Here is a 144,179-nt window from a genome sequence, read left to right on the forward strand (position 1 = left end):
TTGTCCTTACCTGACCCAATGTGAGGGTCATGTTTTAACTAATAAAATGTAGTCTTAACAGTTACCATTACTTAGAAGGCTGTGCCCCACCCGGGAGACTTCTTAGATATCCTCTCTTGGATATCTTACTCTTTTCTCGATACTTACCCTTCTCCCCGGGAGCACCTCCACAACTTTATAACGTTATATATTTGATTGTGTTGATTGGAGTATGCCTTCTTACTTGCTGTCATAGTAGCCCAGTGCACCTCGGCCCTCCCCTCCCCCCTTCCCCTTTGTTTTGCAACATATATCCTGTGTCTTGTCCTGTGTGACGACTGACGACATATCCTGTGTCCAGTGTGACGACATATATCCTGTGTCCAGTGTGACGACATATATCCTGTGTCCAGCGTGACATATATCCATTGTCCAGTGTGACGACATATATCCTGTGTCCAGTGTGACGACATATATCCAGTGTCCAGTGTGACGACATATATCCTGTGTCCAGTGTGACGACATATATCCTGTGTCCAGTGTGACGACATATATCCTGTGTCCAGTGTGACGACATATATCCAGTGGCCAGTGTGACAACAATATATCCTGTGTCCAGTGTCACAAGTCACAACATATATCCTGTGTCCAGTGTGACATGTAATGTGTGCCGGCATATATCCTGTGTTCAGCGTGACCTATATCCATTGTCCAGTGTGACGACATATATCCTGTGTCCACTGTGACGACATATATCCTGTGTCCAGTGTGACGACATATATCCTGTGTCCAGTGTGACGACATATATCCTGTGTCCAGCGTGACATATATCCATTGTCCAGTGTGACGACATATATCCTGTGTCCAGTGTGACGACAATATATCCTGTGTCCAGTGTCACAAGTCACAACATATATCCTGTGTCCAGTGTGAAATGTAATGTGTGCCGGCATATATCCTGTGTTCAGCGTGACCTATATCCATTGTCCAGTGTGACGACATATATCCTGTGTCCACTGTGACGACATATATCCTGTGTCCAGTGTGACGACATATATCCTGTGTCCAGTGTGACGACATATATCCTGTGTCCAGCGTGACATATATCCATTGTCCAGTGTGACGACATATATCCTGTGTCCAGTGTGACGACAATATATCCTGTGTCCAGTGTCACAAGTCACAACATATATCCTGTGTCCAGTGTGACGACATATATCCTGTGTCCAGTGTGACAACATATATCCTGTGTCCAGCGTGACATATATCCATTGTCCAGTGTGACGACATATATCCTGTGTCCAGTGTGACGACATATATCCAGTGTCCAGTGTGACGACATATATCATGTGTCCAGTGTGACGACATATATCCTGTGTCCAGTGTGACGACATATATCCTGTGTCCAGTGTGACTACATATATCCTGTGTCCAGTGTGACGACATATATCCAGTGGCCAGTGAGACGACAATATATCCTGTGTCCAGTGTCACAAGTCACAACATAAATCCTGTGTCCAGCGTGACATGTAATGTGTGCCGGCATATATCCTGTGTCCAGCGTGACATATATCCATTGTCCAGTGTGACGACATATATCCTGTGTCCAGTGTGACGACATAGATCCTGTGTCCAGTGTGACGACATATATCCTGTGTCCAGTGTGACGACATATATCCTGTGTCCAGCGTGACATATATCCATTGTCCAGTGTGACGACATATATCCTGTGTCCAGTGTGACAACATATATCCTGTGTCCAGTGTGACGACATATATCCTGTGTCCAGTGTGAAAACAATATATCCTGTGTCCAGTGTCACAAGTCACAACATATATCCTGTGTCCAGTGTGACGACATATATCCTGTGTCCAGTGTGACGACATATATCCTGTGTCCAGCGTGACATATATCCATTGTCCAGTGTGACGACATATATCCTGTGTCCAGTGTGACGACATATATCCAGTGTCCAGTGTGACGACATATATCCTGTGTCCAGTGAGACGACATATATCCTGTGTCCAGTGTGACGACATATATCCTGTGTCCAGTGTGACGACATATATCCTGTGTCCAGTGTGACGACATATATCCAGTGGCCAGTGTGACGACAATATATCCTGTGTCCAGTGTCACAAGTCACAACATATATCATGTGTCCAGTGTGACATGTAATGTGTGCCGGCATATATCCTGTGTCCAGCGTGACATATATCCATTGTCCAGTGTGACGACATATATCCAGTGGCCAGTGTGACGACATATATCCATTGTCCAGTGTGACGACATATATCCTGTGTCCAGTGTGACGACATATATCCTGTGTCCAGTGTGAAGACATATATCCTGTGTCCAGTGTGACGACATATATCCTGTGTCCAGTGTGACGACATATATCCTGTGTCCAGCGTGACATATATCCATTGTCCAGTATGACGACATATATCCTGTGTCCAGTGTGACGACATATATCCTGTGTCCAGCGTGACGACATATATCCTGTGTCCAGCGTGACATATATCCATTGTCCAGCGTGACATATATCCATTGTCCAGTGTGACGACATATATCCTGTGTTCAGTGTGACGACATATATCCTGTGTCCAGCGTGACATATATCCATTGTCCAGTGTGACGACATATATCCATTGTCCAGTGTGACGACATATATCCTGTGTCCAGTGTGACGACATATATCCAGTGTCCAGTGTGACGACATATATCATGTGTCCAGTGTGACGACATATATCCTGTGTCCAGTGTGACGACATATATCCTGTGTCCAGTGTGACTACATATATCCTGTGTCCAGTGTGACGACATATATCCAGTGGCCAGTGAGACGACAATATATCCTGTGTCCAGTGTCACAAGTCACAACATATATCCTGTGTCCAGCGTGACATGTAATGTGTGCCGGCATATATCCTGTGTCCAGCGTGACATATATCCATTGTCCAGTGTGACGACATATATCCTGTGTCCAGTGTGACGACATATATCCTGTGTCCAGTGTGACGACATAGATCCTGTGTCCAGTGTGACGACATATATCCTGTGTCCAGTGTGACGACATATATCCTGTGTCCAGCGTGACATATATCCATTGTCCAGTGTGATGACATATATCCTGTGTCCAGTGTGACAACATATATCCTGTGTCCAGTGTGACGACATATATCCTGTGTCCAGTGTGACAACAATATATCCTGTGTCCAGTGTCACAAGTCACAACATATATCCTGTGTCCAGTGTGACGACATATATCCTGTGTCCAGTGTGACGACATATATCCTGTGTCCAGCGTGACATATATCCATTGTCCAGTGTGACGACATATATCCTGTGTCCAGTGTGACGACATATATCCAGTGTCCAGTGTGACGACATATATCCTGTGTCCAGTGAGACGACATATATCCTGTGTCCAGTGTGACGACATATATCCTGTGTCCAGTGTGACGACATATATCCTGTGTCCAGTGTGACGACATATATCCAGTGGCCAGTGTGACGACAATATATCCTGTGTCCAGTGTCACAAGTCACAACATATATCCTGTGTCCAGTGTGACATGTAATGTGTGCCGGCAATATATCCTGTGTCCAGCGTGACATATATCCATTGTCCAGTGTGACGACATATATCCATTGTCCAGTGTGACGACATATATCCTGTGTCCAGTGTGACGACATATATCCTGTGTCCAGTGTGACGACATATATCCTGTGTCCAGTGTGACGACATATATCCTGTGTCCAGTGTGACGACATATATCCTGTGTCCAGCGTGACATATATCCATTGTCCAGTGTGACGACATATATCCTGTGTCCAGTGTGACGACATATATCCTGTGTCCAGCGTGACGACATATATCCTGTGTCCAGCGTGACATATATCCATTGTCCAGCGTGACATATATCCATTGTCCAGTGTAACGACATATATCCTGTGTTCAGTGTGACGACATATATCCTGTGTCCAGCGTGACATATATCCATTGTCCAGTGTGACGACATATATCCATTGTCCAGTGTGACGACATATATCCTGTGTCCAGTGTGACGACATATATCCTGTGTCCAGCGTGACATATATCCATTGTCCAGTGTGACAACATATATCCTGTGTCCAGTGTGACGACATATATCCTGTGTCCAGTGTGACGACATATATCCTGTGTCCAGTGTGACGACATATATCCTGTGTCCAGTGTGACGACATATATCCTGTGTCCAGTGTGATGACATATATCCTGTGTCCAGTGTGACGACATATATCCTGTGTCCAGTGTGACGACATATATCCTGTGTCCAGTGTGACGACATATATCCTGTGTCCAGCGTGACATATATCCTGTGTCCAGTGTGACGACATATATCCAGTGTCCAGTGTGACGACATATAGCCAGTGTCCAGTGTGACGACATATAGCCAGTGTCCAGTGTGACGACATATATCCTGTGTCCAGTGTGACGACATATATCCTGTGTCCAGTGTGACGACATATATCCAGTGGCCAGTGTGACGACAATATATCCTGTGTCCAGTGTCACAAGTCACAACATATATCCTATGTCCAGTGTGACATGTAATGTGTGCCGGCATATATCCTGTGTCCAGCGTGACATATATACATTGTCCAGTGTGACGACATATATCCTGTGTCCAGTGTGACGACATATATCCTGTGTCCAGTGTGACGACATATATCCTGTGTCCAGCGTGACATATATCCATTGTCCAGTGTGACGACATATATCCTGTGTCCAGTGTGACGACATATATCCTGTGTCCAGTGTGACGACATATATCCTGTGTCCAGTGTGACGACATATATCCTCTGTCCAGTGTGACGACATATATCCTCTGTCCAGTGTGACGACATATATCCTGTGTCCAGCGTGACATATATCCTGTGTCCAGCGTGACATATATCCATTGTCCAGTGTGACGACATATATCCTGTGTCCAGTGTGACGACATATATCCTGTGTCCAGTGTGACGACATATATCCTGTGTCCAGTGTGACGACATATATCCTGTGTCCAGTGTGACGACATATATCCTGTGTCCAGTGTGACGACATATATCCTGTGTCCAGCGTGACATATATCCTGTGTCCAGCGTGACATATATCCATTGTCCAGTGTGACGACATATATCCTGTGTCCAGTGTGACGACATATATCCTGTGTCCAGCGTGACATATATCCATTGTCCAGTGTGACGACATATATCCTGTGTCCAGTGTGACGACATATATCCTGTGTCCAGTGTGACGACATATATCCTGTGTCCAGTGTGACGACATATATCCTGTGTCCAGTGTGACGACATATATCCTGTGTCCAGTGTGACGACATATATCCTGTGTCCAGTGTGACGACATATATCCTGTGTCCAGCGTGACATATATCCTGTGACCAGCGTGACATATATCCATTGTCCAGTGTGACGACATATATCCTGTGTCCAGTGTGACATATATCCATTGTCCAGTGTGACGACATATATCCATTGTCCAGTGTGACAACATATATCCATTGTCCAGTGTGACGACATATATCCTGTGTCCAGTGTGACGACATATATCCTGTGTCCAGTGTGACGACATATATCCTGTGTCCAGTGTGACATATATCCAGTGTCCAGTGTGACAACATATATCCATTGTCCAGTGTGACGACATATATCCTGTGACCAGTGTGACGACATATATCCTGTGTCCAGTGTGACGACATATATCCTGTGTCCAGTGTGACATATATCCAGTGTCCAGTGTGACATATATCCATTGTCCAGTGTGAGACATATATCCTGTGTCCAGTGTGACAACATATATCCAGTGTAACGGGCTGTGCCCAGGGGCAGTGTCCAGTGTAACAGGCTGTGGCCAGTGTAAAAATCAGAAAAATAAATAAAAGTATAAAAAAAAAAAATTTGGGAGGATGATGGAGGAGGAAATAGTGGGAGATCAGCAACCTGATAGAACTTCTGAAGCTGCTACCACCAGTCAGATTCATGATGGCAAGGCCGATGGTCAAAGGCCTAGAGGCCATGTAAAAGCAAAGCAGAAATCTCATTTTACAATGGTCCATAAAAAAAAAATTAAGTCACTTGCGGAGAAAAATAAAATTGCCAATATGCCGTTCACCACACGCAGTGGGAAGGAAAGGCTACGGCCTTGGCCTTTGTTTCTGACTGATGGTACAGCGTCTCAGAAGAATGATGGTAGCCCTTCTGCTACTACAAAAAAAAAGAATGAAAGTTTTTAAGACAAAGGCGAGTTCACAAATGTCACAAATCCCAGATATCCATTTTATGTGATTTTAGAGAATTATCAATGTATTCTGGCTATATGTATTTTAGACATTAAATCTTTTTGTACTAGATCAACCAATCCCTCATTTTTTTCACCCAACTTTACAGGTTTCATTACCTCACTTTTTACAAAGTTATACCAAGCGCAGCTCAACACCCCTTTCTTTTCTTGTTCATTCAGTACAGGACTAACTATCCTGTCCCAGAGCAGCAGCTAGGGAAACACAGCTCCAGCCAGGCGCACCTGCACCCAGACCCACTCTATGTGGTCAGGGTCACCACCACCCCTTTTTCGAGAGTCTAAGTGTGTCTGCGGATGCCATATGTGAGCCGGACCTTTCAAATACTGTTTTTGAAGAGGAGGTTCATTCCACCATTTGCATGCCCTCTGCAAGTGTGTGCAAGAGCATCCCCAGTCAAGATTTTGACCTGGTTATTGAGGATGCTTCTGAGGAATTGGATGTGGATTCTGTTGGTGAAGCTGGCACACAGAGGGATGCGGATGATGACGATGTTGAGGATGATGTTGTTTGTTTTATGGCACCGACGGAGACAGTTGTTGCCCGGGGTGTGGAAAAGCCCATTGTCATGCCAGGGCAAAAGACCAAAAAATCCACCTCGTATATATGGAATTATTTCTACCCAAATCCGGACAACAACTGTCACGCCGTGTGTAGCGTTTGCAAAGCTATTGTAAGTAGAGGTAAGGACGTGCAGCACCTTGGGACCTCCTCACTGTTACGTCATTTGTAGCGCATCCATCAGAAGTTTTTGTCAAAAGAAACTGTGAACAAACATGTAGCAGCCCACCCAGCGTCACCGTCCTGCTCCCCTTTCTCTGTTAACCCCTTACCGCCGCAGCCTGTTTTTGCCTTCCTGACAGAGCCCTTTTTTTCAAATCTGACATGTATCACTTTATGTGGGGATAACTTTTTATTGCTTTTACTTATCCCAGTGATTTTGAGATTGTTTTCTCGTGACACATTGTACTTTAAGTTAGTGGTAAATTTTGGTCGATACAGTCTGTTTTTTTTTTGTGAAAAATACCAAAATGTCGTAAAAATTTTTTAACATTTTGCAATTTGCAAAATGTTACATTTTCTGCTTGTGAGACAAATAATCATACCACTCAAAATAGTTAATAACTAACATAGACCATATGTATACTTTATGTTTCCATCATTATTTCAACCTCCTTTTATTTTTTTTGGACACTAGGGGGCAGCAGAGTCAAAATTATACACATAACACAGAAAACGCTGCAATTGGCTGTTCACATTTGAACAGCCAATCGCAGCGATCGCCGATGGGGGGGACAGCAGACATCGTCCCTCTGTCACCACGTCTATAGACAGTTTAAAGTCATGACGTACATTTATGCCATGTGTCGGGAAGTACATCCCGGCCATGACGTAAATGTACGTCAAATGTCGGGAAGGGGTTAAATCCAAGGTCCTGCAATCTCCTCAAACAACTGCATCATCCCCATCCTCAGAGATTATGGGATTGGGAAGTAGTCCTGCACCCAATGTCATGATCCTGACTGAATCCTCTCCTATCCTGGATTCCTCAGAAGCATCCTTATCAGGTACACCTGTTGCTTCTGCTGCTGCTGGTGCTGCTGGTGCTGCTTCAAGGAAGGGGACCAGGAATGCTAGTCCTGATCACTTAGCCAAGCAACTGACTGTAAGTCAATCCTTTGAAAGGGGGATGAAGTATGCCAGCAGTCACCCCGTTGCACTGACGCCATAACAACTATGTTGGTAATAGACGTGCGTCCAGTATCCGCAATTAATTCTGTGGGTTTTACCCAGTTGCTAGAGATCCTGTGTCCCCGTTACCAAATTCCATCTAGGTTCCACTTCTCCAGGAAGGCAATACCCAGACTGTACACGGACATTAAAAAAAGCGTTGTTACTGTCCTTAAAAATGCCTCTGTACCCACTGTCCACTTAACCACGGATATGTGGACAAGCGGAACAGGGCAAACAAAAGACTACATGTCTGTGACTGCTCACTGGGTGGATGTATTGCCTTCAGCAGCAGCACCAACAGCAGCAGCAGCAAAATCATCTCCCATTGCTATTCAGAGGCAGGCTACACTGTGTATCACCGGTTTCAGTAAAAGACACACAGCGGAAAACCTCCTAGAAAACGGGAAGTCATTGCGCAATGGCTTACCCCACTTGGACTCTCCTCGGGATTTGTGGTATCCGACAATGCCACCAATATTGTGAGTGCATTACATGTGGGCGAATTCCAACATGTCCCATGTTTTGCTCACACAGTAAATTTGGTGGTGCACCATTTCTTGAAAAAGGACAGGGGTGTTCAAGAGATGTTGTCCGTTGTCCGGAAAATTTGTGGACATTTTCGCCATTCTGCAAGTGCGTGCAGGAGATTGCAAGACTTGCAAGAAAAGCTAAATTTGCCCTGCCATCAGCTGAAGCAAGAGGTGGTCACGAGGTGGAATTCCACCCTCTATATGCTTCAGCGGATGGAGGAGCAGCAAAAGGCCATCCAAACCTACACCTCGACCTATGACATAGGGAGAGGAACGGGAATGCACCTGAGTCAAGCTCAGTGGAGAATAATTTTCGTGGTGTGCAAGATCCTGCAGCCCTTTGAGGCTGCTACACGCGAAGTTAGTTCTGACACTGCCAGCTTGAGCCAGGTCATTCCCTTGATAGGCCTTTTGCAAAACCAGTTGGCGAAATTGAAGGAGGAGTTGAAGCACAGTGAATCTGCAAAATATGTAGGACTAGTGGATCATGCTATTAGTTCACTTAGCAAGGATCCAAGGGTCGTCGATCTCTTACAATTAGATCATTATATTTTGGCGACAATACTGGATCCTAGGTTTAAGTCTTACATTGTGTCTTTGTTACCAATGGGAACAAATCTGCAGAGGTGCAAAGACCTCTTGCTCCAAAATTTGTCAGCTGAAGCGGAAAGTGGCAGGCACATACAGATGGCGCGGGTCTTATTATTGCCGCCTATGGCGATGTTTCCGACACACGCCATGGCGCATACATGTAGCGAATCGCCGTGGCGCTTCACGACGAGTGCAATATCACAGACCAACCACCAGATGTCACTTTTAAAAACCTCATTTGCGCATGCGTAAGATTTGTGCTTCAGCGCGTGCATGATGCGCAGGAATTACATGAACTTTATTATACGATGAGCACCTCTCTAATGCCGCTGGCACGAGCGTGATCCAGTCTCTTCAGCCGAGAGTGCATCATGCTGATGCGGACAGAGCGGACAGAGAGGAACTGCAATTTATTTGACTGCTGTGAACGGGAAGAATAAAAATGAGTGAAGAAAAAAAAAATAAACTAAAAAAATGAAACAGTGACTGAGTTTACCATTTGACGTACATGTACGTCATGGCCGGGAGGTACTTCCCGACACATGACGTACATGTACGTCATGGCTTCTAACTGTCACTGCGTCTATAGACGCAGTGACAGTTAGGAGATGTAGCCGCACAGACGCTAATGCGTAACAGCAAACACCGTACTGTAGTTCTAAAGGTTGTACGACACGGACGCTATGCGTCTCAGTATACAGTACAGTATTGTTCTAAAGGCGGCCACAATATTGGAAACTTGGTCACAATATGGTTTTGCAGCATTACATTCACAGTATTGTGCGGTAAGTTACTGATGGGTAGATTTACAGTATGAAGCGGTGATAAGGGAGGAGAAGTGGAAAATGCCGTCCAATCAGCTCCTGACTGTTAAGCTACAGGCTGGGTGTAAATACTGTAGAATCAGTCATGGTAGTATAGTAGTCATTACACTGTACAGTTCTTGGCTGTAGTGTAGTGGTTATCTGCATGGTGTTTCACGCCGGAGACCCGTGTTCGATTACGGCGTTAAACCTTTAATATTATAGTATCAAATTTTACAGTTTTAACTAAGATATAATTATTGACAATATACTGTGTGATTAAAATATAATTATTTATATTTACAGTATAGTATTACATTTTACAGTATATTGTATAAGTAATGTATTACAGTATATAAAAACTACTGATAAACTACTGATAAACTACTGTACCCACTACTCAGCGGCGGGCGCACAGAATGGGACGCTGTTCCGCACAGGACGCACGGCGCATAGGACGCACGGCGCATAGGACGCACGGCGCATAGGACGCACGGCGCACACGCTATTGCAGTATACTGTAGGCGCCATTATCAGTATCACTAGTACTGTACCTGGACCTGTTCAGTATGTCGGACACTGGCAGAGTCAGGAGGGCAAGGCCCTTTGGCAGAGGGGAGCTCCTCACCCTGGTGGCTTGGCGGGACAGGCTCCTGGTCTCTAATCGGGAGATTGTGGAGGCCTACCAGGGGGCCCGTCAAGCCATCAGGGTGAGGTTCCATAGAGACAGGCCAGTTAGGAGCCTCCAGAGGAGATGGTCCGACCTGGTCCGTCGGGACCCTCAACTGCTGGACTCCCTCAGGCAAAGTAAGTACTGTACATACCTGTACAATGTTGAGTGCTATTGTATACAGTATTTTTTACTTGTTGCCATGGGGGATTTTACAGTATACTGTACCTGTATTTTTTTTAATGTGCTGATTGCTGTACAACTGTTCAGGTAGATTTTACAGAACTTGCTATTAGAATTAGAATTTAGAATTAGGGGGTGTGTCATTCTCCACCTGAAGGGTGTGTCTACAGTACTTCCATACAGTACACTACTGTACTGTACATGGAGATACTGTATTGTGTGTGGGGGGGGCGCTGACCTGGACAGAGAGGTTTTTTTGGACCGGGTCTGAGAGCGCCAGAGTCAGCTGTTCAGCAGTGGTATTGATACAGATTTGGGGGGAGCAGTATTAGACAGGTCCTTCTGAGCATTGTTCCGCTCTCCAACTCCAGGGCCTGGACCCCACTTCTTACATTCCCATTCCTGCAGCCACCAGACCTGGTTTCCAGCCCATGGTTGGGGTGATGTCAACATGTTAACCCCCGGAATCCATGGCAGATCATGTACTGTACAGTAAATTCTTTGCAATGAGCATGTTAATCCCTTCCAGAGTGTGCAACACCTGGAAGACCAGGTTCATCCCATGGCAACGAGCATGTTAACCCCCTAATATGCAATGAGCATTATAGTGTGTGTAGTAATGGGTAATGGACATTATGGAATGTGGTAAAATACTGTACATACTGTACTGTAATACAGTAGGTACAGTATTTTGGTGTACAGTATGGCATAATGTGTAGGACTAATGAGAGAGAGATGGAGATTGCTGCTACAGTACTGTGCAGTAATTCAGGGAGTCTCCTGCTGAAGAGGGAAGGCAACTACTGTATGCTGTACAGTACATGCTTGTTGCCATGGGTGATTTCCTACAGCATTGGTTTTCATGACATACTGTACAGTACTGTACAGTAAATTGTGGGCCCTTACAAACTTTTGATATGGGGCCTACAAATACTGTATCTGCAGTAATTACAGTATGCCTTACGCACTGTATTTCTTATTTTTCCAGGTATCAGCAGGATGACGCTGCAGGAGAGACATCACCGCCACTGTAAGTACAGTACAGTATACTGTATACAGTACAGAGCGGAACATTGCATATTGACTTTCAAACATGTGGGATACTGTACAGGACCACAGCATTTCATCCCTCCTGGAATGGGTCATTTTGGCAGGTACTGTACTGTACTGTACTGTTATGTACTGCACAGTACAGTATGTACTGTAGTGTTGATACAGTACCTTAACACATTGTACTTTATAGTACAGTATGTTCGTGTTAGAGAATATACAGTACTGTACAGCACAGTAGTTTTTTTGTGTGCTTTTCCGCAGTCCCAGTGGATGTCGCAGACGTGCCCCGTCGCAGGCGTGCCCCCCCTTCTCGCCGTCAACAGCGGCCAGCCGCCGTCGAGGAGTCTCCGAGCGTGGTTGGTAAGTACTGTTCTGTACAGTATAAACTTTCTATAGGCATACTGTACCTGTGTTGTGTAACCAGTTGTACTGTACTTCCCTTTACCAAACCAATACAGTATGTACTGTAACTCTAATAACCTTAATAACCTTAACCCATGTGCACTGCAGGTGAGGCAGGTGTTACTGTACTTGCGCAGAGAGAATTACAGTATGTACTGTACAGTAGATTTGGGTGTGTCATTTTGCACTGCCTCGCCTGCTGTGCACATGGGTTTGTCCATCTACTGTGGGGAGGATTTTGTCAGAGAGTGAAGCAGAGTAAGGGCATCAGTTCCTGCTGGAGCCTGTTCAAAAATACCCCTGCTTGCACGATACAGCCTCTTTATTTTGTCCTTTTTTTTTTTTACATTTGCAGCTCCAGAAAGCCTCCCTGCCGCCACCGAAGAGGAGAGGGCCACCTCTGCCCCCACCCAGCTGGAGGAGGAGTCTCTGAGCGCGGTTGGTAAGTATTGTACAGTATAACACCAGGGCTCTCACCATCTGTACCGGAAAGTATTTTTGAACAGGCTCCAGCATGTACTGAGGCCCTTGTTCTTCTTCACTCTCTGACAAAATCCTTCTTGGATGGACAAACCCATGTGCACTGCAGGTGAGGCAGGTGTTACTGTACTTGCGCAGAGAGAATTACAGTATGTACTGTACAGTAGATTTGGGTGTGTCATTTTGCACTGCCTCGCCTGCTGTGCACATGGGTTTGTCCATCTACTGTGGGGAGGATTTTGTCAGAGAGTGAAGCAGAGTAAGGGCATCAGTTCCTGCTGGAGCCTGTTCAAAAATACCCCTGCTTGCACGATACAGCCTCTTTATTTTGTCCTTCTTTTTTTTTTTACATTTGCAGCTCCAGAAAGCCTCCCTGCCGCCACCGAAGAGGAGAGGGCCACCTCTGCTCCCACCCAGCTGGAGGAGGAGTCTCTGAGCGCGGTTGGTAAGTATTGTACAGTATAACACCAGGGCTCTCACCATCTGTACCGGAAAGTATTTTTGAACAGGCTCCAGCATGTACTGTACTGAGGCCCTTGTTCTTCTTCACTCTCTGACAAAATCCTTCTTGGATGGACAAACCCATGTGCACTGCAGGTGAGGCAGGTGTTACTGTACTTGCGCAGAGAGAACTACAGTATGTACTGTACAGTAGATTTGGGTGTGTCATTTTATACTGCCTCGCCTGCTGTGCACATGGGTTTGTCCATCTACTGTGGGGAGGATTTTGTCAGAGAGTGAAGCAGAGTAAGGGCATCAGTTCCTGCTGGAGCCTGTTCAAAAATACCCCTGCTTGCACGATACAGCCTCTTTATTTTGTCCTTCTTTTTTTTTTTTACATTTGCAGCTCCAGAAAGCCTCCCTGCCGCCACCGAAGAGGAGAGGGCCACCTCTGCTCCCACCCAGCTGGAGGAGGAGTCTCTGAGCGCGGTTGGTAAGTATTGTACAGTATAACACCAGGGCTCTCACCATCTGTACCGGAAAGTATTTTTGAACAGGCTCCAGCATGTACTGTACTGAGGCCCTTGTTCTTCTTCACTCTCTGACAAAATCCTTCTTGGATGGACAAACCCATGTGCACTGCAGGTGAGGCAGGTGTTACTGTACTTGCGCAGAGAGAACTACAGTATGTACTGTACAGTAGATTTGGGTGTGTCATTTTGCACTGCCTCGCCTGCTGTGCACATGGGTTTGTCCATCTACTGTGGGGAGGATTTTGTCAGAGAGTGAAGCAGAGTAAGGGCATCAGTTCCTGCTGGAGCCTGTTCAAAAATACCCCTGCTTGCACGATACAGCCTCTTTATTTTGTCCTTTTTTTTTTTACATTTGCAGCTCCAGAAAGCCTCCCCGCCGAAATGCAGCAGGAGGAGGGTGACCCCGAAGGGGGCAGCCAGAGCTCTGGCAGCGGTAATCATTCTTACTGTATTGTTACAGTTACTATTATCTGGCAGTACAGTATACTGTACTGTGCTACTGTACATTACTTTACTGTATTAATGTTATTTTTTTTTTACACTTTTTTTCTACACAGGACGTCTGGTCATAGACACGGACGTGGGGGAGGAGGAGGAAGAGCAGGCGGAGGAGGGGCAGGTCCCCAGCACAAATGGTAAGTATTGTACAGTATAACACCAGGGCTCTCACCATCTGTACCGGAAAGTATTTTTGAACAGGCTCCAGCATGTACTGAGGCCCTTGTTCTTCTTCACTCTCTGACAAAATCCTTCTTGGATGGACAAACCCATGTGCACTGCAGGTGAGGCAGGTGTTACTGTACTTGCGCAGAGAGAATTACAGTATGTACTGTACAGTAGATTTGGGTGTGTCATTTTGCACTGCCTCGCCTGCTGTGCACATGGGTTTGTCCATCTACTGTGGGGAGGATTTTGTCAGAGAGTGAAGCAGAGTAAGGGCATCAGTTCCTGCTGGAGCCTGTTCAAAAATACCCCTGCTTGCACGATACAGCCTCTTTATTTTGTCCTTTTTTTTTTTACATTTGCAGCTCCAGAAAGCCTCCCTGCCGCCACCCAGGAGGAGAGGGCCACCTCTGCCCCCACCCAGCTGGAGGAGTCGCAGCAGAGCCCAGACAACTCTGATAGTGGTAATCATTGTTATGGTCACTATTTTCTACTATTATTTAACTGTATACTGTATGACGATACTTGATACGTACTCCATCTTTTACACACAGGACGCCTGGTAATTGATACCAGTGAGGAGGAGGAGGAGCAGGAGTTGCCCAGTGCAGATGGTAAGTACAGTATTGTACTGTACAACAGCACACCGCATGTACCGGATATTACAGTAATTGTGGGCCCAACATGTGTACTTAATCACATCTGTGGGCCCACCATGTGAACCCTCTAATACTGTACAGTACTGTACATACTGTACAGCAGGGGTGGCCAAACCTTTCCTCAAGATCTACAGTACCAACAGTTCATGTTTTTCAGGCAACCCGTGGATCTGTATAGTAGGAATGAATGCAGCAGGTTTGAAAATGTGACAGTTACTGTACTGTAGTAATGACTGCAGCTGTGCTCCAGCTTGGTGATATGGAAAACCTGGACCGTTGGTAGATCTTGAGGACCGGTTTGTCCGCCCCTGCTGTACAGCAAAGTACAGTACAGTACTTGTGGTGCCCACATGTGTGCCATATACTGCACAGTACTGTACAGTAACTGTGGGTCCACCTTGTGTAACGGAAAATACTGTATAGTACAGTACAGTATCTGTGGGACCGACATGTGTACTGTGTAACACCTGCTTCACTCTCTGGCAAAATCCTTCTTACTGTAGATGGACAAACCCATGTGCTCATCAGGGGCCAGATTCTATAAGCTTCAAAAGAGATAAGTTTCACAGTGATAAACAGCCAGCCAATCAGCTCCTGCCTGTTATTTTTCAAACACAGTCTGTGACATGGCAGGTAGGAGCTGATTGGCTGGCTGTTTATCACTGTGAAACTTATCACTTTTAAAGCTTATAGAATCTGGCCCCTGGTGAGGCAGTGTTACTATACAGTACTTGTGCAGTTAGATTTGGGTGTGTCATTTTGCACTGCCTCCCCTGCAGTGCACATGGGTTTGTCCATCTACTGTAGGAAGCAGAATAAGGGCATCAGTTCCTGCTGGAGCCTGTTGAAAAACACCCCTGCTTGAGATTATACTGTACAGTGTCTTTATTTCGTCTTTTTTGTACATTTGCAGCATCTGAAAGCTTCCCCCCCCACCTCGAGGAGAGGGCCACCCTCGCCGCCACCCTGCCGGAGCCTAGTCCAAGCGCGGTCGGTAAGTACAGTATTGTAGGTACTGTACAGTACTGGTGTAATGCTGTATCTGCACGCCCGATATTATTGTAGGATTGTACTGTATGCCTTAATTTAAGGCATACAGTACAATCCGATTCAATGTGATTATCGCATCGCATCACATGCGCCCAAATTGTATGCGATGCGATTTTCCATACGATTCAACATACAGTAGAATTGTATGGGAAAAAGGGTCCATGTCATTGTGTGTACCTTATACGGTACCTACTGTACTGTATCTGGGGTCCAACCATGTGGCACATCTGGATGCCTCAGCCAAAATAGATTTTGGTGACCATAACACTGTACAGTAAATTACAATATGTTGCAAACTAACCTCTTTTTCTGTTCTTTTCTGCAGTCCCACCCATCCACATGACCCTCCGCCCCCGCCCCCGCAGACCAACCGAACCATCCCACCCCAGGCCAGTGGCAGCTGGTAAGTACTGTACAGTACTGTACATTACTCTGATTTCATCTGGGACAGAGACAGCATGGAGTCACTGAAAAAGGGGCTACTGTACATGGATTATACTGTCCATACAACTTCCCCTCTCCTCCCAGCATGGCGACTAGGCCAATCCCGGGGCATTTTTTCAATCCCATGATTCGGGATTGAAAAATGCCAGATCCCGGGATTCCCGGGATCCCGGGATTGGCTCCCCATTAAAAAAAAAAAAAAAACTCCCCGGCCGCACCGCATATCTACTGTACTTACTTTTTCAAACACAGTCTGTGACATGGCAGGTAGGAGCTGATTGGCTGGCTGTTTATCACTGTGAAACTTATCACTTTTAAAGCTTATAGAATCGGGCCCCTGGTGAGGCAGTGTTACTATACAGTACTTGTGCAGTTAGATTTGGGTGTGTCATTTTGCACTGCCTCCCCTGCAGTGCACATGGGTTTGTCCATCTACTGTAGGAAGCAGAATAAGGGCATCAGTTCCTGCTGGAGCCTGTTGAAAAACACCCCTGCTTGAGATTATACTGTACAGTGTCTTTATTTCGTCTTTTTTGTACATTTGCAGCATCTGAAAGCTTCCCCCCCCACCTCGAGGAGAGGGCCACCCTCGCCGCCACCCTGCCGGAGCCTAGTCCAAGCGCGGTCGGTAAGTACAGTATTGTAGGTACTGTACAGTACTGGTGTAATGCTGTATCTGCACGCCCGATATTATTGTAGGATTGTACTGTATGCCTTAATTTAAGGCATACAGTACAATCCGATTCAATGTGATTATCGCATCGCATCACATGCGCCCAAATTGTATGCGATGCGATTTTCCATACGATTCAACATACAGTAGAATTGTATGGGAAAAAGGGTCCATGTCATTGTGTGTACCTTATACGGTACCTACTGTACTGTATCTGGGGTCCAACCATGTGGCACATCTGGATGCCTCAGCCAAAATAGATTTTGGTGACCATAACACTGTACAGTAAATTACAATATGTTGCAAACTAACCTCTTTTTCTGTTCTTTTCTGCAGTCCCACCCATCCACATGACCCTCCGCCCCCGCCCCCGCAGACCAACCGAACCATCCCACCCCAGGCCAGTGGCAGCTGGTAAGTACTGTACAGTACTGTACATTACTCTGATTTCATCTGGGACAGAGACAGCATGGAGTCACTGAAAAAGGGGCTACTGTACATGGATTATACTGTCCATACGACTTCCCCTCTCCTCCCAGCATGGCGACTAGGGTGGCCAATCCCGGGGCATTTTTTCAATCCCATGATTCGGGATTGAAAAATGCCAGATCCCGGGATTCCCGGGATCCCGGGATTGGCTCCCCATTAAAAAAAAAAAAAAAACTCCCCGGCCGCCCCGCATATCTACTGTACTTACTGTACTGTACATTGCGGTGCGGCCGGGGAGCCTGTCGGGGGGGGCGGGCGGGCTGTGGCGGTGAGCGGTGGGCGTCGGGAGGGATGTCCGGCGTCCTGCGGGGGGCGGGGGCGGCGTCCTTGGCTCTGCGCAGCGTGACCTCTGCAAACAAACCTACAGTTTTTCACTGTACTGTACTTTGCATTTTCACAGACAACCGTGAGAGGCTGCGGCTTCTCTGGCCACTTTTCCATCGGATGATTCGGTTTGTCTGCAGAGCTGTGGCAAACAGCCATCCTCGCCCCGAGGACCCAGTATCCAGAGGTAAATCATATTGCACTGTACTGTAGGTACAGTAGTAACTGGAATGCTGATTTTTGTGACCTCTAGATTTTTGTGACCTTAAATTTAGGCAGACACGATAATCTCGTCGATCACATCACATCCGACCAAATCGCATGTGATGCAACCAACGCGATCGTCCCTATTTTTCCATAGGATGCAATGTTAAAATGGACTGAGTCCATTTTAACATACAGTACGTAGAATTTTATCGGAAAAAAGGGACCTGTTCATTTCCCTACTATCGAACTACGCACGGAGTTGGATATACTGTACTGTAAACCTGGCCAAGCCCGAAGCGTGGCGCCCCACGATAGAGCGTGGAATACTGTACTTTTTAACGAATCCGCGTGTGCTCGCCACGCTTCGGGTTTACAGTACAGTATATCCAACTCCATGTGTACTGTAATTGGATAGTAGGGAAATGAAAAGGTCCCTTTTTCCCCTATGTTTCTATACTGTACTGTAGTTACAGTACAGTACTGTACTGTATGTTTCTTAAAGTACAGTAGTTTTTTGCTTACTGTATCGTACAGTAATACTACAGTATCCTTTTTATTCCCCAACAGAAAACTTCCATCGCACCATGGCCAACGTAGAAGCCATCATGCACCAGCTCGTGGACCATGCTTTTACGGTGACCTTCCAACGGCTGTAATTTTTTATTTTTTATTTATGCTGTACATAAAAGGGTTTACTGTATGTTCACTACTGTAGTATTGTCTCTTTATTGACAGCACATGTGCGACAAGGGATATACTGTACAGTACAGTAGTCCAATCAGTGGGGAAAAGGTTACAAGGTGAGGAAGACACAAATTTTTTTTTTTGGAATTTTTTATTTTTTTGGGTTGGAGGGATGGAGGGGGTTACCATTACTTTGGAACACTGACACACACAGAGGTACTGTACAGTAAGCCTGCTGAAGGAAAATATTGGATGCAGTGGGGAAAAAGGTAACCACGACACAGAACAAGAAAAACCATGTTAACAAAACACACAACTTTTTTTTTGCTTTTTGGAATTTTGTATTTTTTGGGTTTTTTTTCCCTTTTTTGGAGGGATGGAGGGGGTTACCATTACTTTGGAACACTGACACACACCGAGGTAAGCCTGCTGAAGGAAAATATTGGATGCAGTGGGGAAAAAGGTAACCACGACACAGAACAAGAAAAACCATGTTAACAAAACACACAACTTTTTTTTTGCTTTTTGGAATTTTGTATTTTTTGGTTTTTTTTTCCCTTTTTTGGAGGGATGGAGGGGGTTACCATTACTTTGGAACACTGACACACACCGAGGTAAGCCTGCTGAAGGAAAATATTGGATGCAGTGGGGAAAAAGGTAACCACAACACAGAACAAGAAAAACCATGTTAACAAAACACACAACTTTTTTTTTGCTTTTTGGAATTTTGTATTTTTTGTGGAAAAGCCCATTGTCATGCCAGGGCAAAAGACCAAAAAATCCACCTCGTATATATGGAATTATTTCTACCCAAATCCGGACAACAACTGTCACGCCGTGTGTAGCGTTTGCAAAGCTATTGTAAGTAGAGGTAAGGACGTGCAGCACCTTGGGACCTCCTCACTGTTACGTCATTTGTAGCGCATCCATCAGAAGTTTTTGTCAAAAGAAACTGTGAACAAACATGTAGCAGCCCACCCAGCGTCACCGTCCTGCTCCCCTTTCTCTGTTAACCCCTTACCGCCGCAGCCTGTTTTTGCCTTCCTGACAGAGCCCTTTTTTTCAAATCTGACATGTATCACTTTATGTGGGGATAACTTTTTATTGCTTTTACTTATCCCAGTGATTTTGAGATTGTTTTCTCGTGACACATTGTACTTTAAGTTAGTGGTAAATTTTGGTCGATACAGTCTGTTTTTTTTTTGTGAAAAATACCAAAATGTCGTAAAAATTTTTTAACATTTTGCAATTTGCAAAATGTTACATTTTCTGCTTGTGAGACAAATAATCATACCACTCAAAATAGTTAATAACTAACATAGACCATATGTATACTTTATGTTTCCATCATTATTTCAACCTCCTTTTATTTTTTTTGGACACTAGGGGGCAGCAGAGTCAAAATTATACACATAACACAGAAAACGCTGCAATTGGCTGTTCACATTTGAACAGCCAATCGCAGCGATCGCCGATGGGGGGGACAGCAGACATCGTCCCTCTGTCACCACGTCTATAGACAGTTTAAAGTCATGACGTACATTTATGCCATGTGTCGGGAAGTACATCCCGGCCATGACGTAAATGTACGTCAAATGTCGGGAAGGGGTTAAATCCAAGGTCCTGCAATCTCCTCAAACAACTGCATCATCCCCATCCTCAGAGATTATGGGATTGGGAAGTAGTCCTGCACCCAATGTCATGATCCTGACTGAATCCTCTCCTATCCTGGATTCCTCAGAAGCATCCTTATCAGGTACACCTGTTGCTTCTGCTGCTGCTGGTGCTGCTGGTGCTGCTTCAAGGAAGGGGACCAGGAATGCTAGTCCTGATCACTTAGCCAAGCAACTGACTGTAAGTCAATCCTTTGAAAGGGGGATGAAGTATGCCAGCAGTCACCCCGTTGCACTGACGCCATAACAACTATGTTGGTAATAGACGTGCGTCCAGTATCCGCAATTAATTCTGTGGGTTTTACCCAGTTGCTAGAGATCCTGTGTCCCCGTTACCAAATTCCATCTAGGTTCCACTTCTCCAGGAAGGCAATACCCAGACTGTACACGGACATTAAAAAAAGCGTTGTTACTGTCCTTAAAAATGCCTCTGTACCCACTGTCCACTTAACCACGGATATGTGGACAAGCGGAACAGGGCAAACAAAAGACTACATGTCTGTGACTGCTCACTGGGTGGATGTATTGCCTTCAGCAGCAGCACCAACAGCAGCAGCAGCAAAATCATCTCCCATTGCTATTCAGAGGCAGGCTACACTGTGTATCACCGGTTTCAGTAAAAGACACACAGCGGAAAACCTCCTAGAAAACGGGAAGTCATTGCGCAATGGCTTACCCCACTTGGACTCTCCTCGGGATTTGTGGTATCCGACAATGCCACCAATATTGTGAGTGCATTACATGTGGGCGAATTCCAACATGTCCCATGTTTTGCTCACACAGTAAATTTGGTGGTGCACCATTTCTTGAAAAAGGACAGGGGTGTTCAAGAGATGTTGTCCGTTGTCCGGAAAATTTGTGGACATTTTCGCCATTCTGCAAGTGCGTGCAGGAGATTGCAAGACTTGCAAGAAAAGCTAAATTTGCCCTGCCATCAGCTGAAGCAAGAGGTGGTCACGAGGTGGAATTCCACCCTCTATATGCTTCAGCGGATGGAGGAGCAGCAAAAGGCCATCCAAACCTACACCTCGACCTATGACATAGGGAGAGGAACGGGAATGCACCTGAGTCAAGCTCAGTGGAGAATAATTTTCGTGGTGTGCAAGATCCTGCAGCCCTTTGAGGCTGCTACACGCGAAGTTAGTTCTGACACTGCCAGCTTGAGCCAGGTCATTCCCTTGATAGGCCTTTTGCAAAACCAGTTGGCGAAATTGAAGGAGGAGTTGAAGCACAGTGAATCTGCAAAATATGTAGGACTAGTGGATCATGCTATTAGTTCACTTAGCAAGGATCCAAGGGTCGTCGATCTCTTACAATTAGATCATTATATTTTGGCGACAATACTGGATCCTAGGTTTAAGTCTTACATTGTGTCTTTGTTACCAATGGGAACAAATCTGCAGAGGTGCAAAGACCTCTTGCTCCAAAATTTGTCAGCTGAAGCGGAAAGTGGCAGGCACATACAGATGGCGCGGGTCTTATTATTGCCGCCTATGGCGATGTTTCCGACACACGCCATGGCGCATACATGTAGCGAATCGCCGTGGCGCTTCACGACGAGTGCAATATCACAGACCAACCACCAGATGTCACTTTTAAAAACCTCATTTGCGCATGCGTAAGATTTGTGCTTCAGCGCGTGCATGATGCGCAGGAATTACATGAACTTTATTATACGATGAGCACCTCTCTAATGCCGCTGGCACGAGCGTGATCCAGTCTCTTCAGCCGAGAGTGCATCATGCTGATGCGGACAGAGCGGACAGAGAGGAACTGCAATTTATTTGACTGCTGTGAACGGGAAGAATAAAAATGAGTGAAGAAAAAAAAAATAAACTAAAAAAATGAAACAGTGACTGAGTTTACCATTTGACGTACATGTACGTCATGGCCGGGAGGTACTTCCCGACACATGACGTACATGTACGTCATGGCTTCTAACTGTCACTGCGTCTATAGACGCAGTGACAGTTAGGAGATGTAGCCGCACAGACGCTAATGCGTAACAGCAAACACCGTACTGTAGTTCTAAAGGTTGTACGACACGGACGCTATGCGTCTCAGTATACAGTACAGTATTGTTCTAAAGGCGGCCACAATATTGGAAACTTGGTCACAATATGGTTTTGCAGCATTACATTCACAGTATTGTGCGGTAAGTTACTGATGGGTAGATTTACAGTATGAAGCGGTGATAAGGGAGGAGAAGTGGAAAATGCCGTCCAATCAGCTCCTGACTGTTAAGCTACAGGCTGGGTGTAAATACTGTAGAATCAGTCATGGTAGTATAGTAGTCATTACACTGTACAGTTCTTGGCTGTAGTGTAGTGGTTATCTGCATGGTGTTTCACGCCGGAGACCCGTGTTCGATTACGGCGTTAAACCTTTAATATTATAGTATCAAATTTTACAGTTTTAACTAAGATATAATTATTGACAATATACTGTGTGATTAAAATATAATTATTTATATTTACAGTATAGTATTACATTTTACAGTATATTGTATAAGTAATGTATTACAGTATATAAAAACTACTGATAAACTACTGATAAACTACTGTACCCACTACTCAGCGGCGGGCGCACAGAATGGGACGCTGTTCCGCACAGGACGCACGGCGCATAGGACGCACGGCGCATAGGACGCACGGCGCATAGGACGCACGGCGCACACGCTATTGCAGTATACTGTAGGCGCCATTATCAGTATCACTAGTACTGTACCTGGACCTGTTCAGTATGTCGGACACTGGCAGAGTCAGGAGGGCAAGGCCCTTTGGCAGAGGGGAGCTCCTCACCCTGGTGGCTTGGCGGGACAGGCTCCTGGTCTCTAATCGGGAGATTGTGGAGGCCTACCAGGGGGCCCGTCAAGCCATCAGGGTGAGGTTCCATAGAGACAGGCCAGTTAGGAGCCTCCAGAGGAGATGGTCCGACCTGGTCCGTCGGGACCCTCAACTGCTGGACTCCCTCAGGCAAAGTAAGTACTGTACATACCTGTACAATGTTGAGTGCTATTGTATACAGTATTTTTTACTTGTTGCCATGGGGGATTTTACAGTATACTGTACCTGTATTTTTTTTAATGTGCTGATTGCTGTACAACTGTTCAGGTAGATTTTACAGAACTTGCTATTAGAATTAGAATTTAGAATTAGGGGGTGTGTCATTCTCCACCTGAAGGGTGTGTCTACAGTACTTCCATACAGTACACTACTGTACTGTACATGGAGATACTGTATTGTGTGTGGGGGGGGCGCTGACCTGGACAGAGAGGTTTTTTTGGACCGGGTCTGAGAGCGCCAGAGTCAGCTGTTCAGCAGTGGTATTGATACAGATTTGGGGGGAGCAGTATTAGACAGGTCCTTCTGAGCATTGTTCCGCTCTCCAACTCCAGGGCCTGGACCCCACTTCTTACATTCCCATTCCTGCAGCCACCAGACCTGGTTTCCAGCCCATGGTTGGGGTGATGTCAACATGTTAACCCCCGGAATCCATGGCAGATCATGTACTGTACAGTAAATTCTTTGCAATGAGCATGTTAATCCCTTCCAGAGTGTGCAACACCTGGAAGACCAGGTTCATCCCATGGCAACGAGCATGTTAACCCCCTAATATGCAATGAGCATTATAGTGTGTGTAGTAATGGGTAATGGACATTATGGAATGTGGTAAAATACTGTACATACTGTACTGTAATACAGTAGGTACAGTATTTTGGTGTACAGTATGGCATAATGTGTAGGACTAATGAGAGAGAGATGGAGATTGCTGCTACAGTACTGTGCAGTAATTCAGGGAGTCTCCTGCTGAAGAGGGAAGGCAACTACTGTATGCTGTACAGTACATGCTTGTTGCCATGGGTGATTTCCTACAGCATTGGTTTTCATGACATACTGTACAGTACTGTACAGTAAATTGTGGGCCCTTACAAACTTTTGATATGGGGCCTACAAATACTGTATCTGCAGTAATTACAGTATGCCTTACGCACTGTATTTCTTATTTTTCCAGGTATCAGCAGGATGACGCTGCAGGAGAGACATCACCGCCACTGTAAGTACAGTACAGTATACTGTATACAGTACAGAGCGGAACATTGCATATTGACTTTCAAACATGTGGGATACTGTACAGGACCACAGCATTTCATCCCTCCTGGAATGGGTCATTTTGGCAGGTACTGTACTGTACTGTACTGTTATGTACTGCACAGTACAGTATGTACTGTAGTGTTGATACAGTACCTTAACACATTGTACTTTATAGTACAGTATGTTCGTGTTAGAGAATATACAGTACTGTACAGCACAGTAGTTTTTTTGTGTGCTTTTCCGCAGTCCCAGTGGATGTCGCAGACGTGCCCCGTCGCAGGCGTGCCCCCCCTTCTCGCCGTCAACAGCGGCCAGCCGCCGTCGAGGAGTCTCCGAGCGTGGTTGGTAAGTACTGTTCTGTACAGTATAAACTTTCTATAGGCATACTGTACCTGTGTTGTGTAACCAGTTGTACTGTACTTCCCTTTACCAAACCAATACAGTATGTACTGTAACTCTAATAACCTTAATAACCTTAACCCATGTGCACTGCAGGTGAGGCAGGTGTTACTGTACTTGCGCAGAGAGAATTACAGTATGTACTGTACAGTAGATTTGGGTGTGTCATTTTGCACTGCCTCGCCTGCTGTGCACATGGGTTTGTCCATCTACTGTGGGGAGGATTTTGTCAGAGAGTGAAGCAGAGTAAGGGCATCAGTTCCTGCTGGAGCCTGTTCAAAAATACCCCTGCTTGCACGATACAGCCTCTTTATTTTGTCCTTTTTTTTTTTTACATTTGCAGCTCCAGAAAGCCTCCCTGCCGCCACCGAAGAGGAGAGGGCCACCTCTGCCCCCACCCAGCTGGAGGAGGAGTCTCTGAGCGCGGTTGGTAAGTATTGTACAGTATAACACCAGGGCTCTCACCATCTGTACCGGAAAGTATTTTTGAACAGGCTCCAGCATGTACTGAGGCCCTTGTTCTTCTTCACTCTCTGACAAAATCCTTCTTGGATGGACAAACCCATGTGCACTGCAGGTGAGGCAGGTGTTACTGTACTTGCGCAGAGAGAATTACAGTATGTACTGTACAGTAGATTTGGGTGTGTCATTTTGCACTGCCTCGCCTGCTGTGCACATGGGTTTGTCCATCTACTGTGGGGAGGATTTTGTCAGAGAGTGAAGCAGAGTAAGGGCATCAGTTCCTGCTGGAGCCTGTTCAAAAATACCCCTGCTTGCACGATACAGCCTCTTTATTTTGTCCTTCTTTTTTTTTTTACATTTGCAGCTCCAGAAAGCCTCCCTGCCGCCACCGAAGAGGAGAGGGCCACCTCTGCTCCCACCCAGCTGGAGGAGGAGTCTCTGAGCGCGGTTGGTAAGTATTGTACAGTATAACACCAGGGCTCTCACCATCTGTACCGGAAAGTATTTTTGAACAGGCTCCAGCATGTACTGTACTGAGGCCCTTGTTCTTCTTCACTCTCTGACAAAATCCTTCTTGGATGGACAAACCCATGTGCACTGCAGGTGAGGCAGGTGTTACTGTACTTGCGCAGAGAGAACTACAGTATGTACTGTACAGTAGATTTGGGTGTGTCATTTTATACTGCCTCGCCTGCTGTGCACATGGGTTTGTCCATCTACTGTGGGGAGGATTTTGTCAGAGAGTGAAGCAGAGTAAGGGCATCAGTTCCTGCTGGAGCCTGTTCAAAAATACCCCTGCTTGCACGATACAGCCTCTTTATTTTGTCCTTCTTTTTTTTTTTTACATTTGCAGCTCCAGAAAGCCTCCCTGCCGCCACCGAAGAGGAGAGGGCCACCTCTGCTCCCACCCAGCTGGAGGAGGAGTCTCTGAGCGCGGTTGGTAAGTATTGTACAGTATAACACCAGGGCTCTCACCATCTGTACCGGAAAGTATTTTTGAACAGGCTCCAGCATGTACTGTACTGAGGCCCTTGTTCTTCTTCACTCTCTGACAAAATCCTTCTTGGATGGACAAACCCATGTGCACTGCAGGTGAGGCAGGTGTTACTGTACTTGCGCAGAGAGAACTACAGTATGTACTGTACAGTAGATTTGGGTGTGTCATTTTGCACTGCCTCGCCTGCTGTGCACATGGGTTTGTCCATCTACTGTGGGGAGGATTTTGTCAGAGAGTGAAGCAGAGTAAGGGCATCAGTTCCTGCTGGAGCCTGTTCAAAAATACCCCTGCTTGCACGATACAGCCTCTTTATTTTGTCCTTTTTTTTTTTACATTTGCAGCTCCAGAAAGCCTCCCCGCCGAAATGCAGCAGGAGGAGGGTGACCCCGAAGGGGGCAGCCAGAGCTCTGGCAGCGGTAATCATTCTTACTGTATTGTTACAGTTACTATTATCTGGCAGTACAGTATACTGTACTGTGCTACTGTACATTACTTTACTGTATTAATGTTATTTTTTTTTTACACTTTTTTTCTACACAGGACGTCTGGTCATAGACACGGACGTGGGGGAGGAGGAGGAAGAGCAGGCGGAGGAGGGGCAGGTCCCCAGCACAAATGGTAAGTATTGTACAGTATAACACCAGGGCTCTCACCATCTGTACCGGAAAGTATTTTTGAACAGGCTCCAGCATGTACTGAGGCCCTTGTTCTTCTTCACTCTCTGACAAAATCCTTCTTGGATGGACAAACCCATGTGCACTGCAGGTGAGGCAGGTGTTACTGTACTTGCGCAGAGAGAATTACAGTATGTACTGTACAGTAGATTTGGGTGTGTCATTTTGCACTGCCTCGCCTGCTGTGCACATGGGTTTGTCCATCTACTGTGGGGAGGATTTTGTCAGAGAGTGAAGCAGAGTAAGGGCATCAGTTCCTGCTGGAGCCTGTTCAAAAATACCCCTGCTTGCACGATACAGCCTCTTTATTTTGTCCTTTTTTTTTTTACATTTGCAGCTCCAGAAAGCCTCCCTGCCGCCACCCAGGAGGAGAGGGCCACCTCTGCCCCCACCCAGCTGGAGGAGTCGCAGCAGAGCCCAGACAACTCTGATAGTGGTAATCATTGTTATGGTCACTATTTTCTACTATTATTTAACTGTATACTGTATGACGATACTTGATACGTACTCCATCTTTTACACACAGGACGCCTGGTAATTGATACCAGTGAGGAGGAGGAGGAGCAGGAGTTGCCCAGTGCAGATGGTAAGTACAGTATTGTACTGTACAACAGCACACCGCATGTACCGGATATTACAGTAATTGTGGGCCCAACATGTGTACTTAATCACATCTGTGGGCCCACCATGTGAACCCTCTAATACTGTACAGTACTGTACATACTGTACAGCAGGGGTGGCCAAACCTTTCCTCAAGATCTACAGTACCAACAGTTCATGTTTTTCAGGCAACCCGTGGATCTGTATAGTAGGAATGAATGCAGCAGGTTTGAAAATGTGACAGTTACTGTACTGTAGTAATGACTGCAGCTGTGCTCCAGCTTGGTGATATGGAAAACCTGGACCGTTGGTAGATCTTGAGGACCGGTTTGTCCGCCCCTGCTGTACAGCAAAGTACAGTACAGTACTTGTGGTGCCCACATGTGTGCCATATACTGCACAGTACTGTACAGTAACTGTGGGTCCACCTTGTGTAACGGAAAATACTGTATAGTACAGTACAGTATCTGTGGGACCGACATGTGTACTGTGTAACACCTGCTTCACTCTCTGGCAAAATCCTTCTTACTGTAGATGGACAAACCCATGTGCTCATCAGGGGCCAGATTCTATAAGCTTCAAAAGAGATAAGTTTCACAGTGATAAACAGCCAGCCAATCAGCTCCTGCCTGTTATTTTTCAAACACAGTCTGTGACATGGCAGGTAGGAGCTGATTGGCTGGCTGTTTATCACTGTGAAACTTATCACTTTTAAAGCTTATAGAATCTGGCCCCTGGTGAGGCAGTGTTACTATACAGTACTTGTGCAGTTAGATTTGGGTGTGTCATTTTGCACTGCCTCCCCTGCAGTGCACATGGGTTTGTCCATCTACTGTAGGAAGCAGAATAAGGGCATCAGTTCCTGCTGGAGCCTGTTGAAAAACACCCCTGCTTGAGATTATACTGTACAGTGTCTTTATTTCGTCTTTTTTGTACATTTGCAGCATCTGAAAGCTTCCCCCCCCACCTCGAGGAGAGGGCCACCCTCGCCGCCACCCTGCCGGAGCCTAGTCCAAGCGCGGTCGGTAAGTACAGTATTGTAGGTACTGTACAGTACTGGTGTAATGCTGTATCTGCACGCCCGATATTATTGTAGGATTGTACTGTATGCCTTAATTTAAGGCATACAGTACAATCCGATTCAATGTGATTATCGCATCGCATCACATGCGCCCAAATTGTATGCGATGCGATTTTCCATACGATTCAACATACAGTAGAATTGTATGGGAAAAAGGGTCCATGTCATTGTGTGTACCTTATACGGTACCTACTGTACTGTATCTGGGGTCCAACCATGTGGCACATCTGGATGCCTCAGCCAAAATAGATTTTGGTGACCATAACACTGTACAGTAAATTACAATATGTTGCAAACTAACCTCTTTTTCTGTTCTTTTCTGCAGTCCCACCCATCCACATGACCCTCCGCCCCCGCCCCCGCAGACCAACCGAACCATCCCACCCCAGGCCAGTGGCAGCTGGTAAGTACTGTACAGTACTGTACATTACTCTGATTTCATCTGGGACAGAGACAGCATGGAGTCACTGAAAAAGGGGCTACTGTACATGGATTATACTGTCCATACAACTTCCCCTCTCCTCCCAGCATGGCGACTAGGCCAATCCCGGGGCATTTTTTCAATCCCATGATTCGGGATTGAAAAATGCCAGATCCCGGGATTCCCGGGATCCCGGGATTGGCTCCCCATTAAAAAAAAAAAAAAACTCCCCGGCCGCACCGCATATCTACTGTACTTACTTTTTCAAACACAGTCTGTGACATGGCAGGTAGGAGCTGATTGGCTGGCTGTTTATCACTGTGAAACTTATCACTTTTAAAGCTTATAGAATCGGGCCCCTGGTGAGGCAGTGTTACTATACAGTACTTGTGCAGTTAGATTTGGGTGTGTCATTTTGCACTGCCTCCCCTGCAGTGCACATGGGTTTGTCCATCTACTGTAGGAAGCAGAATAAGGGCATCAGTTCCTGCTGGAGCCTGTTGAAAAACACCCCTGCTTGAGATTATACTGTACAGTGTCTTTATTTCGTCTTTTTTGTACATTTGCAGCATCTGAAAGCTTCCCCCCCCACCTCGAGGAGAGGGCCACCCTCGCCGCCACCCTGCCGGAGCCTAGTCCAAGCGCGGTCGGTAAGTACAGTATTGTAGGTACTGTACAGTACTGGTGTAATGCTGTATCTGCACGCCCGATATTATTGTAGGATTGTACTGTATGCCTTAATTTAAGGCATACAGTACAATCCGATTCAATGTGATTATCGCATCGCATCACATGCGCCCAAATTGTATGCGATGCGATTTTCCATACGATTCAACATACAGTAGAATTGTATGGGAAAAAGGGTCCATGTCATTGTGTGTACCTTATACGGTACCTACTGTACTGTATCTGGGGTCCAACCATGTGGCACATCTGGATGCCTCAGCCAAAATAGATTTTGGTGACCATAACACTGTACAGTAAATTACAATATGTTGCAAACTAACCTCTTTTTCTGTTCTTTTCTGCAGTCCCACCCATCCACATGACCCTCCGCCCCCGCCCCCGCAGACCAACCGAACCATCCCACCCCAGGCCAGTGGCAGCTGGTAAGTACTGTACAGTACTGTACATTACTCTGATTTCATCTGGGACAGAGACAGCATGGAGTCACTGAAAAAGGGGCTACTGTACATGGATTATACTGTCCATACGACTTCCCCTCTCCTCCCAGCATGGCGACTAGGGTGGCCAATCCCGGGGCATTTTTTCAATCCCATGATTCGGGATTGAAAAATGCCAGATCCCGGGATTCCCGGGATCCCGGGATTGGCTCCCCATTAAAAAAAAAAAAAAAACTCCCCGGCCGCCCCGCATATCTACTGTACTTACTGTACTGTACATTGCGGTGCGGCCGGGGAGCCTGTTGGGGGGGGCGGGCGGGCTGTGGCGGTGAGCGGTGGGCGTCGGGAGGGATGTCCGGCGTCCTGCGGGGGGCGGGGGCGGCGTCCTTGGCTCTGCGCAGCGTGACCTCTGCAAACAAACCTACAGTTTTTCACTGTACTGTACTTTGCATTTTCACAGACAACCGTGAGAGGCTGCGGCTTCTCTGGCCACTTTTCCATCGGATGATTCGGTTTGTCTGCAGAGCTGTGGCAAACAGCCATCCTCGCCCCGAGGACCCAGTATCCAGAGGTAAATCATATTGCACTGTACTGTAGGTACAGTAGTAACTGGAATGCTGATTTTTGTGACCTCTAGATTTTTGTGACCTTAAATTTAGGCAGACACGATAATCTCGTCGATCACATCACATCCGACCAAATCGCATGTGATGCAACCAACGCGATCGTCCCTATTTTTCCATAGGATGCAATGTTAAAATGGACTGAGTCCATTTTAACATACAGTACGTAGAATTTTATCGGAAAAAAGGGACCTGTTCATTTCCCTACTATCGAACTACGCACGGAGTTGGATATACTGTACTGTAAACCTGGCCAAGCCCGAAGCGTGGCGCCCCACGATAGAGCGTGGAATACTGTACTTTTTAACGAATCCGCGTGTGCTCGCCACGCTTCGGGTTTACAGTACAGTATATCCAACTCCATGTGTACTGTAATTGGATAGTAGGGAAATGAAAAGGTCCCTTTTTCCCCTATGTTTCTATACTGTACTGTAGTTACAGTACAGTACTGTACTGTATGTTTCTTAAAGTACAGTAGTTTTTTGCTTACTGTATCGTACAGTAATACTACAGTATCCTTTTTATTCCCCAACAGAAAACTTCCATCGCACCATGGCCAACGTAGAAGCCATCATGCACCAGCTCGTGGACCATGCTTTTACGGTGACCTTCCAACGGCTGTAATTTTTTATTTTTTATTTATGCTGTACATAAAAGGGTTTACTGTATGTTCACTACTGTAGTATTGTCTCTTTATTGACAGCACATGTGCGACAAGGGATATACTGTACAGTACAGTAGTCCAATCAGTGGGGAAAAGGTTACAAGGTGAGGAAGACACAAATTTTTTTTTTTGGAATTTTTTATTTTTTTGGGTTGGAGGGATGGAGGGGGTTACCATTACTTTGGAACACTGACACACACAGAGGTACTGTACAGTAAGCCTGCTGAAGGAAAATATTGGATGCAGTGGGGAAAAAGGTAACCACGACACAGAACAAGAAAAACCATGTTAACAAAACACACAACTTTTTTTTTGCTTTTTGGAATTTTGTATTTTTTGGGTTTTTTTTCCCTTTTTTGGAGGGATGGAGGGGGTTACCATTACTTTGGAACACTGACACACACCGAGGTAAGCCTGCTGAAGGAAAATATTGGATGCAGTGGGGAAAAAGGTAACCACGACACAGAACAAGAAAAACCATGTTAACAAAACACACAACTTTTTTTTTGCTTTTTGGAATTTTGTATTTTTTGGTTTTTTTTTCCCTTTTTTGGAGGGATGGAGGGGGTTACCATTACTTTGGAACACTGACACACACCGAGGTAAGCCTGCTGAAGGAAAATATTGGATGCAGTGGGGAAAAAGGTAACCACAACACAGAACAAGAAAAACCATGTTAACAAAACACACAACTTTTTTTTTGCTTTTTGGAATTTTGTATTTTTTGTTTTTTTTTTCCCTTTTTTGGAGGGATGGAGGGGGTTACCATTACTTTGGAACACTGACACACACCGAGGTACTATACAGTAAGCCTGCTGAAGGAAAATATCGGACGCAGTGGGGAAAAAGGTAACCACGACACAGTACGATGAAAACCATGATAACAAAACACACAACTTTTTTTTTTTTTTTTTTGCTTTTTGGAATTTTGTATTTTTTTGGGTTTTTTTTTTCCTTTTTTTTGGAGGGATGGAGGGGGTTACCATTACTTTGGAACACTGACACACACAGAGGTACTGTACAGTAAGCCTGCTGAAGGAAAATATTGGATGCAGTGGGGAAAAAGGTAACCACGACACAGAACAAGAAAAACCATGTTAACAAAACACACAACTTTTTTTTTGCTTTTTGGAATTTTGTATTTTTTGGTTTTTTTTTCCCTTTTTTGGAGGGATGGAGGGGGTTACCATTACTTTGGAACACTGACACACACCGAGGTAAGCCTGCTGAAGGAAAATATTGGATGCAGTGGGGAAAAAGGTAACCACGACACAGAACAAGAAAAACCATGTTAACAAAACACACAACTTTTTTTTTGCTTTTTGGAATTTTGTATTTTTTGGGTTTTTTTTCCCTTTTTTGGAGGGATGGAGGGGGTTACCATTACTTTGGAACACTGACACACCGAGGTACTATACAGTAAGCCTGCTGAAGGAAAATATCGGACGCAGTGGGGAAAAAGGTAACCACGACACAGAACGATGAAAACCATGATAACAAAACACACAACTTTTTTTTTTTTTTTTTTGCTTTTTGGAATTTTGTATTTTTTTGGGGTTTTTTTTTCCTTTTTTTGGAGGGATGGAGGGGGTTACCATTACTTTGGAACACTGACACACACAGAGGTACTGTACAGTAAGCCTGCTGAAGGAAAATATTGGATGCAGTGGGGAAAAAGGTAACCACGACACAGAACAAGAAAAACCATGTTAACAAAACACACAACTTTTTTTTTTTATTTTTGGAATTTTGTACAGGTATTTTTTTTTATTTTTTTATTATTATTATTAATTTTTGTTTTGGGTAATTTTTTTTTTTAGATTTACTGTCTTTGGGGTGGGGTGTAGGAACAGCAGCACACACACTCGGAAAACCGACCGGTGAAGAGAAACACTTTGCAACTTTTTTATTATTATTATTATTATTATTTTTTTTTTTTTTTATTATTTTTTTTATGATATCATGTTTTGTTGTTATTCCTGTATACAGTAGTAATGTATATTTGTACTGTACAGTATGTTTTGTTTTACTGTAGGTTTACTTTTGAAGGAACTGAGACAAACTCACGGAAAATTCAGTATTCGGTTAAAAGTACAGTACAGTAACACCACTGCTTCATCACCGAGTTGTGCACAAGGGAGGGCAAACTGTTGGCAACGGTGGTAACGGTTGCCTTACACGATCGAGGCGTCTCCATGCTGTTCTCCTCTTCATTCGTAGTAGTCCGTTGATGGTATTGATGATGGAAGTTCTATGGTGCTTCTGAAGTACAATCCGTTTGCCACATCTTCTCATGATGTCTTTTCTTACATTTTTTGGCAGTGCAGATTTCCCATTCTTCCCATTGTAATTCACATGGTTTGCCCATGACAAATAAAGGTCATGTGGCACATGTTCTTGAAAAATAAATTGTGCATATCTGTTCAGTTGTTCATGTGCCTTTCCATAAAGCAGGTCGTCCGTTGCATCTGTGATGTCGCACAGTGGAATATTGGGCAGAACAGGTCCACAGTCTGTCTCGTTGTCTGGCTCTGCAGGGGTGCTGCACTGAGTGGGTGCTCGAGGAAGCTGCAGAGTCACTTCACCAAAGTCCAGCACTTGGTGTGCTGTAGAAGGCAGTTCTACGTGTCTATTCACGACTATTGTGGTGTCCACTTCACTGGGTGCATTCACTTCGCCGCCAAAATCCACTTCACAGAGTGCACCCAGTTCGCTGAATGTAGACACTTCGCCCGGGCCATCCAATCCACCGAGTGCACCCAGTTCGCCAAATGAATTCACTTCACCCGGTTCATCCAATTCGCAGAGTGCATCTATTCTGCCAGGTCCATCTTCAATTCGACACATCTGCACAGCTACTTCATGGGTTTGTGGTGTTGCTTTTTTCACTGTGTTAACGATGATGTCTTCCATTGCGCAGAAGTAGATAAGGCACACTTTTTCTTCAAACTAATTGGTTTTGACAGGTCCACGCCCTTTTATACACTATGTTATCAAACTTGATAGCGTGTGATAGCCCGTATCACGTTTGATATCAAAGTGGTATAAATAATATTAACCCCCGTATTAAAATATAATTGGTTTGATACTGTAACTTCATACACTGATATTGGTTATGTGAAATAACACATATATAAAGTACGCTTAATGTTATCTTAATCAGCTGGAAGAATTTCTAAACATAATGCTAAAAAAGTTGTTAGAAAAATATGGTATACAACAGATCTATAATTCGTAGAACTGTAGATCTGTTGTATACCATATTTTTCTAGGAATATGATATGCGTATCGGATATAAATCAACAGTAGCAATGTGATTTGGTATCGCTCATAGATCTTTCACAGTGAATAATACAGGCAGATCATTACCAACTATAATAACACTTACCTTAGAACGATCCAAAAGCGCTACAACGAAGTGTCTGACCAAACGTGTATCAAAAATAAATAAAATAAAAATAAGGGTATACTCCACACAAATGCTTAAACAAAGGATTTGTAGAACATGTAAGTATAGTTGATAAGGCTGGTTTGAATGGTGATGTGGGCTGTGGGGGGCATATGTTATGCATTTAAAGACAGGGGCCTGAGAAATGGCATATTGTTTTACACACACGTCAACCCATTTTGACTGATGATTGTAATTTTCAAAAGTAATTTTAAACACCGGATTCCATAGTCTTTGAAGACGTTGATATTTACGTATGACGCGATTAGCGTAGACAGCACAGCAGGGCTGGTAACAATTATATTCATTAGAAAGATCATACCTCTGAAAAAAAACATTTTCACAGGACTATCAGCTTAATTAGCTTAGACAGAACAAAGAAAGGCCATGAAATCTTTGCAACAGAGCATGAGTGGCATCTAGTGGCCATGTATTGCAGTTGCAAGCAAGTTCCAGACGGAGCTAGAGACTACAGAATTAACTTATATATAATATATTTAACTGAACATTATCAATGCTGATAAATAAGGTATCTATATACAGTATATATATATATATATATATATATATATATATATATGTGTGTAATGTGAAGGTATCATTATATTATGTAATGAATAAAACACGGATAATGAGCTATATTATTTAAATCAAAAATATATTTTAGAAATAAAAAAAAAAAAAAAAATAATGTCTAGCGATTCATGAAGCACAACCACGTCACTAATATTCTATATATAATCACAGCTGTAGCGTCAACGTAGTATATATTTTAAATTAAAAATTGAAGGATGTTGTTGATGTTGAAGCATATCTGTCATTTATTTAATAATAAGGATAAGTATTTTATACATCACATTTTTGGTTTTATTTTATCAAGCACTATATTCTGAAAACAGCTGTGTTTTGGGTAATATTCTATATATTTGTTATGCCAGTCTTTAACTTTGGAACACAACTCATGAATATTCAAATGAGACAAATGCAACACAGATGTGTTAACTGACTGAAACGTATAAATATGTTCTCCATGGGGTCAGACAACTACCAGGCAGCTGCCACACATTGAGGTTGAAGGTCTTCGCACACACACACTATTCAAGACAGAGAACTTGAAGTTTTGACTTGAAGATTTTGTTCCAGAAATATTCAGAGAAAATTTGAAGATTTTGTTCCCAGAGGGTGAGTCTATATTAATTTTCTAAATAAATATATATATATATATACAATATTTCTAAATAGCATAGTTTTAATATTTTATAATATACATAGCAAGATGTTTTGTGGTCTGTACATTATACATATTGCTTTTAAAAATACAGTATATTGTGTTATTACAATTTACAGTTCGTTAATGTTAGTCATCGCAGATTACGGTATAACGGATGTGTAACGGCTGTATAAAGTGATTTTGTTATTATAGTGTAATTTTATAAGTTGGTTATCCACAATGCGGCCAGGTATGAGCAGGCTGCTGACTACACATGTGATATGGAGTAACAATATATATATGTATATACAATATTTCTAAATAGCATAGTTTTAATATTTTATAATATACATAGCAAGATGTTTTATTTAGTGGTAGGGTGGGGGGTGTTAGTCAACGCAGATTACGGTATAACGGATGTGTAACGGCTGTATAAAGTGATTTTGTTATTATAGTGTAATTTTATAAGTTGGTTATCCACAATGCGGCCAGGTATGAGCAGGCTGCTGACTACACATGTGATATGGAGTAACAATATATATATGTATATACAATATTTCTAAATAGCATAGTTTTAATATTTTATAATATACATAGCAAGATGTTTTATTTAGTGGTAGGGTGGGGGGGTGTTAGTCAACGCAGATTACGGTATAACGGATGTGTAACGGCTGTATAAAGTGATTTTGTTATTATAGTGTAATTTTATAAGTTGGTTATCCACAATGCGGCCAGGTATGAGCAGGCTGCTGACTACACATGTGATATGGAGTAACAATATATATATGTATATACAATATTTCTAAATAGAATAGTTTTAATATTTTATAATATACATAGCAAGATGTTTTATTTAGTGGTAGGGTGGGCGGGTGTTAGTCATCGCAGATTACGGTATAACGGATGTGTAACGGCTGTATAAAGTGATTTTGTTATTATAGTGTAATTTTATAAGCTGGTTATCCACAATGCGGCCAGGTATGAGCAGTCTGCTGGCTAAACATGTGATATGGTGGGATTAGTCATTAGCATTGTTGGATCCCCTGTAATTAATTTTTATAGGCCGATCTATAGAATACAATGTCAGGAGGTATTCATAGATCAGGTTTTTGTGAGAGCGTTAATAGTTTTATGTGATTTTGTGCACGCAAATTTCGTTATGGAAACTTATCGTGTTATCTTTTATTATCAACAGTGCCATCTAGTGGTTGTTGCAGAAAACACCTTTGAACTTAAGCTATCAACAAAACACCAACATGCAGGTGTGTATATGATATTTACAATAGTTTAACAATAGCTTATTGTATTGTTATTTCAACTTATTATTATTATTTATTACAGAGAAAGGAATACAAAACCATTAATGCAAATAAAATAAGTCTCAGAGACTTTCAAGATTTACCCAGCTTTCAACAGCAGTCAAATGAGCAGACAAATACGTGTAAGTTTACAGATCAAAGACACATTGTTGTTGGTGGTTATAAATGTTACTCTGTTGGTGTTAATTATCAAGCGCCCTATTGGTATTAATGTTACACGTGTTGATTGTATTTTTCGTTCTACAAAATTGTTGTGTTAATTTTTATTTTATTTTTTATGTATATATTATTTTTTATTAAATTGTTAATCCCATAAATCAGTTTCAGATGTCACAAATGACGCATCTGAAGTTGGATCATATGGTTCGGATTTCACAGTCGGTCCGGATCTGACGACATTCGAAAACCCATACGCAGCATACTCTGATTTGTCCGAATCGCAAAAATGTAGGTAATCATAAGCCGTCAAAAAAAATGTGATGTATGTTAAAAAAATGTGATATATTATTATTTCCAAAAATATGTCTCTCTCTCTCTCTCTCTCTCTCTCTCTCTCACGCTATCTCGCGCGAACTCTCACGTTCTCACTCATATATATATATATATATATATCCTGTTATATTCATTTTTATACAGCCTGTGATATTAATGTGTTATTTGTTCTCTGTTAGTATCGCCGATTATGTCGAAATCTGATGCAGAACACATAATGGATGATCTCTGGAATTTACCATCGGCAAAACACTATAAACAGCTATACCAGACCCCGGCTATACAAGGTGAATTTTGACGATTGGCTGGTGATGTTTTTATAATGTGTTTTTGTGTTAAATGTTACATATCGTCGCAAAATCATGAATAGTGTCCACAGGAGTTGTTGTTATCATGACTTAAATGACGGTTTTTTTTTTTTTTTTTTTTTTTTTTTTTTTTCTCAAGTCGGCGAATGTGTCGTTAATTGATAATATATGTATTACAGATGACATAGCTAGCCGGTATGAACCTACGGTACCTAGGGCCGATACGTGTGAAGCGGGACCATCCGGATACAGAGAACCGACATCGAGTGTTGGATCAAACGCCAAACAACCCAACAGCGCATTGGCTAAAGGAGCAAAAAGAACCCAGATCAGCGATCAAGCTTTCTGGTCATTGTTTAAAGGAACCATGCCGGCGCAAACCTTTGACAAATACCCGTGTATGTTTATTTATTTGGTTTCTTATATAGCACAACATTTACCACTGTTCTTTACAAATGGAAACCACAGGTATTAAACAGACTGTGTAGATGAAAACCAACAAGGAAGGTGGGGGTTGGGAGGTCTGAAGTTGTTATAAAGCGACTGTCTTTGTGGCCGCGTATGTGTAACTAAAACGGTGTGATTTTTATTACAGTAGGAACCACGCCGATGGAAAGATCTGGCAAATATTCAGGTGTGTAATGTAATGTTTATTTATTTAGTTTCTTATATAGGACCGCGTTCATCATTGTTCTTTACAAATGGAAACCACAGGTGTTAAACAGACTGTGTAGATGCAAACCGACATGGATGGGGTGGGTGTTTTGGGAGGCGGGTCTGAAGGTGTTATAAAGCGGTTGTCTTAGTGTCCGCGAATGTGTAACTAAAACGTTGTTATTTTTTATTTACAGCGGATCCGCGACGATTCGCAAAAATGATAGCAACGGCCGGGGTTGCTCAACCACTCAATGCTGAAATGGATGGGGGTGAATCAGCTAAAACAGTGATCGACCCACAACTTCAAGAAGATGTATCAAGGGCCGAGATCATGGCCACCGAGCGCGACGATTTCAAGCCAAGCAAGCGGAGAATTACAAAAAGTCGAGTCGGTCAAGAAAACAAGGCCGATTTATCAGACCTTAAAAGAAGATTGAAATATTCGGAAGGTAGGCCCGTGAGAAAAAGAATTGCATTACAAACAGTGCCAACAGTGAGTAATGTGGATTACCCGCACGCATTTACAACACCTGCAACACCTACTGAATCCGACATTGACATTGCCGGTAATACAAAGACTGTGAAGACTCGTAAAACTTTACGACTGTCAAGAGAGAGATACACGCCGCTGACGGATGATGATGTCATCGTAATTTCAGACACGCAGGAACATCATACTGCAGAAACGCAAAGCGTGGTCAGTAACACGCCTGCAGCTACATTATCCGCTAATGATGAGGACTTAAATGGGCAAACATTTTTTATCACCCCTAGTGAAGAGTCAGTCTCAGATACACCACAGAATGATGATGAGGCTGTAACATCTGTAGCCGGAATCCCTGATAAAGTAATGGGTGATGATTACACAAAACTACCCAGTGTTTTTACCACGGTCGGCGAGGCAACCGCATCGGGCGGTGCGGATGCCCCGCCGACCGTGGTATCGACAGACATAGTTGATGGGGTTCAGAATGTGGAACAATTAGGACAAGATGCGGAAATACAATACTACGCGGTCATGGGGAGGATGCGTGAGCATATAGGGTACATGCGTAGAAATGTCAATACCATGTTGAACCGTATAAAAGATGAGCTTTATGGTTCAAAAAAGAAGCCAGAGATCATTAAAGAACTTGTAGAAATGTACATGAATGTAACATCAAATCATATATCAGAGACCGTGAGGACTAGGGATTTTATTAAAGCGAACATGTATCATTTTGCCGAGATAATTGAAACGGATCCGTGACTAGGCATGGTGGGTTATGGGTTGAAACGTAATTTACATGTGTGTAAAAAAGCCCCAAGAATTAAAGCAAATGTACCGTGCAAAATCTCACACTTATTTCGCCGTTCGAAAATAAAACAGGCTTTAAAATGCATATACAGGCTGAGAAAGCGTAAACAACACAGGGGGCGATGCACAACCCCAACCCCAGGTGCACAGGCTGACAAATCACCGGACCAACCATTACCGGGTGACGCTGCGTCACCTGACAATGTTGAACACCCCGCAACGCCCATGCATAATGACATAGATGGGGGTGCGCCACCCGGTAATGGTGAAGGTCGGCGAGATGTGTACTTAGAAGCTGTTAACAGGTATGAGCGACACCATCCTAATTTCAGAGCTATTGAGTATCATAATCATTTTCAATTTGTTAATTTGGAAAGAGTTACATCATTTGCAGAGGGTGTTGAAGCCGTACACAACGCTATACAGGTTATGATTGATGAATTCATGGTTGGTGTTGACCCTAATGATCGTGTACAGTTAAGATTGGAGGGGGGTGGTTTACACAACGCCATCTACTCACACCGAAAGCCGCAAGAATCATTAGACGCTGTCAGTTTCTTGAATCAAATTACAAACACTCTTCAAAGTAACGCTGAATTCTTATTAGGCACGGGTTTAAGGTTTGTGATCACTGTTTTTAGAAATAGGGCGGGTGGGGCCCTAACTGGTCGCGGCCTTAGACGCATTCCATACAGCTTAATTATAGAAAGGCGCAGAAGACACCTGTATGATTTCAACAATACGCACAATTATTTGTGCTTTGCGGCATCGATCTGCAAACTTCTGGATAAAGGTAATGCCACAGACGCTGAAATACACGATCGGGCGCTTCAAATTCATAAGGATTTGAACCTACCGATCGATAAAGCAGTCAGCTTTAGCGACGTTGTTGTTTTTGAAAAACACTTAAAAACAAAAATTACAATATTATATCATAATAATCGTTCTTGGCATTACTATTCTTCAGAATCGCGCTACGGTGATACCCTGTATGTATTATATCACGATTCACACTATTATGGCCTGATTAATATCTGCGCATTTCTCGGATCGAGATATTTCTGTTCCTTATGTAATCGAACTTATGAGCGCAAAAATAGCCACGATTGTCTTTTCTTTTGTAAGGCTTGTCACAGACAAGCGTGCGCTGATGATGGGGCTTCCGCATTAAGATGTTCGGTTTGTAGGGTGTTTTGCAGATCGCGTGAATGTTTAGAGGAGCACAAATCCTTAGCTTTAGATCGCAAAATATCCTGTCTTGAACATGTTTATTGCGACAGGTGTTGTCTCTACCGTCGCAGGTCTCATGAGTGTCAGGGGCTAAAGTGTTCTACTTGCAAGGCATATGTTGATGGGTTTGCGGATCATTTGTGTTACATACAGCCCATCAAAGCGGAAGAACCCACCACCAAATACATCTTTTTTGATTTCGAATGCATGCAGGAGACAGGTATACATATACCAAACTACTGTTACGCTCTCACATTAATGGGTGAGAAATCCTGGGAGTTTAAGGGCAAAGCTTGTATCGATGATTTTGTAAAGACGTTCATGAAACCAAAATTTGCGCATTACACATTCATAGCCCATAACGCTGGGCGGTATGATTCGTATTTTGTATTGAACAAGATCATCAAAGAACGGTATACAGTATCCCTCATCTCTAATGGCGGAAACATAATGTGTATCACAATAAAAGATCTGAAGATTAGGTTTATAGACTCTCTCAATTTTCTCCCCATGAAATTGAGCAGATTTCCAAAGGCCATGGGATTTGATGGCGTTAAAGGTCATTTCCCGCATTTTTTTAACACAGCCGATAACCAAAATTACATAGGGGTCATGCCCTCAATAGAATATTTTGGCCTACAACACATGATGCCTGAGGAGGCCGCTGATGTTACAGAGTGGTACGAAAAAAACAAACACAAGGCGTTTAATTTTCAAAAAGAATTAATACGATATTGTAAAGAGGATGTCAGAATATTGCAAAAAGGGTGCGCAGCTTTCAGATCAGCCGTTATAGCCATGACAGAACAGGAGTTTGTAATAGCGGCAGAGAAAAAAGATGTAGCCGTTAAACGTCACGTTGATCCATTCCAACTGACGACTTTAGCGTCGGTTTGTATGGCTATGTATCGTTGTAAATATTTACAGGCAAACACATTGGCTCTTGTACCGGGTGATAACTATCACAAGACCCAGAAGCGTTACTCAACACCAGCCATACAGTGGTTAATGTACATAGAACACAAAGAAGGTGTGAGTATAAGACACGCTTTACAAGGTGGTGAGAAGAAAGTCGGTAGATACAGTCTGGATGGTTACGCCGTGATTAACGGCGTGCCAACAGCTTTTGAATTCCAGGGGTGTTTTTATCACGGTTGTGACAACTGTTACAAAACCGATGATGAAAACAATCTGACTAAAACAACCTACGGTCAACTGCGGCACAAGACACAGCTAAGGATACAATACCTTAAACGGTGTGGATTTCAGATAAGGGAGATGTGGGGGTGTGAGTGGAAGAAAATGAGGGAGACTGATGAGGAGCTTCAGGTTTTTCTGAAAGGTTTGGAAATCCCTGACCCCTTGGATCCTCGTGATGGTCTTTATGGCGGCCGCACTAACGCCATAAAACTTTATCACAAGACAGAGTGCGATGAAAAAATACACTATTTTGACTTTACTAGCCTATACCCATTTGTCAACAAGACCAAAACATATCCTATACGTCACCCACGTATCATTTATAAGGACTTTGATGATGTCACAAAGTATTTCGGTTTTGTTAAATTAAAAATTAATCCTCCGCGAGGCCTTTTCTTTCCAGTTTTACCGGTTAAAATGAATGGTAAGTTAATGTTTCCGCTGTGCCGCACATGCGCCGAATCTGGACAGTGTGAGCCGTGTGTTCATGACTCAGAAAACCGCGCCCTAACCGGTACATGGTGCACAGTGGAGATAAATCTTGCTATAGAAAAGGGGTACAAAGTGTGTAAAATCTATGAGGTGTGGCATTTTGATGAGAGATCTGATGATCTGTTTTCAGGTTACATTAAAACACACCTCAGAGATAAACAGGAGGCTTCTGGTTACCCCGATTGGTGTACAGACTCTGTGAAACAACAAGAGTACATAGACGCGTATCAAAAAAATGAGGGCATAGCTTTAAGACACGAACACATAAATGTCAACCCCGCCAAAAGACAAATTTCTAAATTGTTTTTAAACTCATTATGGGGTAAATTTGGTCAACGTAGCAACATGCCCAATACTTGTCTAGTGACAGATCCTGATAAGCTTTTTGAATATGCCTTTCAACCACACTATGAGGTGTCTGCTTTAGACTTCATAGACTCAGAAACTGTTATGGTCAACTGGAAATACGCCAAAGACCATTATACCAGGTCTTCAACAACAAATATATTTATAGCAGCATTTACCACAGCGCACGCCCGCGTCGAGTTGTACAACCTATTGGATAGATTACAAGATAGATGTCTGTATCACGATACAGATTCTGTAATTTTTGTCAGCAGGCCCGGTGACTGGAATCCGCCATTAGGCGATTATCTAGGGGAGTTGACCAGCGAACTACCATCTGGTACGCATATAACAGAGTTTGTTTCAGCCGGCCCCAAGTCATACGGCTATAGACTAAGCAACGGCAAGACGAGCCTCAAGGTCAAAGGTATAACGTTGAATGTTTGTAATGAGCAGCACGTTAACTTTGACAGTCTGAAAGAACTGGTCTTAGATTATCCTTTAAACCCCAAAGGCGAGGATCAGAAAAAAATTGTGACCAGGCAGCCCGGTATAGTACGTGTGAAAAAGTACTGGCAGATTGAAACCCGTATGCTGCAGAAAACGCAAAAGTGCGTTTACACTAAACGTAACCTCACGGATAATTTTACAACCCTACCATTTGGTTATTAAGATGGATATCCGTTTTCAACACCCCTTCTCCTGTATTTTAGCCGGACCCTCCAATTCGGGGAAAAGTTATTTTGTGAAAACGCTAATACAACACGCATCCACACATATGACGCATGTACCTGATAATATTGTTTGGTTTTACACCTGTTGGCAACCGATATATGACCAACTTCTGAGTGCTCACCCTGGTATGCGTTTTATAGAGGGGTTGCCCGAGTCATTTAGCGACGACCAGCTTTTTCCCCCTGATAAGATTAATTTAACGGTGATAGATGACTTGATGGATGCAGCGAGTAATAATTCTGAGGTTGAGAAAGCGTTCACAAAGTATGTGCACCATCGTAATCTCAGCGTCATGTACCTTGTGCAAAACATATTTTGTCAAGGTAGAAAGAGCAGGACTATACATTTAAACACAAAATATATGGTCCTGTTTAAAAACCCCAGGGATAAAATGCAGGTTAGCATTCTGGCTAGACAAATGTACCCATCAAAATATCGTTTTTTTCTTGAAGCCTATGAGTCCGCTACGGAGCCTCCATACGGTTATTTACTGGTTGATTTAAGAAACAATGCCCTTGATGATTATCGTTTACGAAGCGGTTTATTCCCCCCCGACACACCAGTAGCTTATGTTGTTAAGAAGCGGGGTTCTAAATAGCTATAACCGCGCATCCTATAGTCATTCATTACCACTTCTAACAGCTGTGAACATGTCGACCAGGATAAGGCGTAATTGGGCCCTTTTAAAAACCCTCATTAAAGCCAAACCGGCCCAAAGAAACGCTATATTATCCAACGCTTCAAACGATTTGGTGACAGCCATATGTGAGATTGCTCTCAATACGCTTAAAGGTAAAATACCCCTGTCACAGCGTCAGTTGAACTACCTTAAAAAGAAGAGGTCCCTTATAAAATCGCTTTGTAATAAGAAATGCGCCATTGGGAAAAAGAAGAGGTTGGTGAAACAGTCGGGTGGGTTTATCGGATCGTTGCTAGGATTTGCCATTCCATTAATTACCGGACTACTGTCTAACCGGTGATGGAATACGCTGAGAAAATGTATCTGGTCCCCCAGCAACAGATAGACCGTTTAAACAACAAACCAAACAACGATGATATACGCAAAACAGCCACGCAAGGCCTAGATGCTGAGATCATAAGTATACTACATAATAATGCTTTATCAGAGTATGAAAAGGCAAAACGCTACACAGCTGTGTTACAGAGATACCTGGTGTTGAGTAAACAAACTGATAGAGAAATGTCAACTTTAACGCTTTTATCACCCGGTGCAAATGCTGTTGAGGATACAACTAACCCTACACAAGACGACGCTACCGACGCTGTTTACCACGATGTCTTGAACAGTGTTAATGCGCGGTATAAAAAGAACTGTGAAATACTAATGAGTAAAATGGTTCGCTCTAAAGACATTGCGAATTGGGACCGCAAGGGTGTGTTTATGTATAAAGGCGTCACAGTGCCAGGATCCAATGTGTTAGACTTGATAAGGGGTATCACGCAAAATCACAGCGTGACGAGTCATAAAATGCCTAACGGATGGATTGAATTTATGCGCGCTATGGCTGAGTTGAATATCCCGTCCACTGTAGTTGGTAATGCATCAAACAGATTACAGTTAGATCGCTTAAAAGCTGAAATCTACGATGATGAAATTGGCAATGTAAATACAGCCTCCCCAATACACAACATTAAAAAAAGTCGTATAAATGTTTTAAATTCCCCCGGGTTAACAACGCCACACGGATACTTACTACCGAGGAAAAGATCCGTAAATCTGTTTCAGGATTCGCAGTGGTTGAACCTTTAACATATAACTAATTTATAATGTTTTTATACGATGTATTTTTGTGTGTTTAATTTGTACGATGACGTTTAATTTGTAATGTATCATGTATTTAGTGTATTGTTTTAACTGTAAAGTTTATCGTGTTATTCGTGATTATTTTGCTGTAAATACATTTTGTCTGTACCAATAAAATATGGTTATGATTTATAAAATGCTGTTTTGTTCTTTGATTCTAACCAGTTTGTCTGCAAAAATATGCAATCACACGATATAAAGTTCAATAAGCAAGATTTTTTAATAGAAAGTAACCATAAGCAATGTACATACAGCATTTCAATCACAACATTAGTTACAAGTTACACAAACAATTTTGTATTACACATTATTTTTATCAAACACATGTTGGTTACTGGTGACACAGGACTGTATACAGTTACCCGTATATCGACTCAAACAATGACTTCTAGGGAGACGTCTTACAAAGTTTGATACATAGCGATCATTACGTTTTGTATCAAAACTAAAACGGACCAACACATCTGTATATTTGTAATTTTTACACATGAAAAATATAAAGTATATACAATATTGCCCACAAACGGTACTGTTAAAACCTTGCAACTGCTTATTTTGGTGGTAAATTCTTTTTGAATTTGAGTTTAAAAAATTTATTATGGCCTTTGGGAATAGGGGATTGTCAGGTTCTAAACCGTAAGAGTCCAAAAAGTAACACTCGCGCTGGTTGTTAAAATAAACGGCCAACCAATGCTCCCCCGGTTGGGCGCTGGTGTGTGTGTTGATTACAAACGCGCAGGGGTATTGCGATAGTTTACCGCTCGGAAGCATATCACACGGGTAGGTCCCTTTAAAAAACAGGCGCGTCACCGGATTAGCGTACAGTATACAATTTATCTGTAATGTGTTCATATCGCTGATGGGGTGATGAATATTGGTAAATATACGATAAATATAAAAATTATTTATTTCATTTATAGATAATCATACAGCACATCGCGCCGCTGGTTGATCTCGATGATATTATCAAATAATGCGTATATTATTATGTTGACTGTCCGGTCTAGTGCTCCTGCAAACCGGAATTCAGCTCGTAGATTTCCGGTTCTGATTAGAGACAGATGCTCCGCGCATTCCTGTTCAGGCGACAGATCAAAAGCAAATAGTGTGTAGCCGTTGAGGTACTCTTCACGGTCAATTAGTATACCCGAATCTGATTTCTGCTTATTTGTGATCTGAATGAGCGACATATACTCGCGAACCGCGTTACCGTGTTCAAAGTCTGGTTAAAATGGTTTGGCCGGATGCGGTGTTCCATCCAGGTATAGGGATGCGAAGTTTACATTTTTATGTTCAAACCGTAGAGGGTTTTTGTCATAGGCTCCTGAAAACGCTTCATTATCTACAAAAGCGGCTATAACGGTTTTTGGCACCTGTCCTAAAAACAGATTTTCTAAATTAAATACGCGACTCCCCGTCGGTATGCTATAGATCTTCATGCCCACTCTATCGATCGCATATTTGGCGTTGGTGGTCAGTAAGGCCTGGGCGTGTCCAATCCGGACTGCGGGTGAGACCTGAACCCTTTTCACAAACAGGGACGCTGCAACAATCTGAATTTTAAAGGGGTCCGCTTCAGCAGACATTAAGCAGAAAGCATCTTTGTTTCTGATGAGTTTTATCTTCAAGTCCACGGCGTTCAATATTAGTTTATGTTGATGAAAAAGGTCACAGTGTAGCGGCCCCAATAATTCAACCGTTCGACTTTGTGCCGTTGTTCTTGCCCTTTTTATAAACCCTGTGTTTACGCCATCCAGGGTTCTTGTGTTGTGTTCTCCAGCCACATCTTTGTAGAATAATCCAGTTGTGTGTTTTGTGGATAACGCATCTGAGCTATAATTCAGTATGGTCTCTATGTAGGCCCTATAAGCGTAAAGATTATTGGACTGCGATATGAGCCTATCGCCCAAAGTGACATCAACCTGGCTAAATAAAGTTGCTATGGGGTAATTAATAAGAGCGACCTTGGCGTCTTGAGGTATAGCAGTGTTATCAGGCCGTACGATCTTGCAGGTCACGTACAGCAACGTGTTGTTCAGATCGTAGTAGTGTTCCCCGCTGGCCGCTATGTAGAATTCAAGCGGCGCGGTCTCGGATAATGCCGCCAAAGGTTGAACTTCGACGTAGAGGCTTTTCTCTACGCTGGTCTGCGTCGGTGGTACGTCAAAAAGGTCAAGTTCAGATTTTGCGCATTCCATGGATTCATTGTGTATGAAAGACATGCTTAAAAAATATCACCGACCCTTCGCTTCGGTTTCCTTTTTTTAATTAAGCCGCGTCTGCTCCGTTTTTTGTTTAAAAGGGGTCTGCACCATGTCGGAAGCCGTATTGCCCGCTTCCGTTTATTTTTAGCCGCCCCTTTCCTGGCATAGATTAAACCTGATCCATCTTGCTTCGCTTGATTTGCGTCGTGTATTTTGCTCACAACCGCCGCTGTGGCTTGTCCGATGACGTCTTTCGCGATGTTGCGTGCTGCATTCTTCACGTGGGGCTTTGCTATCGCCAGCCCTCTTCGGAAAAGCGGTACCGCTTTTCTGAACAGGCTTCGAAAAATTCCACCTAAACCGCACCCGTACATATACGCGCTGCCGTGAAAACCGGGTAATCCATTACCGGCCTGTGTTTTATAATATTGCGCGTAGAGCCCCGGGTCGCCATAATTTTTAACGGCCACCATTGTCTTTAATAAAATTCGGATTTGCGGCGTCTGAAATGTAGTTTCACGTTCGCTTTCCCAAACTTGAATGACATGTTTTCGTTCTGATCATTCTTTATCTCTATGGCTATAGTGTCAAAATGCGTCTTGCACAACGGAACATAATCGGGCTTCTCATACCGTATAGTGACCATCTCGTTGTTACGGCCCTTTATTTCAACGGTGCGCAACAACGGGACATAACTATCACCGACCCTCTGATGTTCGATAATATCTGTGTACACGAAGAGCGTATATTGCCCTCCGCTGATGTCGGCGCACGGTTTTAAAAACTTAGTTTTCGGGTATAACCCCAGTATTCTCGACAATTTAGGACCGGCTGTGATGTTGTACATCGCCTTGTTGTCGATGATTATCTCTCGTTCAAGCGGATCGTACAATAGTTTTAAACCATCCAGTTTATGTCGGTCAATTTCAGCGTTGAAAGAAAACAGTAACGCCCCGATGGTTTCATAAAACCCCGGTTTAACGCAAACCCTCGTTGCTGTACCGCTCGTCCCATCCCACTTTGTTATTTTCAACACACAATCACGCACATCGATTGTATTCCAGGTGTGTGGGTATTGTATTTCTGTAAGAGCTACTTCCCAATCTCCACTTAAGTCTATCGGCCTTGCTAACTTTGTGGTATAGTCAGAAATCTTATTTTGTGGAAATGTATCGGCTGAGGCGTTACTCGGCAATGTTATGTAGAAGGGTTTGTCATCCATCTTCCTCTTTGTTTATATATCTTTTATCTCCGATGCAGCGACCCAACTGTTAAATTTTGTGGGGTATCCACGCCACTTGACTAATACGTGTTTCCTCCCTCTAACCGTCTTATTTTTTAAAATCTTCTCCACTTTGTAAATCCTATTATAGTTTTTCGGTATACTTTGAAGTTCTTCGGGGTAAAAACTACCCGTTATAGCCTCCCCGTAGAGATCCTCCAACGTGTAAAGCGGCTTAAGTCCTTTAGTGTTCACGCCGCGTATTACAAATATTTCCTCAGAAAAACTCTGTTCGTAACCTTTCTGAAATATATCCTTATATTTTGAGATACGAACGTGGTCCCCGACCGCTAAACAAGCCTTTGTTTTCTTACTTCTAAAGTAATCACCATATATCGTCTTGAAGACATCCAGCGCATTAGAGCCATCCACCTCATTCGGAGCTCGCTTAATCGTTCTATGGTATGTGTTATTATAACTGGTAATGAACGCTTGTAAAACGTCTATATATCGGTATGTATTATTCGCCGTGAAATATCGCCACATTCGTGTTTTTAAAGTCCTATTGAAGCGTTCTATAACGGCGGCTTTCACATCATTATTGGTTGTGAAATGTTGTATACCGTATTTTTCTAACAACTTTTTTAGGACTTTGTTTAGAAACTCTTTACCATTATCGGTTTGTAGTTTCCTCGGTACGTCCCCCTGTTGGAATAATTTTTCAAAAGCCTTAGCGACAGTCGTCGCGCTCTTAGCAGTCAGACTTTCAGCCCAGGCCCTCTTACTGAATATATCGATGACGGTTAGTATATATTTTACGCCGTCGTTGTGCTTTGCCAGATCTATGAGCGATACCAAATCACATTGCCACTGTTGATTTATGTCCGATACACATATCATATTCCTTTTATAGTTTTTTCTAGCCGGTTTGTGCAATGTGTACGCGTCTTGCTCTTGTAACCATTTTCTCACATCGGATCTTTTAAATTTATTTTTCAAAGCTTTATAATATTTATCAAAACCACAAAAACTCCCCGGCTTTAATACGTTATAATAACTGGCTTTCAGCCGGCTGTTTTGATGATCAGCGTTGCGCGACATCCTAAACAAATCAAATTTGATATAAAACAAGATCTACATTTCTACGAATTATATATCTGTTGTATACCATATTTTTCTAACAACTTTTTTAGCATTATGTTTAGAAATTCTTCCAGCTGGTTAAGATATCATTAAGCGTACTTTATATATGTGTTATTTCACATAGCCAATATCCGTGTATGAAGTTACAGTATCAAACCAATTATATTTTAATACGGGGGTTAATATTATTTATACCACTTTCATATCAAACGTGATAGCTTTATACCACTTTCATATCAAATGCGGATCACGTTTGATATCAAATTGTATAAATGGGGGCGTGGACAAACTGTATAAAAGGGGCGTGGACCTGTCAAAACCAATTAGTTTGAAGAAAAAGTGTGCCTTATCTACTCGCAGATGATCCGGTCATTCACTGATGTTGTGATGGTGTGAGTCGCTGATTCGATGAGGGTATTGACTGATGTCATGATGGTATTACTTACCGATTTGATGAGGTCTTCTTTCACTGATTCAATGAGGACCTCCTTCATTGATTCAACGGTGTTCTTCAATGTATCTTTTAATACAGCATTTTCGATCTCCAGCCGATGTACCTTTTCTTGAAGCTCCTGTGCACCATGGTCGTCTTGCAGGTTGTCCATCAATTCTTTTGTTCCTGAAAGATTTCCAAAATCCAGCTTTCTTCTTGGTGAAGAATGTCCTTGTTGACCTGGGGTCGAAACAAAATCCAAAACAACAAACTCCTCATTTGGATCAATACTTACTGCCTGTACCAGTGTTTGATCAATGCTGACCACTGGTACAGGTACATCTTTAGCCAACACAGTCTCCTTGTATGAAGGACCAGCTTCAATATCTGTAATAGAGAAAGGGACTTTGTTATCGTTACCTACAATCTGCTCTAAAACACCATTCTTTGCCTTGGCATTTTTCCTTGGCTTTACTGTGACTGGAATGTTCTCTTTTTTGGCAGTAGTCTTCTTTGCCTTTTTGGGTGCATACTGTGGAACCAATGCAGCCAAGGCCAATTGTCTCTTGTTGGAACGTGCACTGCGTTTTCCATAGAATGTTGCACTTGATACATTCATTGTTGTTTGTCTACAAAAAAATAATTACACATGAAATTGTGTTCCACTATCCAGTAAAGCAGTTTTACAGTAGCACAATAATGTCCAGTAGATTACAGTACAGTACATGACTGTACAGTACTGTATGTACTGTACTGTCATGGCCGTAACTACTGTACCATACAGTAGGTGCAAGGGGTGCAGTCTCATTAGCTCGAGCGTCTCATTAGCTCGAGCGTCTCATTAGCTCGAGCGTCCCAGGCTCGGGGGAGGAGGGGTCGGTGTGCTATACGGGCAGGCGTCGGTCGCTTGATATACCGCCAAACGCCTAGGGGCCTCGTGGAAGCGGGGGGGAGGGAACACTGGGAGAGGTTTGGGAAAGGTTAGAAGCACAGAGAAAGGACGGGGAAACCAGGGCCGTGCGACGGGGAGCGGGCATACAGTAGCCCCGGGGAGGAGGGGCAGCGTCGCTCGAGAGCGCTCGAGGCAGTTTCGCTCGGAGGCAGGGTTACACAAAATGGCCGCCAAATGTCTAGGGGCCTCGTGGAAGCGGGGGGGAGGGAACACTGGGAGAGGTTGGAAGCATGGCTGCACGGAGAAAAGACGGGGAAAGCAGGGCCGAGCGACGGGGAGCGGATACCGTCATTGCTGCTCGAGCGTCTCATTAGCTCGAGCGTCTCATTAGCTCGAGCGTCCCAGGCTCGGGGGAGGAGGGGTCGGTGTGCTATACGGGCAGGCGTCGGTCGCTCGATATACCGCCAAACGCCTAGGGGCCTCGTGGAAGCGGGGGGGAGGGAACACTGGGAGAGGTTTGGGAAAGGTTGGAAGCACAGAGAAAGGACGGGGAAACCAGGGCCGTGCGACGGGGAGCGGGCATACAGTAGCCCCGGGGAGGAGGGGCAGCGTCGCTCGAGAGCGCTCGAGGCAGTTTCGCTCGGAGGCAGGGTTACACAAAATGGCCGCCAAAATGGCCGCCAAATGTCTACGGGCCTCGTGGAAGCGGGGGGAGGGAACACTGGGAGAGGTTGGAAGCACGGCTGCACGGAGAAAAGACGGGGAAAGCAGGGCCGAGCGACGGGGAGCGGATACCGTCATTGCTGCTCGAGCGTCTCATTAGCTCGAGCGTCTCAGGCTCGGGGGAGGAGGGGTCGGTGTGCTATACGGGCAGGCGTCGGTCGCTCGATATACCGCCAAACGCCTAGGGGCCTCGTGGAAGCGGGGGGGAGGGAACACTGGGAGAGGTTTGGGAAAGGTTGGAAGCACAGAGAAAGGACGGGGAAACCAGGGCCGTGCGACGGGGAGCGGGCATACAGTAGCCCCGGGGAGGAGGGGCAGCGTCGCTCGAGAGCGCTCGAGGCAGTTTCGCTCGGAGGCAGGGTTACACAAAATGGCCGCCAAATGTCTAGGAGCCTCGTGGAAGCGGGGGGGAGGGAACACTGGGAGAGGTTGGAAGCATGGCTGCACGGAGAAAAGACGGGGAAAGCAGTGCCGAGCGACGGGGAGCGGATACCGTCGTTGCTGCTCGAGCGTCTCATTAGCTCGAGCGTGTCATTAGCTCGAGCGTCCCAGGCTACGGGGAGGAGGGGTCGGTGTGCTATACGGGCAAGCGTCGGTCGCTCGATATACCGCCAAACGCCTAGGGGCCTCGTGGAAGCGGGGGGGGAGGGAACACTGGGTGCAATGAGCGTTTACATACAGATAGAAAAAGATTTACCGTTCAGGAACTTTTGCTAGTAGCACTTGAAACCAGCCGAGTTCCGTGAGGCCAGCAAAGATTTCAAATGCAAGCAGAAGTACAGGAACGGTATTCGGAAGTACAGGAACGGTATCAGGAAACTTCAAGAAGTCTTGAGAGGAGAGGAGCCGAACAGCAAGTCTGCTTACGAAGAAACAGGTTTGCCGAGTGGTAGCTGGAGTGCCTGGGGACGCCCTTTTTATGTGAAACAAACAAAAGGTTTTTCCCGCCCAAGATCCAGACCCTGAGATTGGTCTCTGCAGATATGTTTGGGGCGTGAACAATTTCCATAATCCAATCACAGGACCTGCTTTGGGCGTGGAAAAAACCTTTTGTTTGTTTCACATAAAAAGGGCGTCCCCAGGCACTCCAGCTACCACTCGGCAAACCTGTTTCCTCGTAAGCAGACTTGCTGTTCGGCTCCTCTCCTCTCAAGACTTCTTGAAGTTTCCTGATACCGTTCCTGTACTTCTGCTTGCATTTGAAATCTTTGCTGGCCTCACGGAACTCGGCTGGTTTCAAGTGCTACTAGCAAAAGTTCCTGAACGGTAAATCTTTTTCTATCAGTATTTCGATATAAATATACCTTATTTTTAAACTGTATTCTGTATGTAAACGCTCATTGCACCCAGTGTTCCCTCCCCCCCCCCGCTTCCACGAGGCCCCTAGGCGTTTGGCGGTATATCGAGCGACCGACGCTTGCCCGTATAGCACACCGACCCCTCCTCCCCGAAGCCTGGGACGCTCGAGCTAATGAGACGCTCGAGCAGCAACGACGGTATCCGCTCCCCGTCGCTCGGCCCTGCTTTCCCCGTCTTTTCTCCGTGCAGCCATGCTTCCAACCTCTCCCAGTGTTCCCTCACCCCCGCTTCCACGAGGCTCCTAGACATTTGGCGGCCATTTTGTGTAACCCTGCCTCCGAGCGAAACTGCCTCGAGCGCTCTCGAGCGACGCTGCCCCTCCTCCCCGGGGCTACTGTATGCCCGCTCCCCGTCGCACGGCCCTGGTTTCCCCGTCCTTTCTCTGTGCTTCCAACCTTTCCCAAACCTCTCCCAGTGTTCCCTCCCCCCCGCTTCCACGAGGCCCCTAGGCGTTTGGCGGTATATCGAGCGACCGACGCTTGCCCGTATAGCACACCGACCCCTCCTCCCCGGAGCCTGGGACGCTCGAGCTAATGACACGCTCGAGCTAATGAGACGCTCGAGCAGCAACGACGGTATCCGCTCCCCGTCGCTCGGCCCTGCTTTCCCCGTCTTTTCTCCGTGCAGCCATGCTTCCAACCTCTCCCAGTGTTCCCTCCCCCCCGCTTCCACGAGGCCCCTAGACATTTGGCGGCCATTTTGTGTAACCCTGCCTCCGAGCGAAACTGCCTCGAGCGCTCTCGAGCGACGCTGCCCCTCCTCCCCGGGGCTACTGTATGCCCGCTCCCCGTCGCACGGCCCTGGTTTCCCCGTCCGTTCTCTGTGCTTCCAACCTTTCCCAAACCTCTCCCAGTGTTCCCTCCCCCCCGCTTCCACGAGGCCCCTAGGCGTTTGGCGGTATATCGAGCGACCGACGCTTGCCCGTATAGCACACCGACCCCTCCTCCCCGGAGCCTGGGACGCTCGAGCTAATGACACGCTCGAGCTAATGAGACGCTCGAGCAGCAACGACGGTATCCGCTCCCCGTCGCTCGGCCCTGCTTTCCCCGTCTTTTCTCCGTGCAGCCATGCTTCCAACCTCTCCCAGTGTTCCCTCCCCCCCGCTTCCACGAGGCCCCTAGACATTTGGCGGCCATTTTGTGTAACCCTGCCTCCGAGCGAAACTGCCTCGAGCGCTCTCGAGCGACGCTGCCCCTCCTCCCCGGGGCTACTGTATGCCCGCTCCCCGTCGCACGGCCCTGGTTTCCCCGTCCTTTCTCTGTGCTTCCAACCTTTCCCAAACCTCTCCCAGTGTTCCCTCCCCCCCGCTTCCACGAGGCCCCTAGGCGTTTGGCGGTATATCGAGCGACCGACGCTTGCCCGTATAGCACAACGACCCCTCCTCCCCGGAGCCTGGGACGCTCGAGCTAATGAGACGCTCGAGCTAATGAGACGCTCGAGCAGCAACGACGGTATCCGCTCCCCGTCGCTCGGCCCTGCTTTCCCCGTCTTTTCTCCGTGCAGCCATGCTTCCAACCTCTCCCAGTGTTCCCTCCCCCCCGCTTCCACGAGGCTCCTAGACATTTGGCGGCCATTTTGTGTAACCCTGCCTCCGAGCGAAACTGCCTCGAGCGCTCTCGAGCGACGCTGCCCCTCCTCCCCGGGGCTACTGTATGCCCGCTCCCCGTCGCACGGCCCTGGTTTCCCCGTCCTTTCTCTGTGCTTCCAACCTTTCCCAAACCTCTCCCAGTGTTCCCTCCCCCCCGCTTCCACGAGGCCCCTAGGCGTTTGGCGGTATATCGAGCAACCGACGCTTGCCCGTATAGCACACCGACCCCTCCTCCCCGGAGCCTGGGACGCTCGAGCTAATGACACGCTCGAGCTAATGAGACGCTCGAGCAGCAATGACGGTATCCGCTCCCCGTCGCTCGGCCCTGCTTTCCCCGTCTTTTCTCCGTGCAGCCGTGCTTCCAACCTCTCCCAGTGTTCCCTCCCCCCGCTTCCACGAGGCCCGTAGACATTTGGCGGCCATTTTGGCGGCCATTTTGTGTAACCCTGCCTCCGAGCGAAACTGCCTCGAGCGCTCTCGAGCGACGCTGCCCCTCCTCCCCGGGGCTACTGTATGCCCGCTCCCCGTCACTCGGCCCTGGTTTCCCCGTCCTTTCTCTGTGCTTCCAACCTTTCCCAAACCTCTCCCAGTGTTCCCTCCCCCCCGCTTCCACGAGGCCCCTAGGCGTTTGGCGGTATATCGAGCGACCGACGCTTGCCCGTATAGCACACCGACCCCTCCTCCCCGGAGCCTGGGACGCTCGAGCTAATGACACGCTCGAGCTAATGAGACGCTCGAGCAGCAACGACGGTATCCGCTCCCCGTCGCTCGGCCCTGCTTTCCCCGTCTTTTCTCCGTGCAGCCATGCTTCCAACCTCTCCCAGTGTTCCCTCCCCCCCGCTTCCACGAGGCCCCTAGACATTTGGCGGCCATTTTGTGTAACCCTGCCTCCGAGCGAAACTGCCTCGAGCGCTCTCGAGCGACGCTGCCCCTCCTCCCCGGGGCTACTGTATGCCCGCTCCCCGTCGCACGGCCCTGGTTTCCCCGTCCTTTCTCTGTGCTTCCAACCTTTCCCAAACCTCTCCCAGTGTTCCCTCCCCCCCGCTTCCACGAGGCCCCTAGGCGTTTGGCGGTATATCGAGCAACCGACGCTTGCCCGTATAGCACACCGACCCCTCCTCCCCGGAGCCTGGGACGCTCGAGCTAATGACACGCTCGAGCTAATGAGACGCTCGAGCAGCAATGACGGTATCCGCTCCCCGTCGCTCGGCCCTGCTTTCCCCGTCTTTTCTCCGTGCAGCCGTGCTTCCAACCTCTCCCAGTGTTCCCTCCCCCCGCTTCCACGAGGCCCGTAGACATTTGGCGGCCATTTTGGAGGCCATTTTGTGTAACCCTGCCTCCGAGCGAAACTGCCTCGAGCGCTCTCGAGCGACGCTGCCCCTCCTCCCCGGGGCTACTGTATGCCCGCTCCCCGTCGCTCGGCCCTGGTTTCCCCGTCCTTTCTCTGTGCTTCCAACCTTTCCCAAACCTCTCCCAGTGTTCCCTCCCCCCCGCTTCCACGAGGCCCCTAGGCGTTTGGCGGTATATCGAGCGACCGACGCCTGCCCGTATAGCACACCGACCCCTCCTCCCCGGAGCCTGGGACGCTCGAGCTAATGACACGCTCGAGCTAATGAGACGCTCGAGCAGCAACGACGGTATCCGCTCCCCGTCGCTCGGACCAGCTTTCCCAGTCTTTTCTCCGTGCAGCCGTGCTTCCAACCTCTCCCAGTGTTCCCTCCCCCCCCCCTTCCACGAGGCCCCTAGGCGTTTGGCGGTATATCGAGCGACCGACGCTTGCCCTTATAGCACACCGACCCCTCCTCCCCTGAGCCTGGGACGCTTGAGCTAATGAGACGCTCGAGCTAGCGAGAAGTTGACGCATTAGCAACTGAGTGCTGTACAGTACATCATTGTCAATTATTACCACCAACGTTGTTTTTTTGGGGGGGGGGGGAGGGGGGGGGGGGGTACTGTAACATTTTTTAAAAAAAATGTTTAAAGTACTATAGTAATTTGTATTGCGAAAAAGTCCATGTACTGTATTTCTAAATGTGCTGTCTTCTCTTCATACAGGGAAGTCTCTAGTACAGCTGTCCAAAATGCCAGTTAAGATCAACAAGGCGATGAGCAAAATAATTGCGAACATGAAAAAAGAAAATAAAACTACCAAAGAGATCCAGGCTTGGCTGAGGGAAAGTGGGATTGTAGTCACTTTACAAACAGTGCGCTATCATGCTTTCGAGAGAACAACGGCCAGAAAGGAAATATTTGCTCCAAAGTGCTCTTGGTAAGATCAGTGTTGTGTAGTAAATTACATGTAATGTACTGTACTGTATTGTTTGTTAAACTGGTACTGTATAAACTACTGTACTGTACAGTATGTCCACTAGTATTAACCTTTGCTGTACTACAGTAATATAGAACATGAAACGTTTCAGTCATTGCCTTGTACTGTACTTGTACTGTACTGTACTGTACATTAACTCTTATTTACTGTGTGCACTGTAGGAGAGCTGAAAAAATTGTGGAGAAATTAACTCGTGAGAATGATGAAATCTCTGCTCGACAAATTAAAAACATCTTCAAAACAGAGTATGATTTTGACATATCACTCACCAGCATTCGAAAAATGCGTCGGAAAATGGGATGGAAATATTGTGCTACAAGGTACAGTAAGAGTTTTGTATAGAGCAGTAATGCGCGCCATTTCACATTAACCCCTTGAGTGGTGGGTTTTGCTGGGACAGTACAAACCTACAGTACCAGGGCAGCGGCGGCAGAGCTTGATGCTACTGTTCCTCATAGTGACAATGGCGTCATGATGAGGGATTTTCGTGGCAGCTCTGGAGGACTCGGCCTGAGCACTCGCCAGCCCCCACAAGCCGCACCAACCATACCCGGCAGTGGGGGAGGGGTGGGGGAATTGACTGGAGGTGCTGCACCAGTGGTGCACACAAGGACACCACTGGCGTACACCTACTGTATAGTGGCATGCCTTGAGATTTTCCGGGACAGCCCACTGCACCAGCACAGCTGAATCCGGAAAATCTCCAAGCATTCAGTACAGTACCACTCAAGTGGTTAATACCTACATTATTTGCATACAGTACTGCACGGTTGTTTAATGATGTCTATAATACAGTACTGTATTAAATTACCTGTATATTTTTGTGCTGTTGACAGGATAACTCCCATGGTTAGAGATGTCAACAAAGAGAAGAGAGTGGAACAGGCACGTCGTTGGATTGAGAGCGGTGAAACTTTTCAGGATGTCCTTTTCACCGATGAATCCTCAATTGCACTCGAGAGGTTCTCGCGAATGTCATTCCGTAAGAAGGACCATATCTCATTGAAGCCACGGCCAAAGCATCCACTGAAAGTCCACGTATGGGGAGCCATATCACGATTGGGAGCTGGCCCATTGTTAATGTTCGAAGGTACAGTATAGTACAGTACTACTGTGTACAGTATACAGTACCATGCGTTGTCTGTGTTTGTAAGAAATAATGTACTATACTGTACACTACAATAATTAAAATTGAATGCAGTGGTTATTAATAAACAATACTGCTTTTTTCTCTAGGGATCATGGATAAACAATTCTTTCAAGAAAGAATAGTAGAGGGATGTATGGTGCCATATGTGCGGAAACGTTTCCCATCGCATCATAGACTATTCCAGGACAATGATCCTAAACACTCTGCCTCTGCAAAATTCATGGAAGAGAAAGGCATCAATTGGGAACGCACACCACCAGAGTGAGTATTGCTTTAATATTGTACTGTACTTTTATGGTTTTATCAAGATTGTATGCTTTTCTGTTCTAAAAGAAACATTATTGAAATACCTTTATTGTATCATACTGTTTACTTTAGATCCCCGGACATGAATCCAATTGAATTGGTATGGGCTCAAATGAAGTATTACATCAGGAACACTGCGAAGCCAACAACAAAACAGCAGCTGTTGGATGGGATCCGTAAATTTTGGCAAGAAGTGCTGACACCGGACATTTGTAATAATTGCATAAATCATCTATATAAAGTATTGCCTGTTATAGTCAAAATAAATGGACAACCCAGTGGTATGTAGTACTGTATTAAAATAGTATAGAAGTACTTAATCAGTCTGTTTTCTGTGTGTTTCTCTATGAACCCCCACCCCAAAATACTGTATAATAAAAATAAAAGTTGTGTGTGTGATGTTACAGTACTGTACAGCAGTGTTGCAAGTAAGGGGGTACGGTGTGGTACAGAGTACTGTACCTGTAAGAAATACAGTATGTTGCAGGTACGCAGTACCACTTACTCCCTGACCCACTGTCAATTCTATTTTTAATTTAAGTCTAAATATAATGCATCCGCAGCCCGCCCACTCAGCGTTATGATTGGCGTAGCTACCGCTACTGCTGATTTAGCCTGTCACACTGACAGGCATCTGCAGTGGCGATAGCATGAAGAGCAGGCTCCACAATTGTAAGCACAATCTGCCCAGCTCTCCGCCAAGCAAGAGCCAACCGACCCCCAGTCATTTCCTGCTTCTCATTCCCTGTCTCCTGATGCCACGCCACTATTGTCATTTAGGGCCTTATTCGCATTCACTCTTTCTGTCACAATTCTTCTTAGATGGACAAAACTGCAGGTGGGGCAGATGTACAGTATAATGAGCAGAGAGAATTAGATTTGGGTGAGTTACAGTATTTTGTTTCTGTGCAGGAAAAATACTGACTGCTTTATTGTTACACTGCAATATAGAGCTTACTGTACTGTACTTTGAAGTACAGTACAGTAAAAACCCCACCCAAATCTAATTCTCTCTGCAATAGTAAAATCTACCCCACCTGCAGTGCACATGGTTTTGTCCATCTAAGAAGAATTTTGTCAGAAAGAGTGAATGCGAATAAGGCCCTTAGTCACTCTTCTAGCTTTGTGTGACCACGAACACTCATGACACATGGCCACACCCATACAGTATTTGGTAGAGCCCATGAGTACTGTACCACCAAGAAAAAAATTCTACCTGCACCACTGCTGTACAGTACCTTTTGTTTATTATTCTGTCCTGTAATGCACCTTGCTACTGAACTGTACCTTGTCCCCTCTGATTGTACTGTATGCCATATTATCCATCTGTTGTCAATAAAAGTATTTTACTGTACATGTGGATAACAAGTAGAAAAATGTTGATTCGGTGCGATGTACTGTACTGTAGACAGTCTGTTTTACTGTATTTGTGTGTCTTGCTGAACCCCCACCCCAAACAAATAAAAAAAAATAATAATCTGTGTGTGATTTTTTTTTTTCTATTCTGTACTGTACCTTGCTACCTTTTCCCCACTGATTGTACTGTATGCCATATCATCCATCTGCTGTCAATAAAAGTGTTTACTACAGTATTCAGTATTTGCAGTAGCATACAATAAGTTACTGTACAGTATCGTCTCACGCTGGAAAAAAGACAAGGATACATTGGAGTAACAATAAAATATTTATAAATACAGTATGAAAAAAAAATAAACAACGCCAGAATAACAATTAAATTAAACGAACTAAAAATTGGAAAATGAAATCAATGAACTGGTGCATCAGCACCCGCGCCGCCTCAAGCGCCCTGAGCCGCTGAGCCCTCTGTTGTTGTTCTGTGGTGGGGAAGTAAAATGTTAACGTTACTATAGTGTACTGTACGGTAAGTACTGTACTGTACAGTATTATTATTCTACAAAAGCAATCCCAACCACTGACATACTGTACTGTAACTGTACCTCTATAATTGGGGCCGGTACCCGGGCCAGGCCCCTGCGAGTCTGATCCTGGCCTGTGCTGGCTTATCCACAGTTGGTGTCTTGGGCCCCCATGGACGATTGGCACTGTAGTGGGAGAAAAAGTGAGCATTACAATACAGCATGTACAGAACCTGTTCCACTTAGTGGCCCTTCTTCACTTCAACGGTGGTGGTCGTACTGTACTGTATGCCATCAAATAAAGCATGCCATGCCAAAAGAAGAAGCTGGTGGGTGGGACAGGCTTTTCTATTGGAATTACTGTTCAGGACTGTGTCAGAGGCGGAACTCAGTTCCCTCTACCATTGGAAACCAGTTGCCCATCACTTTTACACCTCTGGTTACAGTGCAGTACTACAGTAATTCTTACCACTTTCATCGTCCTCCTCCTCATCTTCCTCCAGCTCCATGGCCTCCACCTCAATGATGTCTGAGTGGAGAAAGGAAAATACAGTAGTACAGGAAAAAAAACATCATTTGCCTACTTACAGGTACTGTACTGTACATGTACTGTACAGTACAACTCCATAGAAGAAGGTCCTAATGGTGTAGATTGAAATGTCTACACACCATCTCCAAGCGGGCACCACCCACCTACAGTAGTGTACTGTACAAACAGGCAAGGCCCAAAGTCTGTGTGACACCCAGCGCAGAGCCCCCCCAAAGTGAAGTCCTACACCAAAGGCATTGTCAGTTCCTCCAGAACCACCTGCACTTCCACCCACTTCAACAGCCAACCCCCACCTCCGCATCCCACAAAGCACCCCCTCCACCGGACCACTGTACTCACTGCCTGGCTCCTGGTCCTCCTGCTGCTCCACCTCCTCCTCCTCTTCCTCCTGGGTGTCGAGGGGAACCGCCTCTTCTTCCCGGGTGTGGCCTAGTGATGCTGCATTAAAAAAAAAAAAAAAACATTGTAAACGTACTGTACTGTACAGTAAATTCCCTTCTACTTTTAGAACTCCATAGAACGGTTGTGTCAAAGTCATGGCCCTCCAATTGTTGTGGAAGTACTGTACACATCCCACCCAGCATGCCATGCCACAGTTTTAACAATCCATCATACTGTACTGTATACAAAAAGTGGCATGCTGGGATGTGTACATACAGTATGTACTGTACAACCAGCAAAGGCCCAAAGGCTGCGTGACACTCAATGCAGTGCACCCCAAAGTGAATGCCTTCGCTGAACGGCATCTTCAGTTCCTCCAGAACCACCTGCACTTCCAACCACTTCAACAGCCAACCCCCACCTCCGCATCCCACAAAGCACCCCCTCCACCGGACCACTGTACTCACTGCCTGGCTCCTGGTCCTCCTGCTGCTCCACCTCCTCCTCCTCTTCCTCCTGGGTGTCGAGGGGAACCGCCTCTTCTTCCCGGGTGTGGCCTAGTGATGCTGCATTAAAAAAAAAAAACATTGTAAACGTACTGTACTGTACAGTAAATTCCCTTCTACTTTTAGAACTCCATAGAACGGTTGTGTCAAAGTCATGGCCCTCCAATTGTTGTGGAAGTACTGTACACATCCCACCCAGCATGCCATGCCACAGTTTTAACAATCCATCATACTGTACTGTATACAAAAAGTGGCATGCTGGGATGTGTACATACAGTATGTACTGTACAACCAGCAAAGGCCCAAAGGCTGCGTGACACTCAATGCAGTGCACCCCAAAGTGAATGCCTTCGCTGAACGGCATCTTCAGTTCCTCCAGAACCACCTGCACTTCCACCCACTTCAACAGCCAACCCCCACCTCCGCATCCCACAAAGCACCCCCTCCACCGGACCACTGTACTCACTGCCTGGCTCCTGGTCCTCCTGCTGCTCCACCTCCTCCTCCTCTTCCTCCTGGGTGTCGAGGGGAACCGCCTCTTCTTCCCGGGTGTGGCCTAGTGATGCTGCATTAAAAAAAAAAAAAAAAAAAAACATTGTAAACGTACTGTACTGTACAGTATATTCCCTTCTACTTTTAGAACTCCATAGAACGGTTGTGTCAAAGTCATGGCCCTCCAATTGTTGTGGAAGTACTGTACACATCCCACCCAGCATGCCATGCCACAGTTTTAACAATCCATCATACTGTACTGTATACAAAAAGTGGCATGCTGGGATGTGTACATACAGTATGTACTGTACAACCAGCAAAGGCCCAAAGGCTGCGTGACACTCAATGCAGTGCACCCCAAAGTGAATGCCTTCGCTGAACGGCATCTTCAGTTCCTCCAGAACCACCTGCACTTCCAACCACTTCAACAGCCAACCCCCACCTCCGCATCCCACAAAGCACCCCCTCCACCGGACCACTGTACTCACTGCCTGGCTCCTGGTCCTCCTGCTGCTCCACCTCCTCCTCCTCTTCCTTCCTACAGTACACCGCATTGTTGATCCCTATTCACACACTGGGGTTATGTCGAATTGCTCTTTTGGGGTTTTTTTGGCCCGAAATGTCAACAGTGTCGACATGGACACTGTTGACATAGTGAATCGGACCCTCGCATCGCTCGCTTCGCTCGCGATGCTTAGGGCACGGTGGCTCGCTTCGCTCGCCACAGCTTTAATAACCTCCTCCACGCCCTAGTGGATGGTACTGTAGGGCATGAACCACCGCCTGTCGGCACATGTCGGCACCAAAAAAACCCCAAAAGAGCAATTCGACATAACCCCAGTCGACATTATGACAGTCGACATTTTTGAAATGTCGACATTAACCCATGTCGACATTTTTACACATTTGACATTGTGGTGTCGACATTTTGACATTCGACATTATGTCATTCGACATTATGACCGCATCCCGTACTGTACCACTGTACTCACTGCCTGGCTCCTGCTCCTCCTCCTCTGTCTCCTCAGTGCCAAGGGGGTGGCTCCGCCTCTCCTCCCTCCGACGTTGGCGGGACAGGTCTGTATATTAAAAAAAAACATTGTGACAAATATTGTAACCCCGGGTACAGTGTTATTGCAGTATACAGTACAGTGCAGTATGATACTGTACACATGGAGGGCCGCACTGGTAATACTGTACATGGCACCCCAAATACTGTATTATTATAGGATACACATGGCGGAACCACACTGGTATTACAGTGCGTGGGACAGTGGAGGATTAAAGTAGGGGCGGACGCCCCGGGCTCCCACACATCAGGGGGCCCCCACATACCCTCCTGCTGTACTGATTTAGCCAGTACAGTACCGTTTTTCACGATCTGTACCAGCTACAGTAAATAAATGCGGAATAAATCCGCGAGCGGGGGGGGGGGGGCATGAAAGTGCGCCGTTGATATGGTCTGCTGCCCAGGGCCCACACAGACCATATCGACGGTGCTCTCTAGAGCCGCCAACCCCCCCTCCCTGTACCCCCCTCGGTACAGACCATGAAAAACTGTACTGTGCCCCTACTGTATTTACAGTAGGTGTGTCCCTATTTGTGTAAAAACTAATTTTAAATTTCATGTCATACTGTAATTATCAAGTCCCACATTATTCGTTGCAGCTTTGCGCTACAGTACAGTATCTCCAGTTACCAGGGGGATACACGTACTGTAGAAACGTGGGACCAGTCTCCTACAAAATACTGTACAGTACTGTGCTTACAGCGCCTGATGGCCTGAAGTCTCTCAGGATCCCTCCTGACCAGGTCACTCCAGCGCCGCTCTAAGGAGCGGATAGACCGCTGACGGCCAGTGTCCCTAAGGATAGCCCTGCAAGCCTTTCTGTAGGTCTTCATTTTCTCCTTGTTGCTGGAGAGAGTCCTGTCTCTCCAGCGCACAAGGTGCCTCAGCTCCCGGGTGCTGTACGGGCCCTCTCTGCGCTCCGCCATTGTACTGTACAATGCAGTGGTGCACAGCATACAGTACAATAAAGCACAGGTGACGCAAAATTTCGGCGCGGGGGTCCTAGACACATGACTTTCATCATGCGCCCAAAACTTTATTTAAAAGAGTTTGGAGATACTAAATCGCTAGGACATACTGTACTGTACAGTTTTATTAAATATCATTCTACAAAATACTGTACACACTGTATTCCAATAGAAAAAACCCTGAGGATGGCCCGCCAGCTCTGGAAGCACGTCTGGCACGGCCCGCCCCTTCGTGGATTCTTTGCTCTGCAGGAGATGTTGAAGTGTAATGACCTGTATTAGCCGACCCCCTCCACCCCTGGGGGGAGGGGAGGAGGCGCTTGACTTCATTACTCCTTGCAAGAGACAATACAGTATTGCAGCGTGTGAAACAGGGCTTTCTTAAACCAGTCACCCCCGGCAAACCTCGCACTGGACGCTTCAACTCATACTGTAACTCTTGGTCCTCGCGGAGGTTCAGTCGCATTAGCGGCTAAATCTCCCGAGTGTACTATCTAGATTCGGCCGCAGATGCGCCTGAACCTCCGTGAAGTCTGGTCTGTCAGGACTCGGCTTGTGAATCCTTCAGTACACATTTAGTGGTCTACGCTAGTTTTATTGATTACTGTGCATTTAAATAAATAAATAAATAAATAAATGAATGAATGAATGAATACATAAATAAACATCAAAATTATCTTACAACCCCCTCCCCTCCGTAATCGAACTCGGGCCTCCTGCTTGGATTGCCGCGCAGCTAACCACTAGACTACTGCACGGTCATGTAACCCGTGGCAGGAGGAGGAGGAGCAGCAGTTGTGATGGCAAAACCAGTACCCCTGCAGCCTCTGAGACGCCCCCCTGGCGAGAACCCCGAGGACGGCACGGCCCGCCCCTTCGTGGATTCTTTGCTCTGCAGGAGATGTTGAAGTGTAATGACCTGTATTAGCCGACCCCCTCCACCCCTGGGGGGAGGGGAGGAGGCGCTTGACTTCATTACTCCTTGCAAGAGACAATACAGTATTGCAGCGTGTGAAACAGGGCTTTCTTAAACCAGTCACCCCCGGCAAACCTCGCACTGGACGCTTCAACTCATACTGTAACTCTTGGTCCTCGCGGAGGTTCAGTCGCATTAGCGGCTAAATCTCCCGAGTGTACTATCTAGATTCGGCCGCAGATGCGCCTGAACCTCCGTGAAGTCTGGTCTGTCAGGACTCGGCTTGTGAATCCTTCAGTACACATTTAGTGGTCTACGCTAGTTTTATTGATTACTGTGCATTTAAATAAATAAATAAATAAATGAATGAATGAATGAATGAATACATAAATAAACATCAAAATTATCTTACAACCCCCTCCCCTCCGTAATCGAACTCGGGCCTCCTGCTTGGATTGCCGCGCAGCTAACCACTAGACTACTGCACGGTCATGTAACCCGTGGCAGGAGGAGGAGGAGCAGCAGTTGTGATGGCAAAACCAGTACCCCTGCAGCCTCTGAGACGCCCCCCTGGCGAGAACCCCGAGGACGGCACGGCCCGCCCCTTCGTGGATTCTTTGCTCTGCAGGAGATGTTGAAGTGTAATGACCTGTATTAGCCGACCCCCTCCACCCCTGGGGGGAGGGGAGGAGGCGCTTGACTTCATTACTCCTTGCAAGAGACAATACAGTATTGCAGCGTGTGAAACAGGGCTTTCTTAAACCAGTCACCCCCGGCAAACCTCGCACTGGACGCTTCAACTCATACTGTAACTCTTGGTCCTCGCGGAGGTTCAGTCGCATTAGCGGCTAAATCTCCCGAGTGTACTATCTAGATTCGGCCGCAGATGCGCCTGAACCTCCGTGAAGTCTGGTCTGTCAGGACTCGGCTTGTGAATCCTTCAGTACACATTTAGTGGTCTACGCTAGTTTTATTGATTACTGTGCATTTAAATAAATAAATAAATAAATAAATGAATGAATACATAAATAAACATCAAAATTATCTTACAACCCCCTCCCCTCCGTAATCGAACTCGGGCCTCCTGCTTGGATTGCCGCGCAGCTAACCACTAGACTACTGCACGGTCATGTAACCCGTGGCAGGAGGAGGAGGAGCAGCAGTTGTGATGTCAAAACCAGTACCCCTGCAGCCTCTGAGACGCCCCCCTGGCGAGAACCCCGAGGACGGCACGGCCCGCCCCTTCGTGGATTCTTTGCTCTGCAGGAGATGTTGAAGTGTAATGACCTGTATTAGCCGACCCCCTCCACCCCTGGGGGGAGGGGAGGAGGCGCTTGACTTCATTACTCCTTGCAAGAGACAATACAGTATTGCAGCGTGTGAAACAGGGCTTTCTTAAACCAGTCACCCCCGGCAAACCTCGCACTGGACGCTTCAACTCATACTGTAACTCTTGGTCCTCGCGGAGGTTCAGTCGCATTAGCGGCTAAATCTCCCGAGTGTACTATCTAGATTCGGCCGCAGATGCGCCTGAACCTCCGTGAAGTCTGGTCTGTCAGGACTCGGCTTGTGAATCCTTCAGTACACATTTAGTGGTCTACGCTAGTTTTATTGATTACTGTGCATTTAAATAAATAAATAAATAAATAAATAAATGAATGAATGAATGAATACATAAATAAACATCAAAATTATCTTACAACCCCCTCCCCTCCGTAATCGAACTCGGGCCTCCTGCTTGGATTGCCGCGCAGCTAACCACTAGACTACTGCACGGTCATGTAACCCGTGGCAGGAGGAGGAGGAGCAGCAGTTGTGATGGCAAAACCAGTACCCCTGCAGCCTCTGAGACGCCCCCTGGCGAGAACCCCGAGGACGGCACGGCCCGCCCCTTCGTGGATTCTTTGCTCTGCAGGAGATGTTGAAGTGTAATGACCTGTATTAGCCGACCCCCTCCACCCCTGGGGGGAGGGGAGGAGGCGCTTGACTTCATTACTCCTTGCAAGAGACAATACAGTATTGCAGCGTGTGAAACAGGGCTTTCTTAAACCAGTCACCCCCGGCAAACCTCGCACTGGACGCTTCAACTCATACTGTAACTCTTGGTCCTCGCGGAGGTTCAGTCGCATTAGCGGCTAAATCTCCCGAGTGTACTATCTAGATTCGGCCGCAGATGCGCCTGAACCTCCGTGAAGTCTGGTCTGTCAGGACTCGGCTTGTGAATCCTTCAGTACACATTTAGTGGTCTACGCTAGTTTTATTGATTACTGTGCATTTAAATAAATAAATAAATAAATAAATGAATGAATACATAAATAAACATCAAAATTATCTTACAACCCCCTCCCCTCCGTAATCGAACTCGGGCCTCCTGCTTGGATTGCCGCGCAGCTAACCACTAGACTACTGCACGGTCATGTAACCCGTGGCAGGAGGAGGAGGAGCAGCAGTTGTGATGGCAAAACCAGTACCCCTGCAGCCTCTGAGACGCCCCCCTGGCGAGAACCCCGAGGACGGCACGGCCCGCCCCTTCGTGGATTCTTTGCTCTGCAGGAGATGTTGAAGTGTAATGACCTGTATTAGCCGACCCCCTCCACCCCTGGGGGGAGGGGAGGAGGCGCTTGACTTCATTACTCCTTGCAAGAGACAATACACTATTGCAGCGTGTGAAACAGGGCTTTCTTAAACCAGTCACCCCCGGCAAACCTCGCACTGGACGCTTCAACTCATACTGTAACTCTTGGTCCTCGCGGAGGTTCAGTCGCATTAGCGGCTAAATCTCCCGAGTGTACTATCTAGATTCGGCCGCAGATGCGCCTGAACCTCCGTGAAGTCTGGTCTGTCAGGACTCGGCTTGTGAATCCTTCAGTACACATTTAGTGGTCTACGCTAGTTTTATTGATTACTGTGCATTTAAATAAATAAATAAATAAATAAATGAATGAATGAATGAATACATAAATAAACATCAAAATTATCTTACAACCCCCTCCCCTCCGTAATCGAACTCGGGCCTCCTGCTTGGATTGCCGCGCAGCTAACCACTAGACTACTGCACGGTCATGTAACCCGTGGCAGGAGGAGGAGGAGCAGCAGTTGTGATGGCAAAACCAGTACCCCTGCAGCCTCTGAGACGCCCCCCTGGCGAGAACCCCGAGGACGGCACGGCCCGCCCCTTCGTGGATTCTTTGCTCTGCAGGAGATGTTGAAGTGTAATGACCTGTATTAGCCGACCCCCTCCACCCCTGGGGGGAGGGGAGGAGGCGCTTGACTTCATTACTCCTTGCAAGAGACAATACAGTATTGCAGCGTGTGAAACAGGGCTTTCTTAAACCAGTCACCCCCGGCAAACCTCGCACTGGACGCTTCAACTCATACTGTAACTCTTGGTCCTCGCGGAGGTTCAGTCGCATTAGCGGCTAAATCTCCCGAGTGTACTATCTAGATTCGGCCGCAGATGCGCCTGAACCTCCGTGAAGTCTGGTCTGTCAGGACTCGGCTTGTGAATCCTTCAGTACACATTTAGTGGTCTACGCTAGTTTTATTGATTACTGTGCATTTAAATAAATAAATAAATAAATGAATGAATGAATGAATACATAAATAAACATCAAAATTATCTTACAACCCCCTCCCCTCCGTAATCGAACTCGGGCCTCCTGCTTGGATTGCCGCGCAGCTAACCACTAGACTACTGCACGGTCATGTAACCCGTGGCAGGAGGAGGAGGAGCAGCAGTTGTGATGGCAAAACCAGTACCCCTGCAGCCTCTGAGACGCCCCCCTGGCGAGAACCCCGAGGACGGCACGGCCCGCCCCTTCGTGGATTCTTTGCTCTGCAGGAGATGTTGAAGTGTAATGACCTGTATTAGCCGACCCCCTCCACCCCTGGGGGGAGGGGAGGAGGCGCTTGACTTCATTACTCCTTGCAAGAGACAATACAGTATTGCAGCGTGTGAAACAGGGCTTTCTTAAACCAGTCACCCCCGGCAAACCTCGCACTGGACGCTTCAACTCATACTGTAACTCTTGGTCCTCGCGGAGGTTCAGTCGCATTAGCGGCTAAATCTCCCGAGTGTACTATCTAGATTCGGCCGCAGATGCGCCTGAACCTCCGTGAAGTCTGGTCTGTCAATAAATAAATAAATGAATGAATAAATGAATAAATAAATAAACATCAAAATTATCTTACAACCCCCTCCCCTCCGTAATCGAACTCAGGCCTCCTGCTTGGATTGCCGCGCAGCTAACCACTAGACTACTGTACGGTCATGTAACCCGTGGCAGGATGTGATGGCAAAACCAGTACCCCTGCAGCCTCTGAGACGCCCCCCTGGCGAGAACCCCGAGGACGGCCCGCCAGCGTCTGATACCTGTAGTTCTTTCATGGATTGTCTGAGTTTGTCCTTTCATAGATTAGTGCTGTCATGTACTGTAGTACTGTACTTTATTTTAGTGCAAGTCGATACCGTCCAACTCTGGAAAGGCAGGAGGCACTTTGACTTCAGCGCCTCCTCCATTTGCTCACTTGTACTGTACTGTACGTTCACTAGTGTCTCATTTTAATTTACTTTACTGTACTGTACTGTACTTTATCATTTCCCACGAGCACCTCATCGCGCATGAGCGTCTAATCGCGCACGAGCTTCTCATACAGTATAGTAAGCGCGCTCCATACGGCGAATGGAGGAATCACTCCGACTGTATCTTGATGGAGCATTAGCCACCCAGTGGTGGCAGATTGTATTACATGGCGAGCAACCATGTCGCTTGGCGGACGCCAGCGCCATAAAAATATCGATGCGCCAGAACCTCCGCCATGGCGTCCAGGCGGCAATAATAAGGCCGGCACTATCTGTAACTTCTCCTTCAATTTCTACCACTGGGGTTGCGAGGAAAAAGCTAAATTTTCCTAGGAGACCCACTGCTATTCAGTCCGGAAATATATTTGACATCTGGTCCGGACTGAAGGAGCTTCCTAGCATTATGGACATGTCGACTGCTACTGACTATGATGCTATCACAATTGAAAGAATGGTGGATGACTACTTTGCCGATAGCATCGATATAGGTATGTCAGATTGCCTTTTTTTCTTGCCAATAATGGAATGGACAATGTGGCGTCCTTTGCACAAACTGGCTTTGCTTTACTTAAGTTGTCCACCCTCCAGTGTATATTCTGAGAGAGTCTTCAGTGCAGCTGGGAACCTTGTAAGCGATCCAAAACATGGAGAAGATGATGTTCATAAAAATGAATTTCAAATTCCACAAACTTGACCTCCTTCACCAGCACTAACGTCCTCCTAATACACACAGTCCTCCTGTATTGGTTGATTCCAGCGACGACGAATTAATTGTGTGTGAAGAAGAGGATGAGGCTGAGGAATCTGATGCTGAGGATGACATCTTGTAAAGCCAGTTTGTGCAATGCCCATTGCCATTTATTTTTCGTGGGGGCCCAAACAAACCAATCATTTCAGCCACAGTTGACAGTCCCTGTCGCTGAAGTCCCTGTTGCTGAAATGATTGGTTTGTTAAACTGTGCATGTCCTGTATACTACATAAGGGTGGGTGGGAGGGCCCAAGGACAATGTCATCTTGCACCTCTTTCTGCGTCGTTTTGTTGGCTGTTGTAGCGTCCTAATTTTTTTACCTCTTTGATGGATGAATGTTGGGGAGATGGGTGGTTTCTTTCTCCACATCATCTATTATGGATGAAAATATGTCCTCATGGACATCCATGGTCTTATCCCTTCCTATCGTACTTTTTGGATGGGATGTCCCGGATGGATGGATGGCTGGGTGGCAGGGCCCAAGCAAATCTTTTTCTTGCACCTCTTTCTGCGTCATTTGTTGGCTCTTTGTAGCGTCCTAATTTTTTTACCTCTTTGATGGATGAATGTTGGGGAGATGGATGGTTTCTTTCTCCACATCATCCATTATGGATGAAAATATGTCCTCATGGACATCCATGGTCTTATCCCTTCCTATCGTACTTTTTGGATGGGATGTCCTGGATGGATGGATGGCTGGGTGGCAGGGCCCCAGCAAATCTTTTTCTTGCACCTCTTTCTGCGTCATTTGTTGGCTCGTTGTAGCGTCATCAATTTTTTAATCTTTGATGGATGAATGGTGGGGAGATGGGTGATTCGCTCTCCACCCCATCCATAATGGATGAAAACATGTCCTCAGATAATCAGATACTACCTTGCAGACTAAATAAGTGCTGCACGAAACGCCCACTGCTCCTTGGCTGAACATGAGGAAGAGTGCACAATCAAGCCAAACAGGGGTTTTGGTACTTGATTGGATCTTCTACCAGAGGAGCGCAGCTACTAGTATAGCTTTGAACGAAGATCGGTCCTTCTCTGTTGGGGAAGAATAGATGTCATCAGTGACATCCAGAGTATTTATCCTCCTTTTGGGATAGTATGGATGGATTGATAAATGTTTGGGATGAAGTAGTCCCAACAGCTGCTGATGGTCAGCGTACTAGTCCAAGTGCGTGGCTTCGAGAGGAACACATGTAATGTGGTGAAGTGGTGAGGGAGGAAATGGAACGCACGCCTAGCCTGTCTGATCAAGTTTGATAAGGAGGTAACTTCACAAACCACGTGACCTCACGCCAGATAGGGGTCTTGTTAGATATTAAACTGATCCAATCAGATACTACCTTGCAGACACAGTCAATGCTGCACCAAACACCCACTGCTCCTTGGCTGCACATGCCAAACTGCAAAATCAATCCACATTGGGCTCTTGGTACTTGTGTGGAGGTTCAAACAGAGGAGCGCAGCTACAAGGGGGGGGGGGGGGGTTATTAAACTGCCACCCTGTCTGCCCCTGTAGTGCTGCTCTGCTTCCAACATGTGCCAGGTTGGAAGTGTAAAGGTCCACATGTATGTGATGCCCACTGCTGTCGCCTAGCTTAGTCATCCAGCTACCTCGGGATAACCTTATGGCCCTACTACAGTATATGAAAACGATTTTGTGAGCTGTGAAGTGGCTAGAAATGAGTGGAAACTAATGTTATTGAGCTCAATAACACTTTAGGGGCAAAAACAGGCCCGAGAACTATTATTTTAGCAATTTTTAGCATTTTTCCAAATAAATCCAGATCCAAAACCAAAACCAAAACCCGCAAGGGTGGTTTTGCCAAAACCAATCCAGATCCAAAACACGAAGGGAGATCCAGATCCAAAACCAAAACCCGAAAAAGTGGCCGCCGCACATCTCTAATATATATATATATATATATATATATATATATATATATATATATATATATATATATATATATATATATGATAATAAATATTACATCTACAAATAAAATAATCACCAACACATAACACACATACATGGTGAAAAAAGTATGAAAATCAATCTACTCACCAGACATGGATGATAAGCTCAGCTACAATATTGGAAACATAAAAAACATTTTCAAATCTATGTACAAGGTATAAGTGTGACCTGCAATATTGGTCTTAAACCAATACACCTCAAACATAATACGTAGTGCTATTGAAATTGGCATTAAGAGGCCATGCTGGCTAATTTTAAATTTGGAGGACACAAAATTAACATTATTTTCCACCTTGATGGGTGTAATTGATCAGAAATTGGGTTGGTCTGTGCAACATTCAAAAATGTACCTGAAAAATCTTTGGGCAACAGAGTCCTGCAGCTGGTATCCCCGACGGCTTTCCGGGGAGCGGGATGGGCGCAGGGGAGGATCTTGTGGCTCAGATGGAACCTCCCACTCATCAAAGGGTATCTCACGCCGCACAGCTATGTTGTGAAAGAATGCACACAAGCCCACAATCCTCGACACCATTTCAGGCGCATACTGTAAGTCACCACCAGTCCGGTGGAGCACTCTAAATCGACCCTTTAACAGGCCTATTGAGCGCTCCACCACTTGCCTGGTGGCAACATGCGCCCTATTGAATGCCTCCTGTGGGCCTGGTGCTGGGGAGCTGTACGGCGTAAGTAGCCAGGGCGTACATGGGTAACCGGAGTCACCCAGAACCCACGCATCACGGCCTTCAAGCTCTTGGAGTCTCTGCCAAATCCCGGTATGTCGGATAACATGAGAGTCATGGGCACTTCCGGGAAACTTCGAGTTGAAGGCGAGAATTTCCATGGATGGGCCACATACCACCATCATGTTGAGTGAGTGGAACAATTTTCGGTTCCTATAGATCTTCTCAATTCGTGATGGAGGCACAAGTGGTACATGGGTGCCATCCACAGCCCCTATCACATTAGGGAAGCCAGCAATTTGATGGAATGCCTACTGGCTTCTGTGTAGGGTCTCTTGTGCAAAAGACATGGCCATGAAGTGTCGATTGCGCCTAAACATGGCTGACGTCACACACCTCAGGATTCTGCTGAAAGCCGGCTGAGATATTGCAGCAAGTACTACCACTACTTGTTGGAATGATCCTGAGGCGCAGAAATGCAAGACCGCCAGCAGCTGAGTGTGAGGCGGAATTGCCGTCGTGAGCCCATGAAGAGGTTCTAGATCACTCTCAATTAAAGAGTATATCTAGAATGACATGTGGGGGTAACCGGTACCTAGTAAGTACCTCATCATTGGGCATCCCAAAGAGTGTCACCTGTGTGCGAAAGATTCTTGCACGTCCTGGCCTCCTTGGGCGACGAGTGGGTTGAGCCGCAAGTGCCCTTAGCCCATTAGCCATGAAGTCCATCATTGCTTCAGCAACCTACAATGAAATGATCAAATAAAATGGAACACCTATGCAAAGAATGCTCATCCCAAAAAATTAGTATAATTAGATGAATCAATACGTACAATAGACGGCTGCCCAGTGAAGTCCCGAATATCCATAATGATCTACAATGATGTAACAATAATATTACCTCACCACACAACTTTGTAAACACAAATATCTCTATTACATTTAACACCTAAACACTAATTAAGTATTATATGTAAGAACAATTGATCATGAACTCATGTAGTCTGACACATGTATGACAAATTGAAAGAATATGTTGGGTATTTTCACCCAACATATTCTTTCAATTTGTCATACATGTGTCAGACTACATGAGTTCATGATCAATTGTTCTTGATCAATTTGCATGGCACAGCAAAGTGTGCGCCTTCTGATGGTGTGAAAGGGAATGTTGTAACATGAATAACCTCCATTGTGAACTGTAACAGTATTTCACATTGAAGTATGACACATTTCAACTATTGCTGGGACATGTAGTTCAACAATATATGGTGGCACACAGGTTTAACACCTGTGTGTTAAATGGTGGCCAGGTAACATGAATCATTAATGCTAACAAGCCTTTGCTGACCAAAAAATATGTAATATGTGAACCAATGGTGCATACATTATTACCCTTACATTGTTAATGTATACCTTATGGGCCCCACACACAGCACAATTTTCAGGCATTTTCTGAGCGATTTTAACAATTCGCTCAGAAAATCCCTGAAAATGCATGTAAATCGCTGTGTGTATAGCCCACACAGCAATTTACATGCACGCCCCCGCCGTTCTGAATCTGCCCAGGATTCAGAACGGACCTGCCTGTCAATCTAGAGCAGTCGCTCAGAAGCTCCTGCTCATTAGTGGCCTCGGATGTGAGCAGGGCCTTCTGAGCGACGCTGGACGCCGCCCTGAAGTCCCACAATGCCGCCCCCCCTTCACATGACGGACACTGGATGCCGCCCCCATTCACACGCCGGACGCCGCCCCCGATGACACGCCGGGCGCCGCTGGAGCAGCAGGAGACCGGCGCCCCCCCCCCCCCATGACGCCGGACACCGCTGTATCCACTGATGATGCTGGGCGCCGGACACCTCGGGGCTAGCTGGCCTATAACCGGTCCCGCCGCGACCTCACTCTTCATTGTGTGGACGCTGCGGGACAGAGAGGAAGCGACGCTGGACTCCGGAGTTGGTAAGTATTTTTTTCCCCCCTCCACCACCAGTGTATTGCCCATCTTGGGTCCTTCCCCGCATACCCACAACCACTGTGCCACCAATGAATTCAATATTCCCCATCTGGGGAGGGGGGCCATAGCCACTGGCCACCAATGTTTCTAATATTCCCCGTCTGGGGAGGGGGGCATACCACTGTGCCACTAATGAATTTATTATTCCCCATCTGGGGAGGGGGGCCATAGCCACTGGGAACCAATGAATTTAATATTCCCCATCTGGAGAAGGGGGCCATATCCACTGGCCAGCAATGTTTATTTATAAGCTGTGCCACCAGCTTCTTTTTATCTGTATATGGGAGGAGGGGGGGTTGTTACATCTGAACATTAGGGGGGCAGGGGGGATGGGATTACACTGTGCCACCAATGAATTTATTATTCCCCATCTGGGGAGGGGGGCCATAGCCACTGGGCACAAATGAATTTAATATCCCCCATCTGGGGAGGGGGGCCATATCCACTGGCCAGCAATGTTTATTTATAATCTGTGCCACCAGGGATGGGATTATACTGTGCCATCAATGTTTTTATTTGCATGTGTATGGGGGATGCAGGCCTTATTGCATAATGGTACGGTGGCACAATGTAATCCCATCCCCCTTGCTCCCCCTAATGTTCATATGTAATACCCCCCCTCCCATATATAGATTAAAAAAAGATGGTGGCACAGCTTATAAATAAACATTGCTGGCCAGTGGATATGGCCCCCCTCCCCAGAATGGGAATAATAAATTCATTGGTGGCACAGTGGTATGCCCCCCTCCCCAGATGGGGAATATTAAAATCATTGGTGGCCAATGGCTATGGCCCTCTCCCCAGATGGGGAATATTCAATGTGGGATTACATTGTGCCATTATGTAATAAGCCCTGCTTTCACCATACACATGCAAAATGAAAACATTGGTGGCACAGTGGAATGTTTTTAATTTAATGTGTATGGGGGATGCAGGCCTCATTGCATAATGGTTCAAAAAAAGAGGATGCATCCTGCACGAACAACATTGTCTTCCATTGTGCTACCGTGCCATGAATTCCCCATTATGCACAGCAAAAGCCGATGGTGTTTATTTGTATCAGCTTTGGCTGTTCATAATGGGGAATTCATGGCACGGTAGCACAATGGAAGACAATGTTGTTCATGCAGGATGCATCCTCTTTTATTGAACCATTATGCAATGAGGCCTGCATCCCCCATACATATGCAATTGAAAACATTGTTTTTTGTGTATGTGTAGGGGTTGCGGGGAAGGGGGGGATTACACTCTGCCGCCAATGTTTGTATTTTCATGTGTATGGGGGATGCAGGCCTCATAGCATAATGGATATGTGCAAAATAGGGGATGCATCCCACATTAACAACGTAGCCTTCCACTGTGCTACCGTTCCATGCATCCTCCATTATCCAATGAGGCCTGCATCCCCCATCGGTTACTTGTTTAGTTTCACGGCGGCAGCACGTGCCACTCTAGCTATGAATCTTGCCAGACTGCCTTAAGCTACGCTAGTAGCGTAGCGACTGTTTGAATTCTGGCAGCTTGCCAGCTGCCTATTTGTGTAGTTTCAGGGCGGCAGCGCATGCCGCCTTACTTCTGTCATGTATGTTATCAGCGTGCTACGCTGACTCTTCCAAGGCAGCCCAGCGCTGCTACTCTTAACACTGATAACGTACATGACAGAAGTAAGGCGGCACGCACTGCCGCCCTGAAACTAAACAACTAGGCAGCTGGCAGTGGACAGTAATTACATAAAGTAAACCTCAAACTGTCTCTCTCTCTCTCTCTCTCTTATATAACAGATATGGCACAGTATTGTGATCGCAAATTTTCTACTGGCTTCATTGACCGCTATCGGGAGAATGAATGCCTATGGAGAATTACCTTGAAGGACTTCTCCAATAAGCAGAAGAGGGATGCTGCCTACATGCAGCTGGTACAGGGCCGGCCTTAGGCATAGGCCAACTAGGCAATTGCCTAGGGCATTTGGAATGCCTAGGGGCATCAGAAGCTCCTGCTGATTAAAATGATATGCAGCATGCCTATATTCTGTGTGTGAATATAGGGGCATCGAAAGCTCCTTGTGTGTGCTGGTCATAACAATGCAAATAAGATGAATTTTCAGCAAAAAATGCACTCAACGTTAGCAGAACTGGCCAGGAGCTGCATGGCCTATTGAGGCAAGATGTATGAGGAAACATCTGTATCCAAGCAGAGGCAGAGGTCACAGTGTTAGCGGCTGCGCGAGTGCAGTCTGAGGGTGGGTTGGTTGTGCAATAGTGTTCGGCATATGTGTAAGGAGCATTATAAGTGTCATGTATAAATGCATTATCATGTGCAACATATGTGTAACAGGCATTATGTGTGTCATGTGTATAAGGGCATTAGTAATGTACAACATATGTGCAAGGGGCATTATGTGTGTCATGTATAAATGCATTAATAATGTGCGACATATGTGTAACATGCATTATGTGTCATGTGTATAAGGGCATTAATAAAGGTTGGCATAATGTGTAAGGGACATTAATAATGTGTGTCATGTGTAAGGGGCATTACTGTGTGGTATTATCAGGGGTGCCGAGAGAAAGGGGTAGGAGGTACAAATTACACAGGCCAAAGTCTGATGGAAGGGCCCAGTGGGGTCCCCGGGACCCCTCCCATTAAGTGACAGCAGCAGCTGCAGCTCTTCTCCTCTGCCCAGCACACACTGCTTTGTGCTGGGTTGCAGTGTGGCCATGGAGGTGCTTAAAATACAATATTTTCTCAGGATTTTTTTCTAAGGGTATAATGTGAATAATGTGAGGAGTAATGTATATAAGGTAAAGTGGTACTGCTGTGTGATGTAACATGAATAAGGGACACCATCGCATGATATAATGTGAATAAAGTTGCACTACTCTGTGGCATAATTTGAATTGGGGGTACTATTGTGTGGCCATGCCCCTTCCCAGCAAGAACACGACCCTGTTTGGGCTGCGCAACGAATGTGTGCACTGTTTCTATTTAAAATATTGCGGGTAGGAGCACCAAAATGATGACTGCTATGATGAGGGTTGATGGTTCTGGGAAAGGGGAGCAGGGTCAGAGCGAAACTAGTGGCAGTGCTAGGGGGCAACAGCCAAAATCTTGCCTAGGGCGTCATTTAGGCTAGGGCCGGCTCTGAGCTGGTAGAATACAGCAAATTGCATTAAGCTGATGCAAATCTTGATTTTGTAAAACGCAAGATTGCAAATTTAAGGACCGTTTTTATGAAGGAGAACAAGAGAGTGACTGACTCGCAAAAATCTGGAGCCGGGACTGATGAGGTGTATAAACCAACACTGTGGTATTACGACCAACTGCAGTTCCTGTTGGAAAGGGAAGCACAGGTGTTGGGACAGGGTAGTGCTGATCCTGAGCCCTGCGCAATGAGGCTGGAAGAGGAGAGCCAAGATTTGGTAAGTTAAAACCTCTTATGTATGTGACCTTTTATCAATGTTAAATCAAGGTCCTAAACCATTTTATTTTTATTTTCAGGATCATACTCTGCACGTGTCTGCTTAATTAACAGAGGTTGCTGCACTGGATTCTCCAGGAGAGGCATCCACCTCCACCCCTTTGACAACACCCCTACCTAGGCAGAGGAGGAGGACCACAAACAAAAGATCCGCTCCTGTGGCCACCGAGTCAGAAGGCTTTTTTCAGCTGGCGGCGGCAAGACTAAATAAGCCGGAAGATCCATTAAAAGACTTCACAAAAATGATAGAAACGGAGATGCGCAGCATGGACGAAGAAACAGTTATCAAATTTAAAAGTATCATATTTGATGCACTGCGAAGGGCACAGCAAAAAAACCTGCTGGAAAACCTGGAGTTTATGCCCTGTATGATGCAGCATGCACCTGTCACCCCCCCCCCCCCCCCCACCACCACCACATTACCCACACCACCCCCCCTATAGTTATGTGCCGGAAGTGCCTCCAGAACATTTCTATCGACCGCAAGCCTCCACACCCGCCCAACCCACACCTTCCACAAGCATCTCCAGTGGTGTGTACTCTGCTCTGCTGAGTACACATGCCCCACCACCACTGGACAATTCTGAACTTTTCCTTATGTAGAATGTTTTGTCCTTATGTAGAATGTTTTGTTGTATTAACTTAATTATTTTTTACATTGAACAATTGTTCTCGTTTATTGTTTTTCAATATCCTCGACTGGACTGGACTCCATGTACAATGTTTTCATTTTTATAATTTGATATCTATAAATTTCCAATGAAAAATGGCTTTGTGTGGTTTTATTTTTTTTTGAATAAATTGTGGTTTTATATTGTGAATATCAATGTGAATCTCTAACTTAAAAATTTTCTACTGGGTTATCACCATTTTCCAAAAATATTTTTTTGAAAAGGGGTGACGATTTGACGATTGAGGTCCAAATGGGGCCTGGTATTACACTCTGGAAAGGTAACGTGGTTTCAAGGTATGCTTTCCACCCACCCCATTGCACACTCAGTCGGCACCATTTCTCCTGGCTTATCACCCCTTTCCAGAAATATTTTTTTTGAAAAGGGGTGACGATTGAGGACCAAATGGGGCCTGGTATTACACTCTGGAAAGGTAAGGTGGTTTCAAGTTATGCTTTCCACCCACCCTATTGCACACTCATTCGGCACCATTTCTCCTGGCTTATCTCCCCTTTCCAAAAATATTTCTTTGAAAAGGGGTGATGAGTGAGGACCAAATGGGGCCTACAGTATGGTACTACACTCTGGAAAGGTGACAGGGTTTTAAGGTATGCTTCCCCCATTGTCCATACTTTGGGCTCCAAAAACATTGATACCAGTAATAAATGAACCATTAATCAAGGATATTTCGGGATAACTGTCATTTTTATTAAACGTTACAATCTACATCAGAATATGGTTCAGCAGTAGCAAACAAACAGTTTAATTTGCATGTTGAACATCTTGTGTAGTCTTCATCAAATGGCAGGTTGTTCATATTGCAGAGTTCTGCCAATCCACTGCACCTACTCCATTGAAGAAAGCCATGTATTGCTCTCGTACCCTTTTGGCCCTGGCTGCAGGATTGCCATGTGTTGTCATTTCCAGTCCATTTAACGTTACAGCATTCACATCAGCCTCCTCAATTGCTGCAGTACTTGTGAGGCCTCCTTAGGCCCCCATACACTATGCGATTTTGGGCCGATTTCACCCGATTTCGGCACTTTGGGCCGATAAATCGGGTGAAATCGGTCCAAAATCGCATGTTTGTGACATCTGATCCAATCTGATGCGCGCTCCCGTGCTCATCAGATTGGATCAGGTGGTCGGACCTGCTGAACATAAGATATATCGGAATCTGAGCCATCATGGGTGCTTTTTAGCACCCACGATGTTTCAGATCCGATATATCTATAGAGCTCCGGGTACCTCCTTCCGGCGCTGTGGACCTCCTTCAACCCCCTGTGTGGAAGCAGCAGCCGGCGTCACAGGAAGGGGCAGGCGCGATGGGAGGGCAGCAGTGACAAGACTTCCCTCCCTGCTTCAATCTGGATGTCTGCACGGGCTTTAAAGCCCGGACGCCCCCCCCCTCACCCCAGCTGCTGAATGACAGCAGTGGACGGGCTGCAGAGCCCGCACCCGCCTGACCAGTTAATGAATGTCTGTTCCCCCCACCTCTCCTTAGCTGCTGAATGACAGCAGTGCACAGGCTGCAGAGCCCGGACCCCCCTGACCAGCTAATGAATGTCTGTGTTCCCCCCACCTCTCCTTAGCTGCTGAATGACAGCAGTGCACAGGCTGCAGAGCCCGGACCCCCCTGACAAGCTAATGAATGTCTGTTCCCCCACCTCTCCCCAGCTGCTGAATGACAGCAGTGCACAGGCTGCAGAGCCCGGACCCCCCTGACCAGCTAATGAATGTCTGTTCCCCCCACCTCTCCTTAGCTGCTGAATGACAGCAGTGCACGGGCTGCAGAGCCCGGACCCCCCTGACCAGCTAATGAATGTCTGTTCCCCCACCTCTCCCCAGCTGCTGAAACGAGGTAAGGAAACCAGGAGAGAGGTGACAAAGTTACATTAAATCTCTCACACAGCGAGTTCCCCATGCAGCAGATCCCTGCTGCTATCATGGTACAAGATGTGTGTGTTAGGAAATAGATTGTCTACATATTATATGTACAACACATACACTATATATCCCACTTTCTGCCTGTACATGAAATAATATGAATATGATGTGTAATGTAATATCTTATGTACTACTTAAAAATAAAATAGAGGAGATCACTGAGTATATTATATGAGTAATACAGCTGTCTGTGTCGGCATCATTGTGTTAGTGTGTTACCATATGTATGCGTGTCGGCATCCATGTGTCATCATGTCAGGGTTACTGTGTCAGTGTCCATGTATCTGCATATGTCTGTGTGTCGGCATCAGTATGTCTGCATCTGTCTATGTGTCAGCATTGGTGTGTCGGTATGTTAGTATTGTTAGTATCTGTCTGTGTGTCAGAATCAGTGTGTCAGCGTGTTTGGGGTTAATGTGTCAGTGTCCTTTGGCTGTGTGAGCTCCTGTGTGTTAGCATCAGCGTGTCGGCTTCTGTCTATGTGTCAGCATAATTGTGTCCATTTGTTAGCATCTGTCTGTATGTCGGCATCAGTGTGTCAAAATGCCAGGGTTACTGTGTTAATCTCCATGTTTCAGCATCTGTCTGTGTGTAGGCATCACTGTGTCCACATCTGTCCGTGTGTCAACATTAGTGTGCCAGGGTTAGTGGGTTGCTACATATATAACCCGCTTATACCCAATTAGCTGCCTATATACCCCTTAACACTGGACAGCCCTCTAATTGGCCGAGGCGACTGAGAGCTTTCTCAGCCAATCAGCGGCCTCACATTCAGGCGAACGCTGATTGGCTGAGAGAGCTCTCTCTCAACGGCCTCAGCCAATCAGAGGGCCATACAGTGTTTCAAAGTCATATGCTGCCACTGCTGAGTCCCGCCGCCTGACAGCTCCGGTCCCCAGCCAGGTATGTACACCGCTCCCCGCCAGCGCTCCTGTCCTCCGCTGCCGCCACCGTGCGCTCCTGTCCTCCACCAGCGCTCCGGTCCTCAGCCACCACCAGCTCCGGTCCCCGCTGCCAGCTCCGGTCCCAACGTTGATTGCATTTGAGCAATCGCATGTGGTTAAAAAAACACATTCGATTGCTCATGCAATTCGATAATGATTATGTGCAGCTCATAATATCTATCGACGCGATATTCGACGGCATACCTGCGCATCGCGTCGAATGTCCCCTTCAAAATGCATGCAATCATTCGATTTATCGGCCAGATGTGGCCGAAATCGAATGATTGCATGCAATATCTCACAAATGTATGGGCAGCATAATACCTGCAAGGTATAGCACTGTTCAGGCCACTCCCTAGGGCCATCCCATCAGATAAATCTCATGGCACATCCAATTTGCGTCAGATAAATCACGTGATAAATCACATGTGATAAATCACATGTGATTTATCTGACACAAATTGGATGTAAAAAAATGGCACATCAAGTGTCAAATTGTATGTAGGCATCCTGGGAAGCTGCCGGGGAAGTTCAGGGGAAATCAGATGCAATTTTACAGGTCAGATAAATCTCATAGTGTATGGGGGCCTTAAGTGTGGTCTTTCGTCTGAGAAAGTTGTGCAGAGCACCACAGGCCAAAATCACAAACTCTATTTTGTCCACCCGGAGATTAATTGCTGTGTGGAATATTCTAAACTTCCCAGACATGATTCCAAACGCATTTTCAACTATGCGGCAGGCTCTTGATAGCCGATAGTTGAAAATGCGTTTCTCCTTGGAGAGGTTACGTTGGGGGAAAGGCTTCATGATATGCTCATGGAGTGGGAAAGACTCATAATCCATTTGTGCAGTCTGTGGCTTTAGGCAGGTTTAATGTCTTATTTTCAAGTCTCTCATAAAACACAGTGTTTTTAAGCGAACCTCCATCAGATGCACGTCCATTCTTACCAACGTCCACAAATAGGAATTCATAGTTTGAATGGACTATCGCCATCAACACAATACTGAAATATCCTTTGTAATTAAAGTATAAGGGTCCAGTATTAGCGGGAGCAGTGATGCTGACGTGCTTACCATCAATCGCACCTCCGCAATTGTGGAAGTTCCAGCGTTGTTCAAACTCCTGGCCAATCTGTTTCCACTCGACAAGACTAGTAGGAAACTACAAAGTAAGCATATAAAAATATAATTATTATTATTAATAAAAGCATATAAAAGCAGATTTAACAGTGAAACACAAAGGTTATGGGTCAGTCGGCGCACATAACAGAAAAACTAGGGAAAAAAACAATGTCAACCTTTTCACTGTCGACCTATACACCCAGTCGACCTTGAGGCATGTCAACTTTTTCCATAATACCTGTCGACCTAATGACTGTTGCCCCCCACTCATGATTCATGAAATATATTAGTGGTATAGTGGGGCACACAGCCTGTACACCATGAAATGGCTGCCACCCCTCCCCCTAATATTATGGAATAACCAAACAAAGACCATGGCTGTAATCAAAATGGTTCTGAAACTACAAGGCCAAAATGTTGTTAAAAATTGAACTGTGAGTAGGTTAACCTTAAAGGTGTCATTCAAATTCGGCACACATACTGTATACTGTATACAGCTCCAACACTAACCACCCAAAAATTATGATGAAGATGATAATGTATGATCTACTTTCATGTACTCCTTGCACAGGATGTAGTATAAAGCCTTGCAGGTCTCTGGAATGATCACACCCAAAGCCTGTGGCGAAATGAGCGTGGTAAACTTGATGTCCTCCAACGTTCTGTCAGTTGCCAAATAACGCAGTTGCCACAAGACGGTCATGCGAAGAGATGGGTCTACGCATTACGGTGTGCTGCTTCTCAATCAGGGGAGAGACGAGTTGCAGTAGCTCCTGAAACATATGTTCATTCATACGCAGGTAATTCCTGTAGTCCTGTGGGTTATTTTCACGGATCTCATGCAAAAGTGGAGTGTGAGACCGTGGCTCCCTGAGCTGCAGCCATTGCTTCACCCAGCAGGAGCGATAAAGTCTTCTCTCCCTCCTTCTCTCCCTCCTTCTACATCGTGCTTGCTGCGCCATGTCCACCACAGCAAGACCCTGACAGTACAGGAGCAACACCTCCTCATCATCCAGGGCATTATGATCCATGATGAACAAAAAGCACGTTTCTCAAGAAAATCTTAAACAAAAGAAATGCAATAGCTCTCCAACTGTGACTGCAGTGAAACGGTCTGGCAAGAGGAATATATAGACAAAGCAGGTGACACTCCCCCAAGCTTTATTCCAACCCCTTATTTACATTTCAATACTTTTTTTTATTCCCCTGAAGTTTCTGTGAGAGATTTGAAATCTGTCGTGCTGAATCTGCCATTATGAATCTCTGGCACAAATCTGTGTGTGTGTGGCTCATTATTTGAAAATTTCAGTTTTAGGGAAATCTCTTGTGCTGAATCTCCCGTTCTGAATCTCTGGCACAAATCTCTGCGTATGTAGGCCCCTTTAGACCCGGGCACAATACAGATCTGGAAACAAATGAATCTAGCAGCAAACCACTATTTATAGGCCTATCACATGTGTTGTGCAGGACATCAGTGATGACTATTGCATGACTTGTGGGCTGGATTTCCAAATGGATTGGGTTACTTACATTTTTAGGACATTCACAACAATAGCACAGTACTAATGAACATTCACAGATAGCATTTATGATTTCATAACGTTGGAGGTGGCCATTATAGTAAATCTTACAACATTTCACCTAAATTAGACTTTGAAGGTACGCCAGGTTTTGTTAAATCGAATTGCCGCTACTATGGGCGTGGCCTATGCGCCGCACAAACAGCACGGCATACGCTGCCGTACGTAACGGTGCCGTATGGAACGCTGCGGCAAAAAAAAAAATCCAGGGTGGGGCTGAAGTACGCCACTGACACAAATAAAGGTGAGCTAGAACCACAAAATGGTGTTGCAAACATGGCAGGCTCTCATTCTGAGGGAGAGCAAGAGATCCATAGCCTCATGGAACGCCTGGACTCCAGCACCTCCTATGTGCCCCTCCACCAACAGGCATTTGGAGGAAAGCAGGCAGCTGGCCCATCTTCTGCCTCAGCAGATTCATTGGGAACACAGCAGGTGGCTTCCCAAGATAGTAGCATGGCCAGCACTTCAGTTACAGTGACCGGTGGCCGTGGTCAAAAGAGTCCAACAGAGGATCCAGACACCAGGAACATGGCATTCGAACCACAGGAGCTTGCCATTCTGGTACCCCGTGCAAGGGATTGGATAGAGTGTCCACAGGAGAAGTTGACACACACCAGGAAATGGAAGATTTGGGAGAACATAACCGCGGAGATTAATGTGGTAGCTCCACAAGTTCGTGAGAGGGAGCATGTGAAGAAGAGGCAAGTTAAAGTGTGCTACATTTGAGCAGAAGTAGACCAGTAATGTTTGTATTATATGTTAGATGGAGTTGGCGAATGGTCGGTCACGTTGCTAGGAGCAACAGACATGATTGGCATGTCTCTTCTTCTATATTTATTGGAGGCTGAGTGGGAATGTTTGTTCTAAGTGTTGTGTTGATAGTTTTACATAATGTAAGTTATGTAGAATGAAGCACACATTGACATCGGTAGCAGATTACAATGCATGCTACATCAAACGTCAGGGGTGACATGTATTAATATGAGAACTTTGCATGCAGGTGGCACGACTTCAAAACCAACCTGAAGAAGAAGCTGACCAAACAGCGGGAACACAGCCAAACCTCTGGGGCTGGCCCCATGCCAGCAAAATTGAAGCTCACCCCCCTGGAAAATATGGCAGTTGGCTGCATAGCCATAGAGGAGATCCGGGGGGTGAGCAACATGGATAGCGAGACCCCAGCGGAAGTCTTTGCTGCTTTTGTTGAAGGTAATTATTTGGCATGGCATAAGTAGTTGTTACTAATTTTGTTGGAATGTGTTGTAATTGTAATTTTCTCTTTCACCAGCATCCCTGCCGTTTGGTCAGGCAAGTCTTCAGGAGGTGGAGGAGTCTGTGCCACCTGCCACCATTGCCAGACATGTGCAGCAGCAGCCACCGGCCACACAGGATGTGGACAGGTGGGAGGAGCTGCTTGGGCAGATTCACCAGCAGGGAGAGATAGCATCAGAGCGGATGCGTAGGACGGAGGAGGTCATGATGGGTCTTGTCAGCACCCAGCAGTCCATAGCTGCCAGCCTGCGGGTGCTGGCAGATCAATCCTGCTGGATGAATGACCTCCTCCAAGACCTAGCTACCACCAATCGGGCCCTATTAGCAGCCGTCTCTGGTGCTTTCCCACCACCAACACTCCCTGCTGGCAGAAGGGGAAGAGCATCACCCCCTTCGCCATCATCTGCTCCACCATCCCAACGTGGCCGTGGCCGTGGGCAGGGAGCTGCTGCTGCACGTGGCAAGGGCCCTTCCAAGGCCAAAAAGCCCCGCACATGAGCTTGTGTCCACATTAATCTCCACCCTTATGTCTTCCCAAATCTTTCATTTTGCTGTGTGTGTGTCAGCCTCCTGTGTGCAAACCAATCCCCTGCACAGGGTACCCACATTTGCCCTCGGTTCGAATGCTGTGTTTGGTTCTTATGTTGGCCTCTTTTGGCTGCCATTACTGTCTGCTGTACTTGAAGTGTTGGTGCTATACTTTTGTTGTGAAGCCACCTGATGTGTTCCTAATGATTCTGCTGTGGCTATGTATGTAACTAATACCTATATATTTATTTTTTTGCCAACATTCCTGGTATGGTACCTTTAATTTGTTGCATGTGTCCTTAAACATGTTTTTTCCATTTTGTGTTTGACGTTAGTGTAATAAATTTATATTTTGATCCCCAAATGTGTGGTTTTATTGGTAAATGTACAAGTGACATGTATATTTATATTAGTGTAGGAAGTTCTGTCCATTGCTTGCAGTGTAAATGTGTGTCAAAAATACAGCCGTGCTTTGAGCATATATTTGTGTGTTTAGTCCATTTAAGCTACAAGGTTTCCAATTGAAGCAATGAGAAGAGTGTAATTAATGAGTAATGAGCAAAGGAGTGGATTGTATTGTGTTCAGCTGAAATTGGTTGAAGTGCGCCCGTAGTGATTGGGCGTTCCGAATGCCTAGCGCATGACCGAGTGGTGTCCGCAAAGCAATACTTGCTTATGAAGACCGCATGTTTCCTGCCTTTTTGTTCGCGTGCATTCGGTGTGCTGTCCGAATGTACGCGTAGCATAATTAGTGCACTCCCTCATGTACGCCCATGTTTACGCCCAGTTTAGCCCACTTTGAAACTACGCCCCTGTGTAGTTCCGAATGACGCCCATATTACGCCCATATTTCCCGAGTGAATGCGGTGCACATTTCTGTACGGTATTAGTGAGAACAAGTACGGAGACCTTGCGTGGCACATGCGCATAGCGTTGCCCACGCATGCGCAGATGGCTAAAAAACGCCATCCGAAAGACTTCGGGAAAGTACGCACAGACCAGAATAAGGCCCTATATCTTGTTGTTCATTTCGCAGTTGGCATAATACATATCGGCCTTTTGGATCTGATATTACCTTAGTAATTTCCAAGTCCAGGTTATTCTTAGCTAAAAGGAGAACTGCTTTTGACGTGTTTGACCTGAATGTCGACACAATCGACATGGACACAGTTGGAAGTCAATCGCAGCCCCTCGCTTCACTTGCGATGCTTCAGGCACAGTGCCTCGCTGCGCTCGGCACACTATTTTATTCTCCCTAGTGGATGGTAGGACATGGAATACCGCCCGTCGGCACATGTTGGCTCAAAAAACAGTGAAGAAACCCATGTCGACCTAACGACTTGTCAACCTAACGACTTGTCAACCTAACCCATGTCGATCTAACGCATATGTTGACCTAAACCCATGTCGACCTTGTCCCATGTCGATCTAGACACCTGTCGACCTTGACCCAAATCGACCTAGAACCCTGTCGACCTTCCCACCTGTCAACCCAACGGTGTTGACCTAAATGCTGTCGACAATACGACCGTATGCCCTCCTAGGCCCACTGGCTCATTTTTGCTAACAAACAAAACTGTAAACAAACAGTGACATTCAAACCCTTAACCAAGAAAAGAGTTTATACAATCTCAAGGAAATTCTTGTAAACCTGTGCAGGGTCACGTTTGAATTCCATATGGGGTCTTTCGGTCCAGTAACAGAGTTCTTTTTAGTTTTACCAGCTTGAGGAATTTCTTCCATCCATGCCTTGTATTAAAGAAGAAAAGGGGTTTATGACAGTGGAATTTGCATAGAGCATCTGGGTCTAAGTCCGCACATTGGCTATGGGAGGTCACTCACAGTCAGACATATGACTCTGCACCTGACATGTGCTGTGCTCTTCCAAAAGGAAACATTCGGCATCACATTTATATATGGAGCCATCATAAATTCTCAACTTCGCCGGATAAAGTAGTGCGAATTTGCGTTCGAGCTTTATTGGACGGGAGCATATGGGGGAGAATTATTTTCTTTGTTTTGTTAACTCAGCAGTGTAATCCTGAAAAATGAGGATAGAATGACCCTCCCATGACAAATTTCTATGCCTCCGAGATGCTGTAGAAATTAGTTCTTTGTGAAGTTAATTGAGAATTTTAAAGATGACTGTTCTCGGTCTAGTGCCATCTTGTGGATGTTGTGGGCCTAATCTATATGCCTTTTCTATGATCAGGTCTGAGCAGCGGCTCTGTATGTCTAAAAGTTCTGGGACCTGATTCTTTATAAAATTAAACAGATCTGGGCCCTTGACTGACCAATTCGCAGGTTATTACGTATAGACCTGTTCTCCAGATCCTGCACTTTATTATGTAGGAACAGCAAGTCCTTTTGCTGTGTGACAACAGGCTTTAATTCTGCCACATCTTGAAAACATTCCCCCACCCTGCACTCAGCATCCAAGACTCTTTTTTGAAGCTGTGTAATTTGTTTATTTATATTATCTGTCTGCTCTTGCAATAATGGGACCAGTGGCGTAACTAGAAATTTTGCACCCCACCTGCCAAAAAAAAATGTTGGCGCCCCCTCCCATACATTAATTATAATTTTTTTTATACAGATTTTCACCCATCACTATTTCCCCTCCTATCACAAATATCCCTCCTCCTGTCCCTCCCATCAAAGTTAACCCTCCTGTTCCCCCACTGAACATATAATCATAGAAGTTTCAGACCTGGGGTGGCAGGCAGGCAAGCTCCAGGAGCAGCTGTCTGGACTCCGGACACATACAAGTTCATGTGATTGTTTCAGCTGACTCAGACTGTGGCAGCCTTTATAATCAATCTAAAGCCTCACTGTAATCTGCTTTACTGTGAGGATTTAGGTTGATTGTAAAGCCTGCCACAGTCTATAAATCAAGTGAAGTGTGGCAGGCAGGACTGGAGAGCGAGATCGGAAGCTGCCTCTAACGGTGTCACAGAGACAGGCGCAGGCTGCTATGGGCAGTGACAGCCCTGAGCACACTTCATCTCAGAGCAGGGAGAATGCCTCCCTGCTTCACATACCTTGCTGAGCAGCTAGCGCCGCCAAGGACTGAGACCCCGGCATTCTCCTCCTGCCTTTACAGGTACTGCTGCACCATGACACTGCGCCCATGTATTGCTGGCTCCCCCCGCAAATGCTTGGGCTGCGGAGCCTTATTTACGCCACTGAATGGGGCCATGGCTGCTCTTATGGTGCCTACCATATCCCCATAAATAACTGGAGCATCCATGGGGGGGATTATCTTATTTTATGACATGGGGTAGGCAGGCTGCGAATCCTCTTCAGAGGTATCTGGTGCTGCAGATAGGAGGTGCCTTATGCGCTGAGGCAGTGGAGTTTTCTCCTGTCCTGCCAGCCACGGGTATTTTTCCATGCGACTCTGTCACCGGCTGCTAGTCGCCGTGTCGAGGCTGAAACAGCCATGGGGATGATAAATGATCCGGTCTGGTAGAGGAGCTCTGTCGCAGGAAGCCTTACATCCCGCTGTCAGAACCGGAAGTCAAGTACAAAGAATTAAACAAAATTTGTAAAGGGGTAATCAAAGTAGCTAAAAGGGAAAATGAGGAACACATAGCTACTGAGAGCAAAACCAATCCCAATAAGTTTTTCAAATACTTCAATAGTAAACAAATAAATTAAAAAGAACATAGGCCCATTAACCAATATCAATGGTAAAAGCTTTACAGAGGATAAGCAAAAAGTAGAACTGTTAAATGAGTTTTTCTCATCAGTGTTTACTAGGGGAGAACAAGGAGACACAGGTTTGGGATTCTGCACACACGATAGGTTCACGCCCTTTATTGCACGGGCCAAGAGCCGCTTAATTTTTATTTATTTTAACTGGGGTGTCATCCTGACCAACTGGGGGTCAACAGTCAAAAATAAGAAGAAAAGAGCAAAGGCAGTTGTAAGTGGATGCACTCAGATTTCAATATTTTGTATTGGATGTCAATGACTACCATTTATTTTAAGACTGTGGGAGCTCCTATTATCTTTATTGGTATAGTTTGGATAAGGAGGTATCCACCAAAAAATGCGCAAATGAGAGGTTAAAATCGACACATACACATACAAATATGGTGACACAAAAAAAAGAAAAGAAAGAGTGTGTTGATAGATTTAAAATATAGGCAGATGTAGTTGGAGGATGAGGTTTTTGTTTAATACCGGGAATAATTCCTACCAGGAAAGTGCCGGGGTTACTGGAAAATGACACTGCTAGATATAAATATTTTATCATAGACTGCCTTAATTGGCTAGACAATGTATAGCGGTTGTCTTTTAATATGTAACCAAAAAGATTTGTCTCTACATGCAATGTATGCAGTACCTGATACAATTGTATCTGTTCAATTTACTGGCATGTTGCCCAGACATTACAGATCACAGTTGTATAACATGGTTGGAAATATATTGTTTTTTTTTATCAGTGGAGCGCTGGTGATTGTTCTATATAACATATATTAGTGTGTTGACAAATATCCCAGTTTTTTCTAAATTGAGGGTCACAAGTGCTTCTATTTTGGATTTCCTGCAATGGCTTGCTCACACACAACTGATGGATGCTATGCCTTGGTCTATCTAGGTGCAGATACTGCGGAGACAGTGAGTATTATTATTATTATAATTTTATTTATAAGGCGCCACAAGTGTTTTGCAGCGCCGTACAAAGGAACAATACAGGGAGACAAAGCTTGGCATAACATTGAATAAATAACAAAAAATACAGTACAAATAAAGAGCGCCAACTTAAATGTAAGTAGTGAGGACTCAATCAACATACAACTAGAGGCTTGAGGCCAATGATGGAGATGAGTATGCAGATGAAGATGGTCACTGATTGTTGGAGTATAGGAGAGCTGTGAGTGAAATGTGAAGAGAAGTGGGCTTTGACAACAGGAGGGAAGAGGGCCCTACTCGGAGGAGCTTACAATCTAGTAGGAAGGGGAGACAGACAGAGAGAGGTGCAAGAGAGTGGGTGGTGGTTAGATAGCAGGATGTAAACAGGGAAGGGGTCGGATGCTTTGATGAATAGGTGAGTTTTCAGTGCCCGTTTGAAGCTTTGCAAGGTTGGGGAGAGTCTAATGGAGCGAGGGAGTGCGTTCCACTGAAGGGGTGTAGCACGGGCAAAGTCCTGTACTCTAGCATGGGAAGCAGTGATCAGGGTGGAGGAGAGACGACAGTCGTCAGCCGACCATAGAGGGCGGGAGGGTGTATGAATGGAGATGAGGTTAGAGATATATGGAGCAATGGAATTAGAGATGGCCCTGTATGTGAGTGTGAGGTGTTTGAAGAGGATTCTGTAGGGGAATGGAAGCCAGTGCAGATTTTGTTGAAGGGGAGTGGCAGAATTAGAGCGGCGGGAGAGGAAGATAAGCCTGGCTGCAGCATTGAGGACAGATTGGAGAGGAGCCAGTTGGGATTGAGCGAGACCGGTGAGGAGAGCATTACAGTAGTTAAGCCATGAGATGACCAATGAGTGGATGATTGGCTTAGTTGCACTCTGTGAGAGAAAGGGCCTGTTGCGAGCAATGTTGCGTAACTGGAACCGGCAAGAATGGGCCAGGGCTTGGATGTGGGGTGCAAAGGAGAGGGAGGAGTCAAGAGTGACACCCAGGCAGCGGAGTTGGGGAACGGGGGAGATGATGGTGTTGTTAACAGTGATAGAGATATTAGTAGGGGGCATAGCTTTGGGTGGGGGAAAGATAATAAGTTCGGTTTTGTCCATATTCAGCTTCAGAAATCGCTCAGACATCCAGGTGGAGATGGCAGAGAGGCAGTTGGAAACTTGAGAGAAAGCAGTGGGGGACAGAACAGGAGAGGAGACAGTGATCTAAATATTTCAATCAAAATTTCGACTAGACATACCTGCAACCTACATTACAACCTTCTACATTCAACGTGAAGTCGTTTTCAGTGAGGAGAATGAGAGACTGACTGATCCCATTCTCCTCTGGCTTCGTTACATAGACGATCTCCTCATTGTCTGGGAAGGGGACAGACATTTGTTCGTCGAATTGATGGACAAATTAAATCAAAATGACTTTAACCTACATCTCACGTATGAGATGAGTCAAACGGAGGTGAACTATCTCGACCTACATATCACTATCGAACAAGATGGATCAATCTCTACTGATATGTACAGAAAAGCTACGGCAACTAATTCCCTGCTCCACAGCAATAGCTCACATTACCCTGCGGTAATCAGGGGGCTGCCAAAAGGCGAATATCTGAGAACAAAACGCAATTGCTCAAATAATGACACCTACAAAAAGAGAGCGGGTGAATTAAGTAATCGACTGAGAGATAGAGGTTACAGTCATAGAACTGTCAAAAAAGCCTACAATGACACACGAGAATACGACAGAGAACAACTCTTAGTCCCATCAAAAAAGAAGCGCGAAGAGAATGATAACCAAGTACGGTTTATCAGTACTTACTGTAATGAATGGCAACAAATCCAGACAATTCTCAATAAACATGTGAGGGTTCTCCAGACGGATCCGGATTTGGCAGCAATTATGGACAATCGGATACAGATCAATTGGAGAAGGAGCAAGAATTTACGGGATATACTCGTACATAGCCACCTGGAGAGAAACCAGAGGGTCATCAAGAGGAAAAATGGTTCCTCCAAATGTGGATTCTGCAAAGCCTGTAGTATTATGATCCCCAAAGAGGAATACATTGACAAATTTGGCAAAAAGTGGAAGATCGGAGAACAAATTAACTGTGACACAACAGCTGTCATTTACAACCTACAATGCCCATGCCCTAATCCAAAAACATACATTGGCAAAACCAAGAGACCATTGAAGAAAAGATTGATGGAGCATCTGTCCAGCATTAAGAACGCTGAGAGAGACAGGAAAGCAATGAAATCTCTAACTCCGGTTGCCCGCCATTTCCATCGCCACCACAATAGTAAACCTACAGGTTTAGTGGCTTACGGGATGAAGAAGGTAGATCTAGGCATCAGAAGGGGAGACATTGATGCCGAACTACTCAGACAAGAGACCAGATTAATCTTTTTGATGGATACAATGTCCCCCAAGGGCCTCAACGAGGAGAACAGCTATGCGGCCTTTCTGTGACATAAAATACCGCTATTGAGTATTCACTATTCAAAAATGACCACCACTCCAACTACACATCTATGATCCCTTACAAATTAACCCTTGGCTGTATCGATGAGACAATAAATATCTTCATATAAGTCATATGGCCCCTGCCGGCCAACAGCATAAAAATACTAATACGACATACCACTGGGGACCAATGTCAATCCTCACAGACTGTGGGCATAGATCTTCCTATGTATATATGGAGGCTATTAACACTAACTGCCACACCCAGACATGCGAGCGATACTATTAGAGATAACCATCCTCTTAAACAGTGATCTACAGTGGATATCCAGTACGGATACCACGAGTACTATCCATTTAGAATCACTAACCAAGTCTAATAGTCTAGATAAGCTAAATATCACTCAGCGTACATCAGAAACCCGCAACACATTAGGATACCTAAGCCGACTAGATCCACTGAAGATGAATGGACCTGACCAGGAAAACCAATGATGGGAAAACCAATACACACAATATTACTATGAGGATACCCCATTACACAACACCACCTTCACTGTCCACACACATGATCACACCATTTAAAATATGTACCGAATAGCACCATTCTCGGTCATATTACAAGTTTTGTATGTAAGGTCGACACAGCAGTCGACATATCACGTCACATTTTTTATTATTACTCTTTATATATTTTTTATCTGTGTTTATTTTTATTTGTATATCTATTTTTATTCCTATTCTTATATTTATTCTTCTCTATCTATATTTTTTTCTTTATCTAGACAAAATAATCACACCCCTTGAGCTTGTACCGAATAACACCATGTTCGGCCAAACCACAACATTTGAGTACGATGTCGACACAGGAGACGGAGTGTCACGTCATACTCTTTATCAACTTTGTCTCACTAAAGATCACCATTGTCATGCAACTTTTCCTAGCATGAAAGATTATCATCACCCTACATGTTACAACGATTATCGTCACAGAGCATACACATGTCAACTTTGACATATCAATCCCCAGTTATTTGTTATCACCTAGTCACGGATTGCTGTGTTGCATCATCACCTTTTTACACAATCCACGTCCCTCACACGGAGATTATCATCTCTTCAAGTCCACACCAACACAATAACATTATATTAACACACCAATCATGAGTGTGTTCCCACATGTAATGAATGATCCATACGGACAAATGCACAGCTACATTGTCTTGTGCATATATTGGGTGAAGATAACACCCATAAAAATATAGGGTATGGGGCGTGGCCTAGCAACCTAGCGTGGCAGACGTGCTTAACTGTAGCTCCTGCCTTAACAGCCTCGAAACCACCCTTATCCACGCCAATTCTTTAAAACCCGATCACCCTACCCTCACCCTATCTCCGTTCTCCCGTGCCCGATAGTCCCTGACCTTTTCCGCGGAGCCGGGGAGCTCTTTTCAGGGCTCCTGCGGGTTGCGGCCTGGTCGTGGGGTCGGGACCGGGACCTCGAGTTCCCTGAAGGGGGCCTCCGGAAGTTGCGGTGTTGCCGCGAAAGGAGTCTTCTGCCGCGGCGGAGGACGGGACCGGGATCTCCCCCGACTCACTACACACCAGAGCAGGCACATCAGACGCCCGGGTGCTCTCCCCGCCGCCTGCGACACGCCGGGATCCAGGACTCCATCGGCGCGAGTGACGGAGTTGCGGTGACGCGCCGCGAACTCCTCACCCGCCGTATACCCTGCTGATAACCCTCCGGCGGGGACCCGGAGGCTGGGGGAGACAGCTAACGACAACAAGGGGCTCACAGTACGCCCAAGAGGTGAGGGGACCCAGCCACAGTATCACCACCGCCATCTTGGATGTGGCGCGACCCTGGGACCAGCGCACATTCAGGCATTTAGTCCCACCTGGCCTGCCCCCCATACCTGCGCAGCCCCACCAACCACCCCAGCACAGCTCCACCAAATACTAGCCCTGATCACTAACTCCACACTTCTGAAAATCTGGGCAGCAGCAGTGGCACATTCCCTGTGGTGGGTGACCCCTGTTCTACACTGGTGCAGGCTAAATACCACCACCCCACTAATCTCACCAGATGCCAGGGCTGACCAGTGGGTAAAACAAAACAAAAAATAATAAAAAAAATAATAATAATAAGATACCACGCTGGTTAGGACTGACATCCTGCCTAGCAAGTCTGGCAGCAGTCAGCCTCTCACCGCCTGCCCAACTGCCTGCACCTCACAACTACCTGCGACGCCCAAATTGGGCTGTGCGCAGCCCCCTCTGAAACCCGCTCTCCCCCACGGCTACAGCGGGCCCTCTGCTCTGGGTGAGGACCCTCAGCATACAGAAATCTCCGACCAGCTCTTTCCCAAACTAGAAGTGCTGAGGTGTTCAGCTGACCCTCTCTGCACTAGGGCGACGCTTCCCACCACCCCTTTTATCCCTACTGCCGCGGGTGTCCGCCACACACCGGCCCGAGATACAATGATGTACCCCACTCTGATGTGACTTTAATCTCCAACATGCCACCGCCCATGTGACCCACAACCGCATACCTATTGCTCCATCCTACCATTCTAGTGCGTGTAGCCCTGTCCATCACTGTCTTCAAATCCCAATAGTTACAAAAAAAACAAAAATACAAAAAAAAAAATACAAAAAAGTTTCGAAAAATAGAAAGGGAAAAAATATATATATAAAAAAAAAAAAATAAAAAAAAAAAATACAAAGGCTTGAGATGGCTCCTAAGAAAGCCAAAGGGGTCCCCACTCCCCGAGTCTCCTTCCCTGCACAAAGGGCCACGCAGGCCCAGGGGACACCCCCGAGCACCTCCATGGCAGTGCTGGCTGCCGATACCCCTGTACACGGCCCCGGCCTGTCCTTCTCAACAGCAGGCGTCGAATGTGCACCTGATACCCCGCTCACAGCGGGACTACTATGCCAAATACTGTCTACCTTCAAATCGGACCTGACTAGAGATCTAACAACTGCGATCCGTGAAGTCAAAACCGACCTGATAGCTGTGGGGAACCGAACAGATCATCTCGAGAGAAAAATGGAGGAACTGGTGGCATCCCATAATGACCTCCTCTCCTCCTATGACCAACAACAGGCTGAAATCGAAGCAGTTCAAAACAAGATGGCCGACCTCGAGGACCGATCCAGGAGGAACAACATAAAAATCAGAGGGATCCCAGATTCGGTATCCAACCCTGAACTGGAGGGCTATGTCATGGCGCTGTTCCGAAAACTACTACCCTCCGTGGAAGACAGAGACCTCTTAATTGACCGTATCCACCGGCTCCCAAGACCCCGACAAGTCTCCTCGGCTCTTCCCAGAGACACCCTCCTACGTGTCCACTTTTTCACTATCAAGGAGCGAATCCTGAGAGCCGCAAGATCAGCTGGAGAAGCAAATACCTTGGGAGGCCTACAGATCTTTCCAGACCTCTCCGCTGTGACACTTGCCAAAAGAAGAGCCTTAGTCCCAATAACAGCAGCCCTTCGAGCCAACGACATCCCCTACCGATGGGGTTTCCCTGTGAAGCTTTTGATTACCCACGAAGACTCCACGCACACCGTCTCGTCCCTTGACGCAGGAACCGCACTCCTTTCAGAATGGGACATCACGGTAAAACACCCATCCTCATCTAAACAGGCTCCCGCCCCAAGAACGGAATGGGTGGACACTTGAGAGACTACTCCGCTGCCCTCCTCGTGGCATATGACCCATAAGTCCCGTTCCTGGACATTTCATCTCCGCACCCCGGAGTTTGACCCCGAGGCTAAGTATCACAACCGTTAGTTCCTTAGTCTCACTGTTTGTTTAAACATCCCATGCTCTTTGCCTTACCTTTAAGATAATACTGTCTTATGTTAGCTGAGATGTTTGATGGTCACGTTGATAGTCTATATTATTCTCCAAGTTTTGCACAGGTTTCGCAGATATGTGTTTTAGTTAACGATTCCTGTGTGGACTACATGGGTGGTGGCGCTAGGCCACCTTCAAGCCCCCACTTCTCCTATACTACTGCACTTGTTTCCCCTTCCCTCTACCTGCAGTAGTCATGTCGGTCCGATATAATGGACCGTTTTGGTTTGTTTTTTTCCCTCTCCCTGTCAACCTTTCCTTCTCTCTCCCTCTAAGTCAAAATCCCCCCCCACCCACTAGACTCTGTCTTGTACCCCATAGTGTACGCACCTTATATACCAGGTTAACACGCCACTATCTGTGGACCACTACACCCATCATCCTATTCTTGTGGATCTATGGCGACTAAGATTTTATCTTTAAATGTAAAGGGACTGAACTCCCCCAACAAGCGTAAGCTTGCCCTCAACTTTTTCCATAAACAGAGGGGAGACGTGATCGCCCTACAGGAGACCCACTTCAATTCGGTAAACCCCCCTATCTTTAGAGACAATAGATACCCACTAGGTTTTTTCGCCAATGGTCAGTCTAAGCGTAATGGGGTTGCTATCCTGTTCAGTAATAAAATGACTTTTACCCAACACTCTCTCACTGCGGATAAGAACGGGCGCTATTTGATCCTGACTGGATTGCTAGATGACAAACTTGTTACCCTAGTCTCAGTGTATGCCCCTAACTCCAACCAGATTCCCTTTCTGCGCAAATTATTTATTCTAATTCGTAAAGTCGCCAAGGGGTCACTGCTGATAATGGGAGATTTCAATTTAGTATTAAACCCATATCTCGATAAATCCTCCAAATCTTCCACATCCTGACTCCCTTCCACTTCTGGCCCTTCCCTGGCATTTCGAAATATGTTGTCAGAATTTGATCTATACGACATCTGGAGAACACACAACCCTTCGGGCCGAGAATACACTTTCTTTTCAAACGTTCACAACTCATATTCTAGAATTGACATGCTCTTATGTGACAAATGGACTCTACAACATTCCAAGGATATAGACATCCTCCCCATCACCTGGTCCGACCATGCCCCGATCATGTGGAGGTGGTCGTTAAACAACTTCCACATGCCGCCTAGACCCTGGCGCTTAGCTCCCCATCTTCTAATCGACCCACTGCCCAAAAAAATTATCTCTGACAGCATCTCCTCGTACTTTACTAACAACACCCCCCAGGACACATCTATATTCACACACTGGTGTGCCTTTAAGGCGGTTACCAGGGGTGCCGCTATTCAGGCCGGGGCTACCCTCAAGAAACAAAACATCCAAAGACAAACCGACTTAGAAAACAAAATCAAAGACTTAGACAGTAGAAACCAATCTTCCCCTTCAGCTGCCCTAAGGAAAGAGCTTTCCGAAACCCGTAGCCAATTGCAGAAAATGCTCCTAGCCCGAACTCAAATAGCCTTGAACAGACTCCGTACAAAATTTTACCTATCAGGGAATAAGTCTGGGAAAATGTTAGCACGCAAACTGAGAATGCAACATGCTAAAAATAGAATTAAGCTCATACATTCCCCCTCAAAGGAGAAACTTCTGAACCCAAAGGATATTTCCAACCAGTTTGCTAACTATTACTCACAACTATATAACCTATCCCAGGACCCAGACACCCCCCAACCCTCCAACGCCACCATCTCCTCCTTTTTAGATGGGGTAAACTTGCCTTCCCTGACCAATGATCAATTAGAAGTCCTTAATGCCCCTTGGTCCCAATCTGAAGTGGACGCCGCTGTCAGATCCCTACCTAGGGGTAAAGCCCCGGGACCCGACGGATTCATCAATAACTTTTATACTACTTACCGTGAAACCCTCACGCCCTACTTGACCAATCTTTTCAACACCATAACCTCTCTGGGATCTTTTCCCAAAGAAATGCTAGAAGCACAAATAATAACCATACCCAAACCGGGGAAGGACCCGGCCCACTGTCAAAATTACCGTCCGATAGCCCTGTTAAACGGCGACACTAAATTGTTTGCAAAACTCATAGCCATCAGAATTAAAAACTATCTCCCCATGCTAGTGCACCCGGACCAGACGGGGTTTGTCCCGGGGAGACAGTCCTCTGACAACACCCGCCGAGTGTTCAACTTGATTGACTCCCTTATGGACGATCAGGGCTTTCTGCTGCTATCCTTAGATGCGGAGAAGGCCTTTGATCGGTTAAACTGGGAATACATGCAGGCCGCCCTCTCAAAATTTGGATTTCGGAATCAGATTATGTCATCTATTCTGGCATTGTATAGTACCCCCACGGCCCGGGTGTTCAGTAATGGTTTTCTCTCAGACCAGTTTCCCATATCCAATGGAACGAGACAGGGTTGCCCCCTCTCACCGTTGATATTTGTACTATCTATCGAACCCCTCGCCTCCAGAATACAGGCCGACCCTGATTTCCCTGGACTCCGATCTGGCTCTTCTTCACACAAACTGAGTCTTTTTGCTGATGACATTTTACTTTTTGTCACTGACCCCCTACGTACTTTACCCCACCTTCACAACATTCTTGACAGTTTCAGCAAGGCCTCATACTACAGATTAAACACCACCAAAACAGACGCCCTACCTATTAACTTAGCGGACTCATACTCAACCCTATCTTCTAAATTCCCATATAATTGGCAGAAAATATCTATACGCTACCTGGGCATAAACATCCCATCAGATACTAGGAAAGTCTTTGAAGTTAACTTACCTCCCCTCCTTAGCTCACTAGTAACCCTCACTAAATCCTGGCTTGCGTTTGACATATCTTGGATGGGGCGCATGGCTGCCTTTAAAATGTCTCTCCTACCCAAACTCATGTATCTCTTCCGCACGATCCCCTACACTTTTCCCAAGAAAGAGCTTGCCGCATGCAACTCAATTATGCTCAAATACATTTGGTCCTCAGGCCCCCCCAAACTAGCCCGTTCTAGAATGACCCTCCCTAGAGCAAAAGGTGGAATGACCCTCCCAGACCTGACACTATACCATGAAGCTTGCAAACTAGCCCAGCTTAAATCTTTCTTCGAACCACAATCAGAATCTCAGTGGGTGGACCTTGAGAAATCGCATGCCCAGATTTCAATAGAAAATCTATTTAGATTGCCCAAACAACTCCGCCCTGATCTCTCCTCGCTTCTCCCAGCTACTAGGGCCTCCATCTCAGCCTGGGACTCCCTGAATTCTAGACTCCCACATCCCATATCTCAACTCCCACTGATCTCATTAAAATCAATTTCTAAACTAATACCCAATCTACACCTGGCTAGATGGATTGCTTTAGGTATAACCAAGTTAGGAGATATTTTGGAAGGTCAGTCCGTTCTCCCCTTCTCTACTCTCCAGCAGAGAATCTCTCTTCCTAAATCCGAACTACTGCATTATTTTCAAATCTGCCATTGGTGGAATACTGCCCCTACTCTCATTAACACACCTGGTAACTTTGACTCACGTATCTACTTCCGCCTTAACCTAGGAGAGAGAGGTTTGTGGGAGTCGCACAAGGTTTGCCCACCCGGTGTGAGTTGGGTCAAGAGAGACCCCCTTCACTCCTAAAGGTAGGATTTGGCCTGGGTTGCCTGATACCAACTTTTTATGCAGCGTAAAGTCCCTGTATGGGGTATTAGTATATATGTTGGCGGTGCTCCCCTGAGTCCAAAATATACAGAATTGGAAGGAGAGAAAAGAAGACTCTTTTTGTGGGGCACTCTTTGTATTCTGTTTCTATTAAAACTTAGCTTTTATTAAATTCAAAATAAGATAAAGTAGACATACATAGACAGACAAACGAATAAACAAATGGTCCGAATCTGTACAGATAGGGAGTCGCTTAGATTTTGCAGTGAGCTTTTGAATTATAGGCTATGCAAAAAAGTATTATTTGGTAATCAATATTGTGTCTGGACAAGGACTGTATATTTCTTCAGCGCAGCTAATTGCTGTTTAGTGCTGAGGTTTGCAGTGAGCTTTTAGAAGTTGCTATGCAAATAACAAGATTTAGTTCAATGTCAGTACCAAATATATGGTTGTCGTGATGAATCTAGCAAAGCTATTTGCTGTTTGTACTAGAGATCGTATGAAGGTTTTGTTAAAACTTTTGACAGGGAAAATTTCCCTCCTTAGACTGCATTTTTGATGATAACCGCTACTGAGCGTTTATAGTGAGGTGTCAGATTATTGGAATGATTTTCCTAAGAGTAAATTCTGTCAGGTGATGCCTGCTAAGAGTCTCTTACGTTAACCTACCAAACACCAAAGGGGATGTAACATTTTGGTACAAATTATTACAAGACATTCCGAATTCCCCTAAATCAAATGCACAGTCTAAATGGGAAGCTGACCTAGGTATAGCCCTGTCAGACGCTCAATGGAGCAAAATCTTTCTTTCTTCCTATACCATGTCAAAGTGCATAAACCACACCGAGATGCACATTAAGCTGATACATAGATTATACTTAACCCCAGCTAGACTTAACTCCTTCTGGCCCTCTTGTTCTAAATTTTGCTGGAGACAATGTGGTAACATAGGTCATATATTTCACATATTCTGGTCCTGCCCCCTCCTCACCATGTTTTGGAAAGAGGTATTTGACTTAGCAAATCAGGTCCTAGATACAGCAATAATGCCCGCTCCTCTAACAGCTTTATTCAATATCTTCCCTGACATGGTCGCACCCAATAAACGCTATGTTCTAGGCCATATATTTATTGCAGCTCGCGCAGCCCTGGCCCAGTGTTGGAAACAACCCACTCCTCCCCCACTTTCAAAAGTGATTCAGAAACTCAATTTTAACTACACTATGGAAACGCAATATTCCCCTGACCCCAGCTCTACCCGCTGGTCGCCATGGCATGTATACATCACTGTTGGAGCGGGTACATCGCACGCTCCCAAATCACCCCAAAGCGACCCCCTTCAATTTAGCCTCAACGAGACACAGGACGCATCTACAAACTCTCCATGATCTCCTATTCCCATTACCAGGATATACTTATGTCTAATGCTACAATGTTATGTGCTTAACTATTTCGTTAAATTTGTTTAGTCTAGATAGATTTAACCTACATCATTATTATGGTTGATATCTTACCTGATGTACCTGTTTAGGCTTACTAAACTCTCAATATGTGATGTTGAAGATAATTTCTGTCTATGTATGTACAGAGCCTATGTATCCCCCCTCCCCCAAACACCCCTCTGTACCCCCCTCCTCCTTTTTCCCCTTTTTCTGTATTGTGTAACCCTCCCCCCCCCCCTAAAATTTAAATATTTCTCAATAAAATATTGATGTTAAAAAAAAAAAATATAGGGTATATCAATACCATCTGTCGACCCACAAGGGAACCATGGGGATCATTTGAAAGTATTGATGCCGATGGGGGAGACACCACGAAAGTGAAGGGAAGGGGAACAAAGGTGGTGATCTCACCGATGGGATAATGACAAGGGATTGGACATATGGGACAAGGAGAACATGTCTCCACCCACAAGAAATTGCCATATCCCTGGGACTCAGTAACCACCAAATTGAATGCTCATGTAGAAGTGACGACACAATATCAGTCGACTTCACCCCACTAATTGATAGAGAGGGATAACCATCTCAGTACCTATATAATATTTCCTCCAAATGTGGGGGACACTCTGGGAAGAATGAAGTGGGAACCATAATGGAAATTTAACCGGCAAGATCTATATGAAAGAGTCGCGTCAACCCGAACAGAGTAGACCATTATGTGACACGCCCACCTGACGTGTGTAAGTGTCAGCCCAAGTAACAACTAATACTGATGCTTAATATTAGCCCATTCAGAACAGAAATTTGATCATGGATCCGATATAGACATCATATGAATTACCTACTATGTACATTTACCTTAACATTGATACCGCGCTGATTCACCTTTTGACTTCTGACAAACGGAATCTCCTGCACACCGTAGACAACACCCACTCTCTGATTGGTAGACAGGGACACACAGGGGTATAAAACTCCTGTCATGGCTGATATCTGGTTGGCCTTGAAAAAGCTGTTCTGCGAAGCGCGTGACGGCTAGCGGTGCGCAGACAGAACGAGCTCTCTCTCACTCTTTATTATTTTTATTACTAGGATATATTTTGATTGTGTATAGTATTAAGCGTTACTCCACAGCCCTTATAAGGGTAGCGGGGCACGATTGGTACCAGTGCCGACGTTTCAAACCCTCATATGCCCAGCCATTGAGCGCATATTTTTGGCATATAGGAGGGACGGCCGGCTGCTCCGATCTGATATTTAAGATCTCGGAGCGCTGTGGTGAATATTACACCTTATCATCCTGAGAAACCCTGATAATAAACACGCTTAATACACTTGCTGAAATTGACTACCACACCGCCGGTACACACCAATAGCACAGGCAGTGAATGAGCAATCGGCTCAAATCTATCAGAGATGTAAATTTCCACATGCGGGCTCGCAGTGGATTAACGTCAGCCCAAGCTATCTAAGATAAATATATTGTACCTGATGTAAACCCACACGAATTGTCCCTGCTATATTTGGGGTAAATGGGTAATGACCGAGCGCCTGATTACTGTAGGCAGCGATATAATTTGTATGTACCTGATGTGTGGGCATATCAGCAAGGAGTCTATATAAACGCTCTGCAATGTATGTGAATTAATACTTAGTACTGAGCAGCCCCTATAAGAAATAGCGGGGCACAAACGGTACCAATACCGGTGCTTTCTACCCTCACGTGCCCAGCCATTGAGCTTATATTTTAGGTACAGAAAAGGGATAGTTAGCCGCTCCGTTAGGGGACCCTTAGTGAGCCGATGCGCACACACACCTCAATCTGATATCAGAGATCTCTGAGCACTGCGACGATTGTTACACCGCAGCAGCCTGACAGATCCTGAGAAAATAAACTCTGTGCACTCCTATTGAGACTCACCGTCACACTGCCGATGCAATTAATAGCACAAGCAGACTGTGAGTAATCGGCTCAGTATTCACTTGAGGCATAAATCTTCACATGCGGGCTCGCAGTGGATGAATATCAGCCTCATTTATTGATAATATCACACTGCACTTGGTACAAGCTCACACACTGTCCCTGTTACATTCTGGGTAAATGGGCGAACGGCCAGGTGCGTAATTATCATCAGCAGAGATATTGTGGGTACCCGCTGAGCGGGCATTAGCAGCAAGCAGTTTAAATAAACGGTCTGCAAATTAACCAATAAAGTGCCCAACACATGTGAATAAAGAATAAGGTGCCCTACACATCCACACATCGATCCATCTTTGATATATAAGTGAATTAGTAGAGAGCATTCTGTCTGCCACCTTCATTTTATTAATTGTTATTTCTTACTTTAATCGTTGTATGTCCATTCTCTGTGTGTATCTTTTAACATTTCGCAACATTTTAATATATTCTCATTAAAAGTTAGATTTTAGATAAATATAGTGAACCCAACCTAAAAGGACATTCCTTTTTTCCTTTTTGATGTGATATTTTTCACTGTCCTGGGGTAGCACAACTCCGCCATCACCATAACTTGACAGTAGTGATTGACTCCAGGGGGTCCAATAACACTTATTGTATGGTCTTGTGCGACCAATCCTTTCTGTTCTTTTCCACATCTCATTGTTGAACCTGCCTGATGATCAATTATCAGTCAAGCAGATATCTGTTGGCTAAATGTGTCAGGAATACATTATGTTGCAAATATAGTGGAATTCTACCACAGATTTAAATAATAATCAATGAATGCAACATTGTTGAGACAGTATCATACACAGCAGGAGATTAGGCTTAAAAACCAATTAGTTTGTGTTTCAAGTCCGTTAAGGACATTAACAGAGATCAGTTAAGTAACCAATGTGTAAAATCTCAAATACAAAAAGCCAGATTTTGATGGGGGATCTCACTGGATTGTCACCCCGGGACAGATTAGGCTATAAGATAGAGCAATTGCACACTGGTATAAGACACATTGACAAAGCACAATGAATGCTTATCTATATCTCCAATAAGTTTGCACCAAACGCATACACACCAGGAGATTTGATGGTACCATCCAATTTATCACTCTATCAGAATTAAAACTGATTGCTCTCGCCATCTCCAAAAATAAGTCTGTAACCAGACCAATTTTGTAAAACACAGACACCAATGACACAGACTTGAACCACTAGACATACCTTGAATAATTAACCCTATCATATGTAAGATATAGGCAAACCCGGCCATTTAACAATAGAAGGGTAATACATACCTCCCAACTGTCACGATTCCGTCGGGACAGTCCCGATTTTCGGGTCCTGTCCCGACGTCCCACCCGCGGCAGGCATTGTCCCGCTGCGGGGGGTGGCAGTTGGGAGACCCCCCAATCTAGTAGAATAGACGCTGTGCGCATGCGCACAGCGTCTATTCTCGTATGAAAATGAGGTCGCGGCTAATTAGCATAAGCCGCGCCCTCATTTGCATACGCCACGCCCCTTTTCGGGCGCTCGCGCGGGTCCCTATTTCATCCGGACACAAGTTGGGAGGTATGGTAATATAACCAAAGAGTTCTTTGGAACACGAGTCAGTACATACCAGCACCGCACGTGCAGTTTTTTTAATAATCACATCGTTCAATGTTTTGTGTAGTTTGTTATATTTCGCAGTTTTAATCTAAACCAATTAAAGGTAGTTTTTAAGTGTAATAGTTTTTTCTCTTTTGTGCACCACACCTGTGACAATTCCTACTCTGTCTTCAATCAAACCTATATTCCAGATATTCCAGTGTCCAGCCATTGGCTGTAGCATTTGAGGTCATGTGGTGTAATTGCGCCAATTATATGGCTTACTGTCCGGCTATCTATTAACGAGATTTCCGCCCTTCCCTGGGCGGGTGTGCTGTGTGACATCACGCCGCGGGTCACATGGATGGGGACGCCCGGTCACATGGTTTGTCCCGTGTTTGTTTTTTCTTTTCTCAAAAGTTTTCACAATTTTATTGAGAGTGATCACCACAGCACTTTTCACTTTATCAGTAATGGTTTCATATTTAGAGATACCTTACTGTAGTATTACTTCATATAAATATGCATTATTAAAAAGTACATATGTGATGATTGGATAATAAAGGTGTGTCTCCCGAGTGCAGGGTCCAACATGACCCGAGCATAGGATACAACACTGACTTTAAGTAAATATAGAGGAAATACGGTTTATTAATTACCATGAAGTACGCATAAGGCTATTGTACTGTAGTCCAAATATAATTGATTCCCGGCATGAAAAATACAAATGTAGATGCATTTTTTTCAGATTAAAATCATACTACTATACAGTATGCAGGTTCCGGGGCCAGGCACCATGTAGCCAGACTTCCGGGTCCGAGCTGCAACGCCCACCGATTGGTCGGAAACAAACACGGGACAAACCATGTGACCGGGCGTCCCCGTCCATGTGACCCGCGGTGTGACGTCACACAGTGACGCGGCGCACACCCACCCAGGGAAGGGCGGAAATCTCTTCGATAGCCGGACAATAAGCCATATAATTGGCGCAATTACACCACATGACCACAAATGGTCCAGCCAATGGCTGGACACTGGAATATAAGTCCTGGCGTGGACACACTCTTTTGGTTAGCTGAAGAAGCTAAATGTGAAACACGTGTTCTAATCGCTGTTAGGCAGAATATAGAAGGTTGTAATGTAGATTGCAAAAATGTCTAGTCGAAATTTTGAATGAAATATTTAGATCACTGTCTCCGCAGTATCTGCACCTAGATAGACCAAGGCATAGCATTCATCAGTTGTATGGGAGCAAGCCATTGCAGGAAATCCAAAATAGAAGCACTTGTGGTGACCCTCAATTTAGAAATAACTGGGATATTTGTCAACACACTAATATATGTTATATAGAACAAATCACCAGCAGAGGTCACCAGTGCTCCACTGATAATAAACAATATATTTTCCAACCATGTTCTACAACTGTGATCTGGAATGTCTGGGCAACATGCCAGTAAATTGAACAGATACAATTGTATCAGGTGCTGAATACATTGCATGTGGAGACAAATCTTTTTGGTTACATATTAAAAGACAACTGCTATACATTGTCTAGCCAATTAAGGAAGTCTATAATAAGATATTTATAATATCTAGCAGTATCATTTTCCAGTAACCCCGACACTTTCCTGGTAGGAATTATTCCCAGTATTACACAAAAACCTCATCCTCCAACTACATCTGCCTATATTTTAAATCTATCAACACACTCTTTATTTTCTTTTTTTTGTGTCACCAAATTTGTACAGATGGAGCCGGGCTTGTCTTTGCAGGGGATGGCGGCAGAATCGCCAGCCGCCATCCCCCGCCAGCCGCCATCTTTATCTGCGAAAGGAGATGCGCGTGCGTCCCCTTTCCGATGGCGCTTCCCCCGGGTCCCCGCCGGCTTGTCGTGGTCACCCAGGGTCCCCGCCACCTCCCCGCACCCACCCTAACCCTGTCCGTCTCCCTGAAGCGGAGATGGACAGGTTCCCGTCGCCCCGCCGCCCGGAAACGGAGACGCGCATGTGCGTCTCAGTCAGATGGAGCGCCATTCTGCTGGCGGATTGCCAGCAGAGATAGTCTGGCGATTCGTCAGCAAGAGGGAGCCTGGCTCCATCTGTATGTGTCGATTTTAATCTCTCATTTTTGCATTTTTTATCCAAACCCTTATCCAAACTATACCAATAAAGATAATAGAAGCTCCGACAGTCTTAAAATAAATGGTTGTCATTGACACCCAATACAAAATATTGAAATAAGAGTGCATCCACTTACAACTGCCTTTTCTCTTTTCTTCTTATGTTTTACTAGGGGAGAGCAGACAGTGGAACTTAAAGGTATCACAAATGGGATGAGCAAGCCAGATAATATTGCTTTCACGACAGATGAGATAATATTGCAGCTCAGCAAAATCAAAACAAACAAATAACCAGGCCCAGATGGGATCCAAGGGAGGAATTAGCAACCCCTCTGTATTATGTTTTTGATAATTTACTTTCATTGGGTAAGGAACCAAAACACTTGAGAATAGCAGAGGCAGTGCCAATATTCAAAAAACAAAAAAAGGGATGACCCAGCTAATTACAGACCTGTGAGCCTAACATCAATAATGGGTAAATTATTTGAGGGATTTTTAAGGGATGGTATCCAGAAATATTTAGATCTTCATAGTTTAATATTAACCAACATGGGTTTGTGAAAAATCGATCATGCCAAACAAATTTACTAGGCTTCTATGAGGATGTCAGCAAAAACCTTGATAATGGAAATCCTGTAGACGTTGTCTTCCTAGATTTTGCTAAGGCTTTTGATACAGTGCCACACAATAGGTTGATAAATAAAATGGAGGACCTGGGACTAGGGGTAAGAATTTGTAGATGGGTAGGGAACTGGCTCTGTAATAGAGAACAGAGAGTGGTTGTGAACGGCGCAGTATCAAATATGATACCAGTACTAAGTGGAGTGCCACAGGGGTCGGTACTAGGGCCCATTTTATTTAACATATTTATTAACGATATTGGGGTAGGAATACTCAGCACTGTTTCCATCTTTGTTGATGACACAAAACTGAGCAATTGATCAACCGAGGAGATATCTCCGCGCTTCTGAACAATCTTAATAAACTAGATGAGTGGGCAAAAAAGTGGAAATGACGTTCAATGTGGATAAATGCAAGGTTATGCACCTTGGGAGACATAACCAATGTGCTAGTTATAATCTAAGTGGGGAGGCACTGGGTAATTCAGAACTTGAAAAGGATCTAGGAGTCCAAATAGATAAAAAATGGGTGTAGTGCTCAATGTCACAACAAATAAGGCAAACAGAATACTAGCATGTATACAAAGATGTACAGTATGGAAACTAAGGACTCAAAAGTATTTATGTCACTGTACAAAGCATTGGTTAGACCACATCTAGAATATGGAGTACAATTCTGTGCCCCGCACTATAAAAAGGACATCATAGAACTGGAAAAAAAAAACAAAGAGCAACAAGGCTAATAAAGGTAATGGAGAATTTAAGCTATGAGGACAGATTGAATATAATATAATATTATATATATATATATATATATATATATATATATATATATATATATATATATATATAGAAGTCCGTGGGAGGTGCGGCACTCAGCGCAGTATAGCAAATAAACGTACCAACAACTGTGGCTTTAAGACAACGTTTCAGTTGTATTTATCACAACTTTTTTCAAGTCATACAGTTACAAATGGAAACAAACATACCTTTATAGACGAAAAACACCCTTGTGACATGTGAAGCCGGAGCGGGACGCACATCCGGCATGGGCTCCATGCGATGACGTCATCGCGCCGGCTATTACGAGTGACAACTAAAACCATCACCATGACAACCACCAAAACTGCGGAAAAAAGGAGAACAGTACATCACAATGTCATATGAACATGCATTTACTTCAGTAATTTTAAAGACACATATGCTGCATAAGTCGGAGCTCAAAAAGAGGATAGATTAACGGTAACACGCCAGGGATGCACTTTCATTGAGGCCCCGGGGTGCAATGACATCCATTCTATGAATCCACAGCGCTTCTCTTTTTCGAAGCAACAGGGCACGGGTACCTCCTCTAAGTAGAGGTGGAATGGTATCGATAATACGATATCTGAGCGAGTTGATAGGGTGTTTGAACTCAGCGAAATGACGCGCAACAGGTTGTTCGCTGGTGCCGGTTTGAATGGCTTTGCGGATGGCCGAACGGTGGCCAGCCATCCGCTCCTTAAATTTGCACTCGGTTTTCCCAATATAGGAAAGCCCGCAAGGGCAGATTAATTGATACACTACGTGGCTGGTATCACAATTGACATGATGTCGAATAGTGACATCTAGTGCACCCTGCTGGTTTAGATTGTAGGAAAGACTTGGCAGGGGGTACAGAGTACTGTAATCGGGATACATCAGTTTTAACCAACCAGTCTTTCAAATTGCGACCCCGAGAGTAACAGGGCAACAGGCTGGTGTCCCTAAATGGTAGTGAGGAATCTGAAGCTACCACTGGCCAGTGCTTTTTGGCAGATTGTGTAATGGCAGGGGAGGCAGTGGTATACTTGTTGACCCACGGGATTTTAATGCTATCTTTAGAGTGGGTGGCACGTTTAGTAAGCAGGCTGGCTTGATTGAACGTAAGAGCTTTCTTTTTTGCCTCAGAAAGCAACAGGCGAGAGTAGCCTCTGGCAAAGAATTTATCCATGAACTCATCTATTTGAAGTATGGCCACCTCCCTGTTGCTATTGATCCGCAAGATGCGGATCATTTGCGAGAAAGGTAAACCGCGTTTGAGACCCGCGGGGTGACAACTGCTCTTTTTAAGTGGGAGATTCCTATCAGTAGGTTTCTTGTATAACGTGGTGATAATCTGATTGGCTGTTAAAGTGACAGTCACTGGTGACTTTCTTTCAAAATTGAACCTACTTACTACCATTCCTACCTCCAGCTGGCTAGTCGGACTCGATGTTGTAAGTCTATATACATCCATTCCACACGACTTTGGGCTACAGGCCGTCAAACGTTTTCTGGTCAACAAAAGCCATTACACCATGGATCAGATACATGTGATCATCTTGTTACTGGAGCTCGTACTGTCCAATAATTATTTCTTGTATGATGGCCAATACTATCAGCAAGCTCGGGGCTGTGCAATGGGTTCTAGCGCAGCTCCGAGCTATGCCAATCTTGTGATGTATGCTGTAGAAGATGATTTATTGTACAACCATGCTAATATCATGAATAACGTAATTTTTTTCGGCAGGTATATAGATGATGTTTTCATCATCTGGTCTTCCTCAAAGGAAGCCTTTACTTCCATCATTGACATTCACAATGCATCGTCCAGCCCCATTAAATTTACGTATTCACTTGATAAAAAACATCATGCACTTTTTGGACGTGACTGTCACTTTAACAGCCAATCAGATTATCACCACGTTATACAAGAAACCTACTGATAGGAATCTCCCACTTAAAAAGAGCAGTTGTCACCCCGCGGGTCTCAAACGCGGTTTACCTTTCTCGCAAATGATCCGCATCTTGCGGATCAATAGCAACAGGGAGGTGGCCATACTTTAAATAGATGAGCTCATGGATAAATTCTTTGCCAGAGGCTACTCTCGCCTGTTGCTTTCTGAGGCAAAAAAGAAAGCTCTTACGTTCAATCAAGCCAGCCTGCTTACTAAACGTGCCACCCACTCTAAAGATAGCATTAAAATCCTGTGGGTCAACAAGTATACCACTGCCTCCCCTGCCATTACACAATCTGCCAAAAAGCACTGGCCAGTGGTAGCTTCAGATTCCTCACTACCATTTAGGGACACCAGCCTGTTGCCCTGTTACTCTCGGGGTCGCAATTTGAAAGACTGGTTGGTTAAAACTGATGTATCCCGATTACAGTACTCTGTACCCCCTGCCAAGTCTTTCCTACAATCTAAACCAGCAGGGTGTACTAGATGTGGCTGTGTCACCTGCCAATTCATGATCCCTGGCAGCACCTTCTCGCATCCTCACAATGGCACTAAACTCACCATTCGACATCATGTCAATTGTGATACCAGCCACGTAGTTTATCAATTAATCTGCCCTTGCGGGCTTTCCTATATTGGGAAAACCGAGTGCAAATTTAAGGAGCGGATGGCTGGCCACCGTTCGGCCATCCGCAAAGCCATTCAAACCGGCACCAGCGAACAACCTGTTGCGCGTCATTTCGCTGAGTTCAAACACCCCATCAACTTGCTAAGATATCGTATTATCGATACCATTCCACCTCTACTTAGAGGAGGTAACCGTGCCCTGTTGCTTCGAAAAAGAGAAGCGCTGTGGATTCATAGAATGGATGTCATTGCACTCCGGGGCCTCAATGAAAGTGCATCCCTGGCGTGTTACCATTAATCTATCCTCTTTTTGAGCTCCGACTTATGCTGCATATGTGTCTTTAAAATTACTGAAGTAAATGCATGTTTATATGACATTGTGATGTACTGTTCTCCTTTTTTCCGCAGTTTTGGTGGTTGTCATGGTGATGGTTTTAGTTGTCACTCGTAATAGCCGGCGCAATGACGTCATCGCATGGAGCCCATGCCGGATGTGCGTCCCGCTCCGGCTTCACATGTCACAAGGGTGTTTTTCATCTATAAAGGTATGTTTGTTTCCATTTGTAACTGTATGACTTGAAAAAAGTTGTGATAAATACAACTGAAACGTTGTCTTAAAGCCACAGTTGTTGGTACGTTTATTTGCTATACTGCGCTGAGTGCCGCACCTCCCACGGACTTCTATTTCACATTATTGTGCAGGCACCAGTCCAAGCTTACACTTTTGTTGGGAGTGCCGGACCTTTGGACACTATATATATATATATATATATATATAACTTCAAAAGACGTGCAGCACTCCAACCAGGATCGTGGAAATCCAAAAAGCTTTATTGAACAACATTTCAATATCTTGTCGATATTGTCATCAGGTTAAAATACATAATACAACACTCACCTTAAATACACAGTGCAAATGGCGTCACAGAGGGGTGTGCACCGGGTGAGCGCGCCAACAGCGTCAACGGAGCAAGTCAGCACGCATCCCAGACACACCTCCCCAGGAGACGCAACAACATGACATCACCCATCACCATGGCAGCCGTGTCACAACAAATGGATGACCGGCGTACATGGTGACGTAAGTACACACATAAGAAATACAAAAAATAATAAAAAAAATAATTATTTTTTGTATTTCTTATGTGTGTACTTACGTCACCATGTACGCCATTTGCACTGTGTATTTGGCACATGGCAGGTGAGCTTTAAACCAGGAAAAAACACATGTCCACTTTAGCTATGATGTGTCAGCAGTTGGCAGGCTCTTGAGAGACTATTATTAGTGTAGGACTTGCAGTGAAATGGGGTCCCTTGGCGATGGGCTGCAAGCTTAAATGCATTGATCAATTCATGAACTAAAACTCCATTATTTATTTGATTAATTGTATACTAAGGTGAGTTAATTCATTATGGAGAGTGTTGAGTCCCTGTATTTGTATTTATTAGAGCATGTGGTCACAGGCCACTTCACCCCAACCTGAGAATGGCGAGTGCTGCTTGCACCCCATTCGCAGGGATGGCGAGTGTTGTGGTACTCTGTATGTGTATATATGTGGGTTAATTTTTAATTTACCTTTGTTACTGTGATCATAGCTTTCTCTTTCACCCCAGATGAGCTAATTTATCTGTAACCTGTGACAGCTGCCCCTTTAATTCTAAGTCAGGTGTTGTGTTAGGTGACTGCCTCATCTTTAAAAGCCATAAGGCACTTGGCAGGTGAGCTTTAAACCAGGAAAAAACACATGTCCACTTTAGCTATGATGTGTCAGCAGTTGGCAGGCTCTTGAGAGACTATTATTAGTGTAGGACTTGCAGTGAAATGGGGTCCCTTGGCGATGGGCTGCAAGCTTAAATGCATTGATCAATTCATGAACTAAAACTCCATTATTTATTTGATTAATTGTATACTAAGGTGAGTTAATTCATTATGGAGAGTGTTGAGTCCCTGTATTTGTATTTATTAGAGCATGTGGTCACAGGCCACTTCACCCCAACCTGAGAATGGCGAGTGCTGCTTGCACCCCATTCGCAGGGATGGCGAGTGTTGTGGTACTCTGTATGTGTATATATGTGGGTTAATTTTTAATTTACCTTTGTTACTGTGATCATAGCTTTCTCTTTCACCCCAGATGAGCTAATTTATCTGTAACCTGTGACAGCTGCCCCTTTAATTCTAAGTCAGGTGTTGTGTTAGGTGACTGCCTCATCTTTAAAAGCCATAAGGCACTTGGCAGGTGAGCTTTAAACCAGGAAAAAACACATGTCCACTTTAGCTATGATGTGTCAGCAGTTGGCAGGCTCTTGAGAGACTATTATTAGTGTAGGACTTGCAGTGAAATGGGGTCCCTTGGCGATGGGCTGCAAGCTTAAATGCATTGATCAATTCATGAACTAAAACCCCATTATTTATTTGATTAATTGTATACTAAGGTGAGTTAGTTCATTATGGAGAGTGTTGAGTCCCTGTATTTGTATTTATTAGAGCATGTGGTCACAGGCCACTTCACCCCAACCTGGGAATGGCGAGTGCTGCTTGCACCCCATTCGCAGGGATGGCGAGTGTTGTGGTACTCTGTATGTGTATATATGTGGGTTAATTTTTAATTAACCTTTGTTACTGTGATCATAGCTTTCTCTTTCACCCCAGATGAGCTAATTTATCTGTAACTTGTGACAGCTGCCCCTTTAATTCTAAGTCAGGTGTTGTGTTAGGTGACTGTCTCATTTTTAAAAGCCATAAGGCACTTGGCAGGTGAGCTTTAAACCAGGAAAAAACACATGCCCACTTTAGCTATGATGTCTCAGCAGTTGGCAGGCTCTTGAGAGACTATTATTAGTGTAGGACTTGCAGTGAAATGGGGTCCCTTGGCGATGGGCTGCAAGCTTAAATGCATTGATCAATTCATGAACTAAAACCCCATTATTTATTTCATTAATTGTATACTAAGGTGAGTTAGTTCATTATGGAGAGTGTTGAGTCCCTGTATTTGTATTTATTAGAGCATGTGGTCACAGGCCACTTCACCCCAACCTGGGAATGGCGAGTGCTGCTTGCACCCCATTCGCAGGGATGGCGAGTGTTGTGGTACTCTGTATGTGTGTTTATGTATATATATATATATATATATATATATATATATATATATATATATATATATATAACTTCAAAAGACGTGCAGCACTCCAACCAGGATCGTGGAAATCCAAAAAGCTTTATTGAACAACGTTTCAATATCTTGTTGATATTGTCATCAGGTTAAAATACATAATACAACACTCACCTTAAATACACAGTGCAAATGGCGTCACAGAGGGGTGTGCACCGGGTGAGCGCGCCAACAGCGTCAACGGAGCAAGTCAGCCCGCATCCCAGACACACCTCCCCAGGAGACGCAACAACATGACATCACCCATCACCATGGCAGCCGTGTCACAACAAATGGATGACCGGCGTACATGGTGACGTAAGTACACACATAAGAAATAAAAAAAATAATAAAAAAAATAATTATTTTTTGTATTTCTTATGTGTGTACTTACGTCACCATGTACGCCATTTGCACTGTGTATTTAAGGTAAGTGTTGTATTATGTATTTTAACCTGATGACAATATCGACAAGATATTGAAACGTTGTTCAATAAAGCTTTTTGGATTTCTACGATCCTGGTTGGAGTGCTGCACATCTTTTGAAGTTCTATATTGCGTTTGCAAGTGAAGGCACCCACACATCCCCGTTAACGGAGGCAGTGCCTGGCTGTTATATATCTATATATATATATATATATATATATAGCGTGGTGTGGAGGGCGGCACTCGTCAGACTTGTTTAATGCAAATAAAAGCCTTTATTTATCCGACGGCGTTTCGGGTAGAGACCCGTTTTCAAGGACATACAAAGATACACTGAATGCACAAACATATTTATACACTGTACGGAACCCGCCCCCACAATAATCAGCTCACAGCTGAACTTACCCGGTCCTCCGGCGTGTCGGCGCCATGTTCAGCCGGCGGAAGTGTGCTCCACTCCACAGCCGTCCCCCCAGCAACTCAGACCGATACTTGCGGTCCTCGCCGCCCGGAAGTAGTCTGTGTTCACTGTTGAACACCTCCGTCCGTCAGTTTGCAGGCTGCCTTCACCCAAGTCCCGGGGCTTGTCCTGCGTTGCTAAGTAACCACCAGCAAAAACGAAAAACATAACTATAACGAAACAAATAAATAACAAGTAATGAGACATTACATTTAAAAATTGCAGCAGTTATAAATAGACACTGCCCAATGCAAACTGTATGATAAAACATTTTTTATGGTTAAGTATATATAACCTATATTGCGGTGGAATGGAGCGTTTAAATGCGGTAATATATATCTCTGCTTTTACAGATAGTATAAATATTATGTATGGCTGTTAGTTCACTGCCCATTATGTCATTTAATAATACCTGCATTATAATACGCCAAGCCAAACCTAAAGGCCAATAAGGAATCAAAGTATTAAATCTTATTAAAATATCCTAATAAATGACCCGGGGTCCAAATTTTCTCCAAAGCAAGTGTATCCTAATAAGAGCTTATTTTACAAAAATAATATGTAAATTATCAGAGGATCAGAGGAAGCATTGAAGGCCTAGGTTTTCATTAAGGCCCCTTGGAGCAATGGTTTGTAGAAAGAAAATCCATCTGCTCTCCTTTTGTAATAATTTTTTATTTCTGTTGCCTCCTCTCAAAGACAATGGGACATGGTCAATAATCATTGATCTCATACTTGCAACACTGTGCCTAAATTTAATACAATGTCGAGCCACAGGTTGCTCACTGTGACCACTGGCTAGACCCTGATTAATACCTGACCTATGTAGGGCCATCCGCTCCTTAAAGGAGCGTTGGGTTTTCCCCACATAGGTCAGGCCACACGGACAGGTTAAGGTGTAGATGACATAGGAAGAGTGACATGAAAGTGGGAATTTTATTGTTATTCTCTTCCCTGAATGTGGATGATTGAAGGATGCACCTACTGCCATGGAGCGACAAGTAGTGCACCCCAGGCAGCGGTAACATCCATTCTTTCTACCCAAAAAAGTTGTTGGAGTTATATTCTTATCCCATCCTGATATGTCATATTTCACTACCTGATCCTTAATGCTCTTCCCTCTTGTGTAACTAGGTAGTAGTTGAGTATTAAGTAACAAGGGTAGGTCTTTATCAGTGGCCACTGCTGGCCAAAATTGTTTGGCTCTGATGACATTATTTTTGCTAGATGTATTAAATCTATTGACCCATGGAATTTTATGTCTAGTCTTATCCTCCGTCTACTAGACATAAAGACTAGACATAAAATTCCATGGGTCAATAGATTTAATACATCTAGCAAAAATAATGTCATCAGAGCCAAACAATTTTGGCCAGCAGTGGCCACTGATAAAGACCTACCCTTGTTACTTAATACTCAACTACTACCTAGTTACACAAGAGGGAAGAGCATTAAGGATCAGGTAGTGAAATATGACATATCAGGATGGGATAAGAATATAACTCCAACAACTTTTTTGGGTAGAAAGAATGGATGTTACCGCTGCCTGGGGTGCACTACTTGTCGCTCCATGGCAGTAGGTGCATCCTTCAATCATCCACATTCAGGGAAGAGAATAACAATAAAATTCCCACTTTCATGTCACTCTTCCTATGTCATCTACACCTTAACCTGTCCGTGTGGCCTGACCTATGTGGGGAAAACCCAACGCTCCTTTAAGGAGCGGATGGCCCTACATAGGTCAGGTATTAATCAGGGTCTAGCCAGTGGTCACAGTGAGCAACCTGTGGCTCGACATTGTATTAAATTTAGGCACAGTGTTGCAAGTATGAGATCAATGATTATTGACCATGTCCCATTGTCTTTGAGAGGAGGCAACAGAAATAAAAAATTATTACAAAAGGAGAGCAGATGGATTTTCTTTCTACAAACCATTGCTCCAAGGGGCCTTAATGAAAACCTAGGCCTTCAATGCTTCCTCTGATCCTCTGATAATTTACATATTATTTTTGTAAAATAAGCTCTTATTAGGATACACTTGCTTTGGAGAAAATTTGGACCCCGGGTCATTTATTAGGATATTTTAATAAGATTTAATACTTTGATTCCTTATTGGCCTTTAGGTTTGGCTTGGCGTATTATAATGCAGGTATTATTAAATGACATAATGGGCAGTGAACTAACAGCCATACATAATATTTATACTATCTGTAAAAGCAGAGATATATATTACCGCATTTAAACGCTCCATTCCACCGCAATATAGGTTATATATACTTAACCATAAAAAATGTTTTATCATACAGTTTGCATTGGGCAGTGTCTATTTATAACTGCTGCAATTTTTAAATGTAATGTCTCATTACTTGTTATTTATTTGTTTCGTTATAGTTATGTTTTTCGTTTTTGCTGGTGGTTACTTAGCAACGCAGGACAAGCCCCGGGACTTGGGTGAAGGCAGCCTGCAAACTGACGGACGGAGGTGTTCAACAGTGAACACAGACTACTTCCGGGCGGCGAGGACCGCAAGTATCGGTCTGAGTTGCTGGGGGGACGGCTGTGGAGTGGAGCACACTTCCGCCGGCTGAACATGGCGCCGACACGCCGGAGGACCGGGTAAGTTCAGCTGTGAGCTGATTATTGTGGGGGCGGGTTCCGTACAGTGTATAAATATGTTTGTGCATTCAGTGTATCTTTGTATGTCCTTGAAAACGGGTCTCTACCCGAAACGCCGTCGGATAAATAAAGGCTTTTATTTGCATTAAACAAGTCTGACGAGTGCCGCCCTCCACACCACGCTACATATTGGACTAATCATCCTGGGGAAGGCACCACAGCATTGTCTCTTCTGCATCAAGCGAGTGCCGGACCATCCACTCCTATATATATATATATATATATATATATATACAAAGTAACTGTCAAGCACCCTTTTTACTGCAAGTAAGGGCTCTAGGACACATGGGCTCGAGTTTAGATTAGAAGATTTTGTTCCTTTAAAAAGGAAAAAAAAATTCATGGTTAGGACAGCCAAACTATGGAACTCTCTTCCTCGTGAGTTGGTGTCGGCAGGCACAATAAATACATTTAAAATATAGTTGGAAAAACATTTATTGGTTAAAAACATCCAGGGGTACAACAAGAATCATAATTAAAAATATCACCATACACTACATATAACAAGGGATAAGCTAATAAAACCAAGGTTGAACTCAATGGACGCAAGTCTTTATTCAGCCTTAACTGCTATGTAACTATGGGCCTTATTTTGGTTCATTCTTTCTGACAAAATCCTTCTTAGATGGACAAAACCATGTGCACTGCAGGGGGGGCAGATGTAACATGTGCAGAGATAATTAGATTTGGGTGAGTAATTTTGTTTCTGTGCAGGGAAAATACTGACTGCTTTATTTTTACACTGCAATATAGATCTCACTTTGAAGTAAAACCCCACCCAAATCTAATTCTCTCTGCACAAGTAACACCTGCCCCACCTGCAGTGCACATGGTTTTGCCCATCTAAGAAGGATTTTGTCAGAAAGAATGAACCAAAATAAGGCCCTATGTAATGTCCTTGCCACTTGATGTATGTTGGAAAAACTATTAGTAATTTGAAAACACGTTTGGCAGAACATATCTATAATATCAGAAAAGGTGTTGACACTCATTCAGTGTTGTCACACTTTAAAGACATTCACAATCAAAAGGATTGTGCTATTATAGGCTTCTGGGGAGTAGAAAAGGTCCCAATACATCTACTTACTAAATGTAGAACTAGAGACCTGGAGAAACGTTTGTCTCAGTCTAAGATGAAATGGATCTATGAATTAAAAACTTTGATCCTTAGAAGGATCAATAGTAATTTTGAATTAAAATGTTTTTTGTTTTTTTTTATGTACTCTTGTGAGGATCCCGGGATCATGCAGCAGCGCAGCGTGACTTATGCCTCACGCAGAGCCCCGGGCAGTGCCGGCCCTAGCCTTAATGACGCCCTAGGCAAGATTTTGGCTGGTGCCCCCTAGCACCGCCACTAGTTCCGCCTCTGACCCTGCTCCCCTTTCCCAGCACCATCATCCCTCATCATAGCAGTCATCATTTTGGTGCTCCTACCCGCAATATTTTAAATAGAAACAGTGCACACATTCGGTGCGCAATCCAAACAGGGGTGTGTTCTTACTGGGAAGGGGCATGGCCACACAATAGTACCCCCAATTCAAATTATTCCACACAGTAGTGCAACTTTATTTACATTATATCATGCAATGGTGCCCCTTATTCACGTTACATCACACAGTAGTACCACTTTATCTTATATACATTAGTCCTCACATTATTCACATTATACCCTTAGAAAAAAATCCTGAGAAAATATTGTATTTTAAGCACCTCCATGGCCACACTGCAACCCAGCACAAAGCAGTGTGTGCTGGGCAGAGGAGAAGAGCTGCAGCTGCTGCTGTCACTTAAGGGGAGGGGGCCCGGAGCCTCCACTGGGCCCTTCCATCAGACTTTGGCCTGGGTAATTTTTCCCCCCTACCCCTTTCTCTCAGCAACCCTAATAATACCACACAGTAATGCCCCTTACACATGACACACATTATTAATGTCCTTATAACCATAATGCCCCTTACACATTATGCCAACGTTTATTAATGCCCTGCATACACATGATGACACACATAATGCCCCTTACACATATGTTGCACATTATTAATGCCCTTATACACATGACACACATAATGCCCATTACACATATGTTGCACATTATTAATGCCTTTATACACATGACACACATAATGCCTGTTACACATGTCGCACATTATTAATGCATTTATACACATTATACCCCTTACACATATGCCGAACATTATTGCACAACCAACCCACCCGCAGACAGCACTCACACAGCCCATACAAGGAGCTTCCAATGATTAAAATGATATGTGGCATGCCTATATTCTGTGTGCGACTGTGGCTGTACCTGCATACGGAATGCTATGTTACAGTGATTTCCATGAATACACTATTTCATATGCAGATACAGCCTCACGCACACACAGAATATAGGCATGCTGCATATCATTTTAATCAGCAGAAGCTGCTGGTGCCCCTAGGCATTCCAAATGCCCTAGGCAATTGCCTAGTTTGCCTATGCCTAAGGCCGGCTCTGGCCCCGGGGTCACTCTGAGTTCCAAAGATCGCACAGGAATGCACAATAGCAAAGGTACAAAAGTATTACCTTTATTTTACACACGGGTTATACATGTAAAATCAGCAATTACAGTCTATATACATTATATACAGAAAGGCCATCAGTATTAGACACGTTATCAGAACCTTACCACGTTACCTTCAGATTAAGCTCAGATGGGCAGGACACGCTAGTCCATGACTCCCAGCGCTGGCTCTCATTCACATCTCTCTCCTCTCTCCCTGCAAAAACCCCACTTACATCCCAAAGGCACCCCTCTCCCCCTCCCTCAGGAATTCTTAACCCTTCCTATGCTGGGTGCAGTTGTATGAATGTAGCAGGGTCTCCTAGTACCTGTTCAGGGGCTGATTAACTCACTCCCTTCATCTGGCTTTGAAGCTTGTGTATGTGAGGGATTTCACACCTTCATGTAAACAGATCTCTTCTCTGGAGACTGACCATAGACCTTGGGGGAAGAGTATTGGGCAGCTAGTACCTGTTGTCTCTATCACTAAACAGTCTATAAAGAGGCCCTTTGATCCCTGAACCAAAAACTATACACAAACTGAACAGATTCTAATCTAAGCATTTGGTCACTTCAAGCCGGACCATTTCTCTACATCTAAAGTTACAATATTTAAGTAATACGCATTTGGGAAGACTGCCATAATTAACTTCATAGTCACAAATCCCTTATTCATGATACCATCGCAGTTTACTAAGAACAGGACCTGCAGGCAGTAACGTAACCACGGGCAACGCTGATCCTCCCTACCAGTTTCTCCTGTGCCCAGAAAACTATCTTGTTGCCTTCATATGCCTATGTAACAGTATGGGATACAGTATACAAAGCTTTGGGAACATATTACAGTCATTTACATAACATGAGGGAATATTTCCCTCCAGTAGCACACATACTCAGCCTAATGGAATAACCTGTTTGGATTAATCAGTATAACATCCTATTATTGTCCGACATACAGCCCTGTGATGTCCCCTGTATACAGCAGTCTGGGGAACACAGCTCAGATATGAATACAGTCAGTGATAATATCCGGTTATCGCCGGCATTTTGCAATTCTCTTTGCTGAAGCGCAGAAAGAGGAGAGAGAACAACATATGACGGAAAGGGGCGTGACCTTGTTTAGTCACACAGCACCCCTGTTGTTTACCGCCACGATTCACGGCTACACAATGTCCCTGCGTATTGCTTATCCCTGGCCCTCCTGGGCTCAGCCATTCACAGTTTGGCGCACAACCTCCAGTACTCCTGATACAGGGTTTTCCACTGTCAGGTGGGAATGTTTCCTCCTCGCCTTCCCTTTTGGTTGTTCCTCCTCTGGCGCAACTGGGAGGGGCCCGATCTGCACACGCAGACCAGCATCAGGGAACCTGGCCGCTCTTAACAACAGTGCTGATGTTGGCTGCAGAGGAGCGGCGGGTACCGACAATGTCCCTCCCTCAAACGCCTTCACATCCACCCCACTTGGGTCTGAAACCTCCCCCAGCCCCTGAAACTGCTGAGCCTCCCCTGGGCAACCTTCCATCCATGTCTGTTCATCCACCTTGCAGGGCCTCAGCACACTCTGCCCCCACCTGCCCTCAGCAGTATGCAGCGGCCCAGGGAATTCTCCTTCACACCATGGCTGCAGAAGAGCAGGGGGTATCCGAAAGTCTCCCCATGATTTACCCACAATCCCATATATCAGGCTTATGTATGTGATTGTTTGTATAGGCTTACTACTACACAACATTATGTAGCATTTTGTTTCTGTATTTCCCTTTTGTCTAGCAACACAGTAATGTAGGGAAAAGAAAGGGTAAAGCGCTAGGTGGATCAATTGGATATCACAATTTTATTATTTTAAAAAGGTACTTATGTAGTATCTGGGCTGCCGATTTTTTGATTGTATGCCTTAAGTTAAGGCATACAATCAGATGCGATGCGATGCGATATCGCATCGCATCGCATACGACCATGCGATGCGATGCGATGACCCGATTTTTCCATAGGATTCAATGTTAAAATGGACTGAGTCCATTTTAACATGGAATTCAATGGGAAAAAGGGGTCCTTTTCATACCCCTACTATCCAAGTGGGCATGGAGTTGGATATAAACCTGTGGCGAGCGTAGCGAGCCACCGAGCCCGAAGCGTGGCGAGCGAAGCGAGCCCCGCGAGGGGACGGTATTCTGTGTCCCCTCGCGGGGCTCGCTACGCTCGCCACGCTTCGGGCTCGGTGGCTCGCTACGCTCGCCACAGGTTTATATCCAACTCCATGCCCACTTGGATAGTAGGGGTATGAAAAGGACCCCTTTTCCCATTGAATTCTATGTTAAAATGGACTCAGTCCATTTTAACATTGAATCCTATGGAAAAATCGGGTCCATCGCATCGCATCGCATCGCATGCGATATGGTCGGGTGCGATGCGATGCGATGGACCCAATTTCAAAATCGGCAGCCCAGTTACTACATAAGTACCTTTAAAAATATATATTGTAAAAACAATTAATAAAAATAATTATAAACAATAGCATTTATGTCAGTGACAATAACAATAAAATGAATGGACAAGGAAGATAATATTTATGTCTCTGCGTAGCTGCCGTATATCCTTGATGGTTTTGGGGCTTTTATTCGCTGGGTTTAGCCCTGGAGGATGGGGGTAAACAAGTTGCCGTCCTGGATGTTGTAAATAAAACGCTGGAGGATGATCTGATTCCCAATTTTGGGGTCCTCGCTATGATGCGCTGATTTCAGGGGGGAACTGTAGTGGATAGCTCGCTGGAGGATGATCTGTTTCCTTCTGTTGAAGGGTTCTCACGATGTTGCGAGTGATGGAGTCCACGATGTGTTGGTGGAAGGTTCCCCAATTGAAGTAGGATTTAGGAGGGCAATCCGGAGTGGTGACAATGAAAGGGAAAAGCCAGGGTCAGGGGGGGGGGGCAGCGGAGGCAGGGATTCTTCCTGGTCCAATTAGAATTAGCAAGTGCTGCCTAACATGTTTCGTCATGATGTCACGACTTTATCAAAGGTATGGCACTTGGTAAATGGGCTAGGTTTAAATACCCTTAGACAGGAAGTGTACATGCACATGTAATTAATTAATTATCCAATTGATCCAAAGAACGTATTAAAAAATCAAGTTTAAATGCAATAAATTATAATAATAATAGTGATATAGGAGGCAGACCTAATACCAATATAATGCAGAGTTAATTACCTTACATAAGGCGGAAAACACTGTATGTTGCTGTAGTGAAAGCCCGCTGGAACGCACGCCGCGTTCCAGCTTCCGGTAGGTGGAACGCATGTATTGCGCGTCCACTTGAGATGATGCTTATCCAGATGGACCGGCGCATAGGGATGAGTTAGCCCTCACTCGGCTGTGTGGCACGCATACAGTATGCGTATCACGGCGCTAAACAGCCGGAAATTGGATGTCCTGTGACATCCTGCGGTGACGCTCTCTGACTCGCATCTGACTAGGATGTATTTTGATTCATGTATTTTACCCACAGGAACCCGTTTGTTGTAGTGCGCACTACTTAATCACCGTGCGGCGGGCACCATTGGTGATACACTGAGACTATCTATCAGTAATTAGCTGGGGGCATGCCATTTGATACTATTTACACTCTATGAGTTTGCCTTTAATCAGAGACTGATCTCATAGCATCTAAGGCTATTCTAAAAAGGCACCATCGCTGTAACAGTTAAATGTATTAACATAGTATTTAGAGAAGGGCACGCTGCAATTTATCTACCTCATACAGTGATAATTGCCCCTACTCTAAACTTGGCATCAGCGCAGACAACACCTGGGCTACACAGGTGGATAGCCATTAAGCATCCACCACCAGCCTTTGGCAGCGCCCCTTTTACTGTGAATTACTGATTGTATAACTTAAAAATAACAGTGTCTGAGTATTTTGATTCACTGCTATTTCATTCAAGGGCTTATTAAAAAAAAACCATTGACAAGGAAGTCGACAGGTTGAAGTGATATTCAAACTACTGTATGTCGACACAGACCAGTCACAAATAAATCTTTTACTAATAAAAAGAGCTTCACATGTATTTCTCTCCTCTAGAAGTGCAATTCCAGCCCAATAAGAGGATTTTGAGAAATCATGACATATGCTCTTTTTAGTGCTGGCCGATTGTTGTGTTGACCCCTTGTGTCATAAGAGACTCTTGTGAAAACACCTGGCGATACATATAAGCCTATTGTACTTAGTCTCTAAGGAACAGCTAATAAACCAATGAGAATACCTTTGAAACTGGCTATTATTTATGTCAACCGATATAGTCTACCCACCACAGTAGACAGACATATCTTATTCAACATTGAGGCTCCCTCATATCAAGGGCAATTCTAGCCTGTACAATAGAGGTCTGAGTAACTCATATTGCATTTATACCGGTCGACACCTGTGCTGGCCGATTGTTGTGTTGACTCCTTTTTGTCATAAGAGACTCTTGTAAACACCTGGCGATACATATAAGCCTATTGGACTTAGTCTCCAAGGAACAGCCAATAAACCAATCAGAATAACTTTGACATTGGCTGATACTTATGTCAACCGATAGAGTCTACCCATCACGGTAGACAGACGTATTTAATTCAACATAGAGGCTCCCTCATACTAAGGGCAATTCTAGCCTATACAATAAAGGTCTGAGTAACTCATGTTGCATCTAAGTCGGTCGACACCTATGTTGACACATGGGAAATACCACCAACACTGATTGATACTAAAGCCCTTTCGAATTCTATAGAAGTCTCTTCACCATAAATTAGCGGTGTCTCATGTGACACACAGGCAGTCAGTCACAAATAGACTGCTCATTATTAATACTATCCGTGGTCACCACCTATATTGTGTTTATTGACACTGATCACCGCACTGGTGTTAGTGTGTGCGCACCTGCATGAAGGGGTATTGAGCTATATAGACACTATTACATTGTATTTACATGTTATTAGTAATAAAAGTGTCAGCTTACCATACCAGTGGGGATACCCATATCTACCTTTAGTCAATACGGATGTGGAGTCAGAGAGCCACCGTTTTTTAAACACATCCACATACATGTTGTTTTGTCTGTGTGTTTTTATATTTCGCCTTATTAACAGATATTAATAAAAGCTAAATTTTATTCGTTGAGTTTGTTTAGGTGCACCACACCAGGACATACTTTTTTCTCTCTTGCCGGATGTCCTGTGATGTTACTGAATATGCAGATCGCAGTGAACCGCATATACGTGTCACCGCATTGTTATATGGAATGCGGTGGCCTTAACGGCTCTAAATGGTGTTGTCCCCAGGTTAGGGGGACATTTATCACACATATATATATATATAAAGGGGGACAATTTATAAGAAGGAAGAAAAGGTGTATATATAATAATTAGTTGGATGTAAACGGCTGCATGATTATTGCAATACATATGAGATCTAAAAATCTGAGAGAGACAGAAAATATATATATATAAATTATATATATATAACAAAAAATATATATATATATAAATATGACAAAGGACGCATATACACATAGAAATAGAAATATAAAAAGGAGACAAAAAATATATACGTATATAAAGAAATATATATAAACGGACATGAATACATTTCACACAATTTATTAACAAGTGGCCATCAATTAGTCCTGCGCATATATTTATGAAATGGATGGATGTGTCACTTAATAGGAAATTTTGATTAATTATTATGAATTGGGGACAAATAAATTATAAAATAATTTAATACATATATTGATACATATACATAAACAGATACATGATTGGAAAGAATGTATATAAACATTTGGGTTGCATTAATGCATATATCCCTAAAAGTGGGCAATTTTGACCGCCTATCTATTCCTAAAAGCGGTGTCCATAAAGAATGGGGGGGGGGGGGGGTTATGAAGGGTGTGGGGGTTTGTATGCAGATTTCAATTGCTCAGTGTATTTCATTCATAATCTTGAGAAATAATAATAATGTGGAATAATAATAAATAAATAAGAGTTTAAATTTAAGTAATTGTTATTTTATTTTTATTATTATTCTTATTTTCATTCCCATATATTTTTATGATTATTTAATGAAAAAGAATACAAAAGGAGAAGGCGAGAGTAAAGCAAAAAAATGAAAAAATATGATGATGGTGCAGAGGTATGAGGACGATAGGAGAGGGAGATGCTACAAAGCTAGAGACAAACATTAAGTTCGACCTGGTCATTAAGTCCTTAAGGGTGGATGCTGTTCATCTTGTGCATCCAATAAATTTCTTGTTTACACAATAATTTAAATCTGTCTCCTCCCCTCAAGGTGCATTTTATATGTTCTAATCCCAGTATCTTCAAACATTGGGGGTCACTATTATGGTGAGTGGAAGACACTATGTCCAATAAAGTGATTCATTATATTTCGCCGATGTTCTCGGAATCTTTCTTTTAATGATCGGGTTGTGTGTCCGATGTATTTCAGACCACAAGAACAGGTCAGTTGGTATATGACATATATGGTGTCGCAATTAATAAATGACTTAATTTTGTATGTTTCGTTTTCAATATGTATTTCATGAATTCTGTTCTGAATGTGTTTACAGGTGATGCACCTGTTTTTGTTGCATCTGTAGCATCCTAATATGGGTTGTAACCATGTTGTTCTTTCTTTATCTGTTTTGACTTTTCCTGTGTTTTTAGGTAAGCTAGGAGCTAAAATATTTTTGACTGTGGTATTTCTTTTAAAAATAAAGGATGGTTTAGTGGGGAGATGATCCCGCAACACTGGATCACATTTCAGTAAGTTGAAATTTTTATTAATGATCTCTTTTATTTTTCTATATTCTCCATTGAAGGTTGAAATAAATGCGATCTCATTCTCATCTCGTTTTTTGGAACTCATGTTATTTTTATTTTTATTTATTAGTAGTGTAGATCTGTCTAGCATTTCAACTTCCTCAGAAGCTTTCTGAACCAAGTTGGGGGGATATCCTCTGTCCAACACCATTCAGAGCCGTTAAGGCCACCGCATTCCGTATAACAATGCGGTGACACGCATATGCGGTTCACGGCGATCTGCATATTCAGTAACATCACAGGACATCCGATTTCCGGCTTTTTAGCGCCGTGATACGCATATGCGTGCCACACAGCCGAGTGAGGGCTAACTCATCCCTATGCTCTGGTCCATCCGGATAAGCATCATCTCAAGTGGACGCGCAATACACGCGACGTGCGTTCCAGCGGGCTTTCACTACAGCAACATACAGTGTGTCACGAACCGCAGATCTCAACATCGGAAACATCGCTCATTACCATCTCGATGGTCGGTACTGCGTGAGAGGCCTGTCATCCGCATGGCCTCTGATGTGTGGCGCGATGTCCCCTGTGCCCCCACGGTCCATTGCCATGGTTCCCTGCCAAGCGCACGCCGTTCCCGGGCAGCATGGGTGCCGCCATGACACTCTCTGGTCAGCTGATTCCCCAGACCAATCCCCGCTGTCCATTCACGTCACCTCTGACCCACACACCTGTACCTGGATCAAGGTGTGTGTTCCTTTCCCCAGCAGTGATTGGTGCTGCAGCCGGCAGCCAATCACAAACAGGCAAGGGGGATAAAAGCCGGCCTGCGGCCTTCCTTCATTGTCTTGAACAATTGCTTACCTGCTCTCAGTATTCTCCTGCGACAGAGAAGTTCCCAAGACTCCGAGATCTCCAGGCTTCCCTGTGATTCTCTCCAGCGTTTCCTGCACCCGCTACTTACCTGGCTTATCCATCTCCAGAAGACTCCTGCCTTTCCACCTCTGCAGTCGAGTACAGGTGCCTCGCCATTACCACCATTGGCTTCCAAGCCGTTCAGAGACATTCTCCATCTTGTCCTGAACTAACGACTGGCTCCGTCGACACCAGCGTCGACATTCACCTGCTGTGCTCCATAGAGACTTCTCCATCTACGTCCTATTGCTCCAGCATATACCTGAGCCATCCACCAGCCGTCGGCACCATTGTCGGCACCACAGTCTACCTCAGTTGTCGACATCCTGTGCAATCCTCCGCAGTTTCCAGATTGCCTTCTCATTACTATCTCCAGCATCATCTCCCTTGCCTGCGTCCAGAGGACCAGGGCAGGGGGCCGCGACCTGCCTGTCAGACGCAGCTAAATCCAAAGTTCCTTGCGGGGCTCCCTGGTGAATACCGCTGGCAGGTTAGACTCCGCGCCCCTGTTCCTGGTCTCCGTCAACTCTCTGGTTCGCTGTGCCCTGATCTCCCCGTGTATGTCCTACATTAAACCATCTGCCTTTGGCTCTCCAGCGCCCTCCACTGGTCCACCACGGTCACAGCCGGGAACACAAAATCCGCCTGCGCTGACAGTTTGTTCAAGACCGATGGACTCGGCTCAAGACCCCAGTGTGGGACCAGCGGTCATTCAAAATGTTACCGCTCGAATAGAGACTCAAGAAGCCACGCAGCAGCGAGTGATAAAATTCCTTCAAGAGGTATCCAATCGATTGGACACATTGCAACAGTCATTGCCGACTCCTGTGTCAACTACCCAGGGGAACCTGTCTCCACCCGCTGCTTTACCTTCTCGTCTCCTGTTACCAGTCCCCAGCAAATATGACGGCGATCCAAAACTCTGCCGGGGGTTTATCAACCAGTGTCAGATCCAGTTTGAACTTCTTCCACACAATTTCCCTACCGCCAGAATAAAAATAGCCTACATGGTTTCATTGCTAACTGGCTCCGCCCTCCATTGGGTATCACCGTTATGGGAGAGATCTGATCCCCTGTTGTCAGACTATGGCAAATTCTTACAGACTTTCCGCCGTATATTTGATGTACCTGGTCGTTCTACTTCAGCATCCACAGACCTCCTACGGGTCAAACAAGGGTCCCGATCCATGGGACAGTATGTGATCCAGTTCCAGACTTTGGCCTCTGAATTGCAATGGAATAACGAAGCCCTGACAGCCGCATTCTGGCTAGGAGTATCAGACCGTATTAAAGACGAACTGGCCACCCGCGATCTTCCTGATTCCTTGGAAGACTTAATCTCCTTGTGTGTAAAAATTGATCTCCGCCTCAGAGAAAGAGGTCTGGAGAAACAAAAGAAGTTAATTCCCAAGTTTACTCCTCGAGTACGCTCAGAGTCCACTACGAGTGAAGAACCAATGCAAATAGGTAGATCACGCCTGACTCTTGAGGAGCGTTCCCGTCGACAGCGCAACAAGCTCTGCATTTACTGTGCTGCCCCCAGTCACTTTATCAATGATTGTCCCGAGCGTTCGGGAAACTTCAGGGCCTAACCTGTAACGGAGGAGTTAGGTTAGGTCATGTCTCGAAGTCTCCTCCCTGTACTGACTTTACCCTTCCAGTGTCCATAGCGACCCCTGCTGGACTCAGATCAAGCTCCGCTTTGGTCGACTCCGGGTCGGCAGGAAATTTCATTTCGCAACACCTTGTTACCAAGTTACAAATTCCCGTGATGCCTCTACATCCTCCTCTCATTGTCACAGCAGTGGATGGCAGTAAAATTCCGGGCAGTGAAGTACGTGCCTGTACCGAACCGGTTCTGCTGAAAGTGGGCACATTACATCAAGAGCACATTAAATTTTTTGTTATTCCTAAGGCGTCTCATGATATTGTGTTGGGTCTTCCCTGGCTCAGGCTCCACAATCCCACCATCAATTGGTCGCTTTTACAATTAGAGCAATGGAGTCATCATTGTCATCAGCATTGCATTAATCCTGTGATACCTGTGCGCTCTGCCGTGGCCACCTCTGTGCCTGGCCTCCCCGAAGTTTACAGAGACTTTGCTGATGTGTTCTGTGAACAGTCAGCCGACACACTGCCGCCCCACCGTCAGTGGGATTGTCCAATTGACCTCCTTCCTGGAAAGACTCCCCCCAAGGGACGTACGTACCCCTTATCGGTCCCCGAGACTCAAGCCATGTCTACATATATTCGTGAGAACTTACAGAAAGGCTTCATTAGGCCCTCAAAATCCCCAGCAGGTGCAGGATTCTTTTTTGTAAAAAAAAAAGATGGTGGTCTGCGACCTTGTATTGACTACAGAGGGTTAAATAACATCACAGTCAAAAACAGCTATCCGCTCCCCTTGATTACAGAATTATTCGATCGAGTGAAAGGTGCCACCGTCTTCACCAAGCTGGACCTCCGTGGGGCATACAACTTGATACGTATCCGCGAGGGTGATGAGTGGAAGACTGCATTCAATACGAGGGATGGTCACTACGAGTATTTAGTGATGCCCTTCGGCCTCTGCAATGCCCCAGCTGTTTTCCAACAATTTGTTAATGAGGTCTTCCGGGACATGCTGTACGTCTGTCTTGTGGTCTACTTGGACGACATTCTAATATTCTCCAGAGATTTACATTCACATCGTTCCCAAGTCAAAGAGGTCCTCCTCCGTCTCAGAAACAATCGACTCTACGGCAAGATTTCCAAATGCACATTTGAGGTACCCTCTGTCCCATTTCTAGGATACCTAATTTCCGGGTCACAACTGAGCATGGACCCCGAGAAATTGGAAGCCATCACTGGGTGGTCTCAACCCACTACATTAAAAGCCGTACAACGCTTCATTGGCTTCGCCAACTATTACCGAAAATTTATCCGGGGTTTCTCCACTCTGATTGCTCCTATCACAGCACTCACCCGCAAGGGTAGCAACCCGTCTGTCTGGTCCCCAGAGGCCTTGTCTGCATTCCAGTTGCTGAAACAGTCATTCATCTCTGCACCCATCCTGTCCCAGCCTGATATGGAACGACCTTTCTCCCTAGAAGTCGATGCTTCTAACATAGGGGTAGGTGCGGTACTGTCTCAGACATCCGAGGATGAGAAACAACATCCCTGTGGTTTCTTCTCACGTAAATTCTTACCAGCAGAGAGAAATTACTCCATAGGCGACCAGGAGTTACTAGCTATTAAATTAGCACTCGAAGAATGGAGGTATCTCCTGGAGGGGGCCAAGTTTCCAGTCACCATATACACTGATCATAAAAATCTCCTGTACCTGCAGTCGGCCCAGTGTATGAATCCTCGTCAGGCCCGATGGTCCTTATTCTTTTCCAGGTTTTCCTTCAAAATCTTGTACCGTCCTGGTTCCCAAAATGTAAAGGCTGACGCCTTATCTCGTTCCATGGAAGAGGATCCTCTAGTACCAGAGAATCATCCCATCATTGACCCCATCGCATTTGCTCCCACGCAACTCTCTACAGTACCTCCTCCGGGCAAAACTCTTGTACCCCCTGAGCTCCGCCAAAGACTGCTGTCCTGGGCTCACAAGTCCTTATTCTCCGGACATCCTGGCGTCCAGGGCACTTTTGAAATCCTCCAACGTTCTTACTGGTGGCCCCAGATGAGAAAAGACGTCAAAGACTTTGTGGCATCATGTACTGTTTGTACCCAGCATAAAACCCCTCGTCAAATTCCTGCTGGGAAACTTTGCCCCTTATCCATCCCAACGCGTCCATGGACGCACATCTCAATGGACTTCATCACAGAGTTACCCAAGTCCCAAGAATACAACACCGTCTGGGTGGTAGTTGACCGTTTTTCGAAGATGGCCCGATTCATACCCCTCTCCGGGTTACCCTCCGCTCCTACTCTGGCGCAGTTATTCGTGCAACACATCTTCAAAAGCCATGGCCTGCCTACAGAAATCGTCTCTGACCGAGGAGTGCAATTTGTGGCACGCTTTTGGAGAGCACTGTCTTCAGCCCTTCAAATCAAATTGAAGTTTTCATCTGCTTATCATCCGCAGTCCAATGGCCAGACAGAGAGAGTCAATCAGGACCTTGAGACATTCCTACGGCTGTACATCTCATCGTCCCAAGATGATTGGGCCAAGCTACTTCATTGGGCTGAGTTTGCCCATAATTACAGGTACCATTCATCCACAGGTCACTCCCCCTTCTTCATTGTTTACGGCCAACATCCCAGGCCACCCACCTTCGAGGCATTAACAACCATCGAAGTGCCAGCAGCTACCGCAGCCCTGAGACACTTTTCACAAATTTGGAAAAAAGTGCACTTCAATCTGAAAAAAGCTTCTGTTCGTTACAAATTCTTTGCGGATCGTAAGAGACGTGCAGTACCAGAATTCCATCCTGGTGACAAAGTATGGCTTTCCACCCGAAACATACGGCTGAGGGTTCCCTCGATGAAATTTGCACCCCGATTCATAGGTCCATATATTGTCGAACAGAAGATCAACTCGGTAGCATACAAGATAAAATTACCCAAGTCTTTGCGCATCCCCAACTCCTTCCATGTCTCTTTACTACGACCTCTAATTCTTAATCGCTTCCAGTCCTCGTCCCCAGTATCACCACAAGTCAGAACTGAGCGAGGAGTAGAATTTGAGATAAAAAAGATCGTGGATTCTCGCCATCGTTATGGGCACCTTCAGTATCTCATTGACTGGAAGGGATATGGTCCTGAGGAGAGAAGTTGGACCAATGCTGAAGACGTTCATGCTCCTCGTCTAAGAGAAAGATTCCACCAGGAACATCCTTCCAAACCCAAAGGGTGTTCGGTGTCCACCCTAAAAGGAGGGGGTACTGTCACGAACCGCAGATCTCAACATCGGAAACATCGCTCATTACCATCTCGATGGTCGGTACTGCGTGAGAGGCCTGTCATCCGCATGGCCTCTGATGTGTGGCGCGATGTCCCCTGTGCCCCCACGGTCCATTGCCATGGTTCCCTGCCAAGCGCACGCCGTTCCCGGGCAGCATGGGTGCCGCCATGACACTCTCTGGTCAGCTGATTCCCCAGACCAATCCCCGCTGTCCATTCACGTCACCTCTGACCCACACACCTGTACCTGGATCAAGGTGTGTGTTCCTTTCCCCAGCAGTGATTGGTGCTGCAGCCGGCAGCCAATCACAAACAGGCAAGGGGGATAAAAGCCGGCCTGCGGCCTTCCTTCATTGTCTTGAACAATTGCTTACCTGCTCTCAGTATTCTCCTGCGACAGAGAAGTTCCCAAGACTCCGAGATCTCCAGGCTTCCCTGTGATTCTCTCCAGCGTTTCCTGCACCCGCTACTTACCTGGCTTATCCATCTCCAGAAGACTCCTGCCTTTCCACCTCTGCAGTCGAGTACAGGTGCCTCGCCATTACCACCATTGGCTTCCAAGCCGTTCAGAGACATTCTCCATCTTGTCCTGAACTAACGACTGGCTCCGTCGACACCAGCGTCGACATTCACCTGCTGTGCTCCATAGAGACTTCTCCATCTACGTCCTATTGCTCCAGCATATACCTGAGCCATCCACCAGCCGTCGGCACCATTGTCGGCACCACAGTCTACCTCAGTTGTCGACATCCTGTGCAATCCTCCGCAGTTTCCAGATTGCCTTCTCATTACTATCTCCAGCATCATCTCCCTTGCCTGCGTCCAGAGGACCAGGGCAGGGGGCCGCGACCTGCCTGTCAGACGCAGCTAAATCCAAAGTTCCTTGCGGGGCTCCCTGGTGAATACCGCTGGCAGGTTAGACTCCGCGCCCCTGTTCCTGGTCTCCGTCAACTCTCTGGTTCGCTGTGCCCTGATCTCCCCGTGTATGTCCTACATTAAACCATCTGCCTTTGGCTCTCCAGCGCCCTCCACTGGTCCACCACGGTCACAGCCGGGAACACAAAATCCGCCTGCGCTGACACAGTGTTTTCCGCCTTATGTAAGGTAATTAACTCTGCATTATATTGGTATTAGGTCTGCCTCCTATATCACTATTATTATTATCATTTATTGCATTTAAACTTGATTTTTTAATACGTTCTTTGGATCAATTGGATAATTAATTAATTACATGTGCATGTACACTTCCTGTCTAAGGGTATTTAAACCTAGCCCATTTACCAAGTGCCAAACCTTTGACAAAGTCATGACATCACGACGAAACATGTTAGGCAGCACCTGCTAATTCTAATTGGACCAGAAAGAATCCCTGCCTCCGCTGCCCCCCCCCCCCCCGACCCTGGCTTTTCCCTTTCATTGTCACCACTCCGGATTGCCCTCCTAAATCCTACTTCAATTGGGGAACCTTCCACCAACATATCGTGGACTCCATCACTCGCAACATCGTGAGGACCCTTCAACAGAAGAGAACAGATCATCCTCCAGCGAGCTATCCACTACAGTTCCCCCCTGAAATCAGCGCATCATAGCGAGGACCCCAAAATTGGGAATCAGATCATCCTCCAGCGTTTTATTTACAACATCCAGGACGGCAGCTTGTTCACCCCCATCCTCCAGGGCTAAACCCAGCGAATAAAAGCCCCAAAACCATCAAGGATATACGGCAGCTACGCAGAGACATAAGTATTATCTTCCTTGACCATTCATTTTATTGTTATTGTCATTGACATAAATGCTATTGTTTATAATTATTTTTATTAATTGTTTTTACAATATATATTTTTAAAAGAATAACATTGTGATATCCAATTGATCCACCTAGCGCTCCACCCTTTCTTTTCCCTATTTCGTACCCATAGGAGGGTTGACATCCCTCCAGCAGGAGCAGCTGAGCAACACACCCCACAGGGCGCCTATTCCTACTCTGAGTACCCCATCTCGAGTATACCCCCATTCCCCAACACAGTATTGTAATCTTGTGATTATGTCCTCCTCCCTAATCCCGCACCCCCTTTTTATTTTTGTACCCACTCCTCCCTATATATACTATGAAACGTTAATAAAAATTCAATTTTGAAAAAAAAAGATATGTACTTATGGTGCATACCATGGGGGAGATATATTGCTAGCAATATATTGCTGGTAATATATTGCTGAGTAATATATTGCTCAGTGTACTTGCAATATATTTCTCAGCAATATATTGCTGTGTCCAGTTTTTCAGAGGGACCAGCAATTTTCCCTGAAAATTGCTAGCAATTTTGACTAGATTTTTTTTACCCTCTATTTAAATTCATTTATGATTTATATGGGTTGTAGGAAGTCCTTCTGGAAGGGAATAAAAGGTCAGGGGCCATTTTATTTCTTTGCATTTATGCTCTGTGGCTAGTTTGGTGAGGTTATACCTGCTAAACATTGTTACATTGCTACTGTAGTTTGCCCTGCTTTGTATTGCCTTTACAAAGTGCCTCTACACAATCTGTGCGTTTCAGTGACCATGGATTTTGAGAGTCGTGTATCTACTATCACCGCTATTAGCGCTATAGGTGTGGCGTTAGCGGAGTTGAAGCGGTCCCAGGAGAGGAGGAGAAAGATGCGTTCCTGCTGGACCAAGCCTTGGTTAATGGAGCGAGCATCTCGCTCTCATATGCCGCTGGTGATGCAAATCAAGGAGAATAATCCAAATGATTACAAAAACTTTTTGCGGATGGATGATGCTGCCTTTCAGGAGCTGCTGGCTTTGGTGTCACCTCATATCCAGAGGCAGGACACCAATATGCGGAAGGCCATCTCTGCTGAGGAGCGCCTGGTCGTGACACTGCAGTTTTTGGCGACCGGAAGATCCCTGCAGGACCTAAAGTTTGGCTCCATCATTTCTCCACAGGCCTTGGGCCTGATTATTCCAGAGACCTGTACAGTCCTCTTTCGTGTACTCCAGCAGCAGTACTTTAAGGTAAGAACATTTAAATTACCTATGTAAACCTATATGCTGCTGCAAGACCAAAAATGTCCCCTTATATAGTCTTTTTGCTAATTCCAAATGTAACCCTCAATAGAATTCTCGGTACTTGTTTTCTAGCACGGCACCACCGATGTTGATCGGGTTGGAAAAATTGCGTCGATCGCATCGCCTGACAACCAGATCGCATGGTATCAATGTAAAATGGTCCCCGATACCCGATTTAACATTGTTTTCAATGTAAAAAGCCCCAAAACCCCCCTTTTAATAGCAACCCCCCCCCCCTGATGGTTGAAATGGGACTCCATTGTTAACGGCACCCCACTGCTGAGATCAACCCGTAGCGTGGCGAGCGCAGCGAGCCTGCGAGGGCCGGCAGTACGCGTCCTCCGACCTTTTCATACCCCCACTATCCATGTCGGCGTGGAGTTGATTTTATATAGTATGGCGAGCGCAGCGAGCCACCAAGCCCGAAGTGTGGCGAGCGCAGCGAGCCCCACGAGGTGACGCGTATACCTGTGAAGTTATGCGCGGCCCCTTGCGGGGCTCGCTGCGCTCGCCACGCTTCGGGTTGGTGTCAATAGTGGGGTGGCGTTAAAAACAGAGGGCAATTTCAACCATCAGGGGGGTTTTGGGGCTTTTTACATTGAAAACAATGTAAAATTGGGTCTCACGGACCATTTTACATTGATTCCAATGTAAAAATCGGGTCGATTTACACTTGTGATTGACAAATACTCTTGTGATTGACATTAAGTCGGGTCCATCGCATGCCTTAAACTTAAGGCATGCGATCAACCCGATGGGCGCCGTGCTAGGAAACAAGTACCAAATACTCTTTACTGATGTTACTGTCATGCTGTTGGTGTGCCATTTGTATCCCCTTACTTTGGACCTGTCATGCTGTCGGTTATGAAACTAGGGACACAGTATAATCTGAATTTAAATGTCAGATGGAATTTCCCCAACTGTGGCGGAAATTCAAGCCAGCACCACCCAACTTATTTTGGCTCGGCAGAGGTGGATAGCTGTATGGAACACCCTGAATCAATTTGCCATTATGCCAAAGGCATTTTCAACGGTCCTCCTGGCTCGGGACAGTCTGTAATCATAAATTTGTTTCTCCATACACAGGCCCCTTTGGGGATATGGCTTCATAATATGTTCATGAAGCGCAAACGCCTCATCCGCAACAAACACGAAATTGAGTCCATGCTCACAATCATCCGGGGCAGGTAAGTTCAGCTTGTTTGTGTTCAGCTTCTCATAGAAAAGGGTATTACATAAGGAGCCACCATCGGATGCACGCCCGTTTTTGCCAACATCGATAAACAGGAATTCATAGTTGGCGTTCACCACAGCCATTAGAACTATACTAAAAAAACCTTTATAATTAAAGAACTTGGAACCACTCTTTGCTGCCTTCAAAAAATAAGGGAATCCAAAATTAAAAAATGTTCCCTGTTTTTTTCAAGACAGGACCGGCTCTGTGAACCTGCGGCTGGTTACGGCCAATGGGGGGGGGGGGGGACGGGGGACTCCCACTCCATTCAATTGTAATTATTTATCACACAGTGAAGCCTGCATGGATCTGATTGATCCATGCACACCCTTGCCAAATACACAAATACTTGCCAAATATACCGGTAATTGTTTTTCAGTGGCGTATACATTCGTATTTGGAAATACAAATACGAATGTGAGATGATTACAACTTGACGTATTTTATGAATAGTAAATCCCTAAAATATGAAGACATCTTTAACAATTTGTATGTATTCATACCATTTTTTAAGCCGTATAATGCTGGCCACACATCAGACCAACTTTCCTCCAACCAACCAAGTAGTTGGTAGGTTGGACTGCAAATCTGGTACTGTATGGTGCAAATGGCAATAAGCAATTTGCTCATAAACTCAGCAGAATGGACAAAAACATTCAGTGAGATTTATAAAAACAAATCGGTCCAACTACAGTACATTGGCCCTTATTCTGATCGGTGCGGATATTCCCGCATTCTTACGGTGCGGTCCGCACGCCACGGTGTTTTGCCGCGTGCGGCCATCGTCCGTAGAAACGCCCACGGGTCCTCCGCATTCGGACGGACTCACTCTTTAAGAACAGGGCGTGTTTACGGACGACATACAAAGCATGCGTGTGCGGGAGAAACACTCCGATTCGGCACGGTATTACAGAGTATTACAGAGTATGCTCGGGAATACCGCATCCGAACGGGAGCCAAGCGGTGCTACCGCACGTAAGCGGAGTATTTACGCCAAACAACCCACTATGAAGTATCTTCTGCTATACATCACATGACCCACTTATTCAATTACCTATCCTCATAAAAAACTTCTTATTTTGAATTGGAATCAATTAGATGCCAATATATCCTTACAAGCATGCCTAACACATGCATTGCACACATTACCCCTTACAGCAATTGAAGTGCAATGGTTTCAATTAAAGCACTGACAAGCGTCCTATTAGTGAGTAATGAGTAAAGGAGTAGATTCTATTGGGTTCAGGTGTTAATGGTTGTAGTCATTAGGCGTACGTTCGCCTACCGCATGAACGAGTGGTGTCCGCAAAGCAATAGTACACTTGTGGACACCGCACATTTCTGCCCTTTTTGATCGCGTGCATTCGGAGTGGTTTCCGAATGTACGCCCCCCAACATAAGTGTACTCCCCCGTGTCCGCCCATGTTTCCGCCCCGTTTTGCCCACTTTGAAACTACGCCCATGTGTCATTCCGCATGACGCCCATAATACGCCCCTATTTCCCGACTGATAGCGGTGAACAGTTTTGGACGGGATTTGCCCGAACTGGTACCGAGTCAAGGCGTGGCACATGCGCGTAGCATTCTCCACGCATGCGCAGACGCCATAAAGACGCGATCCGTAAGTACGCGGTAAAGTCCGCGTCAATCAGAATAAGGGCCATTGTCTGAGTGACAGTTCTTGTCCATTTTCCGATGTTTGAAACAAATGACTTAATTACAAATTACATTTGCTCCTATCCAGTACCAGGTTTTTATTCCATCAACTAGTTGGATGGTCGGAGGAAAGTTGGCCTGATGTTTGGGCAGCATTTGGCTTACCAAATTTCCCCCTAGGGTTCTTATGTATTGTGCGGTTTCTCACATTCCACATTGATCTATTCTGCAGCTTGACCTGTTGTAACCATGCGTTTATCCGCCTTCATTATCATTGTGGAGTGTGACAACCTGAACAAGGGGTGTAATGTAATAGTTACCAATAGGGAACCCAGTTGGCCACCCAGTACCTTTTACCATTAACCCACCCAGTACCGTCACCCATAAACCCACTTACTAACTTCTCCCAGTAGCCCGCCCAGTCCCTTTATCTAGTAGGCCACACAGTCCCTTCACCTAATCATACTTCATAAATAAAAGACACAACAATATTTTTTTTTTGTTACTAAAATTTTACTTGCAAGAAAATCTGGGCTGGGTTCATTGAAATATACAAAGACCGCAGTGCCTCTGGAAACAACAAGGACTTCAGCAACATCAAGTATGAAACCTGGCATATCCTCCAAATAGTGGATTAGGCTTCGGCCCAAAAACGCACTGCCAACATCAATTACGGCAAAGAAGATGATGCATAATGTACATGGCTTGTCGCAGCAAACAGTCTCTTGGGCAAAATATGTCCACAAGCCATAGATCTGGCACTACGAACAGGTCCCAACAGTTTTCAAACAACTTTTAAATTTTCTTTGAAAAAAAACGCAAATGGAAAAAAAAAATCAATAATTTTGATAAGTGGGGTCCCAAACAGGAGTGTCTTCAGAACTCAGCATAGCTGAGAACTGTCCACTCGACGAGCTGGTGGTTTGGGTGAGGGGTTGGGGTTGGCTGGCGGCCGCCGGAAAAGCACAGGGAAGCGGAGGAAGCAACGACGGATGAACGTAAGGAGGTGGCGGTGGTGGTGGGAATACGGCGCTCGTTGCCGTGGTAGGGGGATAGCACATTGTATATAGTGTAAAGTCATCATGCGCAGACAGTTTATTACTGGCGGCATGCGACATTACACTAAATAGAATGCGCCTAAAATGTTCTTGTTGGGTAACAGACATTTTTCGCGTCTCGCTGGCCACAATGTTGCCCAAGTTGTCAAAATCATCCGGCTGCCTCTGTTTTTTAAGCAGCTCCTCCGCAACATTTAAAAGTCGTTTGATCTTTGTTGGTACTGGCGCTGGCCTCCTTGTAGCCACCCTCCTCCTTGTGCTTGGAGGAGGCTGAGGGGATTCCAGTTCCACAGTCGAACTCTCCCTCAGGTCGGCAGAACAGCTGGGCAAGGGGTCCACTTCTACCTCAGACGAAGTAGCCTAGAGGAAAAAAATTAGTTAATATTTGCATGTCATGAAAATGTAATTTTGAATGGAAAAATGAAAAGTACTTACCGCTAATGGACTCCCTTGGACCACATCACCCATCTGTTCCGCCGGCAATGGCTCCATCTGGGAATGCAGCGATTGCTCCTCAGGGTCTACATCCAACGTGAAGTGGAGCAGGTCGTAGTACCAGATCTTGGGCTTGCAGACATCGTCTGCCCCAGCTCCTGAACGATGCGACTCCTTGTACTTATTGTGCTCTTTCTGAAACACTGTACAGTAATTATGGATCTTCCTCTTTACCGTTTCGATGGTGGCAGCGCTATTTCGGGCCTTGACATAATCTACCATTTGTTCATAAGCCAGGTTTCGTACTTGTCTGTTACAAAAGTCCTTGCTGGTGATTCTCCAGAGGCACTCGTTCTGTCTGTACAGATCAATGAACACAGCCCAGAATTCACGATCAGACATGGCTGGTAAAAACACAAGTTGAAGAAAATTGATTGCTGGCCTTATATTTTAGCAAAAAAGAAATGAAAACAGCTACATGACAAGTAATCGGCTGCGATTTACAGCAGACAGGAGCAGTGACATTTGCACATGTAATAGGGTGCGAGTTGCTATTTAATTTGCACATTTCGCAGTAAAAAGTACACTTTTTCACATGGCAAAAATGTGCACACTTTAATTCTCACTCAGATGTGTTAACATTTTCAAATTATACTTTTCATAAATTTAATATGTTATGAATTTAGGCAAACGTTCACAATATCCGCTAAACAATTAGACTAATGGTTAGATCCCCATGCGATCACATTGCAATGCACATGACATGCATGCGATTTGGACTATATAGTGCACATCTGCACTATATAGTCATTGTTGCACTGTCTATCTGGGTTTTCATTTGTACTGTCCTGGAAACGTGCATCGGGATCACAAGGTGCAATCTGCATGCGTTCCGAGTAAAATTTGGTCTATATTCCAAAAAGTGCATGCTGGATTGTGCCGTGTGTACACGCCACAAGTTCACACTGGTAAATTTTACTGGACTATGCACAGAACAGCGTGATCTGTGCATGGTTAAAACCAAAAAAAGGTGTTCATTTTGAGAAAAAAAATGGCGTGAGGTCCACCCTCCCAAGCATAACCAGCCCCGCACTCATTGAGCTGATCCTGTTTCCAAAATCATGGGGATTTTACAACTGGGTGTCCCCCATATTTTTGAACCAGCACCGAGCTCCAACAGCCAGCAGTGTCATGCCACAGCAGAGGGAC

The 144,179-nt window shown here is 45.2% G+C and overlaps 2 protein-coding genes and 4 long non-coding RNA genes across 6 annotated transcripts; all 6 read left to right on the plus strand.

Annotated features, from left to right (window-relative positions):
- Positions 1-10,645: 10,645 nt before the first annotated feature.
- On the plus strand, positions 10,646-12,182 carry LOC146041871 (uncharacterized). The gene is made up of 3 exons (XR_014463639.1): positions 10,646-10,794; positions 11,829-11,870; positions 12,155-12,182. It is a non-coding gene; the product is annotated as an uncharacterized LOC146041871 (long non-coding RNA).
- Positions 12,183-14,106: 1,924 nt separating this feature from the next.
- On the plus strand, positions 14,107-14,855 carry LOC146041988 (uncharacterized). Its single transcript, XR_014463700.1, has 3 exons — positions 14,107-14,182; positions 14,307-14,384; positions 14,778-14,855. It is a non-coding gene; the product is annotated as an uncharacterized LOC146041988 (long non-coding RNA).
- Positions 14,856-15,986: 1,131 nt separating this feature from the next.
- LOC146041561 (uncharacterized) lies at positions 15,987-31,714 on the plus strand. The gene is made up of 10 exons (XM_083161515.1): positions 15,987-16,065; positions 16,447-16,524; positions 17,113-17,193; positions 17,575-17,652; positions 28,786-28,866; positions 29,248-29,325; positions 29,913-29,993; positions 30,375-30,452; positions 30,928-31,038; positions 31,626-31,714. The coding sequence occupies exons 2-10, from the start codon at positions 16,461-16,463 to the stop codon at positions 31,712-31,714; spliced, it is 741 nt and encodes a 246-aa protein (XP_083017641.1). The 5' UTR covers positions 15,987-16,065; positions 16,447-16,460.
- On the plus strand, positions 23,447-24,983 carry LOC146041872 (uncharacterized). Its single transcript, XR_014463640.1, has 3 exons — positions 23,447-23,595; positions 24,630-24,671; positions 24,956-24,983. It is a non-coding gene; the product is annotated as an uncharacterized LOC146041872 (long non-coding RNA).
- Positions 26,908-27,656, plus strand: LOC146041987 (uncharacterized). Its single transcript, XR_014463699.1, has 3 exons — positions 26,908-26,983; positions 27,108-27,185; positions 27,579-27,656. It is a non-coding gene; the product is annotated as an uncharacterized LOC146041987 (long non-coding RNA).
- A 5,716-nt stretch (positions 31,715-37,430) lies between the features above and the next one.
- LOC146041562 (uncharacterized) lies at positions 37,431-51,022 on the plus strand. Its single transcript, XM_083161516.1, has 8 exons — positions 37,431-37,674; positions 37,754-37,853; positions 38,053-38,178; positions 38,403-38,510; positions 38,711-38,929; positions 39,127-39,165; positions 39,383-39,457; positions 51,006-51,022. Exons 1-8 carry the CDS (start codon positions 37,669-37,671, stop codon positions 51,020-51,022), a joined length of 690 nt encoding a protein of 229 aa, XP_083017642.1. The 5' UTR covers positions 37,431-37,668.
- Positions 51,023-144,179: the final 93,157 nt, after the last annotated feature.

Source organism: Crinia signifera, chromosome 19, assembly GCF_055691185.1.
Source record: "Crinia signifera chromosome 19, ASM5569118v1, whole genome shotgun sequence".
Taxonomy (NCBI): Eukaryota; Metazoa; Chordata; class Amphibia; order Anura; family Myobatrachidae; genus Crinia; species Crinia signifera.

Excerpts from the sequence above, each read along its gene's own strand:
- LOC146041562 (XM_083161516.1), top strand. Across the intron at positions 38,930-39,126 it reads AACCTTTGACAAATACCCGT|TAGGAACCACGCCGATGGAA; the intron begins GTATGTTTATTT and ends TTTTTATTACAG. Across the intron at positions 39,166-39,382 it reads AAGATCTGGCAAATATTCAG|CGGATCCGCGACGATTCGCA; the intron begins GTGTGTAATGTA and ends TTTTATTTACAG.
- LOC146041561 (XM_083161515.1), top strand. The coding sequence starts at position 16,461 with ATGACCCTCCGCCCCCGCCCCCGCAGACCAACCGAACCATCCCACCCC. Across the intron at positions 16,525-17,112 it reads CCCCAGGCCAGTGGCAGCTG|CATCTGAAAGCTTCCCCCCC; the intron begins GTAAGTACTGTA and ends GTACATTTGCAG. Across the intron at positions 17,194-17,574 it reads GCCTAGTCCAAGCGCGGTCG|TCCCACCCATCCACATGACC; the intron begins GTAAGTACAGTA and ends TCTTTTCTGCAG.